Genomic DNA, 140194 nt, shown 5'->3' with positions numbered 1-140194 from the left:
CCAGAAAGACCAGCAGTAGAAATGGCATGAGGAAGAGGGTGACACAGCTTGAAGTGGCTAGATCAAAGGTCACAGGTCAAGGAAAGGCTATGCAGGAGTTAAATGGAAGAGGTGTACAGTCAGGAGAAGCATCGTCTGGTCCAGCATCAAATCCGACTCTAGGAATAGCCCCAGGGTCCAAGAAAGGCCAGGATCTCAGAGCTGAGAGCACATACCTTGGAGTAAAGTAGTCTTGGAGCAACCATTAGCCATAGACATCTCCTGAGTAGGTGCTACAGTACTGGGAGTGGAGCAGTAGCCCTGAGCAGCTCAGGAGAGGCCACAGAGGTTCTTTTGATTGTATTATACGGATGAATGAATGAATTGAGGCTGGGGAGCAAGGGAGACAGCCTATAAGGAATAAGAGGTCTCAGGAAGTCTATTTCATCTCTGAAAGTTTAGAAACAGCCCCTCTGAGAATTAAATGTTGTCATGGCAACAGCAGCATCTCAGGCATTAGGAGAGACAGCACAGGAGCAGGTACAGGGGCAGAAAGTAGATATCTGGTACCTCTGATCTGGATTCATTTGCTTCCAGCATCCGAGGTTGTGGGGAGGATGGTAAAGTGGGGGTATAGAACCCAGGCCAGGGAAACTCAGGGTCACAAAGGGGCTCGAAAGACTCTATCCTGAGATTCAGGAGTTTGGGGGATGGAGATTCCTGTTCCCTCACTAAGGTAAACCCAAGTGGGTCAAGGGCAGCCATCTCTCTGATCCTGAGTTTGGGGATCCCAGTCCCCATGGGATCTGACCTGGAATGGTCTATTAAAGGAGGCTTGAGCTTTTCCATGCACAGTAGAAACCTCCTGGAGATGGAAAGGGATATATTATTCCTATTATGCACAAGTCTGCAAAATGCAGTTTAGCCTGGTCCCTGGTACTCCAGGACCATCAAGGCTTCTGTTCCTCTGTTGCACACTCAGATCTGTCTGCTGGGGATATCTTCCAGGTGATGTAATACAGCCTGCACTAAAAACCCTCTGTTTACTGCATGGATGAAGCCACACTTGGGATGCATGGCTACTGGGAGCTCCTCTTTGCCTTCACCTCTCAAGACCAGACCGTCACTGCACCGTCGCTTTTTCCACTTAAATAGTTCTTAGCTGAGTGTGGTGTCTGCCTGGACTGTGAATAGAGCTTCTTACCCACCAACTCTAGTCTGTGCACCCTTCCATGGATACAGGGAATATTCTGCATTCCCTGTGCTTGTCCCATTCCACCGTACACCTACCTACTGGTCCACCCGAGATTCAGAGGGCATTGAGTGTCTATGCACAAGCCAGGGAGGCTCAAATGCAGCCATCCGAAACTGCCAGTGACCCTTCGTTCCTCCAATTGTTTGTTTGGGGAATGTCCTCTGATTTGGTGTCCCTGAAGATCCATAGAAGTTACATGCTAACGTAGCAGAAAACACAGCTGATGTCTGCACTGCACTGTAATCGGGGGTGGTGGTGGTGGTAGGTGGTGGGTGGTGGGGTGGTGAATAAAGCCAGTTCTGGCAGATTGGCGGACCCACAGCCCAGTCCCATGGAATGGGGAGGTATCTATTTGACTAGACTGGTCCCTGACAGCTGGGGAGGGCTCTCGGAAGAGAGCATAAAAGGCAGTCCTGGTCCTCCTGGAGCTCATATGCTGCTTGTCTTAGAGTTTCTATTCCTGCACAAACATCATGACCAAGAAGCAAGTTGGGGAGGAAAGGGTTTATTGAGCTTACACTTCCATATTGCAGTTCATCACTAAAGGAAGTCAGGACTGGAACTCAAGCAGGTCAGGAAGCAGGAGCTGATGCAGAGGTCATGGAGGGATGTTTCTTACTGGCTTGCGTCCCCTGGCTTGCTCAGCCTGCTCTCTTATAGAACCCAAGAATACCAGCCCAGGGATGGCACCACCCACAAGGGGCCCTCCCCCCTTGATCACTAATTGAGAAAATGCCCCACAGCTGAATCTCATAGAGGCACTTCCCCAACTGAAGCTCCTTATTCTGTGATAACTCCAACCGGTGTCAAGTTGACACACAAAACCAGCCAGTACACTGCTGATGGTATCTAAGGAATGAGGGAAGGGATATTTATCATAGCAAGTGCTAGAAAAAAATAGAGGGAAGGCAGAATAAAGGTAGAGAGCCCACCTAGCATGCAGAAGGCATAATTTTATCAGGAAACATAGCTGAAAATGTGTTTCTATAGAGGACTCCAGTAATGAAGTCCAGACTTCAGGGTGATGCCTCCAGGAACTCCTGTTGTTTCTGCCTGACCTCAGCTATGTGTCTCTTAGGACCTGAAGGAATCAGCCATATATTTTCCCCCACATCCCTGTGGAGATTGTACCTGCACTTCCTTACCTAGGGTTCCTGCTTCAACTATCTCACCGCCATGCAATTCAAGCTATGCAAACCTGGTAGCACTTAGTATACAGCAATACTCATTTTTAAAAAGAATTTTGGGCAGTGGTAGCGCACACCTTCAATTCCAGCACTCAGGAGACAGAAGCAAGCAGATCTTTGTGAGTTTGAGGCCAGCCTGGTCTATAAAGTGAGTACCAGGACAGCCAGGGGTACACAGAGACACCCTGTCTGGGGAGGGGGGGGGAAGGGGAAGATGTGATTATGGGCTCCTTGCTGCACAAGCCCAGGGGAGGCTGCTCATCTAGCCCTTAAAGGCTGGCAGGGCCAAAGTGTAAGGTGTCATACAAGAAATGGGTTAGCCAGAGGAATGTAACTCAGAGGAGAGGTGGTGAGACCCTTGCTGCCAGGGGTGTGACAAGGAAAATAGGTATATGGAGGAAGATGGTCAGCCAGAGTCGGGGCTCCTCAAAGTAATGCCTGAAAAGCAAACCAGTTTAGGGTCACCATGCTAAGAGGGCGCTGGGAAATTTTACTCAATCCCCAGTGACTGTCCTCATAGGTTGACAGACTTCCTAGTTCTTTCTGAAGTCTGGAATAGCAGATTCAGAACCCAGAGCAGCTCCCTTCTGCAGCCATGCCCTGGCCAGAGCTGCCTAGAAGCTTCAAATACAGGCCTCTGCTACTACACCAGGCTCCAGATAATTATATATTTTAAGGCTGTGTCTCAATTGGTCACCATGACTGGCTCTGGACTCAGATACCTGCCTCTGTCCCCAGTGCTGGGACTAAGGCCAACTGCAGCTAATTTCTTTATGCAAATAAAACAGGCACTCCCCGAAGCCATTTTAAGCCCTCAGGCCTGGCTCACCCTGTTTTCTCTTCTATGCACACTGAGGGGCAGACTCCACTGAGGGCAGACTCCACTGAGGGCAGACTCCACTGAGGGCAGACTCCACCGAGGGCAGAGCTCATGCTGGCATGCTGCTCAGTTGGGAAGTGGCAGTGACGGGGAGAAAAGTTAGGTCTCAATGACTTGACCAGTGCCTGGTGTGGCAGCACAGATCTGTAATCTCAGCACACGGGAGGCTGAAGCAGGACAGATGGGAGTTCAAGACCAGCCTGGGCTGTTAGTGAGACATATACACAGAATCACATATAGGCAGTAATAACTACCTCCTAAATCTGAGCCACTACTGAAGCTGGCGAGAACAAGGCTGGGAAGCATTAAGAACAAAAGGATAAAGTTGGTTGTTCTTTTATTCTCTTGCCCCTTTCCTCTCCCTCTCTCCTCATTCCCTTCCTCCCTCCCCCCTCCACGTGGTCATGGCCGGCGTCTATTTCTCTACTCTCTCCTTCTCTCTGCCTTTCTCTGCCTCTACCATGCTCTTAACTCCCCTCTTCATGCCCTAAATAAACTCTGTTCTTTGCTAAAAAAAAAAAAAAAAAAAAAAAAAAAAAAAAAAAAAAAGGATAAAGTTACTTCATAAACCTGGGTTTCAGAAACAACACATCTAGAACAAGGGCTGGTTTTATTTTCTCACAGATCTTTTTAATATAAAACAAAGATAAAACACATCTCAACTCTGCAATCTGCCAGCATGTCTTGTTTCTACAAGGTAGATACTAGATAGCAAAAAAGTCTTTAAGAACATTGGGTTGGGAAAATTTTTCTCAGGCTTCTCCGAAAAGCCCGGGCACGGCCAACCACTAGAGCAGTCCTTGTCTTTTCAGATCCTCGTACGTCTTCTTATTCACGACATTTCCACTCGAGTCTTCATATTCTTCCTGAAAAGGAACGGCAGTCAGCTACACACTGAGCTCCACAGCACACTCTGGTTCCTGAGAACCAGCTTCACATAGCTTCCTCACCCAGAGCTCTAGGAGGGAACCAATGCTATTTCTAGCTATCTAGAGTGGCACCATTCGTGGCTCACCGTATCCCTACATTGTCTTTCACTAATGCCCTGTGTTTGAGACAGGGAAGTGTGGCAGGGAAAGGCTGACCAAACACTGCAGTGTGAAATGGTCCCCAAGCCTCGGGCCTGCAAGAGAGGACAGGGAGGCCACTCTTGTGCTTCATGTCTATATGACAGCTGGAAAAGCTCTTGATGTGAAATAACAAAACTGAAGTACTGACATAGAATAAAGGAGACTACCACCAGTCTCCACAGGACCAGGATGTTACCGCCACCCCTTCAATGTGTGGTCATCATCTCTGAGAGCTGTCAAGACCAACAAGGAAATATCCTACTCTGAAGAGAGGACTACCTCTGACTCGATCCTTTCCTCAGAGACCTAAGAGGTGACAGACTTCTTTAGAAATCCCCAGGGTAGCACAAGAGACTGGGTGTCCTTATTCCCACCAGCCGTGGTGGGAGACCTGCCTGTTGACAAAGACTTAGGGATCACACACAGTCACCTTTGTAACACTGTCTCATTACACCTGCTAGTACAGAAACTTCCTAGCCTCTCCTGTCTGCATGGTGAGGGAGCTGTGACTTGACGCCACAGCTAGCACACTCCACATTCACACCCACCTCAGTGTCAGGCTGCCATCGCTCTGAAGCCTTCTGCAGTTTCAGCTTGGCCCACACTGCAGGATGAGAGATAAGCACCCATTAGGGCCCACAGTCCTACATAATTTTCACCGCCCCACAGGATCCCCAAATGACTGACAGCCCCCAAATGGAAATTTCATTTAGAATCACCTGTAGATAAAACTTTTATTGAGAAATTTCTCATGATTTCACTTTGCTGTAAAAGAAAAGCTCATAAGGACCTAGAAATTAGGATGGACATACACACCTATAACCTCAGTATTTGGGAGATAGAGGAAGAAGGATCAGGAAGTTTAAGGCTAACCTTGGCTACATAGTGAGATTGAGGCCAGTTTGTGCTAAATGAGCAACCAAACAAACAATTAGAACAGTAAAAAGAAAACACTCTCAAAAAAGGCAGTTAGTGTGGAGCAGTCTAGAGAAACTACGGGATAAAATCAAAAGGGTCAGAGCTAAGAAGACATAATGCATGTCCTGGTTAGGGTTTGGTTTAATTTTGTTTTTTGACACAGGGTCTCTGTGCAGTCCTGGCTGTCCTTGAGCTCAGGCTGGCCTGCAGCTCAGAGATCTGGGATTAATGGAGCGTTTCCATGTTCAGCCTTTGTCCTGCTCTGTTTTATCTGGGAAGAAGGAACGTCAAGTGAGAAAATACCCCACCGTATTGTCTGAACTGCACTTTCTTGATTAGTGACTGGCATGGAATGAATGGCTCAGTTCACTGCGGAGGCTGCCACCCCTGGGCAGGTGGCCCTGCAAGTTTTAAGAAAGTAGGCTGAGCAAACCCTTTCCTTCCCAGGTTCTTCTTAGTTATGGCTATTATAGTAACAGGAAGCAAACTAAGCCACCCGACCACCCACACTGACTGCCTTAACACAGCCAACACCCGCTGCCGCCTTGTTTTTGTGTGTGTGTATAGGATATGCATACATGCATGAATCTTTGAATATTTAACTCTAGTAGCAGAGGATCTGATGTGCTCTTCTGCTCCATAGGATCCTGTATATACATGGGGCACATAAACGCACATAAGTAGTGCACCACATAGACACACTATATTTTTTTTAACTCAAAAATTAATAAAAAGGAGAGCTGGGTGGCAGCTGCACATACACATACTCACAGCACTGAGACTGAGGCAGAGGCAGAGGCAGAGGCAGAGGCAGAGGCAGAGGCAGAGGCGGATCTCTGAGTTTGAGGCCAGCCCTGTCTACAGAGTGAGTTCCAGGATAGCCGAGCTACATTGTGAGACCCTGTCTAAAACAAAACCAAACCCATCGATAAATAAAACCAACTGTCTGGCTCACATGAAGTGAGACCCAACAGAGCTGGATGAGGAGGGGCAGGAGCCTGCAGTACGGTGTCTGCAGCAGAGGGCGCCAGGCCAGGTGAAGCACCAGGCACTTTCTCTGACAACACATTGCTGCTGTCCCTCTCTGATCTGCAGCTGCCTGAGGAATACGAGCACGGAGCGACTTCTGTTTTCTTCTGGATCAGTGGTTCTTAACACACTGAAGTCAATTCAGAAGAGTAACAAATAACTTCACTCAGAACGCTCCAGAGAGGGAAGCTCACAGACTCAGGCTAAAAGCCTGGTTCTAACCTCAGCATAGGGTTCTTTTCAAGGGAGATATAATAATCAGTACTGTTGACTTGCTCACTCCCTTAAAATATGCAGTAATTATACGTGTGCCTTAGCTTTCTATAGCCACAAGCTCTGTTCTTGGGCCGAGAGACAGCAGGGTACTAGGACAGCTGTAGGAGTGGCTACTTGGTCTGGCAAGCTTACTTACAGGAGACGGCATCTTCAATCTGTGTCACATTTGCAAAGTGGGCTGTGTTTGGGATGCCCAAACACCTCATGCCATGAGCATGACGCCATTCCTGGAGGGAAGGAAAGGGACAGTGAGAAACAGGGGTGGCAGAGACAGCGTCCACTCCATTCCACCACAGACCCTACCCCAGTGACAGGAAAGGCAGCACTCCTGGGGTGTGTCTACAGCGGGCTGGGACTGACACAGGCCAGCACCGCCAAGTGGCACTCCACTGTTTTATGTGTACAAACTTCAGGTTCTAGAGTTAGGGGTGCCAGAGAAGTACACCTGAGACTCAGTGCTGGAGAGAAGCTTGGCACAACCCAGAAACCCCTGCAGGGCTGTGAGGGCAGGCAATTATTTCTGGAGTTTCAGGAGCAAACGACTGAGCAGGTATCAGAAGAATGGAGAGAGCCGGGCAGTGGTGGCGCACGCCTGTAATGCCAGCCCTTGGGAGGTAGAGGCAGGCGGATTATGAGGCCAGCTTGGTCTACAGAGCAAGTTCCAGGACAGTCAAGGCTATACAGAGAAAGCCTGTCTCCAAAAATCAAAAAAAAAAAAAAAGATTTTTAAGAGCAGTGACTGCTCTTCTGAAGGTCCTGAGTTCAAATCCCAGCAACCACATGGTGGCTCGAAACCATCTGTAATGAGACCTGACACTCTCTTCTGGTGTGTCTGAGGACAGCTACAGTGTACTTACATATAATAATAAATAAATCTTAAAAGGAGGAGGAGAAGGAAGAGGAGGAAGAAAGGGAGGAGGAGGAGGAGGAGGAGGAGGAGGAGGAAGAGAACAGGAGAGCGTGATGAAACCCCAACTTCAGCTCTTAGAGGGAAAGGCACCATAGGCTTTATCCTGGACACTAACCCCACCCATCTAAGAAAAACTCAGAGCCCACTCAGGGACACAGAGAAAGGCCCCAGGAGCAGCTGGTACCACATCTGCGAGGGAGCTCACCACACCCGCCATGCTTGCCTAGTAGAGAATGTCTTCTCCATTATGTAACTGCTCCAGAAACCAAGGGCAGAATGGAGCAAGGGCGAGCCCACTGAGGCAGTACTCAGACACTACTCGTGTCAAGAATGGGTTGGTAAATATCAAAGCTTAGTTTACTTATTCTGCAAAGAAGCAAGGGCCCATTTAAAAATTGAAAAAATAAAAACTTGCTCAGTCCCCTTTAATAGCAATGTAAAAAACGACCAAAAGCCAGAAATGATCCGAGTTGCTGCGGAAAAATAGGAGAGGAGGGTACAAGAATGAGCACGGGAAAGCCAAAACCAGGTTCCACAGCAGAACGGCAGCGTGCCCCAGAGCAGCCCAGGCTTTGGGACTAGCACGACCCACGGCCACAGACATGGACACCAGTGGCCCTCACAGACTGCTCGTATCCTCTTCCCTAAGGGGCCATGTTTCTACTCAATTCCCAAGAGCAATGGCTCTGAACTTCTTACCGCAAAGTGCCGCTGGAAGGCCTTGGGGCCTCGGTAGGTGTAGTTTCCACAAATCTCACAGTTGTAGTTGATATTCAGGCCATGAAGCTTATACAGCCAGTAGGGGATGGGCTAAAAGAAACCAACAGCTGCGTGAGTTTTCAAGCTCTGTGCGCTTCCACACGGGACGGACAGAGGAGACCGGGGCTCACCTTGCCGTCCCAGCCCAGAGGCAGGTTTTTGGGGTTGTAAATGATCTCGTTTTCTTCGTCCTCACTCTCGCTCTCACTGATCTGCTCCTCCTCCTCCTCCTCCCGCTCCTCACCTGTCCTGGCTTGCTTGCGCTGTACGTTCTCATGAGTGAGCTGTCGCTGTTCCTGAGGTCAGGCATAAAGAAAAAGCAAGTCAGAGCACTTAGTACAGGATATGCAGGTGTCCTCTAACTCTTGCTGGCCCCTCACTCCCAAAAATAAGGTTTTGGTTGTAAAATAAGGCTCAGTCAGGTTGGCAAGACGACTCAGCTAGTTCATAAGTACCTGCCAGGCAGCCTGATGACCTGAGTTCAAGCCTCAGACAGAACCCATGTAAAAAGCCACACCTACAACCTGAGCATCATGGGAGCATGATCCTATAGCATCATGGGATATGGAGGCAGGAGACTCTCCTGGAATCTCATGGGCATACTAGCCTGGAGCATCAAGGGAAGCAGAAACAGAGAAGACGGTACCTTAAACCAAGGAGGAAGGTCTGAAGGGCTCTCCTTGGCACTCCCTAAGAGACTCCAAGGGGAGATTACCCATAGCCAGCCTGGCACTGGCCCTCCTAGCCTTGCTGGTTGTCACCATAGGCAAACTGCTGTGTCACAGTAAATCACATCTAAAGCGCTGAGTCGCCTGCCTTGCCTTCTGAGTGCCTACATCTTGGGTCACCCCCTGGTTTATACCAAACCTCAGCAAAGAGCTGCATTATTCTTGATCCGACTGTGAGGGAGCTGGAGGAGGGTCTGCTGTCTGTCTGGCCTTGTGGGAATTGGGCAGCCTTGGGAATATCACCCAGCAACACAACAGGAGCCCAAAGAAAGGCCAAGGACTTCAAGAGAACCACATTTTGAGGTGAATTAATTTACTGCCCACCCCACTTCCTTATGTGAACTTAAAAAACAAAACAAAACAAAAGAAACCTTCCTATGTAATCCCACCCTGAGCAGCAGTGAAGCTCTAGAAGAATGAACTTACCCCGAGAATTTCCACGTATTCATAGATCTGGGCTTCCAGGAAAGCAATGTCTTTGTTCCTCTCAGTGTCTCTGAGAAGAACAAACTGTGTCAATTAAGGGTTCTTTTTGCACCTAAAGCTTTCTTCCCTGTCAGGAACTGTCTGTGACCAAACTGGGCAATCTCAAGCATGGGAGCAGCGCCACACAAGGCTTCCTCTCTGCTTGAGCCCTGACGTTCGTCCTTAGAAGCCAGGGCATCTCCTCCTGACTTTGCGTAGACAGTAATGACCTGCTAAGACCACTTCGACTGTACTGTACCATTATAATTTACAAAGGAACCAACATATACAAAGCCCTGAAAGAAAGTAATGATACAAAGTCCTAACTCTGCCGCTTTGCAACTGCAAGGAAGGTCACATTTGGCAACGTTCCGAAGTTCTCGCAAAAATCAGAGTAACAACCACTTTCCAGCTCCGCCCCACCCCCACCCCCCACCCACCCCCCCCCGCCCCCAGACAGGGTTTCTCTGTGTTGCCCTGGCTGTTCTGAAACTCACTCTGTAGACCAGGCTGGCCTTGAACTCAGAAATCCGCCTGCCTCTGTCTCCCAAGTGCTGGGATTAAAGATGTGCCACCACTACCCGGCCAGGCTTGTTATAACAAATTAGGAAAAAAAAAACAAAACAGCCAAACCAAAACCCAACACTCTGTATCTTAAGTATGCAGCTCATGAACATATCCAGCTGTCACTAGTAAAAGTAAAGTAGAAAAAAGTTATGCTGAGACAAACTCTAGCTCAGGGCACCCTTACACTGTGCGATCCTAGAGCAGGGCTTTCTCCAGGCCTTACTGGGCAGCTTTTTCCCACAGCAGATGGGAAGAGATGCAGAGCCCACAGCCTGACACTCGGTGGACTCTCAAAGGGAGGTCTCTAACCAATCCCTCCCCTCTGAGCTCAGGTAACTCCAGGAAGAAGAGGCAGAAAGAGTCAGAGAGCCAGAGGCAGGAGAACCAAGGCCCTTGGGACTGACGAGGCTGAGCCTACGCGCTCAGAGACGGAGGCAGCAGGCGCTGGGCCTACACGGGTCTGCACCAGGGGCTCTGAGCATATAGGATTGCTGTTAGCTTAGTACTTTTAGGGGACTCCTGACTGAGAATGAGTGGGTCTCAGAGACTTGGGTCTGCTCCTGGGACTCTTTTCCTTCTGTTGGGCTGCCATGTCCAACTTTGATATGATAGTTTTTGCTTCACCTTATTATATTTTATTTTGTCATGTTTGGCTGTTATCTCTTAGAAGCCTATTCTTTTCTAATAAGAGACAGAAAGGGAGTGAAACTGAAGGGGAGGGGAGAGGAGGTGGGAAGGAGCTAGGAGGGATAAAGGGAGGGCAAACTATTATCAGGATAAATTGTATGAGACAATAATCTACCTTCAATAAAAGAAAAAAATTCTATTTCAAAAAAAAAGAAAGAAAGAAAAAGAAAACCATATGAGCCTTAGCTGGGTTTAATGGTGCTCTGCTTTAATCCCAGCACTGGGAAGACGGAGGCAGGTGGATGTCTGTGAGTTTTGAGGCCAGAGTTATAAGACTCTGGTCTGCATAGTGAGTTCTAGTACAGCCAGAGCTACACAGTGAGACACTATGTCAAATAAACAACAAAATACAAAACAAACAAACAAACCCAGGCATGCTGGCCCAGGCCTGCAAGAGCAACCTTCTGGAGCTGGAGCCAAAGGGTCGTTGCCAAGGGGGAAGTGGAAGGGCCAGCTCAGATACTGGCAAGTTTGAGGCCAATCTGAGTTACAGGAGAGCCTGTCTTAAAGGGAAAAAGCAAAGCAAAAGGAGAGGCGAAAAGCAGACTTATGGGAAAGAAATGTAGACACCAGAGAGGAGTGTCCCAACTACTCACCTTTTTGTGCCCTTTGACTTGGGATTTTTTGCAAACAGAGAGGTGTCGAGTGACTCCAAGGACTTTCCTTTGGTACTGAAGAGCCTCTGAGCTCGTTCTTCTAGGGTCCTAAGGAGGTAAGAGGTCCACAGATGATTTTTTTTTTTTAAAGAAACTCATTCTTATAGACCAAGCTGGTCTCCAACTCAGAGACTTGCCTGCCCTCTCAGTGCAGGGGTTAAGGGCATTCACCATCATGCACTGCACAAGCAGATGTTTGCAGTGTGGGGTAATCAAACAACAAAATCAGAGCCACTGAGAGGATCATCCAAGCACACAGTCACTAACAAAACAAGGTTCTTACCCACCACACTTCAGGCCTAAAGCCAACAGTGCAGATTTCAACCTGTCCAGACCCAGGGATGCCAATTCCTAGAAAAGAGAAATCAGTTACAACACAACGCGATTAGCTTTTTCCCCAAGTAAGACTACACCCTACAGTCAACCTCCTAACATTCAGTTCCCAAAGACTGGCTCCTGCCATGTATAGGCTCAGCTGTCCCGTGAGGCAGTTCAGGAGTTCTCTGAGGGAGACCATTCACAGCAGTATAGTTTACAGAGATGGGAACTGACCTTGAAACCTCACACGTGCTAGACAAATACTACACTGACTAAACTTTCATGGCTCTAGCTCCCTGTTTTGTTTTGGAATTACTGATTTTGAGACAGATCTTACTCTAAAGCTAGCCTTAAATTCACAGCAATTCTCCTGCCTCAGTCTCCCTCTAACCTTCTAAATCCTATGACATCATACCACAGGTCTCTGAAATTTAGTTTTCAGAAATGTCAAAAGGTTTTTTTCCTTCTGATCGTTCCATATCCCTTGTATAGGCCTGTCCCGAGGAAATGGTATTTACAAGACTAAGACACTGAATACAGGATAGCGAGTAGTCCCTCTGAAGGATGGCCAGGGCTAGTGAGATGTCTCAGTGAGAAAAGAAATGCCTGCTGTTAAGTGACAACCTGAGTTTGACGCCCAGGTCTCACATGGCAGGAGGAGAGCGGCAACTCCCACAACTTTTCATCTTCGCATGCGCGCTGGGGCACATGTGCAGGGACGCATGCCTATTCCTACACAATAAATCCACCACCACCACCAGAAAGACAGACAGCCAAGTAAGAGCAATGTCATGTAGTGTCATAAAACATACCTCCCAGGAGGAGAATGCGGAGAGGTCAAGATGGGCTCCCGCGTGAGTCAGGGCGCTGCTTGTCTCTTTCTGGCAGGAGAAGGAAGATTACTAAGATCGAGGTTAATAAGAAGAAAGAAAGCCGGGCGGTGGTGGCGCATGCCTGTAATCCCAACACTCTGGGAGGCAGAGGCAGGCGGATTTCTGAGTTCGAGGCCAGCCTGGTCTACAGAGTGAGTTCTAGGACAGCCAGGGCTACACAGAGAAACCCTGTCTCGAAACAACCCACCCCCACCATCAAAAAAAAAAAAAAAAAAAAAAGAAGAAGAAAGAAGGTAAGGGAGCCATCCTACTTCCCAGGACTGGTTGGTCCCCTTTCTTTAATCACATCTGCAAATAATGATCAATTCATACAGAAATGGAGAAAAAAAATCAGACAGCTAGTTTTCTTCCTGAAAGTTCAAGTTTATCGACAGAAGTAAAAATATACAAATGCAGGCTGGAGAGATTAAGAGCTCTTCCAGAGGTCCTGAGTTCAAATCCCAGCAACCACATGGTGGCTCACAATCATGTGTAATGGGAGCTGATGCCCTCTTCTGGTGTGTCTGAAGGTCAGCTACAGTGTACTCATATAAATAAAATAAATAAACAATTCTTAAAAACAAACAAACATAGATTCTAATCATACAAACTGATCAAATTTTGGTCAGTAGGAGTCACAGAGCAGTCAGGATATGGTTGTTAAAAATCCTGGGCCCAGCTGGGCAGTGGTGGCACGCCTTTAATCCCAGCACTTGGGAGGCAGAGGCAGGCAGATTTCTGAGTTCCAGGACAGCCAGGGCTACACAGAGAAACCCTGTCTTGGGGAAAAAGAAATCCTGGGCCTAGACAATGTCTAGTGGATCCTGACAAATCTTGTGTACAGATAATGCCTGGCTTTAGGGTGCAGCTGAAACTGAGGGACTGACATCCAACTTGAAGCACTGTCTTGAAGCAAACACCCCAGGTTAAAATAATTAGTTTGCTTCCCTGGCATGAGCCCCACTGAAGCTCACCGGCCATCCCGGAAAGGTGCCATTATCCCACTTCTTCTCAAAGTCAGTCTGAATCTTCCCAAAGAGCTCGTTCTGATCCTGAAGGGGCTTCACTCTGTCTGTGTAATCCTGTAGGTACTCCAGCAGCATCTCCAGGTATCTGCAGAGAACCGTGCAACAAGGAAGCTATCACAGCAAAGAAGCAATCCTACCTGTGACATACTGCTATGCCCCGTAAACTAAATTTCTAATAATTGTTGGTAAAGTAACACTCATACCATTCATGTGTGTGCCGGGTGGTGGTGGGGCACGCCTGTAATCCCAGCACTCTGGGAGGCAGAGGCAGGTGGATTTCTGAGTTCGAGGCCAGCCTGGTCTACAGAGTGAGTTCCAGGACAGCCAGGGCTACACAGAGAAACCCTGTCTCGAAAAAAACCAAAAAAAAAAAAAAAAAAAAATCCAAAGAACCATTCGTGTGTGTGTGTGTGTGTGTGTGTGTGTGTGTGTGTGTGAGAGAGAGAGAGAGAGAGAGAGAGAGAGAGAAAGAGAGAGAGAGAGAGAGAGAGAGAAAGAGAGAGAGAGAGAGAGTGCGTGCGCGCCCATTTGTACTTGCAGAATTCGAACTAAAGGCTGTATGACTGCTAGGAAAGTGCTCTATACCTGAGCCATATTCCCAGCCCACTACTAATTTTTAAATGAGTTTTATTTTTTCTTCAAACCACTACTTAAATTCTGACCTTTCCTATCTCATTTTATCCTCAAGATTTAATGTCAAATATTAGGTCTTAATTAATTCACTGAAGAAAGTCAGGTAACAGCCGGGCGATGATGGCGCACGCCTGTAATTCCAGGACTCTGGGAGGCAGAGGTAGGCAGATTTCTGAGTTCGAGGCCAGCCTGGTCTACAGAGTGAGTTCTAGGTCAGCCAGGGCTACACAGAGAAACCCTGTCTCTCAAAAAAAAACAAAACAAAACAAAACAAAAAAAAAAAAACAAAAAAAAAACCAAAATTAAAAAAAAAAAAACAAATAAAAAAAAGGAAAGACAGGTGACCAGACATGAGAAGAAGCAAGCTTGGGGAACATTAATGAGAGGTGTGGCCAAGTCAACAGTACTTTCAGCTCAACCAATATCTGATCAAGCACATCACTTAGCCTGTAAAGTTTCCCCATTAAACTCCAAGACCTCAAAGGTCCCCAAACAGACTTCTTTCTAAATCACACAAAATTAAGGAAGGCAACGTGTTTCCATAAATATCTTTGTCCACAACCAAAACATCCCAAATGTTTATTTTCTGAGACAGGATCTCATTACTATCCCTGGTTGGCTTGGTACTCACTATGTAGACAGCTGAATTCAGTGACCCACCTGGCCTTTTCCTCTTGGAGTACTTGTACCATGACAGCATCACAAATATTTCTAAAACACTCAGCATCCTTCTCTTCTGATAAACCCAAAAGTCATTCACGTACAGTATTCAGACAACAAAGGCCACAACTTTGACCTCAAACCTTTCCATGAAATTCTAACTAAATCCGGACCTAGTCTGGAACCTGTGAGTGCCTACCTTTTATACTCTGCATTCTTTCTTTCTTTCGGAATGTCAAATAACTGGTCAAAGATGGACAGGTATGTGATGTAATCCAGCTTCTGAAAAGAGGAAACAAATGACAGTGAGGGTGGTAAGCCAGCTCATCTTCACAACATCAGGCCAAGGGCTGGAGCGATGGCTCAGCGGATAAAGGTGCTTGCCGCCAAGAGCAAAGATCTGAGTTCTATTTCAGAGACCCACACTGTGGAAGAAGAGGACTAACTCCCTCAAGTTATTCTGTGACCTCCATATTTAAAGGCCGCTGCACAAATAATTTTGTCTTTAAATCAAGGTCAAAATTGAGCGTTCTCTGGCCAAGTATCAAGGCGCGGCCCCCATCAGACCTTTCCTTCCTGCCGGACAATCCCTAAGGCTGCTGACTCTAGGAAGCCAGTGCAGGATTGCTGAACAAGAAACCAATTCTACAAGACCAAGTTAACAAACATTAATCCTATGAAGACCTGGGCTGGGCCGGGCAGTGGTGGCAAGCCTTTAATCCCAGCACTTGGGAGGCAGAGGCAGGCGGATTTCTGAGTTCAAGGCCAGCCTGGTCTACAGAGTAAGTTCCAGGACAGCCAGGGCTACAGAGAAAGGCGGTCTTGAAAACCAAAAACCAAAAACAAACAAACAAAACCTGGGCTGGATATTTAGGGTGGACCAGGATCCTGCCTAAAGATTTTTGCCATTCTAAAATAAGGTCTTGAAAGGTGGGCTGTGTGGATTAACACAGCCACTTACTGGGTACCTCTGAAGCACATATGAAGGTGTGGAACAGGACAAGGACCTTCCTGCAGAGCTTCAAGATTAGTAGTTGAACTTGGGGACATTTCCTCATCAGGAACTTTTTGCTCTTCTTTGAAACAAGGTCTCACAGAGATCCTCTGCCTCTGACATCTGAGTTGTTGGTTAAAGGAGTGCCGCTATGCCCCACCTATGAACTTACTATTAAACTTCCTGGTGACCCAAGACTCATTTTAAACCTTGTCACTAAACAAACAACAAATAAACATCTCCTTCTCTGAAGGATCAGGTACCTCACGTCTCACATATGCCATACTGAGTGCCTAACACAAGAATACTGGAAGGATTTATGGGTTTAGAAACATGCCACGCGTGTGGCACACACCGTCAGTCTCAGCACTCAGAAGGCAGAAGCAGGACTGGTCAATATAAATATAGTGAGTTCCAGGACAGCCAGGGCTACACAGAGAAACCCTGTCTCAGAAAACAAGCAAACAAAGAAACAAGGTATTTATCTTTGTGCAGTGGGATGGTTCTGTGAATCAAGTGCTTGCAGTGTAAGTATAGGAACAAATCCTCAGCCCCCATGTAAAAGCTGGACCTGGCGGTACATATCCAGAACCCCAGTGCTGGCTACACAGAGACCCCGGGGGCTTACTAGCCAGCCAGGATAGCTGAAAGGATGGACTCCAGGTCAAGTGAGGGGCCCTGTCTCAAAACTTAAGGTGGCAGGACTAGAGAGGTGTCCTAACAGCTAAGAGCACTTGATGCTCTTGCAAAAGACCCAGGATTAGTTCCTAGGACCCATGTGGGTGTGAGCCCACAGTCATGTGTATTGAAACTACAGTTCCAGGGGACCTAGCTCCCTCTTTGGCCTCTAAGGGCACCAGGCACACACACGGTGCACACAACATGCAGGCAAAACACTCTAAAGGTGCTGAGCAATGGAGAAAGACCTGCAGTTGACACCCGGCTTCCACATACACTCCCAGGAGCACCCCTCCATAGAGTTGATTTTATTTGGGAGTGCAGTCAAACCATATGTTTGTTGAGTGCCTGTTATGTTCTGGGTACTTGGGACACAGCAGAGAATAAGACAAGGAGTCCTGTCCTCCTGGAGCGTACAATCTATCACCTGGGCATGGCTGTAACCTTGGGCAAGTCACTGCACCCCTCTGCCCAGTAGACAGAGTGGGGTGTGGTGCAGGTGCTGACAGGACAGTGCCCTGACCCACCACCCGAGAGAGCAGAGAGGGCTGCAGGTTGATCTTTAATAATCAAGTACACTGGGGAGAGGGAGAGGAGTGAGCTCTAGGAGCTGCTGCTGCTTGGTGTCGACTTGTTGGCAGGTCCTTGGCCTTCTCTGAGGCTGCCAGTGCTCTAGGGTCTCCTTTGCTTTCTCTCTGGCTGTCTCAACAGCGTTTTGGAGGGGCCTCACCCTGTCGCTTGGCCAGGATTTATTCAGAGCCCTTCACTGTCTTGGTCACATTGCTCTTAAACCAGGCAAGACCAAATTCCTGGACAGCTCTGGAGATGCCAACTAAGCTAGAGGAGACCCAGGCTTCCCGGAAGATTTCTGTCCAGCACTATTGCTAGAGCTCAGTAAACACATCGTCCCTCCACCAAGAGCTGGGCGTGGTTGGTGTGCCAGGTGAAGGTGGTCATGGTCTGACTCTGTGGGTCCACAATGGAGGCCTCCAGGATATACACTGAGTGAGCAACCCCGGCAGGAGGCAGCCGCTCTGCTTAGCGTGGCATCCTGGTGGTCTTGGTCAGGAGTCCTCAGGACAGAAGCCTCTGGTCAGGGGTCACCTCCCGCACACTATGTCTTCCGTTAAGACATGTTTGCTGTAGGGATTCGGGTACCATTGCCAGAAGGCAGTGAACACTTGGTCCCAGGAACTTCGCAGCACACTCTGGCCCAGGAAACACTTCACCATCGACCCGCCCTGCGCGGGTGGGGCTCAGCACCCGTGCAGCATCAGGGTGAAGAGCCCAGGGCTAAGGGGGCACGTGGCTAGCCACACGCCCACCAGGCTCATAGCTTAATCACTGTGGTGCCGCGCCCAGGTCCCTACAACTGCCCTGAGGAGCTATAGGACTGCCTAGATAGTTTTTTTTTACAAAAGTATTTTTGTTGTATGAATAAGTTAATAAACAAAATAATGAGCTTGCTATATTAACTGTAAGACCCCGACTTTCTTTATAAATAGTATTTATGCCAAGAAACAGAGACATCTACTTAATGTTTATACAAGTTACTTGGGGGGGTGGGACATTCTACCTGGCTTAGCTAGGTGTCTTGCCTTAGTCCCAAGAATGAGACTCTCCACTCTCGGGAAAGGCCTTACCTCCGACGCCTTCAGGTTAATGTACTTGAGGTAGCAGTCATGGAGATCAAGGTAGCGACCATAGCCCTCTTCATCTGTGAACTCCACCAAGTCTGAAGGAATCACACACACCAATCATCAGACGGGACAGGCTACTTTCCTGAACTTGCTCTTTCAAATGCACACTACCTTTTAGAAATTCTAAGAGTCACTCAATGTCCTCTCTGCTCTCATCAAGTGACAGAGGGAAATTTTCGCTTTGAGCTTAGAGAGCACAAAAAAAAAAAAAACCGTTTTGTGCAAGATCATCAGAGTGTCAATATAGCCTAGAAACCAATCGGAAAGCCCAGCTACCAAGTCCTGAGGCCCTAGGGTGGGGGCTAAAGAGGGTTTCAGGTAGCTCACACTGGCCTCAGGCTCCTCATCTGCCTGCTTCTACCTATGCACTGGGATTAGAGTCCAGGGCCAGTATGAAATACACAGTAAGACCCTGTCCAAAAACAAAAGAAAACAAAACAAAAGAAAACAAAACAAAACAAGCTAGATGACTCTCAGGCCAGAGATCATACCCCAAAACCCAGGTAAAAATAGGAGAGAACTGACTTCATAAAGTTGTCCTCTGACACACATGCCTTTGTATGCATGCACACACGTATACAATTAAACAAACAAAACACAGACTAGCCAGGATTAGTAGCACATACTTTTAAACCCAGCACTTGGGAGGCAGAGGTAGGTGGATCTCTGTGAGTCTGAGGCCAACCTGGTCCACAGAGTTTCAGGATAGCCAGGGCTACATGTAGAGATCCTCCCTCCCCCCTCTCTTTAAAAAGATTTATTTTTATTTATATGAGTACAGTGTAGTTGTCTTCAGACACATCAGAAGAGGGCATCAGATCCCATTAAAAATGGTTGTGAGTCACCATATGGTTGCTGGGAATTAAAACTCAGGACCCCTGGAAGAACAGTTAGTGCTCTTAACCACTGAGCCATTTTTCCAGCCCCGAGATCTCATCTTTTAGAAAAAAAGGAAGGAAAGATAGGGAGGTAGAGGCAGATCATCTCTGAATTTGAGGCCAACCTGGTCTACAGAGTTCCAAGGCTACACAGTGAAACCTTGTCTCAAAAAAAAAAAAAAAAGCGAGGGGGGGGACATGAGGGGAGGGACACAGACAGGGACAGGGACTGGAGAGATAACTCAGTGGTTAGGAGAAATGACTACTCTTCATTAGCACTGGGGACCAATTCTTAGCACCCACATGGCAGTTCACAACTGTCTGTAACTCCAAGACCTGACACCTTCAAACAGACATACACACAGGTAAAACACCACTGCAGATACAAATAAATAAATTAAAAAAAAAAAAAAGATAACTCATCTTACAATTAAAAAAGTATTTAACTCAGAGAGCTCCTGAGAGCTGAGATTAAATGGATACTCCACCCCAATCAGCCTTTACTTGTTTGTTCTTACAGACAGGTTCGCGGGCCGAGAGGTGGCTCAGCAGTCAGAAATCCTGGCTGCTCCTGCAGAACACCTGCACTCGGGTCCCAGTCCCTGTACAGCAGCTCAAACGGTTTGTAACCACAGTCAGAGTGGATCCAACTTCCTCTCCTGGCTTCCTTAGGACATCACACACACATGGTATGTAAACACATATGCAGGCAAAACACCCACACAGGCAAAACAAAAACAGGTTTAAAAAAAAAAAAAAGACATAGGTTCTAGCGATACAGCTCAGAATGGACTTGAATTTCCCAGAAAGAAAACATTAAGCCATTACGTACTTTGTGCCTCTTCGCTTGGATTCTCTCGAGCCTTCAGGAGCTCCTCGAATTCCACTGACATTGGCACGCAGATCTGAGGGAGGAGAGAAGCTCAGGTGGGTCTGGCGATGTCTTAGGCACGTACGGGGCTGGGCGTCTAAAGCTTTGCCCTCGAGTGCACACGAGCTTACTACTTAGTGGTCTCCACGTCCCTTGCTGGGTAGCTGGCAGACAGTCATTGCCACAGAACACAGCATCCTAAGGAAGGACTGTTTGGAGGAGGTAGTCTAGGAGAGATACTTTACGAAGGAGCTGGCACCGGACATGAATCCTGAAGGGGTGATGAACTCTGGGAGTGAGCGAGTACACTGTGTTGGTAGACCTCAGGGCACAGCGGGGGCACATTATATTGGGTGGGAGAAATTCTTGTGGAAGATTAAAAGGAGAAAGCAAGTGTGGGTAGGGGTAAGCCTAGACTCTGAGGAAGACGAAACCTGAACCAAACCAATAAAGAACTCTGGGGCAAAAATCACTCATCTCTCACTGGACAGAAAGAAGCAGGTCCTCGTGCCTCACGGTGCTCTGACTGCGGAGGGATGCCAGGAAGGACGTCACCTAACTGTGTCCACTGCGGTGAAGTGGCACATTCTTTGGAGAGGCATCTATATGGCATACCCCTATTTTCCTTGCATCTTTCCTTTTTTGAAGGATAGGTCTGGGGAAACTGCTGCGGGAGGCCTTACCTCATTTGGGTGCTTCCGATGAAATTCCTTTATCTGCTTGAGTCTGTTATAGAACTCAGCAAACTCGTTGGGTCCTGAAATAGCATTAAGTTCCTCCTTTCGTAGTCTGCAAGATATCAAGGAATCCAAAGAGCATAAAGCACACATCATTTCCCCAGGGCTCCTCAGAAGCACTAACTGTTGCGGGGGGGGGGGGGGGGGTGACTGTCACTTACCCATCTTTATCATCATATAAATCCCTCAGGTTTCCGCTGACCTCCATGTACCTCTGAAATGCAAACGCAAAGCCATCAGAATGGTGCACATTTGTACAACAGAGCATGAGATACAAGGTCTTGAAAGTTCCACCACTTTTAAGAGCCAGCCTCATCCCGAAGTGGTTGCATACACTTTAAATCCCAGCACTTGGGAGGCAAAGACAGGACATCTGACTAGGAACCCGAGAGGAGCTTGTCTAAGAACCCAGGCGTAGGAATCACGCTTTGCCTCCAAACCTTCCTGCCAGCACTTTTCCCGCCCAGCCCGACCCAAAGGGAAGCAGACAGCAGGGTACTCACATCTTGCATAGCCCGAGTGCGGTGATCGGAATTGATCTGGTCCCGAAGCTGCAGAAAGGCAAACGGTAACACATAACGTTTTTACTTTGAGTTCAGTAGTTGGAAAAACCACCCGAAGGATGATGAGCTTATTGGTTTAGGTCCCAGGGGCTGAAGAAGAAGGGCCGAAGAGCCCTCGGAGGGCGTTAACGACGCCAGAGCGCCAAGACAGCTTAGGAAGGTGAAGATGGGGCGCAGATAAGGGTCTGAGGCCAAATAAAGCGCCGAGGGCTCGGCAGAGGACCGAGGCCCTCCTGATGTGGCCCCGACCACGGCTCACTCACCGTGGACTTTTTAGTAAGCATCTCTTTGGCCATAACATCCATAAGCCGTTCCTTCTCCTCATGATAGCGCCGTTGCTGCTCTAAAATTGTCTCCATTTTCCCTTGGCCACGGCACTTCAATTCAGACCACTAACACTGCCGGAAACACCGCCTGCCGCCTTTCACGCCTGCGTCTCAGCGCGCAGCATCCGGCTGTACCAAAGTTCCGCGTGTCCCGGAAGTGGCTTGGGGGGGACTGAAGAAAAAATGAACACCACAAAGAGAACAAGAGGATGCTGCCGGCGATAGTAGCTACACTGACCCCTGCTGGCTGGGGGTCTGAAGGCGCGCTGCCTCCGCGTTGAAAGAAGTTTCTCGGATGCCTGCAAGAATCCTATAGGCTGAGGGTGAGAGACCTTTGGCTTGCTGCAGACAGCTGGGCAAACAGGGGCACTCTAGCATGAACCAGTAAGTTGAAGGATACAGAACGGAAAGGAGAACTGTAAGCTGTAGTTTGCAGTGTGTGACCTCTGATGATGTTTTTCCCATTGTCTGGACTTTAGTGTGACTGTCAGTAAAATAGAGATGGTGGTGGTTTTGTTCTTAACAAACTCATACATAGTCATATTTAAGCACAATCTTTTTTTATTAACAGAGAAGTCTTTAAGAAAAACGTGGTACTGACGGGCGGTGGTGGCGCACGCCTGTAATCCCAGCACTCTGGGAGGCAGAAGCAGGCAGATTTCTGAGTTCCAGGCCAGCCTGGTCTACAGAGTGAGTTCCAGGACAGCCAAGGCTACACAGAGAAACCCTGTCTTGAAAAAACCAAATCCAAAAAACCAAAAAAAGAGAATATCTTCCAGAAGACCTAGGTGGGGTTACCAGCACTCAATGTCACCTTACAATGACCTGTGACTCCAGTTCCAGGGGACCTGATGCCCTCTTCTGATCTCAGTGGGAACCAAACATCACATGGTGCACAGACATACATACAGGTAAAACACTCATACACATAAAAACAAATCTTTAAGAACATAATAAGCCAGGCCGTGGTGGCACAAGCCTGTTATCTCAGCACTCTGGGAGGCAGAGGCAGGTGGATTTCTGAGTTCAAGGCCAGCCTGGTCTACAGAGTGAGTTCCAGGACAGCCAGGGCTATACAGAGAAACTCTGTCTTGAAAAAAAAAAACCAAAAAAAAAAAAAAAAAGATGAAAGAAAGAAAGAAAGAAAGGAAGAAAGAAAGAAAGAAAGAAAGAAAGAAAGAAAGAAAGAAAAAGAAAAACAAAATAGCTCAGAGGTTAAGAACACTGATTGCTCTTCTGAAAGTCCTGAGTTCAATTAGCAATAATCGTGCCTCGGATAAACCTCATTGACTACTATACTGCCACTGTACAAAGCTAAGTCCTGAGTTCAAATCCAAGAAACCACATGGTGGCTCACAACCATCCATAATGAGATCTGACACCCTCTTCTGGAGTATTGAAGACAGTTACAAGTGTACTTATATATAATAATAAATAAATCTTAAAAAAACAAAAACAAAATAAAGATTGCATAAAACATTTAAAATGAAAGAAAGAAGGCATAGGGGTGGACATGACTGTCCACTTGAGTGACTGAGGCAAGAAGACAAGTTTGAGACCAGCCAGACCAGCATGTAGAGACTCCATCACAAAGGATCAAAAACAACAATCAAAAAGTGTTTGTTCAGGCTGCAGAGACAGCTCAGCGGTTAGGAGCACTGACTGCTCTTCCAGAGGTCCTGAGTTCAATTCCCAACAACCACATGGTGGCTCACAACCATTTGTAATGGGATCTGATGCACTTTTCTGGTGTGTCTGAAGAGAACAACAGTGTACTCACATATATGAAATAAATAATTTTTTTTTTGAGACAGGTTTTCTCTGTGTAGCCCTGGCTGTCCTGGAACTCACTCTGTAGACCAGGCTGGCCTCGAACTCAGAAATCCGCCTGCCTCTGCCTCTGCCTCCCAAGTGCTGGGATTAAAGGTGTGCACTACCACCGCCCGGCTTGAAATAAATACATCTTAAAAAAATAAAAAAATAAAAGGTTTGTTCAGAAGAAATGTTGGGACAGGCAAATCCATTGGGACAAAGGGAAAAAGGAGAGAATGGTTGCTTGTGAGAAGAGGCTCCGAATGCACAGAAGGAACCCTTCCAGAGGTGGCAAGAGTGTGAGATTCTACCAACTTTGCACTTAAAATGAACTACTTGGCTATATGTAAATTATAAAGTCACTAAGTCTCCTATTTAAAAAGAATTGGGGGGCTGGAGAGATAGCTCAGTGGTTAAGAACACTGGCTGCTCTTCCAGAGGTCCCCACAACCATCTATAATGGGATCTGGTGCTCTCTTCTGGTGTGTCTGAAGACAGCATCTGTGTATTCACATACACAAAATAAATAAATAATTCTTTAAAAAAAAAAAAAGAATTGGGGCCTGGATCGTGGAGATTGATTAACACTGGTTGCTCTTCCAGGGGGAAGGGGTTCTATTCCCCCCAACAGTAAGGCAGCTAACAACTGTCTGTAAGAGTCCAGTTCTGATGCCCTCTTCTGGCCTCTATGAGTACTTCATGCATGTTTTGTGAATCTGTACATGCAGGTAAAATACCTGTATGTATAAAATAAAAATAAACAAATCAGCCCAACAAAGGTCAAGGTTAAGTGAGACCCTTAAAAAAAAAAAGAAAAAGAAAAAGCCTGGACTTCCTACAGCCCACTCAACAAGCTGGCCGTCCCAGCACAGTCCTGTAACCCTAGCTCCAAAGCTGGCGCAAACTGGAGGATGACTGGGCTTGCTGGATTCTAGTCCAGCCAAGAAAACATAGACTCCAGGAGAGATGCTACCTCATAGGAATAGGCGGAAAGAGGACAAACTGTGCCCTGTTCTGATTCCCATGTGTACACAGATATGTGTACTCACAGAAACATGTACATGCCAGGCGGTGGTGGCACACGCCTGTAATCCCAGCACTCTGGGAGGCAGAGGCAGGCGGATTTCTGAGTTCGAGGTCAGCCTGGTCTACAGAGTGAGTTCCAGGACAGTCGGAGCTACACAGAGAAACCCTGACTGGAAAAAGCCAAACAACAAAACAAACAAACAAAAAACCAAAACCAAGGGGCTGGAGAGATGGCTCAGTGGGTAAGAACACCAACTGTTCTTCCAAAAGGTCGTGAGTTCAAATCCTAGCACCTACATGGTGGCTCGCAACCATCCAAAAAGAGAAAAGACATCTGATGCTTTCTTCTGGTGTCTGAAGACAGGTACAGTGTACTCACATATAATAAATAAATAAATCTTTAAAAAAAAAAAACCCCAAACCAAAACCAACCAAACAAAAAAAACCCAGAAGCATATACACATTCACACCAATACTCACACACAAATCTAAAACAAAAATAGACAGATAAGCCTTGGTGATCCTGGCATAGGAAGAAAAATTTTCTATTTTATTCTGTTATTTTAATTGAAGTGTGTTTATATGTGTACATGCCAAACCCAGAGTCTTAAAAGGTGCTCTATCGGGGCTGGAGAGATGGCTCAGTGACTGCTCTTCCAGAGGTCCTGAGTTCAATTCCCCACAACCACATGTGGCTCACAACCATCTGTAATGGGATCTGATGCCCTCTTCTGGTGTGTCTGAAGACAGCTACAATGTACTCATAAATAAAATAAATAAATCTATACAAAACAAAAAGAAAGAAAATAATTTAAAAGGTGCTCTATCATTAAAACAACCCCCAACCCCTTAAACATTTTTAGTTATACTTAAGAACCTTTTTCTTGTTTCTTTTCCTAGTCACCATGTAGCCAAAGATGATCTATCCTGCATTCCTGCTTCACCCCAAGTGCTGCGATTATAGGCATGTGACAAGCAGGTGTAACTATGTTTGTTTTTCTGTAAATCAGTTTATACTGAGATAAACAAACCCCTCCCTTGGAGGTGAGCAGGAGACCTAAGCCATTGCTATTCTCCCTCAGCCTCAGTTCTGAAGCCTCCCTTCCAGCTAACTGCGACTCAGGGCTCACTCCCTGATAAGGGCTTTCCATCAGTCACCAAACCCCACCTCTTCCCTTCTGGCTGCTACAAGTCTCGTGATCTCCTGGCCCGATGGGGACGAGTGTTCAGATCAGCCTGCTCATTTTACCCTGCTAATCCATTATTCAGACCCAGCCAGAATGATCTTTCTTACACTGACCCTCCAATGCCCCCGCTTCCCCATTTCCCAGGGCTGCTCACCAGCAGGGGAGGTCTGTTTAAATTGGCATTGACTTTTGACCACCCGGGCTTTCTGCCTGCCATTTTATTAGCTTGGCACTTCTTCCATAAGAAATTGCTTGTGCTTCCTCAAACAGTCTATGTGTTTAGGTGTCCGGGCCTTCCCCTAGTTATTTTCAAGGCTTAGACTGCTCTGCCTCAACAAGTATTCATCGAACTTGTAGCAACCATTGGTGTGCAGGGAGCCCGGAAGGCAAGTGTGTAAGAGGCAGCAGGTCCTTGGTTGGTGGGAGAAACAGAAGGTAAGCCTACAACTTAGAAGATGTGTTAGAAGCACGCATGTTGGGTATTCACAAAAATGTGTTGAAGTGTTATGCAGCTGCTGAGATGACCCTGCTGCAGGGGGCTTGCTGTCATTTTCTCACGGAGTCCTGAGTTCCATCCCCCCCAAACATATCCGAGCCCCCAGCCCCACTTGGTGGAGAGAACTGACTCCCAGAAGTTGTCCTCCACTGTGGCATGGCAGACAAGGCCAGCCTGGGCTACGGAATGTGCTCCAGGACACTCAGGGCTACTCAGAGAAACCATCTCAACAAACAAACAAACAAACAACCCCCCCTCAAAAAAAAAAAAAAAAAAACCCAAGGGGGCTGGAGAGATTTAAGAGCACTGACTGCTCTTCCAATGTCTTTCGAGTTCAAATCCCAGCAACCACATGGTGGCTCACAACCATTCGTAAAGAGATATGACACCCTCTACTGGTGCGTCTGAAGACAATTACAGTGTGCTTAGATATAATAAACCTAAAAAAAAAAAAACAAAACAAAACAAACAAAAGCCACCACAACACACACACACACACACACACACACATACACACAAAGTTGGCGCGCCTGTGTGTGTGCTGATTGGCTCACACCTGTCAGCCTACCTTTCTGAAGGCTGAGGCAGGAGGATCAGCCTGGACTATACAATTAGACCCTACTCCTCACCCCCTAAAGGCTAAAGGGTGCCAGTATCTTGATCTTCTGGTGATTGTCATTGTGACCTTGGGCAGATGCCTCTGAGAAGGCGGGCCCAAGGTTAGGGAGGGTTTCTGGAGGTACTACACTTTCACTGTTTCCTCTTGGCAGCCCCCTCTCCCCTCCACCCCTGCGTCTCCGCCTCCAGAGACTGCCTCAGCCACCCAGGCGCATACCTGCCGCCTCAGTTCAACCGCAGAGCCAGCGGCCAGGCTCGGGCGGCCAGCAGGGTAGTGCTCCGCCCCATCGCCCCACTTCAGGGGACAGCCCTCTAGCTCACTCCCGCCCCCGCCAGTGAATCACGAGAGGCGGGGCCATGACCCATTCATGCTGGGAATCGGATCCAGATGTTCTCCCGGCGCGTGCAGCTGCATTCTTGCCTTTTTTGGCAAAAAAACGTGCGGCCGTGAGCGGATTCTGAGCCGCCCCCACTAATCCTTGGGAAGAGAGGGAAGGGGGTTGAGGGTCTGGGCCCAACTGGGGATCAGAACTCGGTGCTTGCATGTCGGGTTGAGGCAGGGCTGTTGGGGGTGGGGCAGATGTGTCCCAGACCTAGAAACCCACTGCCACTGCTCTTTCTGGAACCTCTCCCAATCCCTCCCTTGCTCAGAGGAAAAAGCCCTCGCCAGCAGCGGGGAGGTTGGCCAAGCTCAAGAGGGACCGGTGTGGCTGCCAGAGGGGATCCTCTTCCTGAGGAGAGAATCCCCACCCCACGGCCCGCCCCCTAGGAGGTTTACAAAAGCCTGAGTCAGCCATGGAACCTTCCTCCAGCCTCTCGACAAATACACGGGCGCCCGTGCTCCCTCACACTGCTTTATTGCAATCTCTGGAAACAAGGCCGAGCAACCTTCCTGCTGCGCATCTCTGGACAGCATGGGGCTGAAATATAACACGCTACTCACAGGCTGGACAGCACCCTGTCCCTTACAACCCTCTAACCAGGGAGCCCCAAATCTGCTATACATACATAATCTGCAGCTCAGAGATAGCAGTGGGATGGGGGTGAGGTCAAACCGGGGGTACAATCTATTTTTGAAGACTTCTTAGGCACCTGCAGAAAAACTAAAAATCTACCCTAGAAGTCTAGACTTAAGGAGGCCTAGGCCTCAGAGTCCAGGTTTGGAGGGCTGGGGTGTCAGCGCCTTGATGTGGGGAGAACTCATTTCTGAAATCCAGACTTGGAGAAAAGCTTAAGTCAGGGGTGTTCCACAACAGCCCAGACTTGGGGGTCCGGGTCAGGGAGCACCAGTGGGGTGTGTTAGAATTGGGTGACTGAATCCTGAAGTCCCCATGAGTGGGGAGTTGGGAGAGGCCGGTTCTAGGGAGGGGCTGGGCCCCAGAAGTGGTTCAGAAAAGGAGCCATAGTCTTGAACCCTTGGTCTGGGAAAGAGGAGAGTCAGGAGCCTCGGCTCAGGGCCCTGCTTGGCTGCAGCCCTGGCACAGAACTTGGTCTCCATCTGGTACAAAGCCTTGGCCCACCAGGGAGGTGGAGCAGCGGGCACAGGAAAAGCAGCCGTGGTGCCAGTGCCGGTCTTCGAAGGACACGTACTTGCCTCCACCGAGTCCTGGAGGAAGGCTGGAGGTTAGTTCTGCAGGTCTGGGGGCGCTGCCGCCCCTCAGCCTCACCCGGTCACATCCTCGCTCTTACCTGCGCCCTCACCGCTGCTCCCACCTGTGATGGGGCGCTTGCAGCTGCTGCACTTGGGTGCAAAGAATTCTCCAAAGCAGGCCACACAGTAGGGGTCATCATCCTGAGAGGTGAACTGCTGTCCTGCAAGGGGCTTCTGACACCCAGTGCAGACCAGGCACTCTCGATGCCAGGGCTGATTGCGGTATGTCACTCCACCCTGGGTCAGCGTCTGCGGGGGCATCATCCATCAGCAGGGGACTGAGGATTCCCACCCACGACAGGTCTCACCCTGGATTCCCGGGCCCAGCCCCCACCTTGCTGCAGCGGGCACACCGAGGAGCAAATTTGTTCTCATAGCAAGGCACGCAGTAGTGGGCACCCTTGTCAGGCACGAAGGAGCGGGAGCCCAGTGGCTGCTCACAGCCACTGCACAGAAAGCAGTGTTCATGCCACGTCTGACCTCCATACTCCAGCTTCCGGGACCCTGTGGGGAAACAGGAATCCCACTTAGACCTTGGCCCAAACTCCCGACGGCCACTCTGCCATCCTTCTCCAAGCTGTCCCCACTGCTGCTGTAACTTGGTAGAGTTGTATCCATGAGCACCAAGCAAGACTACTACCATGTACATTACACATGCCAGCCTCTCCTGGTACAGCACATGCTACATGTGTGTTCAATTCCCATGTCTTTAACAGGACTATCTTAACATACACATAAGTCTCTGTGTAAAAATATACGTTGTCCCAGTACTTGTTAAATAAGCCATTATATACCAGAACTACCAGCGTAACACTCAGGCAAGATTCCATTATCCACACAAAGCCTAATGCCCAAGGATGACAAGTTCAGTACGTGCTAAGCCTTTGCATATCCTAGGTCTAGCGTTCTGCAATAGAGAGACTGCTATTGCTCCAATAGCAATATGTGCTAAATCTCCGCATACTCAGGCACACAGGACACCATACATTTCAAGCCCAGAGTTAGATCTCTGCCCCCAAAACATCAATGCAGCAAGCCTGAGAATCTCAGTACACCAAACATGTGGGTCTTCACACACGCTGACGCCTGTGGGTGAAGCATGTCAGTCACTATATATAGCTGCAGAGTCCTTAGGTGGTCCCTAGGCCTACTGGTCCGATACACCTTTGGTACCTGCCAAGTTGTCATGTGCAGAGCTGGGTGTGCCAATCCCTGTGTGCATTAAGCTCTCAAGAGCATACACGTACACCGGTTTCACACACGTTCCAGGAACATGTAGTGTGTGTAGGTCTCTACCCACATCAACCCCCACGTATGCATGAGACGGGCGGGGTGAAAAGACCTGACTCAGCAATTCCCAAACCCTGGGTAGAGGCTCTGGGACATACCAGGCATGACCGTCTCCCCACAGGCAGAACACTGGGACGAGAAGGCTGTGCAGTAGCACTCGTTACAGAGAAGCTCGCTGTCCTGACAGGTGAAGGGCTCGTCGGCGAGGGAGCGCTGGCAGCGGCAGCAGCGGAAGCAGCCCTCGTGGAAGTGGCGATCCTCATAGAACAGTTCCTTCGGGAGACAAAGCAGGGGTGCTAGCACCGGGGCTTGGTGGACTTATCTCTGACTCTCTCCCACCAGTCTTCATCTCCTCTCACCCCTGTTGGGTCCAGTCCTTACCCTTGAATCATGCCCGATGAGCTGCTGGCACTCAGCACAGGTGTTGGCGAAGGTGTTGTCATAGCAGGGGACGCAGTAGGGGCCGCTGTCTGTCTGGATGTATTTGCGACCGTACAAGGACTCGTTGCATTTTGCACAGTCGAATGCCTCGCTCATGGTGGTGGTGCCCAGTGAACCCTGTTAGGAAGATGGGCAGAGTTCACCTAGAAGGACTATAGCACAGCCCTGGATAAAACCTCTTTGCATTCAAAATAGAAAAGGGGGCACAAGCCCGGCGGTGGTGGTGCAGGCCTGTAATCCCAGCACTCTGGGAGGCAGAGGCAGGCGGATTTCTGAGTTTGAGGCCAGCCTGGTCTACAGAGTGAGTTCCAGGACAGCCAGGGCTACACAGAGAAACCCTGTCTCAAAAAAAAAAAAAAAAAAAAGAAAAAAGAAAAAAAAAAAGAAAGAAAAAGGGAAAAAAAAGAAAAGGGGGCACAGAAGATGCTAGATCAGAGCAGGTGGGAGCGGGGGAGGACTGCTCTGGGGACCCCAGAGCAGTCAGCAGTAGGCTCAGGGTATGCTAGAATCTTCTATGCTTCTTTCTATATTTGACTGTGAGGATAGGAAGGGGTCAGGAAAAAAATCAGGAAGCAGAAGTTGTTTTCTTATCTAGGCCCTGACTGATCTGGGGGGAGGGGGCTTTTCCTGGGTCAGTGACTCATTTCCTGCCCTAGCCTGAGGTTTGGGCTGTCCCTAGGGTGCCAAAGGCCAGGACAGAGGCCACCAACCCTACTGCATATAGACAGCATTCTCACCTCCTGCCTCCCAGGATACAAATCATAAGAGTTTCGATTAGGGGATATTTATCTAGACTTCCGATCTGGGGAGTTTTAGGTGGAATGAGCTATTCTGTGTGCTCTCTCCCCCAGCCCTGGCTCCCTACCGATGCAGGAAATAGTGCAATGCTAGAGAGATGCTTGTCTGATGAATGGTGCATGTCAGTGAGAGAAGCCGGGCCTCCCCTCCCAGGAGAATCAGCCAAGCAACAAGAACCTGAGAGGCTCAACTTAGGTTCAGTCAGGAAGGAAACCCTGCAAGCTGGAGACAGCCGAACTTCCCCAGCTGGACCCTCATCCGCATCCCTACCACCTCTGCTGTGTCTCTGGTCACACCAACCCCGGGCAGTCTTGGCTGTGACATCTGCTGCAGCTGTGGCTGCGGGGAGGCCCAGATGTCAGTTTTTTACTAGCCAGAGGGAGAAAAACAACGGGGGGGGGGGGGGGACCCTGAGATGCCCGAGGAGGCAGAAGGGAAGTGGAGACACACAGGGCCGTGTGCCCCTGGCCATCTTCCACCAGGTGCCTGTGCTCGCAGCTCTGCAAGGCCCCCTGCATCTGGACAGGCGGCCTCTGCCGCCCTTCCCTGGTTTCCCAGGCTTGGAGGGCAGAGTAGTGAAAGCTGAGAAAGCAGGAGCCCTGGGAGCCCCGGTGGGGTCCCTTCTTAACTGGGGTAGTAAGACAAGAGGAGTCCTGAGCAGCGCTGTGGCTGCAGACACCCAGCCCCCCACCAAACCCCAGACACTTTCCATTTTCTCAGGAACAAAGCATGTTTGTGGGATGAGGTCACCCACGCAGCCGCCTCTGGAACAGGAGCAAGGAGAATGGGGGGGCAGGGAAATGGGGTTCCCAGTCTCTTCTGCTGGCCAATTCCAGTCTCCCCGGCCCCAAAGTCAGAGTTCTCCAGCTCCACCCTCCTCCACTAGGAAGCAAGCTTTCACAGGGCTGGGGAGTGAAGAGCCTCAGGACCCACAGGAAGGAAGGGGATGATGTCCTTGTCGCACAGGAGACTGGGGGAAGCTAAAGGGGGGTACACAGAGGAACCTACCATCCCCCTTCTCCATGGCTGCCCTGGCTTAAGATGAAGGAAAGGCCTTCTCTCCCTTCCTCCCCAGCACACACACACACACACACACACACACACACACACACACACCTCAGGAAGTACAAGAAATTCTCACCAAACACCTTGGTTTGCCTCAGAGTTCAGACTTCAGGCAGCAACAGGCGTCCCAAACCTGAAGGGCCCCAAACCTGAAGGGCCTATCCCTTCGTGGCTTATGAGTTTGCACTTTTCCTTCACCAAGGAGGGAGAGCACCCGGTTCACACCCAAAGCAGGACACAAGGCCACGGAAGCCGGGGTCTTCAGAGTGGAGAGTCCTCAGGTAGGGGTCATGCTGAAGGGTGGAGAGCCCCTCCTTCTCTCTCCCCTCTCTGTCATTCAGGGCCTGGTTTCCTCTGGCGCAGCATCTGAGGATTGCCTGGGCTGTCAGCCACTGGACACCAGACAGCAATACAGGTGGGCTGTGGCCATGCGTCCGCTTGGGAGTCCTTCCTTCCGGGCTTGGCTAGCAGCAGCCGCAGCTGCTACCCTTCCAGCCCAGGCTAGCCCTGGACCCACCCCCTCAGAGCCAGTCACCACAATGAGATGAGGCACCCCAAATAGGGAATGGGTGTGCCTTCTGCTTCCGTCCCAGAATCGCCCAATCCTTAGTCTGTGTCTCTAATGAGGACAGAGTGAAGGGCACCACCAAGGCCCACTTGTCTCTCCTCATCTCTGTCCCTCTTCCTTCCAGTCCCCCTCTCCCCAGGCCCAGCTGGGGGACTAAAAGTGTAAGCTGGGAGACAGTTTGTATGCCTGGTAGCAGGTGGGGGTGGGGAGTGAGGGAGTGAGGGGGACTGGAGGGATGGGGGGGTGAAGGGGGTGGAGCAGGAGTAAGAGGGGGGTAGTTTAGAAAAGACCATCCAGATGACCCCAATCTGCTATTCCCACTAGTACACATATCTCCATACCTGACTTAAGACACATACACACACACAGACACACACACACACACAGACACACACACACACACAGACACACACACACACACACACACACACACACACACACAGAGGAGTAAACTTCTTAGAGCTAAGTGGCAGGATAGCTTTCTGTATGGTGTCCAGTGTATAACAGCTTGCCCGAGTCACAAAATATAAACCTGACTTGAAATCCTGTGACCTTGGGTACACAGTTTTCATTCCCTGAGACGGTTAATCCATCTAGTTAAATGAGATACTATTACTTCCCTCTCCTAGGCCAACTGTCAAGTTTAAATGTGATAATCCCCAAAATGGCAGGGTCTGTAGCCTTATGTAAGTAAACGGTAGTCACTTGTATTTTTACTACAAGCCCCTCAACTCCTACTGGAGCCTGGCAGTGGGTCTCAGGCAGGCCTGAAGTAGGAGTTGACCTGAGATGTGACCTTGGGAGTCTCAGTGAAGTCTGAGGAAACCACTGGTACCAATCATAGCTCTAGCCCAGTCAGCTGAACATGGGGGTGGGAACTTTAAAGATCTTAGAGATGGGTAGTTCCCAGGGGCACACACTTGCTTGATGTCTTGTCATTTACAAAATCCGTGCCCCAATGTCCTCTGCATCACAGTTCACAGAAAGGCAGGACAGAGTATAGCTCCCCTTCAGAGCTCAGCACAAGACACTAGGGGCAGGCTAGGGGCACGGCCAAGGCTGGTCAGCAATTGGAGCAGAAGTGTCCTATCCCTCAGTGGGGAACTCTGCCTAGAAATGCTTTGATTGTGGTGGATGGGGCAGTCAGTCTTGGGGGGGGGGCGGTGAACAGGGGATGCACTAGAGCTGTCTCTCCTCCCCGGCTGCCAGCCTGCCACTGGAAGACACCCAGAAGTCTTTCCAATGACCCATGCCAACTGCTCAGTCCTGTAGTACACTCCCCCTTCCCCACCCTCCCCCACCCCAAGTCCTGGAGGTCCCTGGCCAGACCCCACAGCTGTGACCCAGACACGGAGAAGACCCCTCCCCCTTGACGAGAGACTTAGGGGAGAAATTAGAGCCCCCCCCCACCTCCCCAACCAGGCACCAATCCCAAAATCTTCACCACCCCTGTTCCCCACAAGGCCTGGAAGTCAAATCAGTTTAGGGAGAAGAGGAGAAGGGAGCGGATCCAGCAGCTGCTCGAGGACAGGAGAGGAACATTTCATTCACCCCAGAGTCCCCTAGGGCTGACGCGGAGCATCCAAGATTTGAGTTTAAAAATAAGTTGGCGCTGCCTTAGCGGCTGTGTGTGTACCGGGACTCTCTTTCTTTTCCTCAGCTTCACGGCCTCAGGTCCTCGGCCTCCTGGGGGATGGGCTGGCTAAGAGTCAATTTCCCCCTAGCCTCGCCTCCACCCTTTCAGGCCTGGGGCAGCTGTCAGGGAACGCACTAGGTGTCTCTCCTCAGTGAACCCTAGCCTCCACTCCGTCCCTCTCGGTACCCCTGGGCTGCTGTCTTGGTGTTTGGGTGAAGGTGTTTGGAGCTGTGTCCCAGGAGGGCCTCGACCCTGGGGAGTCTATCCCCGTGCATACGAGCCTTGGTCTCTCAGCCGTCTCAGACCTGAGAGTCTCTTTAGGCCTCAGGGAGACAGATTTAGCGCAGGTCTAACGAGCTCCAGCCTCCGGGCCCTCCAAGGCCCGGCGAAGGGCGCTAGCAATGAGTTCCCTGGGGTCATACATTTGCTTCTTAAAATGCTCCCCAGAACCCGGCTCCCCGCCGTGCCTCGAGAGGTTTATCCGGCCATTCTCTGCCCTCGTTGGAAAAGGTCCTGGTAGCCTCCTGGGGCGCACGTCCTTGTCTGTTCTACCAGGCTCCCCAAGAGCCTCAGTTTCTCCAACCCTGCTGATCGCTGTCGCTTTTCTAGTTCAAACTTGGTCCCCATCCCCTGCAACTCTGGCGGCCCCCGCCCGGCCCGGAGGCGCGGAGCGGTGGGGTCCGTGCAGGCGCTCGGGGTCCCGAATTCGGGATGTCTCAGCAGAGGACAGGGGTGGGGGCCCAGCCAGCGACCCCGATCCGAGAGCAGCAGCGCGGAAACTGGCTGAAAGCTGGGGCGGGGGACTCTCACCTCGAAGCGGGCGCGGGAGCTGGGCGCGCGTGGCTTGGGAAGCGCGGGAGCGGATCGCCCGGCGGCTCCTACCTGTGGGCCGGGCGGAGGGGGCCGGAGAGAGCCACGGCGAGGGAGCCGGCTGCGACAGACTGTGTGGGCGAGTGGGCGCGCGGCCCTAAGCCGCCGAGGAAGTGCGCGGCCCGCCCCGCCCGGACCCCGCCCCCGGGCCCCCAAGCGGCCCGCGGGGCCAGACCCCGCCCCCTCCTGCCTGCGGCGAGCCCAGCCCAGTCGAACCTGGCGCTCTGACCTTCTCGACCACTCCTTGCTCGCCCCTAGCAGCTTAACCAGCCTCCTGCGACCCTCGGACCCCAGGGCGACTGCTGGAAGCGATCCCAGGCCAGGGGTGCCGGGCTCCTAGGACTAGCTAGAGTCCATCTGGGCACCAGACCCCCTCCTCTTTTCCTTCTAGCTCATCCCCCAGATGTTACACTAAACCTTAGTTTGGGAAAGAGGCCTTAATCCATGCTGCTGGAGGCGTGGTTTTGACTGGGCCTTAACAGTGTAGATGAAGGATTTTTTTTTCTAGAAACTTGGGAGGGGGGAGGGGGGGAAAGAGGGAGGGAGGGCTTCTAACCTCCTCAATTTCAAAGAGCTTTATTCTACAAACTGGTGGCGAAGCGCAGGCAACGGTTAACCTCCCCATCCTCAGCTGTGTCCTGGCACTGAGGTTACTATAGTGCCCAGGAATAGTTTTGACTTTTCAGGCTCTTGGCTTTGGGTTTCTTGAGAGGCCATGTGAACAGACTGAGTGGTTGAGTTGATGCAGGCAGGGGTGGTTAAGGGAGGGAACTTGTGCAGTTTCTGACCCTCCAGCTTCTACCCTATTCTGGGAAGGGAGGCCTGGCGCCTGCCAGGGACACGAGGCCCATCCAGGTCCTTGAGGCCACCACCCCTGGGATCCTCAGGCTTGTCACTAGGAATAAATAGCCTTGATCTGGAAGGCGGGGGTGGGGGTGGGGGAAGCTCTGTTGTGCTGTTTGCAAAACAAGAGACAACAAACTAACCCTTAGTAATAACCTTTGCATCTCCATGGTGATTCAGATGCCCAGAGAGGCTCCCCTGATCCAAGGCGGCTTCCAGCCAAGCTAGTATTTTGGGGAGTAAGACTCTTCAAGGCTGGTGAGGAACCTCCCCTTCTGTAGCATGGGTCTGGTTGCTAGGTCCTAAGACAGCCTCCAGGCCAGGTTTCCTTTCAAAGTTAAAGGATTGCTTAAATGTTGTTGATTCTTAAATTGCAAATACCACGAGGGCAGAGGTTGGGTCGGGTTTGTGTGTGTGTGTGTGTGTGTGTGTGTGTGTTCACTACTGCATTCCCAGTATCTACTCCAGTGTTTGACCTGCAATAAGTGAAGGATGAATGTCACACACTGCTTTCGTTTGGAATCCCCCTGCCACTCCCTGCCAGGCACCTGCTATCAGTAGTGAGCATATAGACAGTCTGAGGGTGGGCCCTTCCTCCAGGACTTGTCTCCCAGGTCTAGGGACTCTATGACATGAAGTGGGGACAATGATGGGAAACTGTGCTATCTAGTTTTATGTCAACTTGACACAAGTTTTTTGAAAGGAGGAAACCTCAATTAAGAAAATGCTTCCATAAGATCAGGCTGTAGGACATTTTTCTAATTAGTGATCGATGGAGGAAGATCCAGCTCCAGCTCAGTCCACTGTAGATGGTGCCATCCTGGGACTGGTGGTGCACACCTTTAATCCCAGCACTTGGGAGGCAGAGACAGGTGGATTTCTGAGTTCGAGGCCAGCCTGGTCTACAGAGTGAGTTCCAGGACAGCCAGGGCTACACAGAGAAAACTTGTCTCGAAAAAAGCCAAAAGAAAAGAAAGCCACGAGGAGCAAGCCAGTGAGCAGCACCCCTCAGTGGCCTCTGTATCAGCTCCTGCCTCGAGGTTCCTGCTCTGTTTGTGTTCTTGTCCTGATGGCCTTCAGTGATGCACTATGAAGTTGAAGTACAAGTCAAAGAAACCATTTCTTCCCTAACTTGCGTTTTGGTCATGGTGCTTCCTCAAGGCAATAGAAGCTATAACTAGGGCAGAGCCTTCAGGAAAGGAAGAATTACGAGTGAACAGTAAAGGTGCTTCATCTTGCGATCTTTCTTCTTTTATTATGGCTTGAAGTGCTACTAAAGGACTTTGCCAAGAGTCAAGACTATGAGCTTCCAGTTTGCACCATTCCCTAACACTTTACATTCATGAACTCACGTAATTATCCAACAAATGTATATATACATATATACATATATATGGTGTATATGTGGGTGGTTTGTATATGTATGTGGGCTCACATGCGTGTGCTAGTGCTAGTGCACCTGTGTGCTCGTGTCGGAGGTCAGAGGACAACCCTCTAGAGTCGGTTCTCTTTAAAAATACAAAGGGGGGGGGGAGGCGAGATGGCTTGGTGCCTGGGCCTGCTTGCTATTAGCTTTCTAACACCACGACTAAAAGCAAGTTGGAAAGCCAAGGGCTTATTTCAGTTTACAATTCCACATTGCAGCAGTTCACGGGAAGTCAGGGCAGGAACTCAGGCAGGGCAGGAGCCTGGGTAAAAACCCTGGTGGAACGTGCTACTTACTGGCTCAGCCTGTTTTGTTTGTTTGTTTGTTTTTGTTTTATAGCACTCAAGACCACCAGCCCAGGGGTGGCACCACCCACAGTGATCAGGTCGCTCTACATCAACCATCCATCAAATAAGCTTACTGTAGGCTTTAGGCTTCCCCACAGGCCAATCTGGGGGGGGGGGCTATTTTATTTTCTTTTCTTATCTTTTTTTTTTTTTTTTAAGATTTTTGTGAAATGATGGTTACAGTAGCTCCACCTTTTTAAAAAAAAAAGATTTATTCATTCATTATATGTAAGTACACTGTAGCTGTCTTCAGACACTCCAAAAGAGGGTGTCAGATCCCGTTACAGATGGCTGTGAAAAACCATGTGATGTGGTTGCTAGGATTTGAACTCTGGACCTTCGAAAGAACAGTAACCATCTCTGCAGCCCCGGGGCCATTTTCTTAACTGAGCAAGGAAGAAGGAAGCTCAATTCCTTTAGTTTGTGTCAGGTTGACATAAAATGGAGCCAGTATATTGCTCCTCCAGAAGACCCGAGCTCAGTTCCCAGAATATAGATCTGGCACCTGGGGCTGGAGAGATGGCTCAGTGGTTAAGAGCACTCACTGACTGCTCTTCCGGAGGTCCTGAGTTCAAATCCTATCACTCACGTGGTAGCTCACAACCATCTGTAATGAGATCTGATGCACTCTTCAGCTTGTAACTCCAGCTTCAAGGAATCTGATGCCTCTTCTGGCCTCCTCAGCTAGAAACACAGGTGACATTCACTCACATAAAGGCAAACGTATACATATAAATAAAAATAAAATAAATTCTTTTTTTTTTGGGTTTTTTTTTGGGGGGGGGGTTGGTTTGTTTTCAAGACAGGGTTTCTCTGTATAGCCCTGGCTGTCCTGGAACTCATTCTATAGACCAGGTTGGCCTTGAACTCAGAAATCTGCCTGCCTCTGCCTCCCAGAGTGTTGGGATTACAGGCGTGCGCCACCTGGCTCAAATATAATAAATTCTTTAAAGGTAGTGTGTGTGTGTGTGTGTGTGTGTGTGTGTGTGTGTGTGTGTGTGAATGGATAGATGCACACGTAGGAAGTCAGGGGATACTTGTGGATACTTCTTTCTTCTTACCATATAGTTCCTGGGATAGTCGGGCTTAGTGGCAAGGGCTTTTGCCCACTGAAGCATCTTGCTGGACCTGGAGTAGAGTAGATTCTCCCAGCATGGGTTTGGGTCAGGAAGTAAGCTCAGCAGGCTCTCACACCAAGTGTTTTTACCACTGAGCTCTCTCACCAGCCCTAAATATACATTTCTAATCTGCTTCTTAAAGGTGAGAAAAATGGTACTTGATTCAGTGGCACAGATACTAAAATTAGCGTGATACAGAGATTAGCATGGTCCCTGTGCAGGGATGACGTGCAAATTCATAAAATAGTCTGTATTTTAAAAACAATTTTTATGATTTATTTTTAGTTTATGTACATTGGCGTTCTACCTGCATATATGTCTGTGTGAGGGGGGTCAGAACCCCTAGAACTGGAGTTATAGGCAGTTGTGAGCTGCCACATGGGTGCTGGGAATTGAGTCACAGTCTTTTGGAAGAGCAGCCAGGACTCTTAACCATTGAGCCATCTCTCCAGCCCCTTTAAATAAAATGTTATTGCATAATTATTTGTCCTATCAAAACCATTTAGGTTTTTTTGTTTGTTTGGTTTTTTGTTTTGCTTTTTCGAGACAGGGTTTCTCTGTAACCATTTAGTTTGTAACAACAAACAAATAAACAAACATGGGAAAATGAGCTGGGCGGTGGTGGCACACACCTGTAATCCCAGCACTTGGGAGGCAGAGGCAGGCAGATTTCTGAGTTCGAGGCCAGCCTGGTCTACAGAATGAGTTCCAGGACAGCCAGGGCTACACAGAGAAACCCTGTCTCGAAAAAAACAAAAAATACAAAACAAAAAACAAACAAACAAACAAACAAAAACATGGGAAAATGGAGGCTGGACCTGTGGCGGTCTACACCTTTAATCCCAGCACTCAAGAAGCATAGGTGGACAGATCTCTCTGATCTGAAGGCCCAGTCTAGTCTGGTTCATATAGCCAGTCAGAGCTACATAGCCACTGTAGAGAAAGAGGGAATGGGGAGAGGAAGAGGGATGGAGAAGGGGAACCAAGTATATTAAGTAAGTCAAAGTCAGGATTGAAACTCAGATTGTCAAATGACAAAGCTTCCATGCCAAAGGCCATCCTCAAGGATACCAGGGTTGAGGACTGGACAAAACCAGGCATTAAGTCATCAGTAGGCGGGGGCCTCCCTCCCTCCTTCTCTTTCATGGTCAAGTGCTGAGGTTCTGCTGTTAGGATTTAGAGTCTAAAGGTCAGAGAAAGTTAGGATAGGAGATCTGTGGCCTTGGCTAGCCTGGGGGTGGGGGTTGGGTGGGGGGAGACCCAGGACATGGGGGCCGTGCCCTTTCTCCACCCCGTTTCCAGTGGACTCACATTTCCCTGCTCACTCACTTGCCATTGGCCCGGAAAGATGTTCCCCAGGGAGTTCAGGGATCAGCCTCATGGACTCTCTGTTCCTGTTCCCCATCTGTCTTCTCCCCTTTCTTGAGAAACAGGTGTGCCTGAGCCAGAGCTGGAAGCAGAGTGCTTGGAGACGGGCTTTAATTAAGGGGTGGGGGTGGGGATTGTTTGTTCCTTCCCACCCAGGAGATCCCTACGCACACTTCCCTACCTCAAACTCAAGAAGCCCCATCTTGTCTTCTTACTTTGCAAGAGTTTTCAAAAGAATGCTCGGGGTCTCCTCTGCTGAGCGGTTCATGGCTTCCTCTGGGTGCTGAATCACTCTCTGGTGCCTGCAACCACAAGACCTCCTTCCTCCTGGTGAGAAAATGTGCTCCTTCCCTGGCTTTATTGCTCAGTCTTAAACGCTGCAGTGTGCAGAACCCTCACAAGCCTCGAGCTTAGTAAATGCTCTCTTTCAAATCCCTAGAACTGTCCTTTGTGCTCTCAAGCCCACGAGGATGTAACAGAGGGAAAAATGAGTGACAGGCAGAGCATGGCAGGGGAGCAGAGAGTGCACATGGCTAAAGGCTGTGTGCAGGTCCTGCGTGCCTGGCAGTTACCACCTCTTTTAGTCTTAAAACAAAACAACAACAACAAACAACATACGCACGAACTGGTTTATAAAGATTTTGATGATGTGGCTCTAAATGCCAAGCTAATAGGTGGCAGTTTGTACAATGCCAATCTAGGGCTCTCTCTAGAATCTCCCACCTCCAGGGTACAATGATGGCTTCCCTAGATGCTGCTGGTCACTAATCCTTCTTCAGGGGATGAGGCAGGAGTGGATACAGCTACCATCTGGTCATTCTATCAGAGAGTTTCTTGAGGTGAGGCTGGGAAGGTAGTCCCAGACTAGATCATGAAATAGCTTGTTTCCAAGGATGACCAACCAAACGGAATTTTGCTAACGTGTGTGAACCTAACTGGGCAAACAAAGATCAAGTGTGTAGAGGCAGGAAAAAGATTTTTTATACTGTGACCTTTTTCATATCCATTTGTCCCCTGGACTCTCTGAAGAGGGTTTCCACATCGTTCTTCAGGGTGAGGGGTGACCAGTGCCACGCCAAACAGATGCAATTAGAGTCTGGAAGCCTGCGAAGCCTGTGGTACATGCCTTTTTTTTTCCATAATTAAAACTTTATTGAAAAACTGACACCAAAATAGGAGATCATTGCTGTAAACTTTATAAAATCAAACAATAATTACATTGTCTTGGTAGAGTAACTGAAGTTGATAAGGCTTTCTGTGAAAAACACAAATTCAGGAACTTGTATAGATGATTAGTGTTGCTTTCTTCTAAATGAACAGTCTTCTGTGAGCCTGGCTTTCCCTCCTGTGGGCTGGCACAACACAGTTGAACAACCCACACAGAGAACCACGGTCTGAGCGTGGCTGAAAACTGTAGTGATCTTGTAGCAACCTGGACATTTCACATCCATAAAGTAAGAATTTGGGCTCTTCTTATGTTTTTTCTTCTCCTCTTCCAAGGAAGGGTGTAATAGATCTCTAGCCAGAGGCATGGTGATGGCTCCGCAAGCGTGGCTGCTCCAGATAGCTGCGATGAGGCGCTTGCTGGTACATGCCTTTAACCTCAGCGTTTGGCAGGTGGATATCTATGAGTTCGAGGCCAGCCTGGTCTATGTTGTGACTTCTAGGACAGCTAGAACTACATTGTGACATCCTGTCTCAAAAAAACCAAAACCAAAGAACAGCCCACTGAAGATTAGTCTCACATAGTAGAAAGAATTCCAAATGCCAAGAGATGAAAACATATGGGTGGGGGTGGGGGGTGGGGTGTGAGGTGGTGGGGTGGGAGGGTGGTGGGGTAGTGGGAGGGTGGGGGCGGGATGGGAGGGTGGGGAACAGGGCCAGGAAGAGCACAAACAAACCCAAACACTGCTGCGATGCTTGGCCAGGTCCAGCTCTCTCTTGAGCTACTTAAAGGTAGCTTTAGTGGTGACAAAAATAACAGGATAGCTGGGCACATTGTCATACACTTGTAATCCCAGCTCTTTGCAGACGCAAGAGATCACCGTGAATATGAGGCCAGTTTGGTCTATGAGTTTCAGTGCAGCCAGGCCTACATAGCTAGACACTGCCTCAAAACACCAAACTTAATTAGACAAAGCCAATCCCGATAAAACACACTAACAAAAACAAAACAAAACAAAACAAAACAAAACAAAACCAGAAACAAAACAATTTTATTGTGAACCTGCACTGAAAACATACGCCATTTAGACCTCACAATCCTGAAGATATAGTATTATTTTATTATTTTATTAGTTTACAACTAAATGTGGATATCAAGCCTCAGCAAAACTAACTTTTCTTGGTTAAGAGCAGAGCTGGCATCAGAACACTCCCTCCACAGTTCACGGCTCTTTATCCATAGCATTATACTATCTTATGTTAAGTCTGCCAGCCAGACTTCACAACTTTGATGGTTGTGAAGGACTCAGAACTTTATTGCTCTTAGATGATTCTCTTCTACGCTGCAACTCAGTGCCCTTGATACTCCTGTGAGCAAGACCAGCCTGCTGTTATTATGATCGTTTTATGGGTGAGAAAAATGATGCTCATTAAAGTCAAGCAATCAGCTCAGAGCCAGGCAGCCAGAAGTCAGCTGAGGAACCAAATGTGCTTTTAAAGTGCTCTTTCCAGTATTCTGTAAGATTCACATTATTTCTAGTTTTTGTTTTGTTTTTGTTTTGTTTTTAGACTGGGTTTTATTTCACTATGTAGCCCTGGCGATCACTATGTAAGACCAGGTTAGCCTTGAATTTACCGAAATTTGCCAACTTCTGCCTCCAGAGAGCTGGGATTAGAGGTACGAGCCTCGTTCTAGTTCTACTTAGAATCTTAACCCAAGCCAAGTCGCAGGTGACAGCACGTGCGCACAAGCAAGCCGAGCTCATCCAGAAAGCAGTAACAGCCACATGTTCTCAGATGCCAACTCGCAGCCCAGAGCGAAGGCTAGGTGTCTGGACCGATGGATGCTCTCTGACGACTTTTGAGAGCAAAGAAGAAATCCCAAGACTCTGGAAACTACATCTCCCAGAAGCCTCCAGTTCGGGCCGCTTGAGCGGGGATGTATTTCCGGAAAGGCAGGCTTCTGATAGGCTGCATAGCATGCCGCAAGCCGCTGAGCCTGCTTCCGGTAGCCTTGGCGAACGCGTTGGGTTGGGTAGTGCGGTCGCTGTGGTGGAGTTTGGAGTATTTCCTAGACCTCAGTAGGCATGTCGGCGGCTTTTCGCAAGGCAGCCAAGACCCGGCAGCGGGAACACAGAGAACGAAGCCAGGTAGGCCCTCGAAAGCCCTACGGGCGCCTGCCGGTGGCCCCCGCCCCCTCGTCCCTGCATCCGGATTCGGGTCTGCGCATCTGCCTTCTGTCAATACCCTACACTTGGGGCCTGACCCCGGCGTGCCTTCTGGGAGACCCGGGGACCGGGTTCGGGGGATTATCATTCTCTACAGTAGAAGGTTCGGTGGGTAACTGAGTGAGGCAAGGTGTGTCAGATGCCTTTCCCTGGAAATGGAGGCCAAAGTCAAAACGAATGTAACCGAGTGATCAGCGACAGTAGGCGCCTCACAACCGACGCATGCAGGGGTGTTCCTAAAGTGCGCCCAACTTTTGACATGGGATTTGTGGTTTGTGTAGATATGTCATATGCCTCCCCTTAAGATCGTGGTACTTTCCTTATCCCTTCTGGAGAGTGTCTTGACCATTTACAAACTTTGCTGGACCTCATAGCCCCGGTCTATAATTGCACTCACCCAAGAGGCCAAGGCAGAAGGATCACAAAATCAGGGTCTCCCTGGGCAACTTAGACCTCACTCAAAATAAAAATCTAAAATAATTCTAGACATACACCTCAATGGCGAACTGTTTACCTAGCAAGTTTGGGGGCAGTAAATTTAGAACTTGATAGGAAGAAAGAAAGGAGGAAGGGGCGGGGCCGGGGTGGTGGTAGTGGTGGTGGGAGTCTCCCACTAAATTTAGTTAGAATAAATACGTGTGGATTGTCTGAGGAGAATGTGTTGGGGTTTGGATAGGCGATAGAAATAAAAATTTATGCAGAATCACCTGATCCATTTTGCTATTCTCAGAAATCACATCATAACTGGTTCAAACAAGCCTTTAATAAGCCTTGGAGAGAGACTTAGCGATCACTAGTACTTGGTTGCTCTCTCAGAGTTCATATCTCATCACCCACACGTACACAACCAAAGGACCTTTAGAAATATCTACTTTACAGATCCTGAAGAAAGGACGTTACCTCTGAATCCATGCCGCTGACTGATGTAGAGTTGAGACCTCTCTTTCTCTTTTTTCTTATGGTTTAAAAACCCTTTTGTAGTAGATGTTAGCAGAGACTGAGAGGTGCTAGCACTGCCTTCTTTCCCACAGCTCACTCTTCCTGCTTAGTGGCCTTCATTAGACTGCCTGCTTCGTGGAAGTAGTATTATACATGGAGTAAAATTTTTTATTATACATGTATTTTTATTTAACCATTTATGTATTGGTGTCACAGCTTTGTGGCGGTCAAAGGACACATTTCAGGAGTCGGTCCCAGGTCATTAGACTTGGTGGCAAGTGACTTTACCCACTGAGTCATAGCACCAACAGTAATGTATTTTTTTTAAAAGATTAATTTTTTTATTTATATGAGTACACTGTTGCTGTCTTCGGACACACCAGAAATGGGCATCAGATCTCATTACAGATGGTTGTGAGCCACCATGTGGTTGCTGGGAATTGAACTCGGGACCTCTGGAAGAACAGTCAGTGCACTTAACTGCTGAGCCATCTCTCCAGCCCAATAGTAATGTATTTTAACATCCTGTTTGTGAGACTGTATATGGACCTGTCTAAAATCAGGAGTTGCCAGAACTTGCAGTGTAAAAGCATGACTCTCTCTCACTGCCACTTACCTAAGAGCAGCTGTTTGCAGGCAGATTATTATGGCCTCACATTTCCTGAGGAAATGAAGGCTCAGAAGGGTCAAGTGCTGCTCTGGAAGAGATGCAGCTGGAGCTGACAAAGCCAGAAAATGTATCAGGTTTTCAAGAATAGAGAGGCAACTTTTTGTTTGTTTTGGCTTTTGGGTTTTTTTTGGGGGGGGGGTACCACTCCCCAGCTTGTTTTTGTTTTTGAGACATTGTTTCACTAAGTAGCCTTGGTTGGTCTAATACTCTGTGTAGACTAGACTGGCCTCCAATTCACAGAGATTCGCCTGCCTCTGTCTCCTGAACGCTGGGATTAAATGTGTAAACCACCACTGGTCAGCGAGAGGCAGCTTTATAAGAGGTGTCACATGAAGAATGCCAGGAGTGGGGGGTGGAGAGATGGCTCAGCGCTTAAGAGCAAAGGCTGTTCTTCCAGAGGGCACAGGTTCAGTTCCTAGCACCCACCTCAGCTCACAACCGCCTGCAACTCCAGTTCTAGGGTGTCTGAGGCTCTCTGGTCTCTGGGGCACCAGACACACTTGTGATGCACAGGCATGAAAGCAAATAAGTCATACACATAAAATGAAAAGAAAATAAAAATTTAAAATATGGGGAACGTGTATGGAGAGGGCCGGGATGTAGAGCACTGTGGGAAAATGTGTTAGGCTGGGCAAACTGTTTGCTTTTGAAGGCAAAGCTAGTAAATTTTCTTTTGGAGACAAGAGCTCCCCACTTATTTTAGACTTACCTTGGATTTCAGTTTGTCATCCTTTTGCTTCGCCTCCGGATGCTGGGATTACAGTACATTCTGCTTGAAATAATTACCTTTTGAGTGTTGTAGGAACAGCCCTACATGCTGTACAAAGATTGTCTCCTAATTTCACATTGTCCTTGGGCGATAGATATTATTTCATTTTACAAATTAGGACCCTGTGCTTAAAGAGATTACATTTCATATATAGGATCACAGTTGCAAATAGTTGACTTAGGCTAACGTAAAAGAAAGGGATTTCCAGACAATGCCTGAGTCATTTTTGGATCCTTGTATGTTTCTTTGTCTTTCCTTTTGAGGCAGTGGCAGCTCGGTGCTTGTGTTGGGGAGGTAAATGTGTAAACCAATTCACGTGCTATGCTGTGTCTGGTTTCCTCTGTAATAGACAGGTACAGTCATACCTTAGTGATTTCAAGATTTCTAGCTCGGTTGTTCCCTGACCTTTGAAATTTTCTTTCTCTGTCAATCTCCCTCCCTTTGCTGTATTAAAAATTAAAGCTAGAGGTCTGGAGAGATGGCTCAGCAGTAGGGAGCACTGGCTGTTCTTTCAGAAGACCTGGGTTCAGTTCTTGGCACCCACAAGGGAGCTTACACCTGCCTGTAGCTTCAGTCTCAGAGGATCCAACACCCTCACACAGACCACAGACACACATGCAGGCAGAACACCAATACATATAAAATAAATGTAAATCATTTAATTTTTTTTTTTTTTTTGTGGAAAGCTATCATGGATTCAGCAGGTGTGAGCATTTACTGCTCTTCCAGAAGATTTAGGTTAGGTTCCCAGCATCCATGTGGTAACTTACAACCATCCATAGCTTCAGTTTCAGGGCATTTGATGCTTTTGTCTGACCTCCAGGGCAGGCATGCATGTGGTATACATATGTCTGTGCAGGCAAATCACGTATACACATAAAACAAATGACAAATCTAGCCAGGATGGTGGTGCACACCTTTAATCCCAGCAGTCAGGAGGCAGAGGTGGGTGGATTTCTTTTTGTTGTTTTTTCAAGACTGGGTTTCTCTTTATAGCCCTGGCTGTCCCGGAACTCACTCTGTAGACCAGGCCGGCCTCGAACTCAGAAATCCACCTGCCTCTGCCTCCCAAGTGCTGGGATTAAAGGTGTGCTCCACCGCTGCCTGGTGATGGATGGATTTCTTGATCTTGAGGCCAGCCTGGTCTATAGAGCGAGTTCTAGGACAGCCAGGACTACACAGAGATAACCCTGTCTCAAAAAATCAACAACAAAAACCAACCAACCAACCAACCAACCGAAAAACTAAAAAGAAAACAGAAACCAAAATAATTTCTTAAAATTTATTTTTAATTTATATGCATTAGTGTTTTGTCTGCATGTATGTCTGAGTGAGGATGTTTGATTCCCTTGGAAATGGAGTAAAAGACAGTTGTGGGCTGCTATGTTGGGGCTAGGAATTGAACCCAGATCCTTTGGAGAAATAGCCAGTGCTCTTAGAAAACTACTGAGCCGTCTCTCTAGTTCCATTTTTTTGACTAATCATCTCTCTCTGTCTTTCTTTCTCCCTCTTTCTCTCCCTCTTACCTTTCCCTCCCTCCCACCCTCCTGTCTGCTCTTTCTCCTTTCTTGTAGCTCTACGCTGTTCTAGAACTTGCTCTGTAGACCAAGATGGGCTGGAATTCAGAAATCTGAACTACCTTTGCCTCCTGAGTGCTGGGATTAGAGGTGTGTGCCACCACCACCCAAAAAAATAGTTTTGAAAAAAAAATCAGTAAAGTCTTTTTTTGAGACAGTATTTAACTATGTAGCCTTTGTTGGTTTAGCACTCTGTGTATACCAGGCTGGCCCTGAACTCAGAGATTCACCTACTTCTTGTCTCCTGAGTGCTCTGAGTGCTTGTGCCAGCGTGCACAGTTTCCTTTTTTTTTTTTTTTAAAGATTTATTTATTTTCTTTATGTATGTGAGTACACTTCAGTCACACCAGAAGAGGGCATCAGATCAAATTGCAGATGGTTGTGATCCACCATGTGGTTGCTGGGAATTGAACTCAGGAATTGAACTCTGGAAGAGCAGTCAGTGCTCTTAACCTCTGAGCCGTCTCTCCAGCCCCAGTTTAAAATTTTTCAAAATTACGTTTTTATATTGATTTGTATGGGTGTTTTGGGCAACCAGGCCAGGGAGTGGTTATGGAGGTTAGAGAACAACTTTTGGGGATCCAGTTCTCTGTTTCCATCATGTAGGTCCCAGGGCCTCAAACTTAGGCATAGTGGCAGGCATTTACCTCAGAACCATCTTCCCACCCCTGGGTTGTCATTGTACACAGTAGCTGATGTTATCCCTTGAAAGGTTAAGAGATGACAAAGGTGACTGTAAAATCCCATCCAAATCATGATTCCAAGTTCAGTAGAGACATCAATCTGCAGCCTCCGGAGTCAGGGTGCGCAGTGGTACTAATCTACTATCCAGCCTTGGACACAGCCTCCACAAAAGAAAAAGGCAGGTTGTGGTGGGCACACTCAGCCATCATCATAGCTTCCAGAAAACTGAGGCAGGAGGTCATGAGTCTGAAGTCAAGGGAGCTGTATAAAAACCTGCTTCCAAAACCAAAGCCAAACAAACGCTCTTCAGAACAGAAAGATGGAGTACGTGGGTTCTGAAATAGTGGAGCCTGGCCACAGACTGGCATTTACTATTTAGTAGAGGCTGGCCTCAACCTTGCAGAGATCCCCCTGCCTCTACCTCCAGGCTGGTGTGATCAAAAAAACACGCACTGCCATCACCTGGCCACCTTGAACTTCCCATCAGCCCACCTACTTCTTCCTGCAAGGATTGCTTACAGTTGTGTGCCACTATGCCTGTATAGGTGTTGCTGTTGACTGAACCTGGGCAAGTATTCCACCAGCTGAGGTACACCCCAGGCTTGGCTCTGCGTTCTTGAATGTAGTCTCTAAATGCGACCCCCCTTCTGGAATACACTTTACTCTTTTGTAATGTCATAAAGAAGAAATAGGAGTATGCACCAAGCACAGCACATTGCATTGGAGCAGAGTAGGTAGGTAACTGTGAGCTGCTGAGTTGATGTAGGGAGAGTACTTGCCTGGAATGTTAGAGGTTCTGGGTTGGTCCTCAGCACCTAAGAGAAGCCAGGAATGGTAGCATGTACCTTTAATTCCAGCACTCTGCAAGTGGAGAGTTCAAGTATAGAGCAGGATTATGAATTGACCCTGTCTTAAAAACCTTTCCCACAGCAAAAGGTCATAAAGGCATCTGATATAGACATACACATAATTTACACAGGGTTTCATGTAGCTGAGACTGGCCTTGAACTCCCGATCCTCTTCTAGTTCTCAAGTTCTGTAATTATAAGCATTACCAATTTAACCCTGAGTGCTCTAAGTACTCAGAGTAATGGTAGCGTATACAAGGATATATCATATCAATGTGTACTCATAAAAGCCTGCATGCTATAAAAGTCTATGTCAGAGAGGTTCTTTCCCGTTGTACTTGCTTTTGTCTACTGTTCTCTATGTTTTAATTGTTTCTGGTCTTACTACATAGCCTTAATCTTACAATCCTGTCTCAGCTTCCCAAATGTCAGGATTGCAGGCAAGCCCCCTTTACCCAGCCTTACTGTCTTATTTTATAGTTAGGGAAGTGACAGCTCAGAGAAGTTCAGTGATTTATTTGCCCAAGGTCACAGATTGTTAAGAGGTAAAGCATGGATTGAACCTAGGTCTGAAATCTCTAAATTTAGCTCCCTTTCCACAGTGACCCGCCTCCTGTTACTCTGCTTTCCCTTCATAGTATTTTATAAGCCCTTGGATTAAGTTGGTAGTAATTTTAGTACAACTGGCAACTGCTTGCTTAGTGTCGAGTCATTGTTGCCTCTCTCTGTCCTTAATAGGCCAAGAAACCTCCTATGGTGGTGCTAGTGAGCTGCTTGGCTCTGGGATGAACCCTCTCATCCTTGGGCAGGGCTCAACAAAGGGAGGAGGGAGGAACGGGGTAGTGGGCTGGCTCAAGGACACAGATTTACTACAGTCTCGTTCTGTCAGGTGACACGTTGCATGTGTTTGTGGAGAGAACTAACTGCTTCTTTTCCCTCTTGTCTTCCAGCCTGGCTTTCGAAAACGCCTGGGTTTGCTGGAGAAAAAGAAAGATTACAAACTTCGTGCAAAGTGAGTCCAGTATTTGTGGTGAGGTGCTGCCAAGAGAGCTTCCAACATCCCCAGACTCCAGCTGAAGTGTCCAAGTGTCTAACTGCAGAATCATTTCCTGCCGTTAATAAAACACCCAGAGCTCTGGCAGCCTGTTGGATAGTTTCCTGTGACCCCAAGCTTGCCTTTGTTGAGACCGTGCATTACTTATCCGAGTACTCACACTGTAATTTTTTAATGCCCTTCCAGATGGTTTCTCGTAGTGGTGTTGATTTGCCTCCACTTTGGTGTTTGAATCTTTTTGCTCCCTTTTCTTGAAGTGAAAGATACAATCTAAAACTCCATTTGCTGAGTCTCTTGCATCATAATGTGTGGTGTGTGGAATGAAGAGATGTGAAAGACGGATTCATGAGCCTGAGAGTGGGTGATGAACTCTGAAAACACTTTATAAACAATTATGTCCATTCTTCTCTTTGGCACGTCATTTGAAAACGCTTGTAACTGCTTATTAGAATACCAGTCAGCTAGGGCTCTTCTGCTCCTGGTGTGCCGGGTAGTGATCATTTTTCTATAGGTTTCAGGTTTTAACTTTTTAAAAATTTATTTATTATATTTTAGTTTTGGAAATAAAGTTTCACTATGTAGACCACGGTGGCCTTAAATTTACGGCTGTCCATCCAACTGTCTCTGCCTCTGATATATGCCTATGGAGGCCAGAAGAGAGCAGCCCCTTGAAACTGGAGTTACAGACAGGTGTTACCGCCAAGTGTGTTCTGGGAATTGAACCTGGGTCCTCCGAAAGAGTAGTCAGTGTTTTTAACTATTGGCCTATCTCTCCAGGCCCTCAGCTTTTTTCTTGTAAATTTTATTTTATTTTTATGACCATGTCCCTGTGAATCTAGGCTGGCATCAACCTCAAGGTCTCCTACTTCAGCCTCTCTAGTTCTGGGATCACGGTTTTATATATCATGCCTGGCTGCTACCAGAGCTTGTTGTTGTTGTTGTTGTTATTTGAGACAGGGTTTCTCTGTGTAGTCCTGGCTGTCCTGGAACTCACTGTTCACCAGGCTAGCCTCGAACTCAGAGATCCTCCTGCTTCTGGTTCCCCATGTTTAACATGGTTTAAAGGCATGTGCAGTGTTCAAGAGGGTTTGAAGCAAATTGTAAGTACTGAGAAGTGGTTTTCCTTTTTGTGGTATGGTGGGAAATGAGACTTGAACCCTGGGCCTTATGTCTTCAGAGAAGCTCTCTACCGGTTAGCTTAGCTCCGGCCTCAGTGCCATGGTAGGTCAGGCTATATGCTAGGAGATACAGTTGTGTGTCTGTTCATTCCTTCCAACAGCCTTCTGGGCTGGGTCACTACTACACTCACCTTATATATGAAATCAGGAGTGGAGTGGTTATCCAGCTTACCCAGGGCTACTTATTCAGAGTAGTGGAGTCTGGGTATAAACCACTCTACGTGTGCCGTGCAGTCATCAGTGGGCTGAGTCATGGTGACAGCTTGGTGCTGGTGCGCGCTGCAGCCCTTAACAGGTGCTTTACCTGGTGTTCTAGGATGTGCAGTGGAGACAGCAGTTCTAGCTGTGACTGGAACACGGGTCTCTGAAGATGATGGGTTTTATGGCGAGCCTGACTTAGTAACAGTGGATCATGGAGCAGGTCTGCTCACTGCTGTGTGTTTAAAACATTTTGTTTTATGTCGTCTTCATTGATGTGTTTGCTTTGAGGGTATTTGTTTGTTGAGACAAGCTCTCACTGTAAATCAGATTGATTTGAAATTTGTGCTTCTCCTACCTCAATCTCCTGAGGGTTGAGGTGACAGGTGAACATCCACATTATGAAGTTTTAAATGCATGCAGTTTGTTCATTTGTGTGGGAAGTTTTGTTTTTTTTTTCCATTTTTGCAACCAATTCTTCTGTCTTGCTTTTTCAGTGACTATCATAAAAAACAAGATTTCCTCAGAGCTCTCCGGAAGAAGGCTCTTGAAAAAAATCCAGATGAATTCTACTATAAAATGACTCGGGCCAAGCTGCAGGTATGCACAAAACAGATAACAGTCATTGGAGCCCTCTGAGTGGGGAGATAAGGACGGGAATAAGGCAGAGCAAGGAAGCGACCTTGGTTAGCTTGGCCCTGCTCCAGTCGACCTGGTGCTCCCCGTGAGAGGTCCGAGGCAGACTGCCCTTTCCTTGCCGGCATGCTCCTCCTGCCCCTCACCATCTTCTGTTTGTTTTTCTCTGTTTTTATTTTGATATTGCAAATGGAACCCAGTAGGCTTGCATACTAGACAAAGTGCTACCCCTTAGTTGCACACACCTCGGCTTCTTGTTTGCAGCATAAATGACTGGAGGTGTCCTCTGTTACCTGAGGCCCTGGGTAACTCTTGGTGTGGGCACATGCTTGTCTTTGTTTTAAATGTGAATATGCTAACAGCTTACTAATAATTGTACTCACCTAAGGACTGTATCTGTCACCCTCAATCTTAGGATGGAGTTCATGTCTTCAAAGAGAACAAGGAAGAAGTGACAGCGGAGCAGCTAAAGCTGATGAGAACTCAGGACATCAAGTACATAGAGATGAAAAGGCTTGCGGAGGCAAAGGTAACGGTTAACTCTGTTCCGATGTACTCTGTGGGTTAAGAAAGGACACGGCAGATTGTGGTTGTGTATATCTCTAATCCCAGTGCTTAGAGGCAATAAATATCGAGGCCTGGTTTAAACAAAAACAGCAATGGAGGAAAGGATTTTGTAATCTCAAGTTATCATTGTATCCAGTCTTCAGTGTGCTTGGGTGCAGTGATGAATCGAGCTCAGGTTTGAGAATGAGGCAGGCCGGGCAGTGTTGGCATACACCTTTAATCCCAGGACTTCGGAGGCAGAGGCAGGCAGGTTTCTCAGTTCAAGGTCAGCCTGGTCTACAGTGTGAGTTCCAGGACTGCCAGGGCTATGCAATTACACCGAGAAACCCTGTCTTGAAAAACCAAAAAAGAGAGAGAGACAGACAGACAGACAGACAGACAGAGGCAGATGTAGATTAAGTTCAGGCTCTGCTAGTTTCCAGCCCCATGGTTATGAACTAGTTAAATTCCTTGCGAATGCCTTTTTCTTTTATGTTTGTTTTGTTTTGTTTTTTGAGACAGGGTTTCTCTGTGTAGCCCTGGCTGTCCTGGAACTCACTCTGTAGACCAGCCTGGCCTCCAACTCACAGAAATCTGGCATGAGAATGTTTATTTCTGTCGTATATTTTCAATATTGAGTTTTGTGGCATGCCTAGTCTAGGACTTGATAACTAGGTGGTGCTTGGAATGTGTAAGAATCCAGCCGGCGAGAACAAAGTACAATGACAGGCAGGCGTGATGATACCAGGTGAAAGTCAGTCCCTAAAAATACCAAAAAAAGAAAAAAGAATGACATGAATTCTTTGGTAGCTGACAGTGATGATGTGAAGTGTCTAAGTTCTTGCAAGTTTATTCTGAGGCTCTGGAGGAACCCACTTTAAAGAGGCCATGTTCATGTTCCAGAAAATTGAAAGACTGAAATCAGAGCTCCATCTGCTGGATTTCCAGGGGAAGCAACAGAAGAAGCACGTGTTCTTTTTTGACACCAAAAAGGAAGGTAAGGAGTGTTGGCAGTGTCTGGACGGTCTGCCACGTCACTCACTGTGTGTCACGTGCTGGTAGGGATATCCTGTGCCTTAACGATTGTCTCGACTTTCAGTTCAACAGTTTGATGTTGCCACTCACTTGCAAACGGCGCCGGAACTAGTTGACAGGGTCTACAATAGGCCCAGGATAGAGACCTTGCAGAAGGAGAGAGTGAAAGGAGTCACCCCGAAGACTCGACTCAAGGTAAACGGCTCTGTTGACACTCAGATGGGCATTTGGGGGAGTCTTGGGTTCTCTTTGGCCACTGCATTTCGTATATTTGTGGAAAACTTTTAAAACTTGCTTGACAGAATGGAAAGAGGATTTGGAGTGGGGTGGAAGTGGAGTTTCTGTGGAGCTTAGGTTTGGGGTTTGAATCCCAGTCTGATCTGGTTCTTTGCACTCTTCATGCGTGGATCTTTTGCCAGCATTTAGAGAGCAGAGCAGGGAAGGAGCGCTGGAGTTAGGTGTGGTGTGTGCTGCTGGGCCTGAGCCGTAGCAGCGGGTACACATTGATGTGTGTGCTGCCTGGGCCTGAGCCGTAGCAGCGGGTACACATATTAAAATGTTTTCCGAGTCCTCGTTTGTAACCAAGGTTTTGTATTGACTTTTCCTTATGGTGCTTTCTATCACATCACTGGCTTGTGGAGATGACAGGATTTTTCTCAAAGCCTTCTGGAGTTGAACTCTCACTTCTGACTGATTCATTTTAAAAAAAATGCTGTCAATGTGTTTCAAGCAGACAGCTGTTCTGTTTTGATTTGAATCATTTACACCGCATCAGTTTTGCTTCCAATGTTTAATTTCACAGCAGTTTCCTCTAGCTCAGAGGCAGCTAAACTTGCTTTAGTAATATAAATACCCCTAATTAGTTTGACTATATTGGGTAATCCCATAAATTTGACAGTCTGTGCAATAAAGTGAAAACAAAAGCTGTCTGCAACCACTGCTGTGAGGCTGTCGTGGAGCTGAGGAGCCGGAGTCTGAGGCCCGTGAGAGCCCCACTCGCTATGGAACAGTTCAGCCGAGGAGCTGGCCAGGGTCTTCTCGTGATGACCCTGCCTGTCCCTTAGTTGTATTTTCAGTTAGCTGAGTCTCTGCTGCTCCTCAGGTTGTATAGACCATTCCTCACAGACCCCGAGGAATGGTCTGCCATCCCGCGGTTACGCGGGTGAGAGGGCTGGGACCTGCCGGGCTCCATCACTCTGTGTAAAGCACGATCACTTTCATCACGAGTCTGCTACTGGGGAGTAGACGGCAAGGCTGCAGCTTGAAGTGATACAAAGACCTGTGACTGGCCTGAGGAGGTCTGTGAGCATCCACTCCGAGCACTGCGGTTTTGTGTGTATATGTATATATAGGTTTCTGCTTTTACCGGTTGAACATTCTTGGCACAAAACAGCGAAATCTGGAATCCTTCAAAATTTGCAGTGTTTTGAGTGCTAACAGGATACAAGTGGAAAATTATACACCTGATTTCCTATGATGGGCCACAGTCAAGATGCGGGCACGCCAAAAACACTGTGTGAAGTTTTCTTCAGGCTGTGTAATTAAGGGATAAATTAAAAATAAGGAGTCTCTTATTTAGACTTGGGTCTCATCCCTAAAGTATCTCATGCACATGCACATATTCCAAATACCCCCAAATTCGAAATCCAAATGTGCCAGTTCCAAGCATTTCGGATGAGTTATTCTTAAAGAAGCCAAAGTGGTTAGTTTTTCCAATGTTTACCGAGTCTCTGAAGTGTAAGGACTACCATAGTCTTGAGGCATCCCTAGCAGTCCCTGTCAAACCAGCCTTGCTGAAATGTTCCTGTTCTTGTGCTGTTTAGATTTGGATTCGAAGGCCCAGCACAGCACTTACCACTGGGCCTTCTCTTGTGCTCTGTTCACTTTGGCAGGTGTGCAGTCTGGGCAGGTGCTGTCCTCAGCTCCAGTAATCGGGGCACCCAGAGGCTGAGGCTACTTAGCATACCTCTGGGAACACTCTTGGAAGTGGGGGACTTAGGACAGTCCTTACTGTGGTTTAGGCAAACCATCTACCGTTAGACCAGTTGCTTTTCTTCTCTGGATCACATTCTGCATCTGTAAAATGATATTGATAGGAAGTCTCCATGGTTGCTTACAGAATGGGCTGTGGGTGTCCTTACTGTAATGGCGCTGAGTTGATACTGGAAGGAGGGAGCTGATGGCACCATTGATGCAGTTGGACTTAGGGACCAGGGTCTCACTCATTTTTGCCTTGTTGCTTTATTGAGAATAAGTGTTTCTTCTGCAGCGGATAGCCAAGGAACGACAGAAGCAGTATGACTGCTTGACACAACGCATCGAGCGGGAGAAGCAGCTGTTTGTTGTTGCCCAGAAAATCCAGACACGCAAAGACCTCATGGTAAGGGAGGGGGCCTGGAGACTTCTCTTCTTCTTTCTTTCTTTTTTCTTGTAAAGGTCTTAACTGAGACTGGATCTAGGCTGTGTGTAAATCAACACCAGTGAAATGTCTGCTCCTTGGGGGCAGTGGTTTGAGCCGGTGTCTACCGCTCTGACACTGTTGAAGGGTTCCTTGATTAAGAAGGTAATAAGGAGGTTATTAGTCAGTGCTTTGGAGCAGCAAAGGGTAGGATCAGGTAGCATATGGACTTTATAGCTTATGAGTAGCTCCCGTAACATTTAAACAGGTTAACAAAACAGTGCATGCCACTCACTGGTGTTTAAAAATAGACAACATTGTGCAGTTAAATAGCAGAGCTAAGGAATTTAAGAAGCTCTTTCGAATCACCGCTCCTCTAAATGTCAAATTCTCCAGCCTTGCAGATCATTTAGATTGGCCTTTCTCAGCTGGGGTTCTGAGAGAGAATTAAATTTATAATTTAAACAAAATAATTACTTGAGCTGCTCTCGCCTCAATTTTCCCATAGACTGTCCCCAGCTGGTAGCATTTGGGCTCCCAGAGAGGTTAGGTGGCTCCGTCCAGGTGCCTAAGGCTCGTCTAGACTTGGAGAAGGGCTGGGTCCGGCTGCCCCCCAGCCAGGTTGCAGGAAGACTTTGCTGCTTTATGAAGCCTGTTTATGTTTACTGGTCACCCTTTTACTCTTACAGGATAAGACTCAGAAGGTGAAGGTGAAGAAAGAAACAGTGAACTCCCCAGCTATTTACAGATTCCAGACTCGCCGAAAACGTTGATGTGTTCAAATTAACCCTCAGCATTCTGTACCAAAAAGAATTCTTACCTTTTCCCCTCTTGCTTTTGTAATAACTTCAGATTTTATTAGTTCAAATGGCTTGGTCTTCCTTTTTTGTAGTCATGACTTACTGTTAGCCCAAGACTTGATGTCTATGAAGACAGTAAAGCCCCTTCCCCATATCATTGTTCTATATTGATGAATCGAATCTCCTACATATAGTTCTTACTTTTCCCTAGGAGGGTTATATAATCTCATATAACAAAGTAGAAGGTAGATGAATACATTTCCATTCTCAGTATCTAAGAACAATATATTTATTCCATAGCAGGAGCTAGGGCTACTGGTATGAACAGCTACGAGGGCATTCTGCTTTATGTTCCCCTTTTGGGAGAGTTATACATCGTTTTTTTGTTTGTTTTGTCATTCTCCTTATAGTAAATTTTACATTCTAATTTTAATTACCTCATTAGCTCTATTCCATTTTTATTACATTACTGAATTTTTCAAAAGTAATATAAGACCATAGTAAGAAGTAAAATCCTTGTTTTGTGTATGTGTGTGTTTGTGTGAGTGAGTGCACATGAGTGGTAGTGCACGTGGAGGCCATAGGGCTCCCCCAGTGTCATCCTTTAGTAAGTCGACCTTGCTTTCAGACACTGTCTCATTGGCCTCCAGCTCATTGATAACAAACTAGGCTGGCTGGCCAGTGAACCCCAGGGACCCACCTGCCTGGGATTGCAAGTGTGGGGTGGTGGGCCAGGTGACAACTTAGATTTGATTCTTCTCTCCTTCCGCTGCGGGGGTCCAGAAATCAAAGTCCGGTCTTCAGGCTTGGAGGCAGGCACCCTTACCTGCTGTGCCATCTTATCAGCTGCCATGCTTGGCTTTTACAATGTGGGTTCTAGAACTGGGCAGCGGTGGGTGGTACATGTCTTTAACCCCAGTGCTTGGGAGGCAGAAGCTAGCAGGTCGAGGCTAGCCTGGTCTACAGAGCGAGTTCCAGGACAGCCAGGGCTACACATGGAAACTGTCTCCAAAAATCCAAACCAAAACAAAAACAACAAAAATGGGTTCTGGGAGTCAAGTTAAATTCTTATGTTTGCTCAGCAACTGAACCTGAAGTTTTGTTCGTTTGTGTTTTGAGAGGGGACCCCTTGGAGCCCTGGCTGACCTAAAGTTTGCTGTGTAGCTAAGGATGACCTTGAACTCCAGATTGTTCTGCCTATCCCAAGGGCTGGGATTACCGACTTGCCAAAAACACTTGTCTGAAGTCATCTGTTTTAAGGATTAAATGTTTTGTACAGTTGGGAGAGGGATCTTCATGTTAGTTTTTATTTGAGTGGTTTCATAAGTTGTTCAAGAGTCCATTTCTCCCTCCTTGCATGTAAAAAAAAAAAAAACAGAAATAGGGCCTCTCGGGCCGGGTTTGTTCTGGAACACTGGGGCTGGCTCTGTTCCTGCCCCTCCTCCCAGCCAATTGCTGATTCCAAGGTCATAAATGACTTCACCTGGGAATACAGACCCCAGGCTATATGGAGCTGTTTCTAGCCTCATCCTAGGTCCCACCCTTCCCCTCCTTGCCCTTACTTAGGGAAGGTAGGCCGTGGCCAGTCAGAACAGGACTGAGCATGCTTGAGGAGGATGTGGGAGAGCTGAGAACAGGATTCTGGGAGCCTTATTCATATCCCACGTTTTGCCTTTGCACCACACACATTCCTGCTGTCTACAGGGACCAGGAGAGGGTGTAGTTATAGCTGACTGTGAACACCATGTGGCTTCTGGGACTTGAATCCAGGTCCTCCAGAAGAGTAGCTGGTGCTATTAACCTCTGAGCCATCTCTCCAGGCCCAGATTTTTTTTTAAGATTTATTTATTTATTATATGTATGTACGCTGTAGTTGTCTTCAGACACCCCAGAAGATCTCATTACGAATGGTTGTGAGCCACCATGTGGTTGCTGGGATTTGAACTCAGGATCTTCAGAAGAGCAGTCAGTGCTCTTAACTTTCTTCTTCTTCTTCTTCTTCTTCTTCTTCTCCTTCTCCTCCTCCTCCTCCTCCTCCTCCTCCTCCTCCTCCTCCTCCTCCTCCTCCTCTTCTTCTTCTTTTTGTTGTTGCTGTTCTTTTTGTTTTTTGAGACAGGGTTTCTCTGTGTAGCCCTGGCTGTCCTGGAACTCACTCTGTAGACCAGGCTGGCCTCGAACTCAGAAATCTGCCTGCCTCTGCCTCCCAGAGTGCTGGGATTACAGCGTGCGCCACCGTTGCCTGCTGAGTCACTGAGCCATCTCTCCAGTCCCCCAGATTTTTTTTTTAAAGTATTAGTAAGTGACATGGCTACTGGTCTCCTGTATAAAGCCTAGATGGGAAGACTGTTTTCTCAAAACATATACTGTGGGGTTCAGATCTGGGAGTCCTGAAAATAAGGTTACGGCGAACAGAAGCTAGCTTTTGCCTTTCGAACCAAAGCTTTCCCAAGGCGAGCTCCAGTCTGTGCTGAGGTGCTGAGCTCAGTCAATACCAACAGTCCAAGTTTCAGTTCCACAGGAGAGATGTAGGCTAACGCTGGCTGGAGCCAGGTGAGGGAAGGGTTTGCAGTCGGTACCTGAAAGGAATTTGACACGCCAAGGAGTTAACAGACCAAGCAGTGGTCTGTGCTGGTGTAAGCAGGGATTGCTGCCCTGAGTTTCGCCATTCCTGGATAAGAAGGCTGGGGAGAATTGGGAGTACAGGTGACCACCTTCTCATAGAGCATACACCCACACCACGGCACACAGTGCCGCATGGGCCCTCATGTTCACAGATGCATGAGGCAGCAATGACGTGGGCTTCAGAAACAGGTATGGGCACATCCACGCACGCACGCACGCCACGCACGCACCCTCCCTCTGGGTATACACACCAATGGTGAAGCTTGAAGGGGCTTGCGCTGCGTCCAAAGGGACCACAAAACCCATTTTGTTGAAGTACCCTAGCTTCTAGGCTGAAGGTAATCAGAACTAGAGGAACAAGACGAGGTGCATCCTTGTTGCTGAGCCATTGTTGGCTGTCTCTGGGGCGCAAGGAGTCTCTTGCAAGAGTAGCAAGGGCTCTTAAACTGTTGAGCCCCTTCCCCAGGCCCTTGCTTTTATCTTTTGACGTGCCTTCGTGCTAGTCAGAGCTGCTCTCAAACTTTTATTATTCTGCCTCCTCACAAGTGTTGGAATTACAGGGGAGAGAGATTGGTGGTCCCTTGTGGTTAACCCATCCCAGGCTCTGGGCCCATGCATTCTTAGAATAGACCACAGCCTTTAGGCATGTTGGCAGCCTGGCTGGGAACAGGAGAGTTTTCTTTACGTCCACCTTCTTAGGCTCAGGATGGTTTGGCCTGTTGACGTGGCTATGCCACGGGGTTTGGGGCAGCCTGTGGAAGTGGAGACCGTTTCTGTGACTCAGTATTCCTGTTTGGTTTATGTTTTGGCATAAGCTAAGTCTTCAAAGCAGCAGCTACCCGAAGCACGTGTAACCCATGGATCCGCCCAAGGGAGAGTCCTTGAGGCCAGCCCAGTCAGCTTATAGAGGTGTTTGAGGGTCCAAACTAGTCAAGGCCTTGTTTTAGTTTTCGATATGAGAAAAGAACTGGTGGGTGGGAAAAGGCCCAGCAGGTGGCGCTGCTGTCCCTCTGCTGGCCTGGGTTATCAGGGAGTCTATGCGGAAGCAGCTTCTGCCAGAACCTCCTAGCCCCCAAGAGATGCTGAGTATAGATTTGTTTATTGAATTTAATGCCACGGAGGAGCGCTCCATGAAAAAGATCTTTTCTTTTAGTTTGAATGTATCGTGACTTTCTCACTTTTAATGAGGATCCTGTAGGGACCATTCTTTCCCAAAGCCTCAGGTTTCCCAGAGGTCTGTCCACTGGGATGTGGTAGGGGGATTTCCTTCTGAGAAGTTCTGAGGGTTGACTTGTGGCTTGCTGTCTCCCTGTGCTGCTGGCTGTGGGTCAGTGAACAATCAAAGCCGCACGTCCTTCATCAGGGAAAGCAGTGTGCAGACTGTTCTGCTTGCCAGCGGAGGCCGGTGAGGCCAGGGCCTGCCGGGACTTGAAATCATGAGGCAAGTAGGTGTGTGCTTCTGGGCTCTCTTCCTCCCAAAGCTATCTTGGCTTGCCAGTTCCCAAAGCCTCATGCACAGGGCACTGGGAAGGGTATGCTGAGCCTGGGGTGGGAGTCCTGGCCCCAAACTGCAGATGAGCGGAGGAATGGGGGTGGTCTGTCTGAGGCTGAGCTGGCAGGTTTCTTGGACTTTGCAGCTGCCTTCTGGGGTCAGACGGTGCACTCTCTCGCTAGCCAGGTCACGGGGCCTCCTTGCTGGCCCAGTCCCCAGTGGCTTCAGGGTCCATAGGGAACGGATGCCAGAGCAACCGTGCAGTTGCAACAAGGAAAGGCGAAGAGGCTGTGCTTAGGTCTGTGGCCTGGGGGAATCACTCCGTGGTAGCGCTCTGGCCTAGAATATGCCAGGCCTGGACCCGAGCCTTAGCTTTGCCTTCCAAAGCCCAAACCTGAGACTCCGGAGTCCAGACGAGGCTGTTCTGGTGATGCATGTCTCCCCTAGAAGGCCAGGCCAGTGGAAACATCGCTCCAGCTGCTTCTGACTCCAAGTAAGGAATCTCCTTGTCTTCTCTTCCCAGGCCCTCTGTCATGACATTTTGGGAAGTCCTGTCTCAGTTACATCTATCTCCCTGTCCATCTGCTCTGCCTAACTTGATGGTCCTAGAAAAGGCGATGGTCAAATCCTGACCCGGGGAGGAAAACCACACTGGTGCTAGGAGGTCCCACAGTCTGTCCCTGGCAGATAGAGTCTAGTCTGGAATAGAACTGAGGATCTAGGCCGGAGGGAGGGTGTTGCTTTGGGGGGGGGGGTTCAAGAAAGGTGGGAAGGAAGCCTTCTCAGGTCTTCATTGTCTGTCACCTGATGGCCATGCTCAGATCACCAGAGCTAACGAACCCCTGGTGCCTGGAGGCAGGTGGGTACTTCCCTCCCGTGCCCTGAGCCAGTTTGATTAATTTACAGCTTTTTTTTTCTTCATTACCCCAAAGGCTTCTTTCTGAGGTGACAAATGTGTGTGTGTGTGGGGGGGTTGGTTTCAAGTTTCAAGTTTTCACATTACTGAGTGGAAAAAACAAAACCCCACAACCTTTCTATACAAAAAAGGAAAGAAAGAAAGAAAGAAAGAAAGAAAGAAAGAAAGAAAGAAAGAAAGAAAGAAAGAAAGAAAGAAAGAAAAATAGAAAGAAAAAGCAACTCCTACTGAACAGCCGGCTTCACCTTGAAAGCACTGAAAAAGTCCCCATCTTTGGTCTTTTGCTCAGAGACTGAGGAGTTAAGAGGAAAGGGCTGAGCGGCAGCAGGGACAACCCCTCCAGAGGTGGCAATACCGGCCTTTCTGCTTCAAGTTAGGGGAAGACCTTCCCAAGTTCCTCCAGCTCCGGGTTTTGTGGGTTCCCGGGTCGTGGTAGAGTGCAGGGTGCCGTGCGTGCAGGGCAGTCAGCTCAGGGTGAGGAGACAGCAGAGTGGGGAGGATCGCTCTCTTCCTAGCTAATTTGATCCTGTAGGACTGGGACTTAGGTCTCTCCCTGAGAGGGGGCTCTTTAGGTAGAGAGGTAGGTGGGAAAATACAGGGTCCATCTGGCACATAGGGGCTGGGGAGGGGGGTGCCACCTCCTCCTGTCTTAGGCTGGTAGCATTATAAACTACCCCCTGCCGGGGGCAGATGGCCTCCACGGCAGATGGAGACTAGGCCAGCAGTGGGATGGGCTTTCTAGCCTCAGCCTGGCCTCCTCACAGGCTAACAAGACAACCAAGGAGGCAGTGACAGGTCAACTCTCACCTCCACCCCCTTCCCATGCGTGTGTACGGGCACGTGTGCGCATGCGCACCCTTTCCTTATTAAAATAGTCTGTGGAAGAAGTAAGGAGCTTCCAGACAGAGCCAGTGGATCTCAAGACACACTGTTTACTCTGTAGTTTAGGGTGGCAGGTGCTTAGGCCAAACACTGCCCACCTGTCTGGGTTCCTGATGCTACCCATGGTTGGTTCTCCAGCGAGGCTGATAGTCTCTGGGGTTGGGAGACTGCTGCAGCTGGAGCTTGGCTTGCTAGATGAAGACCCTTTCCCAGGTCCCCAGAGCATGGGCCTGGGCAGCAGCTCCTCCCAGAGGACGCACCCCTTTATTATGCGTTCCTGCCCCCTCGCTGCTCAGGCAGGCAGCGGCCTTCATTAGCCAAGGAGCTGGGGTCTGTTTTGGCTGCCTCATCAGCATCAGTGAACTGCGTCCCTGCGAGATTTGATACAATTTAATTAACCTAATTAAAAGCTCTGATTGCAGAGATGATTGGGGTAGCGCCAGCAGCGACTGCATATTTATAATGAGCTGCAAGGTGTGGGACCGCAGCCAAACGCCACGCATCCTAATGAGCGGGAGCCGGGAGCCAGGGAGCGGGAGAAGGAACGTTTATTTTTGGCAACAATGCCCAGTTCCTCCCTGCCAGGGAGTCAGAGACCCGGGGAGCAGAGACCGACTTGCCTACCACTCTCTTCTGCACAAGGTGAAAGCAGAAATGTGTGCTTTTCCTGCGGGCGGTGTTGCACCTTTGGACACCCCTGCTTGCCCGGGACTCAGAGCTTGGGTCTCTGTTTGCAGAGTGGGGGTGGGGTGGCCAGGGCCCTTCCGCTGCTGCTCTCCATCTCTGGGAGCCCGGGACCACCTTCAGAGCCGTTCTGCGGACACAAGGTCCAGACTTGTTTCCAGACTTCAGGATTTCTGGGTTCTCCTCTTAAACTTGTAAAAGGCCAACCAAAACAAGCTCAAAGGTGAATGAAATGAGATGTCAGAAAAGGGGTCTGAATGTCCAAGAGTCCCAAGTGAGGATCCTGGGCCTAGAGCAGGTAGGAGAGACAGCAACATAAACTCCCTGCTCATCCTGGAAGTTGGAGGCCAGGATAAACAGCTCCTGGCTCCCTCCTGAGGACCCTGCCCACCTCCCCTGGACTCTGCTCCCACTGCCTCCTCGAGGGGAATCTCGCTTTGTCTGACTCAGCGCTTCCGCTGTAAATCGCATCTAATAATAACCAGACTGCGAGCTGAGGCTGGGATGCTGTGGGTGAAGGGACGCAGTGCCCAGGGGTTAAGGGGGCAGGGGGCCCTCGGTGAGCTCCAGAAGCCCTCATCAGAAGCCAGGAGGGAGACGCAGGAAGTGGCTTTCTAGCCCCGCACTCCTGTAGCTCTGTACAGGTCATGAGCTCAGGCAGGCTGGCCCAGCCCCCCCAGTACTTTGAGCACTGCCAGGGCAAGATGAGATTTGTCCCCAGCCCACCTCGCAGACTTGCAGCTGTTTAACACCCTTATCAATCTTCTCTGTGGGTTTAATCATCTCTCTGTCATCCTGCAGGGCCAGCCCTCCCCTTTCTGGAGCTCCTCGGTCCCAGCTTCCTTCCAGACCCCCTCCCCCAGGCACAACCCTCTTCCTCACCTGACACCCCTGGTAAGAGACAGAGTGGACCAGGGTGACTTTGCCTTACATCTCAGTGATAGGGGCTGAGTCAGGGGCTAGCGTTAAACTATACATAGGACTTTGGTTTGCAGATGGCATTGGCAGAGAATGTGCCCTAGCTGGGTCTCCATTTGACTCCATGTCAGACTAGGTAGGACAAGGCTTACAGGTTGGCCATCACCTTCAGCCTGGACTTGCGAGACACCTGTGCAGGTGCAGTATATGTCCTTCTGGCCAACCCTGGCCTTCTTCTTGGGTGGAGCCTGTGGCTAGGAACCATGAGCCCATGACTTTGTGGGCATCTTGGGAAAGAGGGTACACGGGAGTCAATGGAGCCTGTGTTGTGGTCCAGGCTGGGAGCCAGGACACAAGGGGCTCCGGGGCCCCTCCCGATGCTGACGTGCAAGATGACCTTCAGGGCCATGCTTCAGCCTTCTCTGCTTTCTCTTTGCCCCCAGAGCATCTGTGGAATGGGTGAAGTGGGGGGCTGGGGTCACATGGTGGCGTATCTGCCCCTAGGAGAACAGAGGAAAGAAGGCCCTTCTTCCCTTCGCTCCCTCTCTCAATGCCAACGGAGGCCCCTCCTCACCACTTCTTGAGGATAGTGTGAAGTGAATGGGGTCCTGCTGGGCATCGACGATGACATCATCATCATCGTCAATATCATCATCATCATCTTGATCATGATCATGCTAGAAGGCCTCCTAAGCAGAGGCATCTCTTTGGGCGTTATCAAGGCGCTGGAGATTTACCAGCTAGCCTGGGCTGGAGAGGATTTTCCCCTTACCACACAGGCTGGGCTCTGGGAGACAATGGAGTGTTGACAAAGCCTCAGTCCTGGTCTCACATGACCTGACCGGAGTTGTGGGTGGACTGCACGTGGCTAAGCCGCCTGAGCTGACCTTTGGTCGCTGGCTAGAGAAGAGAGGAAGCCATGAGGTCTCCTGCCCACTCAGTACCCTGGCACCCTGCCGCCCGACCCCAGGAGCTGCCCTCTGGGCACACACTCTGCCCTCCCACAACCTTCCTTTCAGCCTTCTGTTCCACCACGTGTGAGAGTGGATGTGGGCTGAATGATAGAGAGAGAGGGAGAGAGAAGGGGGGGAGAGAGAGAGGAAGGGAGAGAGAGAGAGAGAGAGAGAGAGAGAGAGAGAGAGAGAGAGAGAATCACCTCTGGGAGTTCTCAATCAGGAATGAAGACCTGGCTTCTCCGGGGGCTAGCACTAGGGACTAGGCTATTCAAAGGGCCTTCTACTCTGTCTCATGCTTTGGTCTGGGTCATTTTTTATTTCTTCAGGAGACACAGTGACAGAGGCTGGGTCTTGTGGACACATTTTGTTTCATCCAGGAGCCCAGGCTGAGACAGGACCTCAGTGTTATTTCAAACATAAAAAGGGATAAAGTTGGCATGGCAGCTCACACTTTTATCCCAGTACCTGTGAGGCTGAAACAGGAGAATCCGTTTAAGGCCAGTCTGGATCACACAGCAAGAACCTGTCTCAAAACACACCAAACAAAAACAACAACAAATACCCAGAAGAATTTGGGGGAGTTGTATAATTATTGTACTCAATGAATAAACTAAAAAGGTATTTAATGAGGAAGCAAGGCGTGCGCACACACACACACATGTACACACACACACCCTGCACACATATGCACTTCAACACACATGCCCATACACAACACATACATGGAGTACACATGAGAAGTCAAGAGAGCCGGGCTGGATCTGAGACAGGTTTTGCTTTCTTCTTCCTCTCACTACAGTTCTGAGGTAAGTGTAGCAGTGGGTGTTGTCTCTAGAGAATGTTCCCCTGATGTCCCTAAGGTGTTGAGGTTCAGGACTTCAGAGGTGGGCAAGCCAGTACAAATGATTTGAATGTGAGCTTAGAAGGCAGCCTGCCATATGTCAAATACCTATACAAGCATTATCTGAAAGTGAAAGGGTTCTTTTTGCTGTTGGTTGGTTGGTTGGTTGGTTGGTTGGTTGGTTGGTTTTGAGTCTGTCTTTGTTGGCAGCCTCTTCTTCTTGTTCTTCTTCTTGTTCTTCTTCTTGTTCTTGTTCTTCTTCTTCTTTTCTTCTTCTCCTTCTCCTTTTCCTTTCTTCTTCCTCCTCCTCCTGTTCCTGCTCCTCCTCCTCCTCCTCCTCCTCCTCCTCCTCCTCCTCCTCCTCCTCAGCTTTCTCCATCAGGTCCACCTGTACAACCTCTCTGTGGCCTTGAGGTCATACACAGGGAAGCTAGATAGACTTGGACTAGATGTGATGGGATGCCAGCTGTCAGCACAGAGAGGCCACTGCTGGGCAAGGAGGGTCACATGCCTAAGATGGATGCCCTGAACTTCCCTAGGGAGGTTTCCAAGAGCTTGTCCTCTCCTTCTCTTCTGTTCTCTCCCAACCTTTTTTCCCCCTTCCTCTCCAACCTTCCTCTCTCTCCAGTTTCTCTGTATAACCCTAGCTGTCCTGGAACTTGTTCTGTAAACCAGGCTGGCTTTGAACTCACAGAGATCTGCTTGCCTCTGCCTCCAAGTGCAAGGGCTAGAATTAAAGATATAGGCCACTGCGGCCTGGCTCTGTTCCTTTCTTGACCCAGGGACAAAGAAGGGACCCAGGATGGGACTAGTCCTTAGCAATGAAGCAAATGTTGGAGCCTGGTGGGGGGCTGGAGTTAGGAATGGAACATAGGCAAAGGCTGAGGCTAAGGTTAGAGCTGAGATTTGAAGTTGACACGAAGTTGAATATGCAGGACGGTGGGGGTTGGCAGGGTATACTTTTCAGTCTTGACAGGGTCCTCAGATGCTTATTTTTAGTGTCTAACGCAGATGTTCTCCTCCAATGAAGACTGCTTGGTGTCTGCTCTCCCTTGGAGGGGCGGGACAGGTCCCCTCCCCCTGCTCCCCACAGCTGAGCAGAGCCATACATCACCAAGGGGCTGGGGCTCCCTAGATGTATTGCCCTAATACGTCGCTATAGCAACCCCACTCTAATCCTGCATTATTCTAATGTGGTCTCCTCCCCACTGTGATGTATAGCTTGGGTCTCAGAGCTGCTAGTCTCAAGTATCCTAGGGATGAGTAGGTTGGAGGTTGCCTTTACTCCCGTGGGTCCCATCTCATTCTGTGCAGGGGGATCCTTTGTGAGGTTGGCTGTGGAGGTGGGGTCTGGCCCATTCGCCTACCCTCCTGCCTATCCAGAGAAGGTAAGCAGCAGGTCATGTGTGCCCAGCCCTGGTACACAAGAGTCTGACGCACTGATCCACGCCAGCCTGCCTGGCCTGGGGACCTGAGGCCTTGGGGTTGGGGGCCAGGGCAGGACAATAGCTGCATTCCGGCTGTTAGCCACAGGCCTCCATTGTTTCTGTGGACACTGCCTGCTTGAGGGCTGCAGTTCTGGCCCTCACTCCTCGTGGAGCGTAGGATGCTCCCTGGACCACTCCCCCGGGCACCATAGAGGGGTGATTCATGGGGTGGCTAGGGCACAGCAGGCTCCAGCTGTGCCCAGATTCTGGGGAGCAGGAGGGGGAGGTAACTGAAGATTGTTTGTGTCAGGGGAGGGGGGCTGAATAGCTAGAGCTGAGTCCTCAGGGCCCTGAACACCAACCAACCGCGTCATCTCCTATCTTTCCTCTTGTGTGGGCTGGTCAGAGAAGCCCCATTGTCAAAGAAGCAGGCCCACCCAGGCTAGAAGGCAGGCAACATCCTCAAAACTGCCGGGACCCCCATATTGTACTGGTAGGAGCTGAGGTGGTGGATGCAGCAGGGGTTTGTTCTGAGTACACATCCAGGTACTGACAGGGCTGGGATAGAAAAAGGCAATCCAGCGCTCGCCTTGAAAGACTATGTTGTTAAGCTTCTCCCCGGTGACCTTTGAAACCCCTTAACGTTTAGTTTAGCTCAGAACTTGACATTCCTGGGGTAAGAAATGAGAGCTAAGGGGAATCCTAAGGCCATCTAGACTTTTGTCACAGGCTGAGTCGACTCTAGCTTCTTTGGGGCCCTGGGGAAAGGAGTGGAGTGTGGAAAGTCCCAGCACTTTGACACATACAACTTCACAGATACAACGGATTTCATCGTTACCCTCTCCACCGCTTTCTCAAACACCTACCCTATATGGCTGAGGAGCAGGAAGGGAACGAGACCTAGCTGGAAGCATGTGAGGTTGGAGGCCACTGGTCCTGACATCCATTAAGCCAGATGATTGGATGAACGGATGGCAGATGACAGGTGGGCAGCTGAATAAGTAGGTAGCTTTGGGGTAGCCGGATGAACGGTCACATGCAAAGGCTTGGTAAATGGAGTCGAGGGCTGGACAACGGACGGGGGATAAAATGGTTATTTCCTAGTTTGAGATCCAAGGTGACAAACGATCCAATTGGTGACCTCAAGTTTCTGAGGCTGGTTAACCTCTGGTGAACCTCTGGCTAGGGTTGCAGTAAAACCAGTCATGGAGACCTGACCTTCAGTCAGACTTTTAATCTTATAGTTTGTGACCCCATCAGGTTTAGAGGCCACGACCCTGCACTGAATCTTTTGTGCTAGGGTCAAAAATGTGCTGCAGTCTGCTAGAGGAACATCCTGAATTGGGTGGGAAAGGTGGAAAGGTTCAGGATCCAGGAGGGGTGAGTGGATATGGTCTGAGGGTTCAGGGGCTGAGGGACCTGTCTCTGGGCAGGCCTGGACCCAGGGACTTCTGAGCAAACCCCCATCCATTCTTCATGGTCCAGCTTAAGGCCTCTGGGTGCTGTTTCTGCAGAGCCCAGTACAAAGCCTTGGTACACAGGGTTTAGTATTAAAACCTCAGAAGACATGGTTGGGGAATCGGGCTTGCCACACAATGGAACTAGGCAATAGTCTTAAAAGCTACACCTATCATTGATTTCCTGGGTCCCTCTGAGAAAAGCCTTTACTATCCTTGGTCCTCAGTGTCCTCACCTGTGGAATGGGGATGGAGATTTTAGACCTAATTATCCTAGAGTGGTTTTATGAATGAAATCATTTTCTAGGCAGGAGTGTTAGGGGAAGCACTTGACTTTTTTTTTTTTTCTGAAACAGCTCAGCAATAATGCACTGTACATATAAAATTATTTTTTACAGCTAACATTTAATGTGTACTCACGACGTGCCAGGCTCCAAATGTTCATGCTATACATCCTCTCAACCATCAAGTCCTCACTGCAGTTCTGTGGAGTCGATGCTGTTGTTATCCCCACTTATAGAAGAGGTAACCCAGGTATGGAGGGCTTAAGGAACTTTCTGGAAGACTCTGACTAGTGGGTAGGACCACCAGGGTAAATTGCCTGGGCAGATGTTAGGTCTCCATCTTTGGCTACAACATGTTTGCTCAGTGATATGGAGGCTTGGAGAGGGCCAATCAGGAGGACTTCCTAACGAACTTGGCAAGTTATTCAACTTTCTTTAGCCTCATGGGATTTATTTGATTCTGGGTAGCGGAGAAGGGGCTGTAGATTTTAGCCATTGAGCTGGTGCTAACACCCTTGATTCCCAATTTCCACGCCCGAGTTCTGGAGCTTTCCTTTCCCTGCTTTGAACAAACACTCAGCATTGACTACTGTTTTTGCCATTGGCCTTAGCATAAAAAGAACAGGGGCTCAGGAGTCGGATAAAATGGCTTCTATTTCAATTGCTGGCACTTAGGAATCTTGCTGCCTTGACTAAGCTAATACTCTCTGGGCAGCTGCTTCCTCTTTTATAAAATGGGGCTATATTGTGTGACGCAGTTACCCAATACAGAGCATAAGGTGAGTGATGGGTATATATTATATAAAAGTGTCTTTGATAAAAATGGGGTCCCTAGTTGCTTTTTTGCCGGGCAGTGGTGGTGCACGCTTGTAATCCCAGCACTCTGGGAGGCAGAGGCAGGCAGATTTCTGAGTTCGAGGCTGGCCTGGTCTACAGAGTGAGTTCCAGGACAGTCAGGGCTACACAGAGAAACCCTGTGTCCAAAATAAATAAATAAATAAATAAATAAATAAACCAATTCCAAACAAAACAAAACAAAAAAACAACCAAAACCGGGGTCCCTGGTCAAAGGCCATTATCTTATGGTGTTCTTCCCTGAACGCTAACTTCTGAGCCCAGGCCTCCAAATAAAACAACTTGGATTTATTCATCATTTATGCTAACTGTTGTGAGCATTATCCCACTTAATTCTCAAAACAACTCTACAGTACAGAATGATCATTGGCATCATTCTGGGGAAACTGAGGCCTGGAAATGTGAGTTGCTGGTTCAGGTCCCACGACTGTGCTCTGCCTCCCCAGCCACTGTAAGTTTCTTGGAGTGTTGGTGATGACAGAAGGCAGGTGATCCACAGATGCCGAAGGGAGCTTTGCCACAGGCTAGATCTGGCCCTCCGATGCTTGGGTAGGTTCTCCCAGCTTCTGCATGGGGGGAGTACCCCCTCCTCCCCAGTTCAGCTTCCGCAAAACCCAAGCAGGGTGACTCTAGGCCGTGGGAGCACGGACTGCACAGTGCAAGGTCTGGGTCTACCTCAGCTCAGGCTCTCGCTCAGAGCTGAATAATCTGGAGCCCTTCAAGAAGGATTTCTGAAAAGCCATCAGGAGTGAGTCATTGACTTAGGGAGGCGATGAATCAACCGGGAGTTCATAAAACGGCAAATGAATCGGGTGTGAGAGAGCAACGGAGCCACCGCTATTCCCCAGAACCCTCCAGGGACGGAGAGCCGAGAGAAAAGAAATAAAAATAACACGGGGCCTTATGCCTGCTACAAACCCGAGGCAAGCCCTCTTTCCAAGTGCGAAGATAGGGTGGAAGAGAGGGACAGGACCCACTCACTGGTGGGTGATGTGGGGCAGAGGAGGCTCCCACGGCACTCTCTGGGATCCCTGGGTCCCGGCTGTGGATGCAATTAGCAAATGCTCTTTTCCCTTCTTTTCAGGAGTCCTCACAAGAAAGCACACTGATTTTGACGAACACCCAAAATAATGTGAGATCAGGCACCATGCATTATGCATGAGGTCTGATTTAACATGAACATTATTTCTTGTGTACGAGACCATATGCCTCCGTGCTGTCTCTGCAGCCTAATAAAACCCAGACCCACCCTGGTCAGGCTCAGCAGGAAGCTGTGTCCACTGCTGTGTGGTTGGAGATGGGGTGGGCAGGGGAAGGGTTGTAAGCTCAGTGCTCCTGGTCCTTGGGTCATTTGAGGAGAGTCCATTAAGATTCTCTGAAGAGAGGTGGGAAGCAGGGGTAGCTTATATTCTTGTAGTATACGGTGGGTATTACTTTATGAAATGCTAGTGTGTGTGTGTGTGTGTGTGTGTGAGAGAGAGAGAGAGAGAGAGAGATAGAGCTCAGGAGCCCATGATTAGGTGAATCTGGGTTCATCACAGGGGCCCACGAGGACCCATGCATAACTAGGTTTTACTGTTCGAGCATGATGGTGGAGGCTGGAGCTAATTGCTGTGTGTGTTTGTATATATACACGCATATGTATGTGTGGGGGTGTGTGTTTGAAAAATAAGATCACACATACATACAAACACACAGCCTAACTTTAATTATCTGAAAGGAGCAGAGAGAGATCTGGGAGGAGCTGGGGCAATGATGGACGGGGAGATGTATTTGGAAAGTGGTTTGTGGGGTGAGTGCTTAGAAACCTTGAAAGGGTCTGGCTAAATGTGACAGAGGATGGTAATATGGGTTTAATCAAATAGTACATAGTACGTGGGTCAGGTATCTGGACCAACCATGAGAAAGCTGGGTCTGGATGGCTGAACAGTGGTGCAGGTGAGCCTCTGTATGTGTGTGTGTGCGCACACGCTGGTGGGGATGTGTGTGAGCAGGAGAGGTGAAAGAGGCAGGCAGCATGTGGTAGTGGGTTTCTGAGCATGGCTGTGTGGGTGGGCAGGGTGGTAGAGGGGAAGGGAAGGGTCACAAACTAGCATATTTGCGTGTGAAACAGGACTGCTTCCTTTGGGGCCTGAACTCACCTCTGCTCTAGTGGGCAAAGCCTACCAGTCGTCACCTTGAAGCTGACTTGGGAGGAAGGCAAGCGCAACAAATAGGTCATTCTGGCGACTGGGTGTCATGTCCCAGCTCAGGGACCAATAGAGGGCAGTCCTCCCACATGGAGTCTTGAGCAGCACTAGGGAGTCCTTGAGACCTGAGAAACTGCAGGGACAGAACTGAAGTGTCTCTAACATGAAACTCTGGCAAGATCCTCTTGGCTAAACTTAGGGGAGTAGCTGAGCTAGATGACCCCCTCCCAAGTACGCTCTGCCAAGTGACTCACCTTTCTGGGACTCAAGTACTGCTGTGGAAAGTTCAGGAAGGAAGATTGGCCCTAGGTGGCTCACATTGGTTTATTTTCTCTTCCGCAGACCTAGAGCCTGTCTAGAAACTTCCAAGGAGCTCCAAGCTGTGATTAGGAGTTGGGTAGACCTGTGGACACTGAGTTGGATTCTAAGAACAAAGGATGATGGCTTGGAGAAGCCTGTGTAACCTGGGGCAGGCGATGAGGAGAACGGCAAAGTGCTTGGTGCTCAAGACAGGGGACCTCCTGGGTTTACCTTAATGATGACGGCTATCTTCCTTCTTTCTAGCGTTTAACAGTCCCTTATTCCTGCAAATGCTCTAGATCAGATTCCCAGTATACTATGGATTCCCCCATACCACGTGGCTCTGGGACCAATCACAGATTTTCACACACACAGCAGAACACACAAGTATCAGCAGGTTCCTCACGAGACCAATCAAGTTCAACCGACCTGTGGCTTGGCGATTACAGGAAATAACTTTTGAGTGTAAAGGGTGAGACACGGCCTCAGAAACTCCAAGTTTGCAATGAAAGGATGCACTTCTCTGGACAAACAGAAGTCTGAAGAACTCTGGTGCAGGCGGGTAGACCCACATACAAGAAATACAGAAGCCCACAACTGATGTGCCTTTCTTCAACTATTCTGTCAAAGGATTAGGACTTTAGGTTCCTAGGTTGTCTGGAGCAGGGTAGCAATCCCAGGCTGCTATCTCATTAAGCCAAATCCTTGCAGTGCAAGATCTTCTCCCTCCCCCTCCTTTTTGTTCTATCCCTCAGCTGCTGCTGGTTCTTGGGAGGCTGCATTGTTTTGCTATTTTTGAGTTGACTTGCCCCAATAATAAGCCCACCCTCTTGTACAAGATTAAGCAGACAATTAGGAAATCAATCAATCAATTGGTGTCAACTGTAGGCAAGAGGCCTGTGAAAGGCCTTTCCAGTTTCAAAACCTGCAGAGACTCTGGGCTGGCAGGGACTGAAAGCCAAGTTTCATTTACTTCCATATTGGGACAACCTTCCCCTCCCCCCAAGTCAGGGACAAATCTAGGGGTGAAGAAGTAGGGGAAGGGGAGGACTTTGGGATGGTGTCAAAGTTTCGTATGTTATCCTGATGTGCCCGCCCAGCTAAAGACCACAGGTTTGGGGTCTTGGAATACCTGACTCTGGGTATCACCCAGTCCACCAGCTAGAGCCAAGGGCTTCCTAAGCCCTAGACTTGAGCAGCTCTGCAGGTCCGCAGGCCCCTACATACCTCTTCACCCGGGCTACAACTTTCTCCCCAGCTGAACCACAGTGTGGTCAAGCCTTGCTCCACAAAGAGTAAGAACTTTGTTATTTCTCCTGAGAAGGGCAAAAAAACTGCTATGGAAGAAATGGGAAGGGTTGTTTTAAAGGGGGCTGGTGAATTTTGATTAGGATGCTAGTTTTGGTTTTGTGCTGAACTGAGAACCTACCTGTCCCCAGTATGGAGACTTTGTGGGGGATGCTGCTTCAGAAACAGGAGACCGTCTCAGAAGGTTGGTTTTCCCTTCCACCAGCAAACTCATCTCTCCCTCCCTACTGTTCTTGGGTATCTATCTACCCAGGAGAGATGCCAAGCCTTTCCGGCAGCAGTCTATGGCCCCACTTCTAAGAATGTATGGGACCGGTGGGTTTGCTTTGCCCAAAACAAAAAGGCAGGACTCCCTCCCGAGCCGACTTAGTTCTGTGGGACCACTGAATGGACCTCAGAGGGTCAATGTCTCTAGGTCGGCTTGGGTACCATTTGTTTGGATGGAGAGCCGGCTGGGGTAAGGAAGAACCTGACTAGGCTTCTAGTTGCCCTATACCTTTTAAAACCTGGCTTGGATCGCATTCATGGAACACAAGGTGAGATCAAAGTTGGGGCGTCAGGCAAGGGAAACAAGGCTGGTAATCCAGGAAGAGGTGAGCTGCTTCTTTGGCTGACCCCAGGTTCCATGTTATCAAGCAAGGGTTTACTGTCCTAGGCCCTGGTCTGGTCTTAGACATCAATGGGAACAGGATGTGATTCTTGCTAGACTGTTGTACCTGGGCCAGGTGCCCAACTGCTGACCAAGCAACAGGCAGGCAGTCCTGTTACTGACCGAGAATGCTGGTGTCTCCCTTCCTTTCAGAGCCCAGAACTCCAGGAGAGAGGAGTAGGCAGGGGAATCTCACCGCTTCCTGCAAAACAAGCCCAGCCCTAGCAGTAAAGAGAACAGGACACAGCCCTGGGGTACATGTTTATGTGAGTAATAAAATATTTACTATAACATAAATATAAAGGGAACTTCCCAGTCTACATTATTATTTTTTGCAATAAAGATACAAAGAGAGTGGACCAAAACATTGTTCTAATAAAAAAAAAAACCCAAAACAAAACAAAATTTAAGCTCAAACCTTAACAAATAGATGAAGACATGGGGAAGAGGGAAGCTCCAGACACATCCAGAAAATAAATAGCGATGGGTCAGAAATTAGGAAACCATATTAAAATATCTTTTTCGGTTTAGTCGGGCATACAAAACCCTTTAGGATGGGGAGGGAGAACAACCCAGAAAACCAAAAAAATAAAAACCAAGCACAAAGTGTTTCTTCCCCCACCCCAGTGTGTACATATCTCACATATTTACATGGTTCCCACCTCACCCCAAATTTGGAGAATTTCTCCCCAGGGTTCCCCCAGCATCCCGCGGTGGCTGGAGAGAGAGCAGGGGGAAGTGGAAGGGAAGCAGGCGCAAGGTTCTTGGGGGAACGGTTGATTTCTACAGCTAGTTAAAAAATATTTCCAACTTTTCTAAGTTTCGTTCGTTAAGGCCAGGAGGGGCAGGGCCCGGCAGGGAAGCAGTGGCCCGCGATGCGTGCTCGGTCTTGCGGGTGGAGATGCCCCTTCCCACCCGGGTGTGCGTGGGAGCGCAGACCCTCTTTGCTAGGCCAGGAACCGAGCCGAAGGCTCGGGTAAAACGAAACGGAAAATGAACACTCAAAAATTTTTTGTTAGTTTTTTTTTTGTTTTTGCTTTTGTTTTGCGTTCTTGAAGGAGGAGAGGGGAAGAAAAGGGAAAATAAATTAGGCTAGATTAAAGCTTTGGCTAGTTCCTGCTTTTATACACAGATGCGGTTCTCGCGGCCTCCCCTCTGGGGCCCCGATAAATACAGTATACAGCGATTTAAATTAAGGGCGCGGGCGGAGTTAGAAGGACCCCAGGAGCCGAGAAGCTCCACGAATAAATAAAAACCGTAAAAAACCAAGCCCGGAGAAAAGGTGAGGGGGTGGGGCGCGTCCGGGTGAGAGAGAAGAGGCGCGTTAAGAATAAAGTGACAGCCCCCCACCCGTGACCTGCAGGCTACAGGGAGTCCGCGCCCGGGCGAGCTGCTGGGGACTCTCCTCTCTTCGTCTATTCTCCCGGGGAATCCCTAACCCCGCACCGGGTTACCTTTCGCTGTGGGGAGGCCGCTGCCGGGATCCGGCCCCGAACAGCCCGGGGGCAGGGGCGGGGGTCGTCGAGGGGATGGGGATAGGGAGCAGGCAGTGGGCACAGGGCGCCCAGAGTGAGTTGGCGCATTCTGGATCTTCGCTGCTCTCTCCCGGGACTCGGGCGACACAGCCTCTCGGCCGCCTTTCGCCGCTCGCCGGAGAGAGGGGTCGGTCCCGGGTGTTTGGTTTTGTTTAAAAGTTTCTGGGCTTTTTTTTTTTCCTTTTCTTTTTTCTTTTTGTAAAATCCAAAGCAACCGAATAAACAACAAAAAGAGTCCAGGCCGCGCGCGCGCGCTGACTGCGCGCCGGAGGCACCGCTGCGCCGGCGGGGAACTCAGTCTGCAGGGTCACTGCACGGAGCCGGGCAGTGTGTGGTGGTGATGGTGGTGCAGCGCGGCCGGCGGGGGCGGCGGGGGCGCAGAGGGTGGCGACGCGCTGCCCCCGCCAGGCCCCAGCTCCCCAGGCGCATAAACGTCGTCCATGGGCGGGTGGCCCGCGCCGGCCGCGGGGGTCATGCGCTTCTCCTTCTGCCGCCGGTTGCAGAACCAGACACGCACCACCTCCTTCTCCAGTTGCAGGCTGTCGGCCAGGCCGGTGATCTCGTGCGCAGACGGCTTGGGACACTTGAGAAAGTGGCTCTCTAGCGCGCCTTTGACACCCACCTCAATGGACGTGCGCTTCTTGCGCTTGCGGCCCTGCGCCGCGATCTTGTCCAGGTTGGTGGGGCTGCCGCTGGACGAGTCGGTCTCCTCCAGCCACTTGTTGAGCAGCGGCTTAAGCTTGCACATGTTCTTGAAGCTCAGCTGCAGGGCCTCGAAGCGGCAGATGGTGGTCTGCGAGAACACATTACCGTAGAGGGTGCCCAGCGCCAGTCCCACGTCGGCCTGGGTGAAGCCCAGCTTGATGCGTCGTTGCTTGAACTGCTTGGCGAACTGCTCCAGGTCGTCGGAACTGGGTGCATCCTCGTCCGAGTGCTCGCCCACCGACGAGCCACCACCGCCTGCGCCCGGGTGCAGGTGTGCGGCCGCCGCATGCAGGCCGCCCGCGTGTGCATGTCCGTGTGCGTGTCCATGTGCACCCAGGTGCGGTGGTGGCGACGGTTCCAGCTGTGCCTCGTGGCCGTCCTCGTGAAGCGCGTGGTGCAGGCCGGGTCCCGCGCCGCCTCCTCCCGCCGCCAGCATCCCGGCCAGGCCGCCGCCGCCGCCACCGGGGTAGGCCGCCTGAGCGTACAGCCCGAGCGGCTGGGGCTGGTGACCCCCGCCGGCCCCGGGCGACGGCGACATGGCGGGGCCCAAGTGGTGCGCTGTGCTGCCTTGTGCCCATGCCGCGCCCGCGTGGGCCGCCCCTTGGTGCACCAAGCGGGCATGGAAACCGCCACCGCCGCCGCCGTCGTCAGCTCGGCCGGTACCGCCACCGCCTGCCTTGCCGTGTTCCAGGTGCGGGCCGCCAGCCCAGTCGCCGCCGCCGCCTCCTCCCGTGGGTAGCCATTGAGGGTGCGCTAGGCCCACGGGGTGGCCCGCGCCCGCGCCCAGCCACTCGTGGTGCATCAGCTTCTGCACTTCGCGGTACGCGGCCCCCGCGTGCAGCCGCTCGGCCGCCGCTGCCGCTGCCGCCGCCGCGGCGGCATCGGGATGCATGAGCGGCCCGGTGCCCCCGGCTCCGCCGCCGGGGCCCCGCGGCAGATACTGCGCGGTGGTGGCCATGCCGCCCCGCGCCCTGCGCCGCGCCGCCGCCGCCGCCTCGCTCCGTCTGCGGGCCCCGCCGCCGCGCTCCGCCGGCTTAAAGCCGGGACCCGCTGGGCGCTCCAGAGCCCCACCCCTCCCGCCGCCCATTGGCTGCCCGCGGAGCCGCCTCCCGCCTCCTGGCCCCGGCCTCCGCCCCCGGTGCCCGCCCGCCGCCCGGGCCTGCAACCCAGAGCTCGCTATTGGGTCTCATTCCCGGGGTCCCGCGCGCCGGCAGTGCTGATTGGCCGCTGGGGCTTCATTCATGACCCCCCCACACACACCGCCCTCGTACACATTCACGCCCCGGGGGCGCGGCCGCCACGTGGGGAGTGGCGCGGGGGTGGCACTGGGACCGCACCCCCTCCGGTCCCGGCTGCGTGGGCCCCGCTCTCACCGCAGCGCGGGAGACTCGGAGCCGGGTCGGTCCCCCACGTTCCACACAAGCTCAATTTCCGCCCGCATCCCACTGTGGCGGGCGGGGGATTGCGGGCTCCGGGAGGCGCTCAGGCTCCGAGCTCCCGCCTGCGCTGCGCCGCTGCCTGCGGGCCAGGATCCCGCGAGTCTGGGCTGCAGCGAGAGCGAGGCGGCGTGGCTTCCCGGCTCCGTACCGCGCTGCTGCTCACCTCTGTGGCCTCGCCTCCTGCGGCTGCCAGGTCGCATCGCGCTCTCCCACGGTCTCGGTTTTTCCTCCTTCTCCCTCTAGACTCAGTGTCACAACTAGCTGGACCTCTGCGGTCCTGAAAGTGCAGCAGGCAAGGACAGAGTCGGCTCGGCTCGGGCTTCACGCCTCTCGCAAGCTCACCTTCCTTTTTCTGGGCACCGAGGCCAGGTGAGTACCGCGTGGGCAGTGCTGAGCCAGGACAGCGAGCCGCAGAGCCAGTACGCGGAGATGCGAGCTCCAGGAAGCAGCTGGGCTCCGGGGTTCTGGAATGAGAGAACCTCGAGGTGGAGACTGGTTCCAGAGAAAGCGCCACCAGTGGGTGGGGGATGGACAGTGGACCCTGTCCTGCGCTGCTGTAGCCTTTTTGTGTTGTTTCCTCCCAGCTTGAACCGGTGGTCCGTCGATGGCGCTGGTTACGGTGGGGTCATGCCAGCCGGAAACTTGCAGGATAGGGTGAGTGGACTGACTTAGGGAAGGACAGTTGGGCACTTCGGAAATCCAATGTGCAGGCTGACAGCTGCTAGCTGTCTAGTCTCCCGTGGAGCCAACTCGGGCTTGTCTGATAGGGAATTGCGTTTGAGGTATCCTTGTTGGAGAAGTGGACAGTGGATTGCGCCCAACTTGTTCATCGCTGTCCGTGTTTTGCGTCTCTCCTCAGGCTCCCGAGTGGAGGAGGGCCTCAGTTGCAGCTGGTGTGTGCTTCCTTATTCTGCATGCTTCTATACTTCTGCCTATTCCAGTGCTGGGCTTCCGTACACTGCTAGACCCTTCAAAGTGATTCAAAGATTCCAGGGTGCTGAACTGGGGGCCTAGCTAGGACCTCACCGGACAGGAGTCCACTCGGGACTGTAGAATGAAGCCTATGTATTTGAAGAAAAAAGACAAGGGCTCTGAAGGCAGCTGCTGTGTGGATGATCTAAGGGTGGCTGGGAGACAGTTGACAGTGACAAGAGTTACCCTGTCCTCTGAGCCCTGGATGTCCCAAGCTTGGCACCTGCTAGCCCTCAGGGGAAAGAATGGAAGAGGTCAGGGTTGTCTGACTATTGGCTACAGTCCCGAACAGGCATCTTTAGCTCCCATTCTAGCTGCAGGAGTTGTGATGGATTCTTGTGTCTGAACCCAGGCAAGGATGCTGGGTTTTCCTGGATCTTGGCCCACGAAGCAGTCACCCTGAGGCAGCCCAAGTTCTCTTGGTCCACGCACCTGGGTAAGCTTTCTCCCAGACCCGAGTGTAGGACCAAGGCGTGAGTTCTTACAGATGAAGCTCTCACACCAGTCCTAACCAGGCCTGAAGACTGGACTCAAGCTATAGCTTCCTCTGTCCTCCAGTTCGAGTACTTCAGTCTTTTCTCTCTAAATTTGGTTTTTCTTTTTGCAAATTGGGGCTGACAATAAATTACAGTCCTCCTGTCTCCCTAAAGTGAACAGGGAATGGTATGAGACAGTGAGAGTGCCCACCTGCTCCCCACACGAAGGGCTTTTATTTGCTCTTTTCTGTTGTTACAGTCCTACTAGGTGGGCAACTAACTGTTTCCTCAGTGGGCTATGGGGTTTGGACGAATTTACCTTCTTTCCTCTTCTGTGTTTGACAGTCTGAGAGTCTATACATCTACCCCGATCCTGCAGGGAGATGGGAAATGTCTGGACAGCAGACATCCTATGCTATACAGATTTGGGGTTACCGCTGTGGCTCAAGGAACAGAGAGGCACGAGCATGGCACTGTCTGTCCATCATTTGGCCTGTGCCTTAACTCCTGGGGGAGCTAATGACATCATCCTCAGAGGATGGAGCAGAGAGCTAGGCTTACTCATGCCGGTCCACTCCTTCTTTCCCCACCATTGCTGTAGTTTGCAAGAAGTAGCAGTTTTGGCCTTCAGGGTAAAGATGGCCTACAGCCTTGTCTCTGGCCGTGCTTGTGAGCAGGTCAGGGCTGCCTGGAAGCTATGTTCCCTGGTCTGTGCTGAACGGAGGAGGGTTACCCTCAGGAAAGCAGGACCCCAGCTCTGAGGTTGTTATTCAGCAAGGTGCAGTCCCCAGCCTCATATCCAAGCAGACTGAATCACTTGCTTCTTGGAGCCGAGGTTTCTCCATCTTAAAGTGGAGACAGTAATGCCTGTATCTTAGGACTGCTCTGAGGATATGATAAAGAATGTCATTTAAGTGTCCTTTCTGTACAAAGTAGATGCTGCCCCAGGGGTCAGTAGCAGCATAAACTAGGAAAGGTGAAATTCTCAACTTGCATTTTAGACCTTCTACATTGTAGAGTCTACAGTGAGATGGGTTTGAGTTCCAGTTTTCCTAGGAGTTAAGTTTCCCGTAGAAAATCTTGGTATCCTTTTCCTTCTTATTCTTGGTGATTGCATGGGACATTGAGGCCCCTCATAGGCCCCTGGTAGATACCTGTACCAGAATGTCTCATCTCTCTAGGACAGTGGTTCCTAACCTGTGGGTCACAACCCCTTTGGGAGTCAAATGACCCTTTCACACGAATCGCCTAAGACCATCAGGAAACACAGATATTTACATGACACTTTATAACAGTAGCAACATTACATTTATGAAGTAGCAATAAGGATACTTTAATGATTGAGGGATCACTACAACATGAGGAGCTGTATCAAAAGGGTCGCAGGCAGCATGGAAGGGTGAGAAGTACTGCTCTAGGATCGCTTCCTTCACAGTCTCAGGAAGAAGCCCTCTTTATACGCATACTGCACAGCTATGGGGTACACATGACAGTCAGGCACCACTTAGCTGGTGCACACGGATTGGGGAGGACATGCCAGGAGATGGTCACTCGTACATACTGAGCATGTAGCTACAGTTTTGCATATCTGTACAGGGACACACACACACACACACACACACACCAATTCACAACAGGGACATATAGTCTTGCATCAGTAGGCCAAACATGCAGTTACACAAAGCCACGCCTGATGATAAATAAAGTAAGTGTCCAAACAGGGTCAGATATAGAAAGCTCATGTAGACTGAATGGGTCTTCCTTGTCTCACACTAAAATATTTGAGACCTACAGGCCCCTGGGGTCACAAACACAGTGATTCTTCCTTTTTTTTTTTTGGATTGGATATTTTCTGTATTTCAAATGTTATTCCCTTTCCCTGTTTCCCTTCTGCATTCCCCTTAGTCCAACCCCCCTTACCCTGCTTCTATGAGTGCGCCCCCCCCCACTCCCATCTCTATACTGGGGCATCAAGTCTTCACAGGACCAAGGGCCTCTCTTCCCATTGGTGCCAGATAAGGCCCCTCCAGCTCCTTCAGTCCTTCCCCTAACTCCTCCATTGGGGTTCCTGTGCTCAGTCCAGTGGTTGGCTGTGAGCATCCGCATATCAATGATTCTTGAGTGGCACACAGTGTTATCACACAAATAGGTACACATTGGTGTCTATGAACTCTCTTACCCAGCTGAAAGAGTAGACATGTCCACACCCTCATCCACTCCCTGAATGAACCACCAGTTCTGCACAAGGGGCCAGAAAACTGGAAGGGACTGTGCTCTGTCCAGAGTCTGGTCCACCTGCTCTGTCCTCAATGTTAGCCCCAAGGACATAGGAAAGCTCTTTCTTTTTATTTGTTTTCCCCTCCCCTCCCTTCTCCTCTTCTTGCCTGTACAGGGCAGCTCCCCAGCTAGACTGTTGCCAGTCCGGGCTCCCCCCGTGGGGCCCCTGCCCAGCCGGCCCCCCAGGCCGGAGCTTCTCAGTTTTCCCAGAGTGCCCAGTCTCCTCCAGGCTCTGGAGTGTGACCGAGCGCCTGCTCATTTGACACAGGTCACTGAGCCTCCAGCAGATGGGGCCCTCACTGTGGGGGGCCTTTGAGCTGCAGGGCAGTTGGGTGTGTGTGGGGGTGGGGGAGGGCTCCGTAGGGAGGAGCCAGAGCTAAGCAAGCTCCAGTCTGCAAAGCCTTAGGTCACAGACAGACCTCCACAGAGGCTGCCTTGTGAACACAGCTACACTCTGAAGGCTGTCACCGTCAGCATCCTGACAGTGATGCACACACTGTTACAGTTTAGTTCCATGTCCCTGGTAGTGCCGCTTGCGCGGTGACTCATGAGCACAGGTTCGGGGCAGGTTCGGGGGCGGGGGCGGGGGCGGGGGCAGGGAGGAGGGATGCAGTCCTGTTTAGTGTCTCTTGGTGGCAGCTGAATCTGACTGCTTTCCCCTTAGGTCCCTGAGCCCCTTGAGCTTTCTTCTAACCATTAGTGGGGAGACTTGGAAGCGCAGAGGTCAGGCTCAGTTGCATATGCAAGCCTTTGTGGTGTGGGGGCAGAAGCACCACTTGGAGCCATTGCAAATCGGCGATGCCAGGAAGGACAGGGTGATAGAGTCCAGCTCCTGAGCTGATGGAAGAGCCTTGTCTTAGGATGTCTTCCTACCTAAGGGCTTAGTTAGAGTCTTTGTTTGGGGCCGGCTGGGTTTGGGATGCAATCACGCCTGCCTTCTGTCCCTTCTGCCAGTCTTTTCAGAGAGCGGCTCCTGGAAGTCAGGGTCCTGGGTTTTGTCTGGACCTTGGCTCGGGGCCTATGGATCCTGAGCCAGTCTCAGTATCCTGATCTCTGTGGCCTTTGACCTCTCCATAGCTCCCTTTATAAACTGGGCAGGATGACCTCTGATGGTGATTAAAGGATGGGTGACCTCTAAGTCTGCCCTAAGGAGGACAGCAGTGTGGACCTCCTGCCTTTCCCCAAGCCTCTGAGTAAAGTGATTTGACTTCAAAAAGGAAAGAAAGAAAGAGAAAGTGGGTGGGATAATCAGGTTCCCTCCACAGATAGAGCCTTTTCTACCTGTGGCCCCAGGCTGTCCCTCGGATCTGGAGATCCACAAAATGTTAACTTCCTGATGGCAGTTCTGTGGCCACCAGGGGGGACATTCTTTTTCTACCCAGGGCAAGATGCTCTTGGAGAAGGAAGATCATCTTCCTGCTAAGGCTAAGCTGATGGGCCCCTCTCCCTGCTCTGCTTCCCTTGACCAGCCTCTGGGCTCCTTTTTGTCTTTTTTTTTTTTTTTTACACTCATTTCATGTACTAGAGCGTTGGGGTAGCAAGTCTTTTCAAATAACTCAGGAATGAGATTGCTTGGGTGCTGAGCAAAGTATGGGGATGATGTCGCAGGACTCTGCTTCAGTCCCACAATGAGAGGTCAATGTCCCTACCTCCTTCCTGGTCATCGTCATCACCTGACACTGCACACACAGCCCTGGCTTCCTATACTGTGGTGCATGGAGCTCATTTTCCACCATACCGTGTGGCTCTGCCTTTTCCTACAGTGACTGCCTGGACTTGCGGGGCAGGGACGGGGGCGGGTGACATGGGTATAGTTTGGTGACTTTTGTGGATTGTTTGCTGGCCTTCTTTGACCTTGGGGTAGCAAGTGAAGAGGCAACGGGAAATTTAGGAATGGTATTTTTCTAGAGACCTCTCAGCATCTTTATGTATCTCTGGTGGCAGACATCTGTCTGAGTTTAAGCTAGCATCTGCCTGGGCTGGAGACAACATCTGCTTGAGGCTGGGACACCTGGCTGAGCCCAGCACATTATCTGGCCCCGGGATAGCTTCTGTCTGGGCTCAAGGCATGTGTTTGAACCAGGCATAACATCTGTCTGGGCCTCATGCAACATCTTCCCAGCCTGGGGGCAATGTCTGTTTGAGCTCTGGACATGTGTCCAACTTGGGGACATCTGCTGGGTTCAGAACAATACCTGTCTGAGCCTGGGAATGGAGTTCTCATTGCAGATGAAATCACCCAGAGGTCTTCATTTTGTTCTGTGACTGAGAACAGTGCGTGGAGGGCTCACATCCCCATTCTCCTAACTGTTGGAGAAGTGCTCTTCCGTGGAGTACCTCAGTTTATCTGCAGTGCCTTGGGCCTGCACCTCAAAGACTCCCAGAAGCCAAGGTTACAGGAAGGGAAGTGACAGGTTCCGGCTAGTTACTGGTCTGGAAAGCTTCTGCTTCGCTGTCATCCTTTTTGAGTAGACTGACGTCAGAGTTCCCACTAAGACCCAGCTCAGCCATGGCACTTGGCTCTGAGCAGAGTGACAGGCATATGGCTTTCTGTCTCAGCACCTGGAGGTCCTTTCCTGTGTCTCTTCGAAAACAGAAGCCCCTGCTGGGCGGTGGTGGCACACGCCTATAATCCCAGCACTCTGGGAGGCAGAGGCAGGCGGATTTCTGAGTTCGAGGCCAGCCTGGTCTACAGAGTGAATTCCAGGACAGCCAGGGCTACACAGAGAAACCCTGTCTCGAAAAAAAAAAAGAAAAAAGAAAAAAAGAAAACAGAAGCACCAGTTCTGTCCCCAAAGAAGCCAGGTTCTCCTCTGCCTCCTGCCCGTATGCACTAGAATCTCTCTTCCCAGAATGCTTCGTTTCTCTCTGCTTCATGCCCTTCAAGTCTGGGCTCAGGGGTCATTGGCACTGGGAGAATTCCCTTTCCAGATGGAGACATGGTCTCTGTAGCACTTACGTAATCCATCTCTGTGATAGCATATATGGGCCTATGCTCCCTGGTCTCTGTGGTCTATTTCTCTACTGCTTCCATTTTTACCGAGGTTCCCTAGGACCCAACTCAGTTCCCGGTTTATAGGAAACACCTATAATTTTGTTTTTTTCTTCTTGTTTTCCGTTTAAATAGAGCCAGTGCTAGGCTAGCTTTGCATTTACTATGTACCTTTAGCTAGACTGGAATTGGATGTGTAGACCAGGCTGGCCTTGAATTCAGAGAGATCCTCCTGCGTCCAATGCTGGAATTAAAGGTGCGCCCACTTTACTTCCTTCTTTTAAGTTCTTTTATTTATTTTCTTAGATTTTGGCGACTTGATCTTGCTATGTAAATCAGGCTGGCTTGGAATCAATGGTGCTTCTGGTCCTTCTGCCTCAGCTTCCTGGGTTCTGGGATTGCAGGTGTGCGCCACCATGCCTGGCTTAGTGCGTTCTTTTAAAAAAGGGGATGACGAGAGGATATTGCAGTTTCTGGCTTTCCGCTTCACAGAAGCAAGTGGATCTTCTTATTCACACTGGGTCATTTCTTGTAGCCAAAGTGGGCTGGTTAATGGACCCAGAGCACCAGGAGGGGGGCCTGTTAGGGCTCGGTTTTGCCTAATAGCCTTGATCCACGACCAAAATGAAGATGAATAGAATGGTAAGAGAGGAAATCGGTCCTCCAGTAGGAGCAGAGAAAATCAGGGAAGACCAAGGACAGCCACGAACCCAGTCATACTAGCCTCTGTGCTGGGTAGGCTAAATCTAGTGGAGATGACAGTGTCCCGGCCCAGGTCAGAACCTTTCCCTCAGGGACCAGGGAGTATACAGATCCCGACTTAGCTCAGATGGGAAAGCTGAGGGCTCCTAGGCCTTGCTTATCTGGGAAGAGAGGAAATAAGTAAGGTATTAGCAAGGTAAGTTTCTGTAGAGCAAAGTAATCTGAGGTGGGGCTTGCCTGGCATCTGGCCAGGATCAGAGAGATACCCATTCCTTGGAGAGTATCCCCCACCGAGTTGGGCTTGGAGTCTTCTGACGGAGCTGGCTATGATTCTGACGGAGCTGGCTATGAAGGAAGGGCTCCTGAGACATGGTCTAGACATTGTAGCTTTTACTCTCTGCCAATAGGAATATCTGTAACTTTGTTTCTGCTGCTGATAAAAGGAAAACAGTCTCATTTGTAAAGATTCTTTACCCTCAAAGTATCTGAAATAGGAAGTGAAAGCCTTCCATCTGCCTCTCCGCCTCACCTCTCCTAGCTACTCGTGTTGTGGTGCTATCTTTCCAGAACCTTCTGCACATACACACAGTATTTAATCAGAGCCAGGGTTTATTGAGTGCTTACTCTGTGCAGGTGCTGGGCTCACTGCTCATACCTGGCCTTCCGGTGCTGCATCCTCACAACAATGTTTGCAACTATTAATTACCTTGTTTTACAAATGAAGAACTGAGGCTGGGAGGATTGAATTAATCTGCCAAAGTGACAGCTCGTTACATATACTTATGGATGTATTTTATGTAAACATATAGTTATAGGCGTGGATATAATGATTTTTTTTTCTTTTTAAGAAAAGGTATGTATTCAGCCCAGGCTAAACTTGATCTTATCTCAGCTTTGTATGTATTGGTATATAGGCATGTACCACTTTGTCCGGCTTCACAGGACATTGATTCTTTTACTAATATTTTAAAGTATGTATTAGGTGTGTGTGCGTGGTGTATGTGTATGTATGTATGCATGTATGTATGTATGTTTGTTTGTTTGTCTGTCTGTCTGCTTGCCTGTGTATATGGGAACATGTGTGTCTGAGGAGGTTAGTTTTCTTGTAGCATGTAGGTGCAGGGGATTGAACTTTGGTTATTAGGTTTGGTGGCACACTCCTTTCCCCTGTGATGCATCTTGCTAGCCCTCCACTGATGATTTTGATTTCCTGTTTTGGGCCAGGAACTGAAGAGATGACCACGAAAAGGACCAGGCTCCTGCTCACAGAAAGCCTAGTACTTTCTGGAAGAGAAGAAAAGAGACTGAATACAGACTCTATCGAGAGCTGTAAGGAGGCCTCAGTGGAGACTGGAGTTGTGGGAAGGGCGTGGATTCCAGGTTGAGAAAGGCCTTTGAGGACTGTGTAAACTCTGAGCCTTGCAGGATGACATCAGCCCATTGCACACCTAGCATAGAGAGGTTTCGCTCGAAGATGAGCTAGCTGGGTGTCCAGGAGTTCTGACTTATCCTAGCAGAGCAGGAAGGAGGGAGCAGTAGGAGCCAAAGCCTGGAGGAAGCCAAACGGGATGTCGCAGGACCTGGTGGAGATGTGACTAGCATGCCCAGTCCCAGATAAAGGCACGTTCTTGCTTCCTATGGTCCCTACAAGAGCTTGACATACCTGTTCTTTTAGTTTAGCTTTCCCCAAAGCAGAGCACAGGGAAGTGATCCAGGAAACAGTGGGGAGCGGATAGGGGAGAGACAGCGGAAGGGGGCAGGGAGGCTAGCATCAGCTGGAGCTTTACCCTGCGAGTGAGTAACCCTTAGCTCCTGTCCCGCAGAGGGCCATTGGGCATCAGTGTGCTGAGCAAACCTGGCTGCTCTACCCTAGGTGAAGAAGGACCGCCACTTGTCATTCTGCTGGCTGGGTAACACTCTCTGCTGTGGGGACTGACTCTCCAACACTTGTGGCCTGCCCTGGGAGGGGTGGGCAGCCTCCTGGAGATCAGCAGAAGCCCTCGGGCAAAGCTGCAGTTTCTGGCAGTAGGAAGCCAGGCTGGAGTGCACTGAAATGGTAGGGCCTGGAGGGATGGGGGTGGAAGACTGAACCTCTGTGGCCGCACACCGGGAAGTTGTGGAAGCCTCCAAGAAAGAAGAACACCTATTACTTTTATAATTGTTGTAATGATTATTGCTATTATTGTGAAAGCTAGATGAGATGGTATGAAGCAGAGTGTAGATAAACTGTGTGCATATCACCAAATGACCCTTCTAAGCACTTTACATAGTATCTCATTAAATGCTTTTTGTAGCTAGTGTGTAGGAGAAAGCATTGTGGCAAATTAAATGATTTATATTTGACAGCATGGAAATTCTAGGATCTGAGATAGTGAATTCAACGGGCTCCCTTGGATGTTGAGGGCTCTTGTCCTAAACCTCCTGAGCAGCAGACAGCCTTCCTGGTGTCTGGAGATGCTGACTCATCAGGGAGAGAGAGAGAGAGGAGATGTAAATTCCTACCTGGTTTGCATATGATTTACACATATTTATTTATGAGAGTCTTTGATTAATGTCAGAGTGTGTCTGTGATTTTTCTGTCAGGCTTCAGGGCCCTGCAGACTCTGTGGCTAGTGTGGATGTGGGTGAAGTGTGACTGTGACCAGATGTGTGTGTGGGGCTGTTGGGTGGGGTTCGAGTGACTGCTCTGGGTAGGTGGTCGGCAGGTTCAGGGGCACAGGATGGACAAACCAGAGCCTGGGATTTCAGAATGGGTGTGTTGAACAGCTGAGGGGAGTGTGTGTGTGTGTGTGTGCGTGCTTGTGCGTGAGATTTATAACCAGATGACGGGTCAAAACTCAAGGTGCAAGGGACAGATAGGTGTCAGAGTGACAGGCAGGCTGTCTAAGGACCCAGGGAAGCAGGACAGAGTCTGGAGTCCCATGGAGGGCTACAGCAAACGTGAGGAAGCAGGCATTAAGGAGGGACTCCCAAGCCGCCCAGAAACTTGAGAGGTGGATGGGGCCGGCTCCAGAGTACCCTCCCTTGGTGCTGCCAGGGCAATGCCTGGCCCAGATGCCCCAGGAGAGAAAAGTTACTGATCAGCAATAATTTTGTGTGTGTGCAGGCAGCGCCCAGCCCTGTGCCTGGAACTGTGGAGAAGGTCTGTCTCAGCCTGCAAGCCCTGGCAGGGGAGCTGGTGAGATAAGGAAGGAAGGGCAGGCCCTGACCTAACCTCTGAGGGCTGTGAGCTTGGCACCCTTTGGTATTTACATCCATTATCTTCTTAATCCTCACAAGGGCCCAGAGGGGCTGAGGTCCTCTTATCTCCTCTCAGGGAGGAGGAAGCAGGTTCAGACTGCTGCAGCAACTTGTCCAAGGTCACACAGCCAGGTTCTGATTCAGAATCCAGTCTGCCTCCTTCTGGAGCCTAGGGACTTAGTTCATGCTAGCCCAGGTAGGTGTCAAACAGGACATCAGCCTCTTTGGTTGTCATGAGGGTGAAATGAGTTCAAGGGCGTGCATGTCTGTGTCTGTGTCTGTGTCTGTGTCACAGACACGCAGACACACACAATGATGAAGCCAAGAACTTTCACTCCTGGAGATTGTGGTCATGTATGCAAAGTGGAGTCCATCTCTATGGGTGGTACCACCTGCCCAGGCAAGAGTCCCGTTGGCTCAAGTCTTAGCCATGGATTGGAGGGGGGCATTGAGGGTGGCTAGACAGGACTGCCTGGATATGTGTATGTGGGTTCGGTGAGGACGTGATTGGAAAAGGAGAGGGCATCATTGGGAAGAGGGCGCTCTGCCAACCGGCAGTGCTCAGACCCTCCCACGTTTGCAGCTGCCAGAGTTCTAAATCAAGAGGGGAAGCAGGAGTTGGAATGGGCTTGCTGTGCACAGCTCCACAGCAGCGGTAATAGATACTCCATCCTCCAGTGTTTGAAGTACAGGAGCTCAGCAAGGGAGAGTCACATCCAGTCATCCAACAACATTTAGTGCCCGTTCTGTGCCAGGCACAGTCCTGGGTGCCACCGGTAACGCTTAGTGCTTGCTGTACCTGAGTGTCCCACACACAGGGCTGTCTTTACTTGTAACTTTGCAATGAGTTACTGAAGTCACCTGGAGAGAGAGTCCGTCTCCCCACCGCAGCCTTTCCTTAGGGGCCAATCACATTGGGCATCCAGAACACTAGGGTGGGCAGGATGGAGCCACCCAGCTGGACACCTCAGACTGAGTTCTCCTAGCCCCTCTTCCCATCTCAGTCTCACCATCCCCGTTCCCTGCTCCACCCAGACTCACCTATCTAATTCTCACCTTTCCTGCACAGCTCACATCAGCTCTTCTTGGGAAGCCGCACCCCACCTCAGGTCTAAGGCTCCAGGGAGGGACAAAGGAAGGGTCGGTAACTGTAACTGTTTTCTGATCAGACTCGATAACTCTGCTGGAGGCAGCAAGCCTGCTGTGTGTGGCCTGTTCCGCTCACTCTGTTCCTTATGATGCAGCACTCACAAGGCTCAGCCAGGGTGGGCTTCTAGTTCCTGACAGCCACCAGTGGCCATGCACTTAGCTGACACGCGTGGTCTGAGCTCCTCACTGACTGGTGCTGCAAAAGAGGTGGGAAAGAGAGAACTTTCCTCAAAATTCAGAGGCCAAAGGAGAAGCCTGACACTACTTCTCTTTGCCTTCAGTGAGTGAGAAACTGGCAAAGGGAGTTTTGTTGGTGAGGTGAGGTGAAACCAAGTCTTTCATAGAGGCCTATGCTGCTGTGTTGATCTGGAAACCCTGACTCTATCCACTTAGACATCCATCCACTTGCCTGCCCATTAACCATACATACACCCACCCACCCTCTCACATACCTATTTCCCCATACATGCATCTGTATATCCACCCATGCATCCATCCACCCACCTATCTAACTAGCTATGCATTCATGCCTGCATCATCCATCCATCCATCCATCCATCCATCCATCCATCCATCCATCCACGGATTCAGGCATCCTCCTCTTACCTATCTACCAGCCTATGGTTCCATCTATCTCTCCGTCCATCCGTCTGTCTGCTGGCTGATACCTACTTCACCCTGCAGCTCAGTTCTGCTTACTGAATTAGTATTCTGGGGAGCTGGCCAGTGCTTCTATCTCTGTGAGTCTTCTGTTCTGTTTTCTCTCCATCTGGTTTGTGGGGACACTCCTTATACAGTGGAACTGCCCGCTTTGTAGAGCCAAGGAGGAGGTCTGTCTTGGCTATGGGTTGGTTGGCTGTCCAACTTGTGTACCCTGGTGGGGAATCTTGCATGAGGCTTCTGCCCCTTCTAGAACAGACTTGTGACCTTCAAACCGATAAGTTTGGGGTAGTGACTCAGTTACCAGGTGGGCAGAGCCAGGGCCTTGGGCTGGGGACTTCTTGCTAACACCAAGCCTTTAGAGTAATGTTTATTTAGCTCAGGGTTTTGGTGGCCAGAAGTCTAAGACCACCTGGATGCCAGGGCCTTGTGCTGCATCAGAAAAGATGAAAGGTGTGTGTGTGTGTGTGTGTGTGTAAGAGTCTGGCTGATGAGAGGGCTTGGATTTACTTTTTTAGCAAGGGGTTCCATGCCCCCTAGAAATTGCATAATAACACCCAATTTTCCTGTTGTTGTGAGTGTGCAGTGTAAGTCTAAGAGATGCCAGGGCAGGGTTTTACTTCCTCTGGGTGGCCCCAGTGTCCCATGGCCTTATGTAGTGCCAGCCCCTCCCTTTGTAGCCAAGGCAAAGAGATGGCCTGGCTTGCCAGGCCTTCTGGCCTGAGCAGCCCCAGGTTCTGGGATCCTCCTATTCCTGAGTCTGCATCAGGCACTACCCTCAATCTCTAGGGTAAGCCACTTCTGAGGTATAGGACAGTTCTAGTGGCTCCTCAGACATGGTTGTCCCAGGAGTGACGCCTGCTCCAAACTCACACCTGGTTGTAGGCCAGGTGTTGATCCCCTAAGGGATCAGATGCATGGCCGCTACTGAGCTAGCTTCGAAGGGTTAGGTAAGGGCTCCCTCCATTCCACTTGCAGCACAGCATCACAACAGTCACGTTCAGCAAAAGCTCATGTTCCCAGGAGCTCACCCCAGGACTGTCCCAAACAGCAGCCACATGTAGCTCATGGGCCTTAAAACAGGACTAGGCCATCTTGAAAGACTATGAATATAAAATGTGAACTGAATTCGAAGACTTGGTCTGAGGGAAAAAAACGTAAAATGTCTCTAAGAATTTTTTTTTTTGTTGTTGTTTTGTTTTTTTCAAGACAGGGTTTCTCTGTGTAGCCCTGGCTGTCCTGGAACTCACTCTGTAGACCAGACTGGCCTCGAACTCAGAAATCCGCCTGCCTCTGCCTCCCAGAGTGCTGGGATTAAAGAATTTTTTTATAGAGATGATGTATTGAGATGGGTAAAATAAAATATATTCCGAAAGTTAATTTCACTTGTTTTAGTATTTTCCCCCCCCCGAAACAGTAGATCCTTATATAGAATAGACTGGCCCCAGTCTCAGACTGGACGCTGAAGATGTCCTTGAACCCCTCCCTGGAAGGAACATACTTTTCAAGAGCTATGATACAGGGGTGAGTCACCATGTCTAGCTTTTCTTATCTTTATGGATGTGTCACTGGAGAAATTCAAATAACACATGATCTTGAGTAGTGTTTTTGTGGCCAGTGTTGCCTGAGAGCCTATTATTCACCAGGGGAGCTTTTAGACCTTGGTGACTATGCCTGTCCTAGGTCCCAGCCCTTCAAGTCCTTCCCCAGTATGCAGGCTGGTGAGGCAGACTTTGAATGGCTGTGACAAACACCAGAGAGGAACCCTTTAGCGGCATGGATTCCATTTTGCTTGCTCTGTCCAAGGTCTCAGCGCAGGGTCAGCTGTGGCCGGTGCTCTTAGGCTCGTGTGGAGGACCGTTTGTAGGGGGAGGGTGGGGGGGCAGGAAAAATGCACCCTTCACCTCTGGAGCCCCACGTCCCTCAAACAGACCCCGCCTTTTCTCAGCAGGCTCCTTGTGATGCAGTCATTGCCCCCAGATCCCCCCTGCACACGCCTTTAACATACTAGCTTTCTGAGTGAGGAGGTTCTTCATATCCAAACCATAACAAGGCAAATGCAGTCTTTACCTTGACACCTGTCACCCTTTGAAGGTGACCCACCCCTTTGTTTCCTCGTAGATCTTCCTTGCCACTCTGTTTCCCCCTCTTCCATGTTTAAACTTACTGAGTTCCCTTCGACCCCAGGGCCTTTGAACTCCCCAGTTCTCTCTCTTTCTAGGTCCAGTTCCCATCCATTGACATGTTTGTCCATTCGCTTGATTCAGATTCCTCTTTAACTGTCCCCTCTTTGAAGGACTTTGTGTCCTTCATGGCAAATGAGTGTGCCACCCCGGTTACTCTCTCATGCCTTAGGGAGAGCAGTCACCTTCCTGTAGGCCCAGGTAAGTCATCAAGGTACACGGGGGGCAGGGGGGGGGGGCAGGTGCCCTTTCCTGCGCGTCTGCCTGCGTGGGGCAGGACGGCCCCTGTGCCTCTTTGGCCTTTTCTCTTCTGTAATCTCTGCTTTTGCAGATAAAGAATCTGAGGCTCAGAGAGGTGAGGCGACGAGTCCGACGTCTCCCAGCAGCTGAGTCTGGGCTGGAATTCAGGTCTGCCACCGACCAGTCTGGCCTTGTTCTTTTGCGGCCTTCTTAATTCTGCAGACTTTGATTTCTCTCCATCCTGCATAAATCGTTTACCTTTCATCAAATTCCCTGTCGGTCTCCTGAAAATTCCCGAATCCTTTGCAGGTCACTGGGGAAGGGAAATGGCAGTCAGCAAAATGGAGGCGGCTCCTGGGGTGTGGCATCCGTGAGGAGGAGAGGATACCCCTGCCCAGGCCCAGATTCGGGGTCTCTCTCTCCCCCTCCCTCCCGCCCTCCCTCGGGGCCGCCAAGCTGCCGCCTGCCTCCGCTGCCTGATGGGGCAGAGCTCTGCCTCATGTTTTATTAATAGAACTGCCAGCCTTCCTGTTTTCATGCTGATAACCTGCTGGGGAGGAGGTGGGAGGAGGCAGGGAGCAAGGTGGCCAACCCCGGCGCTCCGGGCCGCCTCCGTGGCAGAGTGCGCTGTGGGACTGGCATAGCCCCAAACCTCTGAAGTTGGTTCCTAGACTCCCAGAGACTTTCCTACTTGGTTTAACAGAGCCCCTTGGAGGAGACAGGTCCTCTAAAGGAAACTCCTGGAGGAGATTGGGGCGTTCATGGAACCTGAGGCGTTCCACCCCAAGCCATTACATTTAGTACATTGAGAGTGCATCTGACTTTGCTCCTTCTAAGAGGCAGGTATGCACATATCCAGGTGGCCATGGACTAAATAGGTTCAGGGCTGAGAGGGGTGGGGGTGAGGGGTGGGGGTGAGGGGTGGGTTGGGGGGTAGTCTGAATCCCATAGGCAGACATGGTAACACACACACACATGCACACACACACACACACACACACGCACGCAGTGTCAACACAGAGGACTGTTTAGAGTTGGAGGCTAATCTGGCCTACATTGTGAGTCTGAGGCAAGCCTCGGGCATTGCTCAAGTGAGAACATTTTGTTAAAAAGTACGTACACCGACATTGGGTCCCAGGATTCCTTGGGTACGAGATGGCTGACATCTTGTCACACAAGGACCATACCTGAGCTGGCCTCTCCCCGACCCTTCCTGTTTCCCTCTACATCCTAATGGGAGGGCTATAGGAAAGAGATGGATGGAAGCTGGTTCTACACAGTGTGGGGTGGGTAAAGGCCGCCCCCACCCCCACCAGCCAGCCTATAGGCTGGGACCACGTGTCCAGGCCTGCAGGTACCAAGCACAAAGACATCACCATTGGTTCTTTAAACTTGACCATGGCGGGAGTATTTGTGCCTCAGAAATAAGCAAATGGAGGGTCTGTGAGACAACTGAACAAGGACGGCTCACAGCATAAGCCCAGAGATCGACATAAAGATAGAAGGAGAAAACCAACTCCTCAGGGTTGTCCTGTGATCTCCACAGCTGTGCCATGGCATGTGAACATGCACAGGTGCGCACACATGTGTGTGCATACACACACACACACACACATGCACACACACTCACATAATAAAACTGTATCAGCAAATACAGTTGGGTGTGGTGGCATATACCTGGAGCTCCAGCGCTTGGAAGCCCAGGGAGGAAGACCATCGAGTGAGGCCAGCTACAAAGAAAGGTTAAGAAAAGAAAGATGCCAGTCTGAACTAAAGATGCACACAGCTCCCAGGCCTGGAGCGGTGGATTATTTAGCTTAGTTCAGGAACCTGCACGAGGGTCCTCCCACATCCCACACCCTGCTCTTGACCTTTGCCCTGATTGCTTGCTCAAATTTGTTCTTTTCCCCTTGGCTTGTTCCTTTCCTTTCCTTCCTCCTTAAAAAAGACGATGTATTTTTATTTTATGTGTGTGAGTGTTTTGCCTGCATGTCCGCCTACCTGTGTACCCTGTGCACGCAGCACCCCAGGAAAGGGCGTTGGATCCTCGGAACTGGAGTTACAGATGGTTGTGAGCTCCCTGGCATGGGTGTTGGGACTGAATTGATGTCCTCCACAGGAGCAGTGTGTTCTCCTAACTACCAAGCCATCTCTCCGGCCTTGAAAATAAAGCTTCTAGTGACACATGCTACTGAGAAAACAAATCCATTGTGACTGGAAAGGTTCCGAAGTGTGCAGAGGGAGGTTCAGACTTGGTTAGACCGGTTTGGTGCCCGGGCAGACTTAAGTGAAGTAACCTTGAAGTGAATGAAGAGGCATATTGTAGCCAGTACAAAGGTCCTGGGGTAGGATCTGCTGGGTATGTGTGAACAACAAGGAAATCACTGGCCCCGGAAAAGAGTGACTGGAGGAAATAGATCAGAGATATAGGAGTTAAGAGGAGCAGATAAGAGATACAGGCAAGCTGGAATCATTAAGGAGGGGAATGGTGTGGGTTTAAAAAGACTGTAGCTTCCCCTCTGCCCTAGGCAGGGACAGATGGGGGGTGAAGCAGGAAGGGGCTCTGCCTTTAGTACTTCAAATAGTCTTTGTCAAGCTGGGGAGATTCCCTAGAACCTACATTAAAGAAGGCTGGAGTGGTGGCAGGTGCTTGTAACCCTAGTGTCACCCAGATCCATGGACTGTAGTGAGCTATCCTAGTCCAACAGGAGTCTAGGTCAGTGAGAGAACTTGGTCTCAAAAGAGGAAGAAGAGGAGGGGGTGAGGAGGAAGAGGAAGAGGAGCAAAAGGAGGAAGAGGAGGAAGCCTGGTACCTGACAATAACATTTGAAATTGTCCAATTGTCCTCCAAAATCACCTGCATGTACATGCATGTATAAGTGTATCATACACACATGCACACGCATACGCACGCACACACCTTTGGCCTTTTATAGATCCTGGCACAGCATAGAATTGCCTCAGTTTCTCCTTTAGGCAACAGTGAACTGTTTCCCTGTCCCGACTTCGAGAATGTCCCACCTTGAGGGACACACTGTTGGCCTGCAGTGATGCTGTCCCTTTCCTTGAGTGTCTGCAGTAGAATGTCCTCTGCCAAAGCTCCTGCTCCTCAGTTCCCCCTCCTTCTGTCCTAGGACCCACCACAGCCTGGCAGAGATGCCGGAGGGGCCCTGGAGCCTGGAGAGGCACACAGTGCAGGCTCGAGGTAGTCTGGAAGGCACAGCAAAGCGGGCAGGTTGAGTTGATGGAGTCTCCCACCAAGCGGGGCCTCTGACTGCTGAGTGGAGGTTTGCACAGTGTGTGGTGTCTGGGCTGGTTACATGTGGACCGGATTTATTGATCTGATGCCGTATGCCATCCCACAGCCCTGAGTGCTCAGAGTCATACCCCTCGATAAATCTCCCCTGTAAATTTTACGGTGTGGCATTTCCTTCAGGTGTCTAGTTTTTAGGCCATTTGGAGCTGTGAGGATCATGGCTGCCCTGGCACCCTGAGGGGTGAGACCTCCAGGAAGCTGTCAGGCTGGGGCTGGGGGAAGTGACAACTCAAGCCTGCCTGGGGGACTGGGCTGCCTTCTTGGAGCACCTAAGGCTCTCACTAGCTGATCCCTGACTTGTTTGGAAAGGTCAAGCCCTCCTACTGGGAATAACCATCTCTACCTGAAAGGAGAAAACAGGAGCTAGGAGTGGTGCTCCCACCTGTGATCTCAGCACTCGGGAGGCCTAGTGAGGCAGGAGGGACCAGCCTGGGCTTAATGGAACTGGTCCAGCCTGTCTACCTCAAAAGAAACACAAACAAGGCACTGAGGCCCAGAGGGGAAAATCCGTTCCATTGTAGGCCTGTCTCCACCACTCCACAGGGAAATTTCCTTGTGCTAATCCCATGTGGCTGCCTGGATGAGTGCTGGGCTGTAGGAAGTACCGAGGCACCGTTCTGGGGTGGGATAGCGCAGTCTTAACCAGAGCTGGATGGCAAGGGGGTGTGGTCCCAGGGCCTGTGACAAGGCTGGGGCATGGGGTTCTCAGACTCTTAGACATCCAGGTGTAACAGGAAGTCGAAAGAGCAGAGGATGGAGTGGGGGAGGGGGTGGTGGGGCTGTGGGGCTGGGGACAGTGTCTTGCCTGGGGCTGGTTGACAAAGGAAGCTCCAGCTTGTCCCGGAAGGGAAGGGACGGTTGTCCTTGACTTGACAGAGGCTGGCTTGGTGGAGGTTATGTCTGGGAGCACAGAGAGGCCTTCTTTCTACAAGAGATTAGGCTTCTGCCTTCTTCATGACATCATGGGTCTTGATGAAAAGAGATAGCCCATGGTTCCAGTTTATTGTCATAAATAAATGGAAAATGGATGAGTAAAACCATACCCAACTTCTCAGGGTGGCCCGAGGTTAAATACCCTTTTGTAGGGAGAAATGTTTAGGAAGGGAAGCTTATTGGCTAAGCTCTCAGGGTCTCTAGGTGCCTCATTAGCGTGGAGAACTCTGTCTTGAGCCTTCGTGACCACAGGACACTTTTCTTCTTTTTTTTATGTGAGAAGCATGACATGTGTTCCAAGTCAGGAGTCTGGGAGGGAGCTGGGGGTCACCTAAGCCTCAGGGGTGTGCCCACCGAGTCTCTAAGTCTCTACCTGCTCTGCCTTAGCAAACTTCCTGGCATGGTTTTACATCCCACATTTGATGTCACTCAGCTGATTGCCCTGCCTCCTTGGTTCCTAGCTGAAGTCTGTCACTTTGTCATGTTGCCCCACACACTAACTTTGGATCACCTAGGGGGTTCTCATCACGCGCTTCCATGATCTGTCACCCTTACACTGTCCCTCCCTCCTCCATCCCTCTCTCCCTCCCTCCCTTCCTCACTCCCTCCATTGATCCTTTCTTCCTCCCTTCAGCAGAGTCTCTTGTAGTTCAGGCTAGATCCAGCTTTGGTATGCAGTGGAGGCTATCCTTGAACTCACGGTTTTCCTACTTCCCAAGCGTTGGACTAAGGGCTTGCGATAGTGAGCAGGCATGCTGTGCCTTTGACACATCTCCCCTGGCTTCGTTCTTTGCCTTTAGCTTGTGGCCAGGCATCCAGCTTCACGGCTCTCGCACTGCTTTTTCCATAGAACACCTAAGCCCCACCCGGCACAGTGGCAAACACGTGATCCCGGCACCTGGGAGTTTGAGACAGGAGCATCGATGCACATTTGAGGATAGCCTGGGCTACACACAGGGACTTCATCTCAAAACAACACCCACCACCAATTAAACAAGAACCCATACCCAATGTGATGTGATACATTTCTATGTCATGTTGAAAAGGGATGAACTTGTCGCAGTTCATTTTTTGATGTCAACCTGTCTAAATGTGGAGTCACCTGTGAGACCTGAGGGCATTTCTGGAGAGGTTTAACTGAGGCGGGAAGGCCCACCCTAAACATGAGGACACCATCTCATGTGCTGGGGTCTTAGACTGAGTAAAAAAGGGGAAAGAAGACCGAGAGGGTTGCGCACAAGGGTTCATCTTCCTCTGCTTCCTGACTCCAGACAGGATGTGCCCGGCTGCACTGTGCTCCTTCCTCTGCCTTCTCCAACAGCACGGGTTACATCCCTACAAACCATGGGCCACAACAGACTCTTCATTCACTTGCTTTGTCAAGTAATTGGTTACAGCAATGAGAAAAATAATGCACACGGGCCTAGGAGAAGGTTCCGCAGGTGAAGAAGTCCTTGCCATGCAAACATGAAGGCCAGAGCTCGGATTCCCAGAACCCACATATAAAGCCAGGTACAGATGGCCCCTGTAAGCCCAATGCAGTGGGGTTCGGGGGAGAGGACTCCCCAGAGCAAGAAGGCTAGTCAGACTAGCCAAGAAAATGAGTGCTGCATTCAATATGTAGCAATAGCGAGAGTCCCTGCTTCAGTACGTAAGGTGGGGCGTGGTCAAGGAAGATTCTGATGCCACATGCATGTGTGCACTCATGGATGTGCACCCACACACATGTACACATGCACCCATCCTCACATACATGCATCCACACATTTAAGCATATGTACACCCATGCATACACATCACACACACACATTTGTAGACAAAAGAAAAGGGGTGGGTGTGCTCACGATACATTGTTTACATGTATGAAATTGCCAAGGACTAAAGGATATTCTATAAAAAAGAAGAGAAAGGTAATGAATACAGAGGGACAACTCCTGAGCTCTGTGAGGGCCCCTGTATGTCGGGCTTGCGGCCATTCCTGGGTGCAGTACAGCTGTTGGGTGACTTGAGCGTAGCGGAGGTTAGGAACGAAGGGACAGGGTAGTCACCAGAGAGGGAAAGGGTGAGCTGCTGGTGTGCAGCATCTCCGCTGTAAGGTCAGGTGGTTGCTTCAGGTGGGTAAGGTGGGCAGAGAGGGTCCTGAGTCTCATGCACTGCTCCCCCATTCACGTCTCTCTCATCATTCACCTCAGTATTAATTTCAACCTCAGGCTCAACTCAAACTCCAACTTCAGTTTACCCCAGAGCCCTGTCCTGCTTCCCTGATTGCCCCCGCCCCAATCTTAGCCTGTCCTGTAGTCTTAACCCTGGACCCAGATCATATCCCAACCTTGGCTGCAGGTGCTAACCCATCTTCCTAGCCCCCAATCCAGCACAGTCAAACCCTGTCCTGACCCAACCTCAACTCCAGCCATCATGGTCTTGACTTTAATTTAACCTGACCCTGTTCCATCTCCCAAACAGCTTTAGTTTGGGCTGGATTCAACTACCTTATCTTACCTCAGCCTCCACAGAAGACCACATACTTCACTGTGTACCACTCCTAGCCTTAGCGTAGCTTCCTCCTGGTCTTTGGTCCAGGTCTCTGGCTCATCCCCATCCCACCCCAGTCCTCATCCCCAAGCTAACTCCAACCATGACTTGCTTCCCAGTTTTGTCCCTGCTGTGGCTCCAGCCTCGGCTCTGTCATCAGACTCACCTCAGGGAAGCAGAAAATCTTCACTCCTCGCTCCTGGATGGCTGTCCTTCTGGCCAGTCCTCCTCCATCTTGGAGCCCTGCTGGGCCTTCCCGGGAGCTCAGTGAGAACTCCCCTGCCTGGGTTATTTATGATAGTGTACAGACCGTGTCTCTTCTCCATCAACTTGGAGATATCTAAGAGTCAAGGTGAGGTCTCCATGTCTGTGTCACCAACGGAAGTGGGCCTCAGAGATGAACTCTGTGGTAATGGTGAAGGGGGTGCTTTAGCCCAGCGTTTCCGCCTTTGTTATGCGCTGTGCCTACTTCTCCCTGACCTGTAGGGAAGATGAGCTCTTGTCTGTGTGTGTGTGGGTTGGCATGATGCCACAGCCGCTACATGTACTCATGGGTGGTCCCCACTCTGTGGCAACATAGGATTGGCCCTGGTGTTTCCCACCCTGCATTCAGGAGGACCCATGACAGGGGAAAATGGAGTGAATTCAGGGACCTAGCAGGATGGTGGACGGGATATTTACAAACGCAAGGGTTCATGGATCCCTGAGACCAGCAATGTGGAAGTTCTCACCTCTGGTGCTGACGAGGCTGAGTGGAAGCGGTGGTGTGGAGCCAGAGGCAGTGGGTGCTAGACGCTTCCAGTGCACTTATTGTCTTGGTGAAACCTTGGAGGGATAGAGAGTTCAAATCTTGATCTCTTCTATTTCCAGTCTCTGCTTGTGTTTCCAACCAGGGGTGCCCAAGCCCAGCCTCCGAGGTTAGACCGTTGGCACAGAGCAGGACTTATGAAAGACAGGGACGCATCTGGGTCAGAGAATCCCATGGAGGATAAACAGCTGAAGAAGGAAGAGGGAGTGAGGGGTATATGGTATCACAGAGAAAAAAGAGGCATAAAGATGCGCCCATGGAGGGAGCTGGTGAGGGTGGGGGTGAAGTGGGATCAGCTGCTCTTGGAACACCAAGCTGGCGCCTCTGCATCTCCTCAGATGAACCGGGAAGGGATTACCCGGAGTTGGCAGAGGTCAGAGAAGTCAGCAATGCGGTGCGTGAACAGTGGATCTTGAGGCTTCTGTTTGCGTGTCCTGGGAGAAGCAGCAGGTCCTATGTCCCAGGTAACATTAAAACATGGATGGGTGACCCTCAGTGTCCCAGGTTGATACCACCGGAGGTTCCATCCTGGCAGCAGCACCTGAGGGCCAGATGCTGAATGGAGGGTCCACATTCCCAGCCAACAGACAAAGAAACAGCTTCCTTGGAAAGGGGCTTTGCCAAGGCCGGGTCATGAGTTGGGTTGTAGAACTTTGAACTTGGCCCTCGGTAACCTCACACTGAGTTCCGACACAGGCCTTTGAGTAGGGCCTCCTCTGGAATATCCCTGTGGCTGGGAATTTTTCCAAAAGAAACTTTCACAAAACACACAAACAAACAACAACAACAACAACAACAACAAAGGAAGTGCTCTGGGCTAGGTATCATGCTGAGTTCCTTCTATAATCCCTTCAATTCCTTAAGGTTCAGTACTGTCATGTTCCTTATTATATAAACAAAGATACTAGGACCCAGGACAGTTAGTGCTCCCCAGCTGGTACGTGGTGGAGCTAGAACTCAAACCTAGGTCTGTAGGTTCCCCCTCTTAATGTCTCGCTGAAGAAAAAGGATCAGAAATAGTAGTGCTTCTCTTCTCAAACCAGCAGCCTACAGATCGTTAAGTGGAGGCTGGCCCAGACAGGCTTCGTGTACAGAGCTGGGGATGGGGGGGAATAGGGGGTGGAGGGTAGGGGGGTGCGCCTGTGATGAGGGAGGTTGGGGGGAAGATGAGCTTTCCTTGTTATCACCTACAGGAAGCCGAGGAGATGACAGGGCCTGTGGGTCATGCAGTGGACATTCTGTATTGCATAGGACATTCTCTCTGCCCTCATTATGCGTGTGGGTGTGGTCCATGAGGTATGGATATGCTGCACATTGACGAAGAGGATGTACACCTGCCTAGGAAGGTAGTGGCTGTGCCAGGAGTCACTGCTTAGCAGCTCTGTGCTGTTTATAGTGCAAGGCATGTGGAACCCCACACTGGGACTAGGGATGTAGTTCATGTGGTAGAGTGCTAGCCCAGCATACATACAGCCCTAAGTTCGAGGCCTGGTACCACACAAACTGGGCATGATGCTACAGGCTTTTGATCTTAACACTTAGGAGGTAGAGGCAGAAGGGTCAGAAGTTCAGGGTTGTCCTTTGCTATCTAGTGAGTTCAGGGTCAGCCTGGGCTACATGAACCTGTGCTGGTGGTAGGGCAGCAAAGCGGACTTTCCAGGAAATTTGGGCAAAGATGAGTCTTTGGGGCGTTAGTTGATAAGTCTTCCACCAGTGAACACTTCCCTGGGTCTCCCCATTTATCAGTGACTTTTCTGTTGTGACCCTTACATCCTAAAGAATCTCAAGAAGAAACTGAAATGATTCCTTTTGGGGGTCAGATATGGAGCTGCTGTGGTACCTGGGAGGTGGTGGGTGGAGCGTTTCGTTTCTGGTAATCCTGAGAACTCCCTGCCCGCTCTGGCCTGCTTGCTTCTATGCAAAGGTGGTTGCTGACCCCCTGGATCTTTGAGATCCCCTCATCTTTTTTTTCTGCTGTCTCTTCAGCCGGGAGCCTGATTTCCCATCTCATTTTAGGCCTCCATGCATAGTCACTGGCCATGGTGCTGAAGCCAGTCAGTCTCCACAGGGACTCGGAAAGAGGCGGGAGTGTGAGACAGGCACTGGACTCAGGACGCGGGACGGCGGAACGCTACCTTCCCTGTGCACTGTGTATATCTTTGTTCTTGTTTACATGCAGTGAACACAGCATCTCTTAGAGGATGGTATCCGAGGAAACCCAGTTTCAGGAGCTGTGGGTCCAATATCTCTCAGGAAGCTGACGGCTACTCCCTTGAGTTTGAGTTCCAGGTCCGGTCTCTGGACAGTTAAGGGCAGCAGAGAAAACAGTGGCATGCAGAGATGGCTGATAAAACTGCGAGGGAATGTCTGTTGACAGTGATTCGGAGCCTGCGGCCAGAGATGAATGATTGAAACACCAGGCTTGTTAAAGCGAGAGCACGTTTGATTTCTCTCCCCTGCACTGCATGCGATTTAGCTGGAGGGAAGTCAGCAATCAGCTAATTGACATTGAATTAACCATGAAACCCAGCCCGCGCCTTCTCTCTGAAGCGCTCTCCAGTAAGACTTTATCAAGGCTTTGAATTATTGATTATTACTTATAGCTCTGATGGGGTGATTTCCTTTTATTTGTTTTCACGTTGGGTGTCCTTCATAAGTGTCCCTGAGAGAGGGAGGCATCTGACACAAAGCTCGTTACCTCGGAGCGATGGGGAAAAGGCCCATTCTAGGGGGCGACAGGTCTGGACAGTCCATCCTGCCTCTGACAAATAAGCCTGTCCCTATAAACTGTAGAGTTGGGGGGGGGTTGATTTTGTTGTTGTCATAGTAGACTAGGACCTAGTACAGTATGACTAGGAGGGGCTCTGGGGGTCTGATCAGTTCTAGGGGTTCTGGAGGGGGCTGATCATACCAGGCCTAGACTCAGAATGGGGCTGTGCCCCCTGAACCAACATTCAGGCCCTACCTCTAGTGTCTCTTATCCCCTGTCTGTTTCCAACTCCTTCTGATACTTGAATTCTCTTGCAACAATTCTCCAACCAAATGGCATTCTGAACCTTATTTACATATTCTTGGGACAGGGAGTATTTTCCACAGAATTGTCTATGCTCCTCCCACTGGTCTGGTTCTGCCCCTTGGATCCCCGAACAATGATTTGTAGCTTTTGCCCACTGACAGTCCTTCAAAGATCTGAAGTCTCTCGTTCCCCGAGACAAAACCTTTTTTCAGTTTTTCCTCAGGAGATTCAACATAGAGTCTCCTCCCAAGCTTGTTCTCCTTCTATGGGAATCCAGTGTATTTGGGCACTTCTAAAATGTAGCCCCCTGAACTGGGCCTGTCACTTCAAGTATAGCCTGGGAGTAACTTGGCAATAGGACCATCTCCTTTTTCAAAGTGAATATTACAGGGTGCAGTTGAGATAGCTCAGCTGTGAAGGTGCTTGCCACCAAGACGTGAGTTCAAACCCTGAGACCCACATGATGGAAGGAGATAGCTGACTTCTGTGAGTTGTCATCTGATCTTCACACACATGCCATAGCATACACTTGTGTGAACAAGTGTGTAAGTGTGAGTATACACACACATGTAAAATATATGTAATACAATTTAAAAAACAAATTGAGTTGGACACTCACACGTGTACACACCTTTAATCCTAGCCCTCAGGAGTCAGAGGCAGGTGGATCTCTGAGTTTGAGGCCAACCTGGTCTATAGAATGAGTTCCAGGATAGCCAGGGCTACACAGTAAAACCCTGTCTCAAAAACAAAAAAAAAAAAAAACCAAACAAGCTTGGAGGTGGTGGCACACGACTTTAATTCCAGCACTGGGGAAGCAGAGGCAGGTGGATCTCAGGGAGTTTGAGGCCAACTTGGACTATAGAGCTAATTCCAGGGCTACACAGATAAACCCTATCTCAAACAAAACAAAACAAAACAAAACAAAAATGCACCCCTCCAAACAAAAAGAAAGAAAAGAAAAAAATAAACAAAAACAACAAACGGCACCTGATTTAGAGGTTGTTCATGACGACATTGGAAGACCAGCCTGAGTTACATGAAACTCTTTTTTTTTTTTTTTTTTTTTTTTTTTTTTTTTGAGACAGGGTTTCTCTGTGTAGCCCTGGCTATCCTGGAAATCACTTTGTAGACCAAGCTGGCCTCGAACTCCAAAATCTGCCTGTCTCTGCCTCCCAAGTGCTGGGATTAAAGGCATGTGTCACCACCGCCCAGCATGAAACTCTGTTTCAAGGAGAAGAAAAAGAAATAGGAGAAAGGAAAAGGAAAGAAAAGAAAAAAAATAAAAAAATGAAAGAAAGAAAATGAAACAAACAATAATAAAAAAATATGACTATAAAGCCAGATGTGGCTCACGCCTTCAGTTCTAGCACTTAGGAGGCAGAGATAGGTGGAGTTCTGTGAGTTTGAAGCCAGCCTATTATACATAGTGAGTCGCGGGCCAGCAAGGCTAGACAATGAAATCCTCCTGCATCAGAAATAAACACAAACAACAAACATTGATTAGGACTTGCTTGGTAAACAGCTTTCTTTTCCCGGCAGCTGCTTCCGGTGACGTCCTGATGCTTCATAATTTTCTATAATTTTCTTAATTTTCTACTTTCCTAGTAGCCAGCCAGGACCACGTGGTTCATCCAGCCAGGGGCCTGGGGCCTGGAGTGATAGATGACCCTCGGGAATGAAACATTGGGAATAATGGCATTCCAGCTCAGTTTCCTTGTCCTGGTGACCCAGAATGCATATGTCCCAGATGGCTTCAGTGTCTGACCCAAGCGGCCTGGGTCCTCAAGTCACCCCTGGAGACAGAACTGCCCTGAAGAGCTGCGCCCACAGTGGTTATGTGTGAAGTCACTGCCGCTCGCTCTCATTGTCCTGGTTACCGCTTGGGTAGCTCAGCCTCCCCAGACCTGCCTAACAGGTCAGCTGGCGGCTGCTCACTTATTGGCTCCCCATCTGTCTCATCACCCACAGAGCACTTGTCCCTGGCCTGCTCCTACTGCACGCGCTCGGCAGCCATTCCTATTTACTGGCTTGGAGGTTAGCGGCCCTGCATTGCTCCTTAAGTCTCCTAGGACCTGCTCTCTTGTGCAGAGGACATTAACCTTGGCAGAGGAAGTTCTGGGCATCCGGGCGGAGGTGGGCAGCTTCTTCTTCAGCATTTCTTTGGAATGAGGCAGTGTGGACTGGAATCTCAAGTTGTGGGTAAGAGCACTTGCTCCACAGGCTTGAGGACCTGAGTTCAAATCCCTGGCACTCGTGTGAAAAGCTGAGAATGGCTTTGTATATTTGTAATCCCCGCATTGGTGGGATGGAGAAAGGCAGACACCAAGAGCTCTCTGGCCAACTAGGTACTGGTAACTAGTTCAGTAAGAGACATGACTCAAGGCAATAAATGGAGATCTTTAGGGAAAGAAAGACATTAATGTCCACTTTAGCCTCTGCATGCGCATGCATGGGTGTTACACACACACACACACACACTCCATCACTGACCTAATTGGTGTCACTGTATAGTTACATAGACTCTGAATTTCTGACAAATATAGATAAGAGTCCCAGTGTCTCAGGAGCTGAGAATATAATATGTTTTATAGCATATTATTAAACACATTAAAAAGTGTCTACTGCGTTGTATTGTAAGTAAATGCCAAATGTAATCGTTACCATCACCACCATACCTGTCACTGGGTTCAGAAAGCGTTGGTGCCCCTGAAACCTGGGCAGAAACAGAGAAGGGAGCCATCCGGGAAAGGTCCCGGCCTAAGGTCACAGGTGGGCACTTGGCAGGTGCAGATCTGGTGGGTCTTTTCTAATTCAAGGCCCGCATCCTGGGCCTGCCCTTGTGGGACTGTCCCTCAGAGGACGAGCTCGGCCTTTCTTCTGCCTCACTGGATTTCACCAAGCAGATGTTTAGGTGGGCAGCTTGTCACATCTGGATGCTTTCTCCAGTGCTACCCTGACTGGTTCTGCTTGGCAACAGAGCAGTGTGGTTAGGAGCCGTGTCCCGTGAACTGTGTCCAGGGTGTAGAAACGGGGAGATGCTGGAGACGTTAGCACGTTAGAAGCAGACAGCACATGTGGACAGATGTCGTCTAAAAATTAGAAAGAACCCCTGTGCACTCTGTAAAGTCCCCTACCCTGACAAATGTCACTGTATAAACACAGTTTTGGATTCTAATGTCTTTGTGGAAGAAGAGAGGCAGCCTATCTTTTTAAAAATTATTTATTTATTTAATGTATGTGAGCACAATATAGCTGTCTTCAGACACACCAGAAAAAGGCATCAGATCCCATTACAGATGGTTGTGAGCCATCATGTGGTTGCTGGGAATTGAACTCAAGACCTCTGGAAGAGCAATCAGTGCTCTTAACTACTGAGCCATCTCTCCAGCTCCTTAAAAATTATTTTTAAGGATTTATTTATTTCACTTAGTATGTATGAGTGTTTTGTCTGCATGAGTGTATATGCATGCACCCTTTGTGTGCCTGGTGCTCTCAGAAGGCAGAAGAGAGAGTCAGATATTTTAGAAGTGGAGTTGTGAGCCACCATATGGGGGCTGGGAATAGAACCTGGGTCCTCTACGAGAGCAGCCAGTGCTCTAAACCACTCAGCCATCTCTCCAGCCCCCTCTTGGATTTTTGAGCATTGAACTCATAGGTATATTGGATTCTATTGAGGAGTTCTCAGAGCTCCACAAGGGGAAACTTCTTATTCCCCTTTGACAGATGAGGAAATGGAGACTTAGATGGTGTATGAATTGGGGACCTGAGGCCAGGAATGTCTGGATTCAGAATTCCTACTTCTCCACATGCCACACTCTTCCCAAGACTTGTCCTATGGCTCAGTCTTTCACCTCTGCACTGTGACAAGTGTGTCCTTTCTGTTCCCCTTAAGACGTTTCCTAAACACCACACACTGTAGTCTACCTCTCCTGAACATGGGGGTAATGAAAGCACCCATTTCCTAGGACCATGGTGAGTGCTGGGCCAATGGTCACAAGGTGTTCTCACCCTGCCTGGCAGAGCTGGCATCAACTGTTCCTTACTAACCAGCACTGTCACTGCGTGTTGGACACTGCTAACCATGCTCCTAGCGTGGTGCTCTGTGAACTGCATCTCAGCAGGCTTACGACACACCATCTGCAGAACCTGAGTTTGCACAGTTCACGGCGGCATAGGAGTCAGGGGCTTTATTTTTAATAAAAAAAATTCAAGTATTTATTATTACATGTGTGTGTTCGTGCATGTTCACATGTGTATACACACATGTGTGCATGTTCATGAGGGGCCTTAAAGTTGGTGTCTGATGTCCTCCTTGTTCTCTGTCCACCGTATTTATCGAGGTAGGCTCTCTTGTTGGACACGGGACTCACCAGTTCCAGCTAGTCTAGATGTCAACTTTCCCCAGAGCTCCCTATCTCTGTCCCCAGAGTGGTCTGGTGAGCCTGCTCTGCTTTTACATGAGTTTCAGGGATTTGAACCCTGTACCTCAAGCTTGCATGGCCGTTGCTTTATTTATTGAGCCACTTCCCCAGCTTGGAGGGGAGGTCTTGAGTTTTGATTTTCTGACTCGGGAGGTTATTCTGTGTATGATAGGAGCCATGGACCAATCTAAAAGCTTCTGCATATCAAGTGGTTATTGCATGCCAGCTATAGCTCCCCCCCTCTATCCCAGTCTATATCCATCCACATGCATTTATATCTGTGTCTGGGTTTTTAAAACTGTCCTCTGTGAAGTAGGTCCCATTCATTAGCTGAGTTTTTGACTTTTGAGACTGATAGAGGCTAGGTTCCCTCCTCAGAATCACACAGGTGAGAAGCTTCAGTGCAGAGACCTAAGCCCAAGCTTTATCAGGGTCACACATTAGAACCCAGCTGCGTATCACTGACCCCATAAGAAGGTGTGTGTGGGGTGTGTGTGTGTGCCTGCATGTATATGTGTGTGTGTGTGTGTGTGGTGTGTGTGTGTGTACTCATACATACTTGGGATGTTTTGCGATGCTTGACATTAAAAATATACCAAATACATGCTAGAAGTAAAAGGACTCAGTACATTTTCAAAGGATGGCATAGGAAAAGACATCCGTGGCCAAGAGCAACACCAGAGAAAGTGTAAATACCTGGCTTTCTAATGGCCCCAGGTAATTTGAGCAAGTCACAGCCAGTTTAGTTCAGCTTGATCCAGTCTTGGGCAGTCGGGTATGTTGGAGCTGGCTCCAACAGATTTGGTTTGGCTGAGGCCAGCTTGAATCAATTAGATCTGGTTGCTGCCAGTTGGCACCAGTCTGAACTGGACTGATCCCACTTTAAATACTACCAGTCTCTTCTGGTTGACTTGCTTTCCAGCCTTCGCGTCGGGACGGTGGGTTGAAATGCTCTTGGGCTGCCTGCTTGTGTGGCTTTGTTGGGACATTTGTCGGGGAGGGAATGTGAGCAGGTAAATGACCCTGTAGGGTCTGACCCTCTGGTCTCCATCAGCTGGAGGACCTCAGCTGGCCAGCTGCCACTTGGATGTTGCCACAACATTAGCTCCCCACTCTCCATTCCTGCTGCCCCGCCCCTCCCTGTGCAATTCCCCTGCCGCCTGCTCGCCCCTTGCTGTACCCATTTGAGTTCCTGAGAATCCCTCTCTTTCTTTTAGAATGAGCAAACTGGGAGCTGTCCCCTGTGACAGCGGTGCTTGTCAGGGATGGCCAGGCTGATGGGTGGGTGTTGTCACCTGGTGTGTGTTACTCACGTTGTTCCTAGACCCTGAAACAGATGTGACGTGCACTTCTACCCTGGCGATTCAACGAAGCGTTGCTGTTGATGTGTGTAGGGGGTGGGGCAGGGAGGTGGGTACAAAGGGCAGGCTCTGGCTAATGGGATGCCACATTGCATTACTGTCCTGCAGGAACCAGGCTCCCTCAGACAATAACAAGAGCGAGGGAATGAAGCAAATGGGCCCCAAACAGGACAAGGGCAGACTCCAGCTGTGGGGCTCCGTGCCCAGTGGGGCTGGGTTTGGGATGAAACTGTGGGGCTGAGCCGACCAGGATCCGTTGGAAATCCAACTCTGTGATGCTTGGTGGTTGACAATCACTAGCAACTCCTGCTTCCTGTGGGCGTCATGCCTGAGTGAGTACTGGAGATACTAGCTAGAGAGCAGGGCCACCTCACTGGACATCCGAACCTTACAGCTGGAAGACACATGTTGAATGTGCATTGTTCAGATCTTGGAAAGGTTTGGCAACTGGGACACGGGTCCTCCTAACATATAGAAAGAGAGTGGGGAGAGGGGTCCTCTTTCCGTCATAACTTAGAATTTTCCTCTGGTGTCTACAGCCAAGTGCTTTGGAAGAGGCTGGTGAAGGCCTGGCCTAGACCTCACTGTCCTATTTCTTGCTCTGCTGCCTTTGTCTACCATTAAGCAGACAGCGCAGGACTCTCAGGAACAGCATTTACACACACACGCACACACACACACACACATATGGGTCCCAGTTCTGACTCCTAGATAAGTGGGCGGGGTCATGCAAATCCACAAGGATCATCTTTTTGGCCTGCATCATAGTCTGCTTTGCACTAAAGCTCAAGGTTGACTCCAACTGAACTGATGGCTAACATGCCTACTGAGTGCCAACTGCACTGAGGGTACAGTGTGCCTATGCCTGTGGACTAATGATGCCCACAGTATCTGTGCTTAGGGGCCTGGCATGGCTGGGGATTAATATACATGGAGAAACCTGTGGCTAGAGATTATTTATAGGGACTGCTGGGCCCAGGAACCAGCCTTTTATAGATACCAATTATGCTCAAGGACAGATGGATTTAGCAAACCAGCCGAGACCAAGGACTGGTCCTGCCTAGGGCTGCACTGGGTTTGAGGAGACATTCTATGTAGAAATGTAGGGCACATGAACAGTCGTGTACAGGGACTAGGGTGTGCAGATGTAGGGAGAGAGCCTCTTCCTTGGACATGAAGTCATTGGTTGAGCATACAGGGGTGCCGAGCTGTGTGTCACTGTGCCTGGGGTGGGGGCCTTCAGCAGCCGCTCTTGTTCTGGGACAGTGGGTGGAGAACATCTGTGCTTCACACCAACAGTCTCAGGCCCCATGTCTGTCTGGAGCCTGGGGAGTTGGAGGGAGAAAGAACACGAAGTGCTATTGAACACCAACTGTGTGTCATTGTGTTCCTGGTCTTTTCTGTCCTGTCCATGATGTCATTTCCTCTCTAGGAAAACCCCCAGGAGTCAGGAGTTATCACCCCCATTGGCAGGTGAAAAACAGGTTCACAGATAAAAATTCTGTCTGAATCTGGAACTGTGTATTCATGTGTTTATCCTTTAATTGTGTGTGTGTGTGCACATGTGTGCATGGATAACCCCCCATATCCACTTATTCACCATTTAATTTGTGTGTGTGCACAGATACGGCTCTGCATTAATTTATTCATCATTTAATTTTTTGTGTGTATGTGTGTATGTACATGTGTGCATGGATAAGACCCTGTATTCATTTATTCACCCTTTGTGTGTGTGTGTGTGCACGTGTGCACATGTGTGCATGGATAATGGAGACCAGAGAGTGACTTTAGATTTTATTCCTTTATTCTGTCCACCTTATTTTTTTTTAAGGCAAAGTCTTTCGATGGGATCTGGAGTTCACTGATTAGGATGGCTAGAGAGCCCCCAATGACCCCCCTGTCTGCCTGGCCTTCCCAGGGCTGGGATTACAAGTAGGTGCCATCAGAGTTGGGTTTTCGTGTGATTGAACTCACATCCTACGCTTGCACGGCAAACCCTGTACTGACAGCCATCTACCTCACCCCACTACTTTTGTTTGTTTTGTGTGTGACCCCAGGCTGGCCTAGAATTTATCATCCTCCTGCTTCAGTCTCTGGAATCGCTGGCTGGAGCCACCACACCCTGGTCCTGACTCGGGGACTCTTAATCAGGATGACTGTGTGATTATATCGAGACTTGGGCCTCTCCGCATTTTGCAGAAGGGGAACCTGGACCCTGGTCAGGAACCAGGCCTGCATTTCTGCATTTGGCAATTTCGACCTGTTTGCACCAGTGTTCCTGACTCCCCCAGTGAGAAGGGCACTTGGCAGGCTTGCTGGGAAGGGCTTCCTGAGGGCTGCATTCCTGCTCGCTGTCCTGGAGGCTGAAGGGAGCTTCACAAGACCCCCTTTCAGAGCACCCAACAAGGCCCCTTCAGAGCCTGGGCTCGGCTGTACAAACACGCACATCTGGGCTGCTGTCCGGAGCAAGGCAGCGGAACTCCCCCACAGCTGGCCCTCTGCTCCTGACCTTCAGGACAAAGGGAGGCTTTGGCCATGTGGGGGGCTCCCAGGAACTTGGGGCTCTGGAGGGTACAGCAGGGAACAGCTTTCTCCTTCTGCCGCCTGGAACTCTGCCTTTGACAGCACTTCCTGCTGAGGGCATGCCCTTCCCCCCTGGAGGGTTGGCACCCATCAGGACTGGGGAAGACAGAACAAAGGCTGCAGGCAGATAGGAGCCAAGCGAGGGCAAAGAAGAGCCAAGCATCCCGCCTGCTGTAGGCCCAATCCTCCCCGAGTAGAAAGAAAGACAGAGCTCAGTCATAAAAACAATAGCAAATAGGAGGTGCCTCTTACACAGGGTTCCTCAGCTTCCGGGACTGGCTTGGATGCACCACACATTTCATCTTCACTGAAACCCTACCAGGGTGCTGCTATTTTAGAGATTTTTCACTTGAAGCACAGAGAATTAAGGTGACTTGCTGAAGGTCACACGGCAAGTAGGCAACAGGGCCAAGATTTGAACATGGGCAGTGTCCACTCTTCTCAGAGACTCACCTTTACAAACCATCACAGGGGCAGTACCAGGATGAGCTCGGGGTGCGTGGGGAACGGCTCGGGGAGAATAGGGTCTGAGCTGCCAGGTGGGAGCTGTCATGATGGTGTAGGTAGGGGCTGGCAGCCATCTGGCTTGGACCAGGGCAGCGGCAGAGGGCATGGGAAGGAGGGAGAGCTGGAGAGAGACTCTGGGTGTAGAATGGCAGTAGTTGGTGGCTGGGCAGGTGTGGCAGTGAGGGCTGCATCCGGAGCTCAGGGAATGAGCCCGCCAGCCTCCTCAGCGGTTATCGTGGCCTGCTTGCCAGTCCCACCTTGGAAGATGGGAGAGAGGTCTGTGAGACATGTTCAGGGCTCCTGACATTGCAATAATCTAGCTGCTGAGAAGATCCTCAAGGGCTGACTGGGAGAAGGTGTGTGTGCTCAAAGGAAGCCTAGAGATGGGCCCCAGCCAGACTCTTTGGATGATGTGGAGACTAGGTAGCTCACTTAAGACTCTGCCTCTTCAAGGACAGCCTGGTCTACACAGTGAGTTCCAGAACAGCCAGGGCTACACAGAAAAATCCTGTCTCAAAAAAAAAAAAAAAAAAGACTCTGCCTCAACTCCTTCGAACACAATGCCTTACGAAATCAGAGAACCTCAGAAGTATGGGGCTAGGGGTCTCTGGGCTAGTTTAGCTGCCCTGTCTAGCCCATCAGGAGAGGCTGACTGGGTAGGCTCAGGAGGTCTGGACACTGGGCTCCAGGATGTGATATAAAGTTGGTTATGCCTTCTTTATTTTGGGCCTTAGTTTTCTGACCAGGGACATATCCCTCTCACCGCAGAGGTTGGATAGCCAGGGTGGTCTTGCCAGGGGGCAGAGAGAACAGTAGTATATACTTAGCTCTGGGGTTTAGGCTGCTCCCCGGTAGCATCTTTTTTATACCAAGTTCTTCCATTCTTTTAACCATGCTTACAAAATGCCAGACCCTGGCTGGCAATGTAACTCCGTGGTAGAATATTCTTCCTACCATGCTTTATCCCACAAAGTGCCAGGCAGAACCTAGCCTTTGGCCTGTAACATGGTGGTGACTCAAGGTTGGCAAGGTCCTAGCTTCCCAGAGCATGCTGTGACAGACTGAGGAGACACAAACAAACAACAAACAAACAAACAAACACTATCAAGAGAATCAGAAAACAGCAGAATGCTTTACAGTGACTTCAAGGAGCGAATAAGCCAAAATCAAATTCCTAGCATCAAAGGGAGACCAGGCAGGGCCTTCCTCAGGTGCTCCGGGGAAGTCAGGTCTCCTGGCGTTGGATGAGCCCAGCGCTTGGCTGATGAGTTGCCATCTCGAGGGAGGAGCTAGCCAGTGCAAGGGCCCAGGGTGCAGAGGAGAGAGATCCCTGGGACCTGCGAGAGAAGCCAGGTCTTGGGGGCCTTTATGGGCTTTTTTAAGGCATGCAAGCTTTCTTCTTCTTAACTTTCATTTCAATCATTTGAGCCAGTTTCAGTATGTTGAGCTGGTTTTGAACTCTTGAGCCCAAGGGGCTCATCATCCTGCTGGGCTGGCAGGTGTGTGACACCTGGTCCTGCCAGTGTGCACTGTGTGTCCCCAAGAGTCCAGGGGAGCCTTCGAGAGATTTGCGCCTGGGCAGAATCAGTCTGGTTCCCTGCTGTGCTGGAAGGGATTCAAAGGCAGAAGGGCTTCAGTGCATGGGCACCTTTGGCTCAGGTCCTGCCCCAGCCCTAGCCGGGCATCACTCCTCTAGCTGCTGAGACCTTTTTCCTGACTCTTCCAGGCCATTTCCTGACTCTTCCTAGTCATTCCAGGGCCCCAGAGAGTATCTAGGATCTAGGAGCAGAGGATTGGCTGGAAGCCACAGGCAGGGTCTGGACAGCGGTGCCAGTGGGCATGGGTGTGGCTGCCCGCCTGCTCCCACTCCCTACGCAGGCCAGAGCCCTACCCCCACCCACATGGGGCTTTTGAATTAAAGAGTCTTAACTTTTTCTTTTAAATGGCAGCTCTGTGTACTGTACATGGTAATTAATACATTAGCATTTATGCAAAATACCATCACAGCCAGGCTGGTATGTCAGCTGCCTTCCTGAGCTGCAAAAATGTGAGCGCCCCGAGGTACCTCAGACAGGCCCCCCCGGCCCCCCCCAGCAGACAGATCCATTTGACCCACGTCATTCACTAATGTGTCTTGGGAGTCTGGGTGCATGCAATGCATTGGTGCATACAGACCATGGTGCATGCTGCTTCTGTGTGGCTCCGGACATGCATGTGTCCTTGTGTGAATACACATGTGTGCTTGTATTTATATGAGTACAACATGTAGCATGTAGCTATAAGAGGTAGCATGTGAGGTGTCTGTCTGGGCCTGTGTGGTGGCCTGGGCATGTGTGCATAGGACTCTGGTTTTATTTGTGTTTGTTTCAATTGTGCATGCTTGTGTGAATGTGTTTCTGTGTGTATCCATGTGGTTTACATCTCGGCATGCTCATGTACGTGTCTATAATTTTGTGTATTTGGTTCTGGATATGTGTATATGGATGCATGTCTATATCTGTACTTTAATGTTGCCTATGTGCAGTGACATATATACACACATATACATATATTTATATATATCCATGTCCATGTGTATATATCACGACATCTCAGGTGCCATTGAGTGTGTCTCTGGGGACTGAGATTTGCTTTTGTGTATGCCTATATGTGTTTGTATATGTCAATGTGTATTCCTATATCTGTCTGAAATGTGCGTGTGTGCGCATGCACGTGCGAGCGTGTGTACACTCTCTAGAGTCATCCTGAAGAGGAATGGAACATTCTGTTAGTGATAATATCAGGATTCAAGCCCAGCCTCCGCCTCTTGCTAGCTTGTGACCTTGGGAAAGTCAGTCCATCTCCCTGAGTCTAGTGACTTGAAGACTGATGAACCACAACTGTAACTGTGGTAACACATGCCCACCAGCCACTGGGCAGCTGCAGTGGACAGTTGCATCACTGTGGGAGAAATGGACCAAGAGACAGGCAGTGTCAACTTGGTCATCACAGAGACGGTCCAGGCCAGCGCCTGCTGTGCTGTAGAGAAGATGGGAGTAGAAGGAGGGGCTGGAGGAAGTTGCTGTATTAAGGGACATCTTGGAGAATGATCAGTTTGGCAGACAAAGACTCTGGGAAGAGCAGGCCATCTCTTGGGAGTTCAGAGATAGAACACTATCACCACCTTCTCCCATTTAGAGTGGCTATAGAATAAGATGAAGAGGAGGGGCCACTGGAGAGGGCTACCCAGTCCCCTCGGGTGTGGGTCCCGAGGGCAATGGGGAACTACTGAGTTCCTTCATCACAGAAGAACGTTACTTCAGTTGTTTATAACAAAAGTGGCCAGAGAGATGACTTCTGAGTGTGCTGGGAGACAGCAAGGCCACTCACTGCCACTGTCGGGGGCGGGGGTAGTGGGAGGAGTGTAACGAGGTGTCCTGAGGTGGATTAGAAATGACATTTACCCCGTTCAGTCTTCTGTCTATCCATCCCCCACATGTCAGACATTGAGAGACCAAGAGGGACAAGATAGAAGATTGCCATAGGCAGAGGAAAAATCAGGTGTAAAGCCCAGAGGCAAGACATGGTGGAGCCTGAGAAGAATTATGAAAGGCTCTGGAAGGGGAGCCCTGGCAGGAGCAGGGAGGGAGCCATGGCCCCACCACGCAAGGCTGTGTAGTGTGTTGGGGAGGTCACGTGTTGGAAGGACAGTAGGAGGACAGGTTTGGATGTGCTTGCTTGGAGGAAACCTCTTCTTGTTCATCTCCAGTTGAGGGCCCCCTGGTCTTTCTTCAGAGCTAAAAAGTAGGGCGGTCGCTAGTAATGCTCCACACAGGTGGCCACATACACATGTATGAAGGTGAAGCTGGGCGTGTCTCAGTCCTCAGAGAGCTTGCTGTGTTGTGAGAAAGCAAGCAGGCACGGAAACAGACCCTGCTGGGCAGGGGATGCCCGAACCTGTGGCAAGTGTTCAGGTAATATCTGTTGAGTGGATTGTGGATTTAATGGTGACTACTTTCTCTGTGGGTGGAGGAGGGTCCTACTACAGGGGATTAGGGAGACCCAAAGCTGGACCCTAGAGGATGCCAGGGCACTAGCTGGGTGAAGGAAGATAATGGACGTCATTGAGGTGACTGACCTCCTCTGAGTTGTTGCAGTGGTGTGTATAGTGATGTGTGGACAGGTTTGAATGTCAGATTTGAGCATCCCCTTTTCCCTTGGGAATATGGAATCACAGAAGGCTGGGTTGGTTTGTATTTTGTACAGTCCTACATCCTAGAGAGAGAGGGAGAAAGGGCTGTCTTAACAGCAATAGAAGTGGAATCATTACGGTTTAGTCTGTAGCCCAGGTTGGCCTTGAACTTCCACTGTATCTGGAGCTGGCCTTGAACTCATGATCCTCCTGATACCATCATACCTGGATGTTTCCTTATTTTCTGAAGCATGGATTTAGAAGCTGGCACTGAGCAGGACACTAAAGTTGTTCTTAAGTAAGAAGCCAGAGTTTGCAGGAGGAACCTTGGGTGGGGGTGGGGCTCTTTGTTTCACCTCCCGGGATGCGGGGTCCCCTCAGGGCACTGAAGGGCTGCTGTGAAGGGAAGGCAGCTTCCCGCCTGCTTTCCTTCTTCCCCCTCCTGCACAGGGCGAGTGGGAGGAGGGTGAGGACAAGGATGAGGGGGAGCTCATGTATTTTCATGCGGCAGCCTCGACTCTCAGCCTCGGTCCCAGCTCACAGGGGCCCGGAGGCCGCTCTGGGGTGGGCCGACCCTTCCTGCCAGCAGACACTCTGCTATTGTTCAAAATGGAATTGGTCCCAGGAAGCTTGGAGCCTTCGAATATCGCTATGAATTTTGCAAAACAGCTCCGAGGCGATAAAGCATGTCAGAAGACTCAAACATGGAAAACCCTATCTAGAAACTCCGCTCTGGACAGGCATGGCTCCTGGAGGAGAGACTGGGGCACACATTCTGGCCCTAAGCGCCCTGCTGCTGTAGCCTGGGAAGGTATCCAGTTATTCCAGAAACGGAGAAAAGCCCCTGGGTCTCCTCAACCCCCTTCAGTCTTATTGGTCTGCTGTTCTTGCCTTTGGGCCCTTCACAAAGCACTGCCTCGCCTTCCCCCAGTGCACCTATAATTCTTTTGAAAGCAGCTTTATCATTTTGTTAAAAAAAAAAAAAAGATACATATGCCTCATTGCGAAAAGAAAAAAAAAACAGACAATATGGAAAAGTTCAAAGAAAAAATGTAAAAACCACCTCAGATTCCCATCAGCCAGAGCTAACCACATAACATTTTGGTGAAGGTCCCTCCAGACTTCTATCTGTGCATAAATATACACAAATAGATTCTACGTATGCAGTTCTACCCCGAGCGAGATCAGATGACACGTGCTGTTCTGTCACCTGTTCCCCTCCCTCCCTCAGCAATATGTCCTGGACACCCTTCCTGTCAGTTCTTTCTGGTGGCTTCACCTCTCAGACTTCAGGCCTACATTGTATGCCTGGATCGCCTGGCCCATGTGTCTACTTCAGTGTCCCCAGGTCCCCAGCCCATGGAGGCAGACGTATTTCCAATTGTTTTGCTTATGAGTACCCTACAGTGAACATCTGCAGGCTTGTCTCTGCGTATTTCATTTATACTATAGGCGTGGTTCAAGCATGATCAAGCCTAGCCCAGTACCTAGAGCTGGAGGTCTGATGTACTGAACAGATTTGGTCAGTCTGTGCTCTTACAGAGTTTATGATATTGCAGCGAGACAGGACAGGGTATACACTGGTTTTGTTTTGTTTTCTTTTTATTTTTAGTGAACATACGTATTAAGCAGTCACATGAATATTTACCCAGTTAGCACCTGATCCATCGTACCAAGGGGAAGCCGATAGCTAGGACGCAAGGAGAGAACAGAACTGGAAAGGCCTCTTGTCTTGGAGTCAGGGAGGCTTCTTCCAGCAGGTGATGGAGGGTAGGAAGGCTTCTGTGTAACTTGGTGGCAGAGGGTCCATCTAGCATGTGTGAGGCCCTGCGTTGGATTCCTAGCATCTCAAAAGGAGAAAGAAGGCAGAGAAGTGATGTGAAGCAGGTGTTGCGTTTCCATGACAGACACGCTGGGATTTCCTAAAACTGGAATCGGTGGGTCAGAGGGTAAACAGAGCTGGGATTCGTTACAGATTGTAAATCGCACTCAGGGAAGGCTGGGAGAATTTACAGGGCTGTAAAGGGTGCTCTTCCTGGCTACCGTGAAGGCGCATTCAGCTTGCTAACACAGAGAGGGCTAACCCAGTAACTGCACGCAGGAAGTGAGCAGCTCAGCCCAAGTCCTCCTTGCTCTCATTAGCTTTGCCAATCTAATCAGTGAAAAATGATATTTCATCTTTGTTTTTAGCCAGTGTATCTCGTCCCTCCCCCCCTTTTGGACTCTGCAGGAAATTGAGTTCTCAGGAGGGGGAGGTATGGGGGAAATGAATCTTTCTTGAACTACCTTTGTCAAAAAACTTCCGATATCCTTTGGGGAGGGAGGAAATGCCAGGAGTCTCTAGCCTGCACCGGGTCCCATCCTCGGAGTAGAGCCTCTGGGTCTTCAAGATGACTCTGAGTCCCAAGTGGCTGCGGGTTACCAAGGGCAATCAGAGCTGATGGGGGTGGGTGGAAAGCGGGGGTGGGTGGGGGAGGTGGGGGGTGGGATGGGATTGGAACCTGTGTAGGCCAGCAGGCATTGTCCCTGTGGGGTGGCTAGGCAGGGGGTTGGGGGACTCAGGAGGCCGAATCCACATGCCATTAGGAGTGCTTAGAGATCCCAGGTGCTCCTGGATGATATTAATGCAGCTATATGAATATTAATAGCATGTCCATTAATATTAATGACAACAATAAACAAGTGTGAGGATTATTTTTAAAGAGGACTGCTACTCCAGCTGTTGCCTCCCTTCATTAGGAAGCCTCTGAGGTCCCGGCCTTTCTCTCCTCAGACTTCTAACAGACGCTGTGGTATGTTCTCGACCTCTGCCCGAGCAGAGCCCAGCCCAAAGGATATTTCCGACACTTTGGGTTGAAAGGGAATAGATGTAAGAAGCCCCAAGTGCCCTTCCAAGGAGTTCTGGGCAATCTGTGAAGGCAGGCAGGGGACCAGGAAGGTCTGTGTCGGGGCGGCTGGCTACAGTGACTCCCATTTCTGGCTCTCGCAGGAGCAAGGCCTGGAGGTCCAGTCTAAGTCCTCCAATGAATGTGGTCATGGGGTGTGCCAGTCCCTTGGAAGGTGGTTAGAGGAATCACCCTGTTAACGCGGCCATGAATTATAGAAAGAAAGAGGGGGAGAAAGGCCCAGAATATCATATGTGTAAATAAAGTGGAGTGGCGGCCAGACATTAAAGCCAGCTGCCGAACTCTCGCGCCCACAGCGCGTCCCTTCACCGGCAGACCCACCTCCTGCCAAGTACCACAGCTAGTCACTTACCACCCCCGCCTTCAAAGGATTTGTTAATAAGTCAATGACGGAACATCTAAAGGGGAAAAATATTTCTCTTTAGAGTTGGAGATAATTGTCCCAGGAAAAAAAAACAACAAAAAAACAAACCTTTAATTACAACTCACATGGAGAAAGCTTGATTTGTGGGCGAAGCCCGAGTGCTGAGGAGCTGGGTGTAAAATATTTGTAATATTTAGGGAACCTAGAGTTTTACATAAAAGTAAACAGCATTGCCTGAAGGCACAATTTCCAGCAACACAATAAAATGTGCAGTGAATTTATGGCGGCCATCCATTAGCTCTTACCAAGGCAACGTCGCCCCTATCTGTCGTCCATCATTATAATAGAGGGTTAATGCACCGAATTTACATAAAAAAGTCATATTGTCTGCATGAATTATTTACACTCGAAGCTGTTTTTACAGCTTGGTTTCAAGCTGGATTCTGGGAGAGATTCTGCCAGTAAATTACTCTGTGGAGACCCTGGGTCTATAACCGTGCACCGAGCTGGCAATGAAAAGAAAAGAAAATGGGCGGGCCCTAGCGGGTCGTTGGTGCGGCCGCCTCTCAGGTGGGGGCTGGAGGCACCGGGGAGAGGCTAGAGGAGGCTGTGGGTCCCTGCTGCAGATGGGCTTCTGCCTCTAAGTCCAATGTCTTTATGGTCACTCTCCAGCTGCAGGGACACTGGAGGCTTGCTAGTGTTCTTGGAAGCATGGGGATTCTCCTGAGGGGAACATTCCAGAGTGGCTGGCATCTAAGGGCTTTTAGGGATTAGGATCCTGGAGAGGAGAGAATTTGTTCCATTTGTTGGAGTTGGGCCTGTGTCAGCAGTGTAAGCCTTCTATAGCCACTCTGCAAACGGGATGATGGCAGCCCAGAGGGCACTTACACAAGAGTCAGGAAGTGGGACAAGCTCACAACCTTTGCAGGATGAGGGTGGGGTGGGGCGAGTTTGGCCTGAGCCACACAGTGAGAGTCTGTGTCAAGACAAACAAAACCCAGGGATACTAGTAAGGCAGCTCAGACCTGTGGGGAGGAGCAGGTGGCTTTGGAAGGATAGACTGCTTGCCATCTCTGCCCTCCTGTTTTCTAGGTTCTTTAGTTAATTAGAAGCCATTTTCAGCGGTTTGTCTGATGTGAGGTGGGCTGTCTGGACCTGGGCTCTCCTGTTCTCTTTACGTTGGGATTTGGGGTATTGTAAACAGCTTGTGTTTTGGCATACCGTGGAGTTACAAAGTCTTGGTTGTAGAAGGAAAGAGCTGGGTATTTGTTTTGTTTACCGAGATAGGGTTTCACCATGGAGTCCTTGGCTGGCCTGGAACTCGCTATGTAGACCAGGTTAGCCTCTACCTCTGGAGTGTTGGGATTAAAGGTGCGAGCCACCGTGCATGGCAAGACCTGCATTTTTAGTTTCATGTCAATGTCAGATGCAGTCCTGGGAGCTCAGGTCATCTTCCTATCTATCTATCTATCTATCTATCTATCTATCTATCTATCTATCTATCTATCTGTCTGTCTGTCTGTCTGTCTGTCTTTCTGTGTGTGTGTGTGTGTGTGTGTGTGTGTGAGAGAGAGAGAGAGAGAGAGAGAGAGAGAGAGAGAGACTCACTAGGTAGCCCTGTAGCCCTGTCTGGCTTGAAACTTGCTATGTATGGCTGACCTCTAACTCACGGAGGTCTGGTTTTGGAGTGCTGGGGACTCAGCTCTCCTATTCCCAGTCTGCCCCAAAGGAATGGCAGGTAAGAGGCTCTAGTGAAGTGAAAAGCCTTGGGAGGCTTGGGGTGTGACTTAAGCCAGGCCCTGGAGACAATGGGCTCTCCTGAGGGAAAAGCTGAGATCAGAGAAAACAGGCACTGGACAGGAGTGTGAGGAGGAGAGACGGAGAGATGAAGGCAGCCGGTCCCACAAGAGGCAGCAGAATCCCAGGACTGAGAGCTAGGGTAGGACAAGGGGCAAAGGGCAAACAATCTAGACAGAGACAGAGGCGAGGGGAAGGGAGAGGGGGAGGGGAGGGGGAGGGGAAGAGGAGGGAAGGGGAGGGAAGGGGAGGGGACTGTCCTTGGGAAGGAGACTCAAGCTGCCTGGGACTCTGGGGCCACACTTCCTTGGACAGAGAAGTTGGGCCAGTCTGCAGCGGTGCTGCCAACAGCCTGGATTTGTTCTCTTCATCCAGTTCCCTGGGCCAGCTCCGGGCATCCAGTCTCAGGAGTGTGGGGCAGCGCTCCAGAGGCCCGAGACCTCCCCACCCCCGTTCCCTGGCACCTGGGTTGGGCATGTGCTTGTTGTAGCTGTCACTGCCCTTGGGTCTCCCTCTCCTAGAGCAGCTACAGCGGGTCCCAGGGGCCTGGAGACAACAAATGACTCCCCGCTGATGGGCTCCCTGCCTCCTGCCTGCCAGCCCTGTCTGCCATTCTGCTTTGCACAGGCAGGTAATCATGCAAGGCCAGGGAACCTCTCCCTGCCCGTGGGGGTGTGATTTAAACCTGAACTCAGCTTCGCTTCCTCTCATCCCCTGGGAAGCGAGATTTATTCTCTGACTTGCTGGAAGCCTGCACGCGCACACACACACACACACACACACACACACACACACACACACACACAAAGGTAGATGCTCACATGTTGCAAATTCCCCACTGATGCTGCCTTGTGTGTGAATACTTATGTACAAATGTGCCCACTCCTTTCCAATCCACATGCAGGCCAGTTTTACACATGATGCCTGTATATGCAGAGGCAGCTCATGGCCACGGGCTAAGGAAGGGGGGAAGCTAATGGTTGATTAAAACAGCCTGGGTAGAGTGGAATGGGAATGGGAGAGGGACAAGGGACACTGCAATTGTCAGAGACCCTTCAAGTCTTACCTCTTCTGGAGCTTGAAGGCGTGGGGATTGGTCTCTTGCTTGAATATGTGTTCCTGTGTGTGAGTGTCTGAGCTTCTTTCTGTTATTGATTTATTTCTGTGTGTGTATGGGCCTGGGCGTTCCTGTGTCACAGTGTGTGGACGGAGGTCAGAAGATAATTTGTCTTGTTTGGGTTTTTTTTTGTTGTTTTGTTTTGTTTTTTGAGACAGGGTTTCTCTGTGTAGCCCTGGCTGTCCTGGAACTCACTCTGTAGACCATGCTGGTCTCGAACTCAGAAATCCGCCTGCCTCTGCCCCCAAGTGCTGGGATTAAAGGCGTGGGCCACCACTGCCTGGCATCAGAAGATAATTTGTCAGGGTTGGTTCTCCACATTCACCGTGTGAGCCCCAGGGATTGGACTCAGGTTGTCAGGTTTGGTAGCAGGCACCTTCACCCACTGAGCCATTTCCTGGGTCCTGAATTTCTTTTTAAATTATTATTTTAATTTTACTTTTTGTTTGTTTGGTTGGTTTTTTGTTCCTCCCCCCCAGACCCCCTACCCACCAAAGACAGGGTTTCTCTGTGTAGCCCTGGCTGTTCTGGAATTTGCTCTGTAGACCAGGCTGGCCTTGAACTCAGAGATCCTCCTGCCTCTGACTCCTGAGTGCTGGGATTAAAGGTGTGGGCCACCACCTGACACTTATTTTTACATTTATCTGTGTGTGTGTGTGTGTGTGTGTGTATACCTGTGTTTATACGAAACATGGTGTAGCGGTCCGAGGACAACTTACAAGAATCATCTCTTCTTCTGTGTGGGTCTCAGCCTGTCAGGCTTGGTGGCAAGTACCCTTATCTACTGCGCCATCGTGCCAGCCCGCTGTGTGCATTTCGGTGAACAAGCATGATGCTTTGGTTGAGTGCTGAGGCTGACGGCCTATGACATGGGAAACTGGGGCTCATAGAACGGGCCTCAGAACTGGAAGGTGTCTGTCGCAAGGCCTTGCTGCTGGCCTTGAGCAAGCTGTTGTCTCTTTACTGTTTTCTACTTCTGCCGGCCCCTGGGGTCCTGTCTCTTCTCATTTTCTAGTATCTGTGGTCTTGAGAGAGTTTCTCTGAGCCTTGCTTTTAAGCTGGGCTGAGGTGTGTGTGTGTGTATGTGTGTGTGTGTGTGTGTGTGTGTATACCTTTCACAGAAGAGGATGCCCAATGTGCCTGTGTATGCAACACTGATTCTGGTGGGTGATCTGGGGGTATCCCTGCTCTGTGAAGCTGTGAGGTAAGGCCCAGGGACCATCCTTGCTTAGGGGTGCTTGTATAGTCCCCTTAACCCTTAGTGTAGCTTGAGATGTTGAATAAACGTTTTTGTCCAGCTCTCTGAGAGGAGATTCATGGTGTATAGCTCAGGCTAACATGGATGCTAACAGGGATGCTCTATCTTCCTGTTTCAGCCTCTCAAGTGTTGGCACTATACTTGAGTGTCAGCATACCTGGCCTCATTTTAAAATGTATCCCTTATTGTGACACTTGAAGAGACAGAAGCCAAATTTGACTGGCAATTGGAGTGTGACTTCCAGGAGGCCATGAAGGCTTAATGATGTCGTAGATCTGGTCCCTGAACCTGTGGGATTAGGGCATCATCAGAAGAGGGAGAGAGACTGCAGGGTACTCAGACCTTCTTGTCACCACTGCTCTGAGCTACCTGGGGACTCTGCAGAGTTCCCAACAGCAAGAGCTTTATCAGATGTAACTGCCATCTGATGGCATTTTGTTGTTGATTTGAGACAGGACCTCTCTATGTAGTCCTGGCTGTCCTGGAACTTGCTATGTAGACCAGGCTGGCCTTGAACTCAGAGAGGCATTCTTGCCTCTTCCTCCTGAGTGAGTGATGGGATTAGAGTGTACCACCGTACTTGTCAGAGCCTAAGGCCACGGACTGAGCAAGCTTCTCTACGAATGGTCTTGCTTATGGTGTCAGTCAGCAAGAGAAAGCAGGCTCGCCCTTCTTCCTGCTGTTTCAAGTTCTCCATGCCTGGGCCGCATCTGGACACAATGAGTACTCATGGCTTGGCTCATGGCTCTGTTCTGCCTATCCCCAGATGCAGGCCGGAATGGACACTCTGTGAGTGTAGGAGCTGCAGTTGGTTAGTTCCTGAGTGTGTCCGCACTGTTAAAACTGTCTCTGGCCAAGAGTGTCCTGGATGCTTAGTATTATAGATGAATGTTTGAACGACATTATCGTCCCCTCCAGGCAGTCCCTCTTGATAGCTGGACCACTTGAAGTTGCCACTGAGCTCCCCACCCCCTTTCTAATTCTTAAAGTTAGAATAAGGTTTCTCGGGGCTAGAGAGATGGCTCAGCAGTTAAAAGCACTGATTGCTCTTCCAGAGGTCCTGAGTTCAAATCCCAGCAACCACATGATGACTCACAACCATCTGTAATGAGATCTGATGCCCTCTTCTGGTGTGTGTCTGAAGAGAGCAGTAGTATATGTGTGTATGTGTGTAAAAATAAATTTAATAAATTTAAATTTGAAAATAAATTTAAAAAAACAATAAGGTTTCTCTTGTTATTAGTTTGTGTTCTAGTTTTATTTCTGTAGCTATTATAAAAATACATTGACACCCCACTCCAAAACAACAAAAACCAACACACACACACACACACACACACACACACACACGGGGAGAGAGAGTTTGTTTAGCTTATAGTTCCAGGTTCCAGTCCCTCACTGGGTCAAGCAAGCCAGGCAGGGACTTCAAGCAGCTCGTCACATCACACCATGGCCGAGAGCAGAGAGCAGTGAATGTGAAGACACGCTTTTGCTTCTTTGTTCCTACTCAGCTCCATTCCCCACTCTTATGCAGTTTAGGACCCCTGCCTAGGGAAGGGTGCTGCCCACAGTGGGCTGGGTCTTCCCACATCAGTTCACTTACTATTATTATTATTTTTGTGTGTGTAGTTTTTGAGACAGGGTTTCTCTGTGTAGCCCTGGTTGTCCTGGAACTCATTCTGTAGACCAGGCTGACCTCGAACTTAGAAATCTGCCTGCCTCTGCCTCCCAAGTGCTGGGATTAAAGGCATGCACTACCACTGCCCGGCATCAGTTAACTTAATCAAGACAGTCTGTACCTTGCCCCCCACTCAACCCCAACACCATAGGCTTGTAGGCCAACCTAATAAGGAGAGTCTCTCCCCAAGACTTTCTTCCCAGGGACTCTACTGTTGACTCACATTGACTATTAAAGTTAACTATCACGCTTTCCAATATGCCAATATGACTCAGTCATTTAAGACCAGAGAAGGGGGGGGGGAGAGAATGAGAGCATGTGTGCACGCGCACATGCGCTCACATACACACACACTCGTGTATATATATTTAATTTTGGAGTTGTATTTTGTTCTTGGCATCCCTCATGGTGTGTGTGTGTGCACACACATGTTTACAGGATCTTGCTATGTGGCCCAGACTAGCCTTGAATACACAGCCTCCCAGCCTCCCCAGTGCTGGGATCCAAGTATACAAGTGCATGCTGCTGTGCCTGGAGTGTGGGTCTGGTGTGCCCACTGATGTCTCCCAGTACTTAGCGTGGTGTTGGGTGTTGGGAGGCAGCAGGTGTTTCGCCTATATTCACCAGATAAACAAGTGGCCTTCTGTGAGACACAGGGGGCTGAGTGGACTCATAGTGTGCAGTGTAAGTGTACTTGTGGGCATGATTGTCAGCGGCTGCAGTTGTGAGTGTGTGTGTGTGTGTGTGTGTGTGTGTGACTGGGATTGGAAGCATTCTGGGCTTGCTCAAGTACTCTGTTCCCATGGGGCAGGTTTCTGATGGAGGCTTCAGGTTATGGGCCTTCTGCTTTGCTGTGGTCAGAGTATATACACAGACTCACAGGTGGCTTTCTCATGAATCTAAAGGAATCTTTCCCTCCACTGGTTGTCTTCATGGTGGCCATAAGCCTGAGTTCCAAGGCTAGCCCCCAGAAGTTCGATCTATCTATCTATCTATCTATCTATCTATCTATCTATCTATCTGGAATTTATTAGAGTAGCTTATAAGCTGTGTTCCATCAATAGTTTTCTCTTGAGGGAAAAGCCAAGGGTGTGAGAATTGTTCATTCCACAACTGCCCCAGTCTGGTGCTGGAGTCCCAGAGAAGTCCCAGAGAGCTACAAATCTTCAGTTTACATTGGGATTCAGAAGAAGCAGGTTCAGCTCAGGAATGCTTCAGCAATAGGATAGATGAACTTGCAAGAGGGAGCGAGGGCAAACAGGCAAAAGGGGAAAGAAAGTGTGGTCTAGATTTGGGGTGGGTCTTTCTCAAAGGACCCAACCAAGAACATCCCTCATGAAGGCATGCTCAGTTGCTTGGGCTTTAGTCTAGATGGTCTTGTTAGCAACCAAGATTAGCCATCACAGGAACCTGAGAGGCCAGTGCAAAGACTGTGTCTGCAAGGCCAGGATGAAGGTCTCATCACCCTGTTTCCATGGAGAGCTGAACTGGTACCAGAGTACAGTCCCTTGCTCATTGAGGGCTGTGGACACAGATCTGCTGGGAGGAGGGATGGGGAGTGGTCCTCCTGTGAAGGACACAGATGATGCTCAGCTGACTAGAGCTTGGACCACAAGCCAAAGGTAGCAGGTTGGGAGTCAGCTACCTCTTCCAACCAGCCAGTGTTGAGTATGTGGTGTCCAGGGTCTGACTGAGCTGGGCTTTGCTATTATAGTGACCCACAAGGTGACCTTGGAGAGGTTTGTTACCTCTCTGCACCTCAGGCTCCTCAGAAGTAGGAACACGTATTTTTCTTTCATTCTTAAGGAGGAATTAAACTCTCATCACTTCTGTAATTGATATCAAACAAAACCCAAACCAAAACAACAGAATTTAATGGGCATGGTGGTACACATCTGGAATCCCAGCATGAAGGGTGCAGAAACAGGAGGCTTGATCTAAGTTCAAATCCAGCCTGGTCAATGTAATGTGTTCCAGGCCAATCAGGGTTTTATAATGAGACCCTGTGCTGCCAAAACAAAACAAAACAAAACAACAGAAACAATCAAAACCAAACTAAAAAGGCTGCCCAGGGCTAGGAGGGGAGACTGTCCGAGTAGGGATCTAAATAGAAAACACCCAAAGGAGATGTTGAGGTGTTGGCTTGGTGGATAAAGGCACTTGCTGCTAAGCTTGGTGACTCGAGTTCTATCGTTGGAACCCACATGGTGGACAGGGGACTGACTCCCACCAGTTGTCCTCTGATACTAAACAAACAAATGCTTAAAAATTGAGTCAAAAACAAAGAGCTAAGCTCTGAGCAGATGTTGAGCTGGTGTCGGTGTCTGTCGTTAACGAGGGAATCTGTGATGCTCAAGAGAGAAGGTGGTGGTCCCTGGAGCCAGTGTGGCTTTTTACCAAGACTGGTCACACGCTCTAGGCTGTTAGCTAAAGGACTAGTAGGTGAAGCCCGTGAGCCAGCCAGGGACACAAAGGAGGCTCTGTTTACCGAGTGTGTGCTGATGGGTCACACATGGTCTTACCCTAGTCCTCACAGGCTTGTGTCCTAGATGTGATAGCCTATGTTGTGAGATAGTTTCCCACAGGAGCAATGAAGTCTCTGGGAAAATAAATGACTTGGGATTTGAACCTAGCTTTGTTTGACCTTTGTAACCTGTTATGGATAAGGCCTGTGAGGGCACAGCGGTGATGTAGGATTTACCACAGCATGCATGATGCCCATATGGTCAAAGGGTCTGTCTATAGGAGCCCTCTCCCCAGCCTGGTGCTGGGCCACTGTAATGAGAGGGATAATGTTTGCCTCAAAGGGGAGGGGACCACCCTCCGGCTTCAATGCGCCCTGTGCTTCTGTATGATCTCGAATCTACATCTTTGAAGGTCGGGGGCCATTTTCTGTTTTTCCATCTCTCTCTCTCTCTCTCTCTCTCTCTCTCTCTCTCTCTCTCTCTCTCTCTCTCTCTCTCCATTTGATTACCTAGCCAAAGATGATCTTGAACTCCTGATCCGTCTGAGTGTTGGGATCAGATCATAGGCATGTACCATCGTACCTAGTTTATGCGGTGCTGGGGCTTGAACCGGGGGTTTCATGCATCCTAGGCAGACGCTCTATCAACTAAGCTATGGCCCCAGCCTTTCTTTTTCTTTCTGAGTCTGGCCTTGACATTCTATCCAGAGCAGGCTCCAAATGACATTTTTTATAAAGCACTTTTCAAGGTTTATTTGTGTGTGTGTCTCTGTGTGTGAGTGGTATGTGGTGTGTGTGTGTGTCTGTGTGTGTCTGTGTCTGTGTCTGTGTGTGTCTGTGTGTGTTGCCCATAGAGGCTAAAAGAGGGCATAGGGTTCCCTGGAACTAGAGTTGTAGGTGGTTTCGAGTCTCCTGATTCTGGGGCTGGGAATTGAACCCTGATCCTTTGCAAGAATAGCAAATGCCCTTACCTCTGAGTCTTCTACCACCTTCCACCCACCAAAAAAGAGATAAAGATTCAGTTACTGAGCTTTGGGGTGAGCTTGGGACTTGGTCTTTACACCCATTTAGCTATCTTCCCCCAGAGGAAGAAAAATGCTGAGGAAAAGGCTCAGAAAGGGGCCTGGTCCCCATGGCGCTCGACAGGGGTGCCCGCCTTCTTTTCCAGCTGCCTGTCCCCTTCTGTCGCAGAGCTGGTGTCCCGTGGTCAGCGCTGGCCTGGCTCCGCTCTGCTCTGTGCTCTGCTAGATCCGGGTGGCAGCCGGGAGCTGAGCCTTGCTCCCTCTGGGGCTGCGTCTCTGCTCGAGCTGCTGTCACCTGCCAAGCTGAATTGGGCACAGGAAGCGCCTGGCGGGGAGACATGCTGTTGAATTTGGAGGCTCTGCTCCACTCCAAAATGCTCTTCTCCTGGCAGCTGCCCTGTAGGGAAGCTGTTGAGCCTCCCCGTCTCTGCCAGGATCACAGCCACTTTTTCCTGAGAAAGAAACAGGGCTGCAGACAGTTTTACTCATTAAAGCCTGCTTTTTCCTCTTAAATCTGTTTTTGTGATTTTTTTCTTTTTCTTTCTCTCTCCCCCCCCCCCTCCGTTTTTTTTTTTTTTCTGAGAACGGAAAAGTAAAACGGATGATATTGAAATAAACAAGGCATTTGTGATAAGAAGGTTAAAGCAGATTGCTGGGGGTGGGGAAGGGGTTTGGAAATGCTCACAGGCCTCTCCTTGCCTGTTGAGAAAGAGAGAAAGAGAATGGATGAGTTGCCCGTCTTCTCTGAAGGACGGATGGACAGACGGATGGACGGACGGCCTGCTTCCTCAGGGGTGTGGGAGGTCACTGTGAACAACCATGGGAAGGAAGCTCACCTTCATGAGGAGCTGACTGAGTGCTAGGTTTCCAGCATGGGTGTGCTTCTTCAGTTCCCTAGAATCCCTGGGTAGGAAGGGCCCATTACACAGACTGGGAAAGTTGAGGTCCTGCTGAAGTCAGGCCCAGCAGACACACAGAGGATACTCAAGACAGGGATACTCAAGACCTCTTTAGCCTCATCTGCTGTGCTGTTTTGGCTACACATTGTGCTTGTGGTTTGAATGGGAATGGAAGGCTAAAGAGGAAAGAAGGAGGAAAAATGAGGAGCCATTGGTTGTCCCTGAGCAGTGAGCATCTTGCCTGGTAAGACTGAAGGAAGGTTTTTACTGTGTGTGAGTGTGTCAAGTCCTGGCTGCCGCGCTCGCTCTGACAGACAGGGGTGTTTTAGGGAAGGGCACGGCACGTCTATATGGGTGTGGGTGGGTGTGGGTGCATGGGTTTGGCTTGATAGCCAAAGCAGGCTTCCTGGAAGGGGAGGGCTGTGGAACAGGAATGGAGCCCTGAGCAGAGAGCGTTGCCACAGAGGGACTGGGCTAGGAAGGGGCAGGTGTGGCTTGGGTAGGAGAGGTTACATCAGAAGGGGCAGGGATGTGGTGGGTGCGTAGGTGTGTTGGTGTGGGAGGCTCAGCTTGGAGAATGTAAGACTAACTAAATAAATAAGGGAATTGGGGGAGGGGAGAAGCCCCGTAATGGGAGGCAGACGCACAAGTCTCATTCTGGCTCTGCCATTTTGATTTACTATGTGATTTTGGGCAAATTCCTTTCCCTCTCTGGGCCTCGGACTTTCCATCTTCAAAACACTAGAGTTGAGTCTTGGAGCCCAAAGAACCTTTGCAAAATCCCACGAGGAGAGTCAGTGGAATTTGATTACCAAGCATTGGCATTGGGATCGTGAAACTGAAGAAGAGGCACGTGAATGAGTGTTCGTTCACACCCTCGTTCCACCGGGGCGTTACTAAGTCAACATGGAGCCCCGGTCTTCCCTAATCCGCAGTCACTCCTCCAGCGCCTGCCTCTCCCTTCCCTTCACACCTTGTCTGCAGTCAGCCAGGGCAATCCCATTTAGTCCACAGCCACCACCAACCCCAGATCACCTGTTGCTGGTGCCGCTGTTCTTTGGGGCACCTGGCTTGCCCACTCATCGCCACAGAAGGTGGCCATGACCCCGGAAGGAATCAGATCCTCCTCCACCTCATGCCGGCCTTTATTCCTCAACGAGCTCTGTTGGCTTCTTCAAATGCTCGCCACTGGACACTCTCAGTCCTGCCCAGGACACTGGTTTCTCCTCTCCTGAGTTCCCTCCCTTTGCCTCAGTGGCTCTCTTCAGTAAGAGAGCAGAATTTAGATAAGCAATCCTAAAGGGCCAGGCTCCGGAAGGGATAGGGATCACTGCAGAGAGCAGGACACCAGCGACAGATGAGCTGGGGTTGATGGTGGCTGTAGAATTGATGGGATGCCCTGGCTGACTGCAGAGAGGCAGGGGGTGGAGGCGTGACTGTGTGTTAGGGGGATACCAGGGCTCCGTGTTGGTTTAGTCTGTCTGGCGGAACACAGTGCAGCGGAACACACGTGCAGCGGAACACACGTGCAGCGGAACACACGTGCAGCAGAATACACGTGCAGCAGAATACACATGCAGCGGAACACATGTGCAGCAGAACACACGTACAGCAGAATACACATGCAGCGGAACACACGTGCAGCGGAACACACGTGCAGCGGAACACACGTGCAGTGGAACACACGTGCAGCGGAACACACATGCAGCGGAACACACGTGCAGCAGAATACACATGCAGCAGAACACACATGCAGCGGAACACACGTGCAGCGGAACATACATACAGTGGAACACACATGCAGTGACTCTTTCATGTGCTTTCTCACCAGGAGTTCTCACCACGGGCCAGATACAGCTGGTGCTCCTCTCCGCACTTTCCCACCTACAGGGATCTTCAGCGAATTTGTCTGTGTTCTGCTCTGGAGCAGTTTGAAATTGGAGGAACCCACCCTCTAGAGATGCCATCAGGAACTGTGACTCAGGTCTCATCTGTGTCTCGGAGGTTGGGGGAGGGGACCTGAGTTGGGGAGAGCATGTGCCTCTGAGAGTTCTGTGGAGATGGGCTTGACTGCAGTGACCTCCATCACAGGACGCAGTGTGCCAGAGAGGGGGTGCTGTGGGGTGTAGAGCTGAGTGATGGCTTCCTTCCTACCTCTGTCCTAGAACATCCCACGTGCTCGCAGGAATTGATCGGCACTGTAGAATTTACACCCCAGCGAGTGGCAGCTGCTCCAAATCAGAGTTGGTTTTTTTTCCCTTCCTCAAGAGTTGATTGGTAAATTTGTAGAGGCTCATGATAAACATTTACTGCTTACTTACAGAGTGTGCTAGGGTGGGTGGGGCCTGGCACACAGCACCTACAGATATAGAATGCACTACATGCAGCTGGTATTTAATTCATGTGCCTGCTTCACTGCACACACAGAGACAGAATGCGTTGCATACAGTTGGTATTCAAAAGTTGCTTTTTCCTTTGCTGTCCCTTTTGTAAGGGAACCTACTGCTTCATCTGTTGAAAGTACCAACCTCCCCTGAGCTCCCTGAAGCAAGCCTCTCAGGTCTCAGACCTTTAGCTCCTCCTCCTTGGTGTAGTGGTGGGGCCAAAGAGAGGAGGATTTAGGAGTCTTGAGAGTCTAGGTTTGCAGCTTCCTAGATGTGTAATGACCCTGGGCAAGGTATTTAATAGCTCTCTGTTCCTCAGTTAAGTCACCTAAAGCTGGGGGTGGCTGGCCAGCCTCCCTCATTAAGTTGTTAGGAAGATGGACTGAGGGCATGGGCTGTAAGTGCCTGGCACTGAGGTATAGTTTCAGTGAAAGCTTGAGCCAGGCTGTCCTTCCGTCCCTCTGACTGGGGACCCAACTCTGGCCTTGGGAGGGAGGCCTGTTACCTGGGAGGGAAGGCTTTTGGCAGAACATGTAGGTCATTGCACCGAGGACCGTGGGACCCTCCAAATGTATTGACATGCAGTGGAGGGGAACTCCCTGGGCTGAAGAACCTACTTGTAAGGGCCTCACCTGCAGATTGCCTGATAAGCTCCCGGTGCGGTGCGTTTCTGGGGCGGCCTCTGCAGCCTGGGCTGCCCTGATTACCACTCCAGCCCCAAGCAGATTAAATCAGCCAGAGTCATTTGAATTTTACCCGGCCTTGTCACACAAATCTTCAAAACTGCTGTCTGGCAAGAAAACTTTCTCTGTACTTTTTTTTTGCAGGAAGACTAGCCGCTCTAGAAATCGAGGTGAACTAGGAAGAGGGAGGAGGTGCCAGGGGAAGGACGGGCGGGAAGAGCACCGCTCTCTGTGTGACTTCTGGACCTGTCTCGTTGGTCTTCTCTGAGTCTCACAGTGCTGTGAGGAAGCTCCAAAAGGGCCAGCTTGTGTGAATTGGTGTGAAGACCTCAGTCAGATCTGTGATTGAGAGGATGGGACAAATGAGTCTGTCGATAAATTATCCACACCACCCGTGAGCGGAGACTGAGAGCGCTGGCAGCTGAAAAGAGACTGCGCGGTTGTCAGAGCTCTGGGGCTAAAAGAAGGGCAACTCCCAGCAAAATCGTGCCGTGAGGGAGGAAGGCTAGAGGTCTGCCTTGCAGGGCTCACAGCCCCCACTCCACCCCCCCCCCCAGTTTAGTCAATCAAGGGGGAAGCCTCCCTTTGCTGTTTCCCAATGAAACCACGGGGCCCAGACAGTCCCTTGGTCACAGGGAATGGTTGGCCTCATTAGACAGAAAGCAGAGAAATGTTTGTTATACAGCCATTCTCTCTGCCTGGGTTTGAAAGAGACAGGAGGCTCTCGTTTCCAGCAGACGACTGTTAACAGAAACAGTGACCCTAGGGTCCCATGGCAGAAGAATCTAGGGAAAAAATGACAGAAACCAGTCTTCTTCCAGATCGAACTGTGCCTGAGAGCCTGTTATACCCAGAGCACCGAGTGAGCGAGCTAGTAAATCATATGTTTTATTAATTCTAATTTAGTTTTTTTCTTTTTGTATCATTTGCCACATAAATCAGACACGAGCTAATGGAGGGGTCTGAATGGGGAAGTGGAGTCTGTGTGGTATAAAGTAGTGGTTAGGGAGAGCCCTGGCGTTGGAGTTAGAGCATAGTAGGAGTTTGTGCTGGGATGGGGTGGCAGCCAATGCCTGGAGACAGGATTGGAAGGAGGGCTCCTGCTGATTAAAGAGGGCCTCAGGGCAGGGCTAAGGAGAAACACAGTGAGTTCCCTTAGTGGGGACTGTCTGGGGTAGTGTGTGAAGGGCAGGACAGGGAAACAGTACATGCGCACAGGCTTGGGGAAGACCAGCTTTAAGTGGCTTTCATTAGGTTGGATTGGAAAGCAGGGTGAGGAGAGCCGGCTTAAAAGTTGCCATTTCCTGGTGGTGTGTAGAGCTCACCGCCCAGAAATGCATGTGTACCGTCTCTTATTCCGACGGAGGGCCTGAGCCTGCCCCCATTTTAATTTGAGTTTCAAAGATCTTGTGTGACTTGACCAGAACATAGGATTAGTAACTGATAGAATCTGGTCTCGAACTCAGGCCATCTGACCTCAGATTCTCCCTCACTCATCATGTTTCTGATAACACAACTGGCACTTTAGTGGACGTTAGACTAAGGTAGAGGTGATGAAGGTTGAGAAGAAGAACAAAGAACCTTGGGTCAACAAAGCCCTAGATATGTGTGCATCAGTCAGAAACCACACCAGGGCAGCTGTGGTCTGTCATCCATCTTTGCCTACCAGTCTACCTGTTATCTACCAACCTATCTATTACTTATCTGTCTGTCTGTCTATCTATGATCTATTTATCAACCTATCACCTATCATTGATCTATCTACCTATCTTCTATGTATCATTCATCTATCTATAATCTATTGATATCTACCAATCATCTATCCATTCACCCACCCAGTTATCTATTGTCTGTCTATCTATCTATCTATCTATCTATCTATCTATCTATCTATTTATCTATCTATCATCTTTCTCTCTCTATTGTCTATATATCTATCAACTATTTATCTACCATCTATCAATTGTCTATCATTCATGTATCTATTGTCTGTTGATATCTATCATCTCTCCATCTACCACCCACCTACCCACCTTCCCACCTACCCACCATATTGTTTGTCTATGTCTGTCTGTCTGTCTGTCTGTCTGTCTATCTATCTATCTATCTATCTAGTCTAGTCTAGTCTAGTCTAGTTTATTTTTGGTGCTGGGGATTGACTCAGGCAGGCCCTCATGCCTACTAAGCACATGGTCTACCACTGAGCAACCCCTCACTCCTAACAATATTTTGGAGTACACTTTTCCTGAGGAGGTAGACATAGCAGGCAGACATGAATATTGAATAGAATGTGTATACTGGGCAGGTGAACAAGTGAATCATAGGGATGAGGTGAGGTGATTGTTTGGAAAGTCCAAGGTAATTTTCTGAAAACATCTGGAAGAAGAAAAGTTTAATAAAATGTCCTTATAAGCCTATGTATGGTACACACCCCTTTAAATCCCAGCACTCAGGCAGCAGAGACAAGAAGATTTCTATGGGTTTGAGGCCAGCTTGATTTACATAGTGATTCCAGGACAGTGGCGCTATGTAGAGAGACTCTGTTCCAAACAAAAAACAAAAAACAAAAAAATCAAACACCACCACCACCACCACCACCAAGACCAACAACAAACAAAAACCCAAAACAACAACAACAAAGCAAAATCCAGTAGGCCAGTCTTTCTTTTCCCTTTTCCTTCCTTCCTTCCTTCCTTCCTTCCTTCCTTCCTTCCTTCCTTCCTTCCTTCCTTCCTTCTTCCTCCTCTCCCTCCCTGCTTTCTCTTCCTCCTCCTTCTAAACCAAACCAAACCAAACCAAACCAAACCAAACCAAACCCCAAATCCCATGGGCTCACTATGTAATCGTGACCTGGCCTGAAACCTACTATGTGGCTTCAAACTTGAAGCAATCTGCCTGCCTCTGTCTCCTCAGTGCTGGGAGTGTGCTACCAGGCCCTGCAGAGTTTGCATTTGGAGTGACCTATCTAAATGAGAAGGCCTCTTCCACACCCAAACCACAGACTACCTAGGGATGGGCGTCATCAGAACTGGGGCATCACATGAAGAAAACTAGAAAACGTTTGGAGAATGGAAGACAGACAAGTAGATATGAAAAGCTCCTTGTGCCTTGGGAAGCTTTGAGAAGGTCCCAGGGGTACCAGTTCTTCCTACACGAGTGTACACAATTAAGACAACCAAGAGGCCTAGAAAATAAATTGTTTTGAATTTACCAAAATAATCTTAAAGTTAATCTGAAAGAAATTAAAAACTGAAAGAAGAAAATTTCAAAGATGAAAAAATATGAATATTTATCAGAAATTAGTATGCTTTATAAAGGACACTCATTAAAACTCTCGTGTTAAGAATAACTCCATTCTGTCATTGGGACAGAATGGAAAGTCCAGAAATGGATCCAAATGTTTAAGGGGATTTTTTTTTTTTTTGGTATGACAAAGTGGCATTTCAATGGAATTGGGAATATATGGACAATTTTATAGATTCCATTGAGCAGGAATGGGGCAGTCCTTACAACATAAACAGGGTTCCCAGCTAAAGAACTGTGGAAACCACGTGAATGCATGCTTTGTGCACCCTAAGGTGGGGCACATCCTTCTAAGCATGCTGTGATACCCAGAAGTCATGAGAAAATAATAAATGTGTGCTGGTAAGGAAGGTACAGTGGGTAAAGTCACCTGCTGCCAAGCCTGATGTCCCAAGTTTAATTCCTGGGGCCACCATGGTAGAAGAAGAGAATAGACTTCCACAAGTTGTTTTCTGACCTGTAAATGTGTGTGCATGCACACAAATAAGTATAAAAAATATATACTTATTATATCAAGACTATATATAATTATATCAAGACTATTTTATTTATTTATTTATATTTATTTTGTGTGTATCAGATCCCATTACAGATGGTTATGAGCCATCATGTGGTTGCTGGGAATTGAACTCAGGATCTCTGATAGAAGAGTCAGTGCTCTTAACCGCTGAGCCAACCCTAAGCACACTTTAAGAACACAGCATCAAGGGTTATGTGTGGCAGTGCACACCTTTAATCCTATCATTTGGAAGGCAGAAGCAGGAAGATCTCCATCATTTTCAGGACAGCTGGGACTGTATAATAAGATATTGTTAAGCCAGGCAGTGGTGGCACACACCTTTAATCCTAGCACTTGGGGGGCAGAAGCAGGCAGATTTCTGAGTTCGAGGCCAGCTTGGTCTATCGAGTGAGTTCCTGGACAGCCAGGATTACACAGAGAAACCGTGTCTTGAAAAACCACACACACACACACACACACACACACACACACACAAGATATTGATAAAACAACGACAACAAAAGAATTTCAAGGTCATCATTAGCTGCATAATGAGTTCGAGGCAAGCCTCCAAAAGAAGGTGGTGTGGGGCTGGCGGGTGGGCGGGTGGAGTGGGGGGAAGCTGAGAGAAGAGTTAAGAATGGCTGCTTTTCTCTACTTCCATAACCACCTGGGATTATGTGTCAGGGATCCAACACCCTCTTCTGGCCTCTGTAGGCATCCAAACACATGAAGTATACACACACACACACACACACACACACACACACACACACAATAAAGAGGAAAGTACAGAAAGGATAAACGCTAGAAAAATTAAAATTTATTTTTCATGTGCAAAGGATCAGTTACAGATTATTAAGAAAAAGAACAAATATTTTATCATCAGCATGGGAAAAAGACATGGACAGGCAATTCAGAAAGAAAATAATCTGAGATAAATGAGAAGGTGCATGACTCTTTATGGTCCTTCATGATCTCAGCCTTGCCAATACGAGCTACTGTTCTGTGTCTTGCATGCATTTCTGAAGGCTCCTAAGATCTGGGCTGGCAGAGTGTGGGCAGACAGGTGTTAAGAGTGTGGCTTCTGTCACAGGCAGTGGGATAGGGCTCAGGGAGGCTGAGCTTTTGACATTGCAATGTGACTTTGTCATCTGCAAAGTTCGTGCTTGAGAACTGTGCAATCCAGTTTGAAAAAAAAAAGATCACACAAAATAAAACAAAACTGGTGTTTAAAGGAAAGTATATGATTTGGGTTTGGGCCTTTATATAGCTCTCTGGGGCTGCTTGTGGCTCATGGCTACAGACTGGACTTTCATGGTAGGCTTTCCGAAGGGCAGCATGGTAAAATTAGAACTACTGTCTCCTCTATTACGGCAGCCTCGTTCGCCAGTGTTTAGTTTAAAGAGCGAAAATGTACAAAAATGAGCAAAGAGATACGTATGCGGATGTTTATCCCGGGTTGTTGATGAGAGGAAAATCTTGACAACATCCTACATGATCATCATCAGTAGGGACCCAGGAGCGTAAAGACGATGTACGCATACAATGGAGTACTACGGCGTAATTAGAATAATTTTGTAAAGCTCTATTTATTGACATAGAAAGATGTCTATGACATATTGTTGAGCAGGAAAAGCAGGTGTCAGCGAGAACAGTATGTATAATACAACTTCTTAGCTATAAAATTATATACATGGCGCTCCATGTGTATATATGCATAGAGATATGTCTGCAAGCCTGTTCACCAGAATGCTAGGAGTTATATCTGGGTGCTGGGATTTTTCACTTTCTTTTTCATACTTTTGAGCGTTGGTTTGATTTGAGCTTTATAATGAAGATGAATCATGGTTTTCAACGAGGACAAATGATAAACTCTTTACTCTTGGGAAGGAAGATAAGTGTTAACTAGGAACAGTGAGCACTCTGTGGTTCAGCTCCTGTGAATAAAGGTACGGCATGCAAGGCCCGAAGGACTGTGCGTGGATGCCTAGTCAGAGAGCGTTCGCTGTGGAGGAAGGTGGAGGCGCCAGAGCATGTGGTGGTGGCAATGGCTGCCTCCCATGGGGCGGGGGTGGGTGTCTCTCTGAGGACAAAGTGTGCTTGAGAGCTGGGGGTGGGGTGGGGTGGGGCGGAGAACATGGGTGGGGCCAAGTGAGAGCCATGGTGTCACAGAGTACATTTCTTAAAGTCAACCATATGTAACAGTGCAAAGTCACAGAAGTTAGGGAAGAACGCAGGCCGCGGATGAATGAGAGGATGTTAGTGACCAGGGGGAGTGGCTTTGATGGAGGAGTGAGCCATCTGGCCACTGTCACACTCGGGAGAGAGGATTCCAGATACAGGATTGCAGACTGGAAAGGGATGGAACCCTGATTTAGGGTGTCAATGACAGGCAACCGCTTGTCTTTTTGCAGGCTCCGGCAGACACCACCAGTTGTCTGCCCAGCCTGGAAGAAGCTCAAGTCTCTCAATAGCCAGTCCAGGGAGACAATCCCAGCGAAGGGAACTGGTGGGAAAGCAACCTCATGGCTGTGCCTGGGCTGGAGCAGGGCTTGGAGGATGGTACCAAGGAAGGCATGGAAGAAGCGATGTAAGAGTTAGAGCAAGGATGGCTGCTCTCCATCCACGTAGACATGGACCACAAGCTCAGTTTCAAGAACCATCTAGCCAGGAGCTTAGGATAAGTGCAGCTTATGGGGTGAGCCCGGGGAGTCTGAGCTCATGGGATTGTAGGGCACGCTTACACATTGGCTGACCTCCTGAAAAAGCCTGACCATAGGTAACATGCCAGTCAGTGCACAGACGTCAGAGTGCCCGCAGGATCCCCACCTGAGCATCCAGGGAAGGCAAATGGGAACTCTGCCATCTGCAGCACCGAGCACAGGGCCTGTGAGTTCAGATGCAGGAC

At 49.6% G+C, this 140194-nt stretch overlaps 5 protein-coding genes, 1 non-coding gene and 2 pseudogenes across 9 annotated transcripts; 2 read left to right on the top strand and 6 right to left on the bottom strand.

Annotated features, from left to right (window-relative positions):
- Positions 1–3894: 3894 nt before the first annotated feature.
- Positions 3895–21760, bottom strand: Sf3a3 (splicing factor 3a subunit 3). The gene is made up of 17 exons (XM_052177298.1): positions 21562–21760; positions 21239–21286; positions 20897–20949; positions 20682–20787; positions 19960–20032; positions 18193–18284; positions 15077–15159; positions 13531–13669; positions 12497–12565; positions 11650–11717; positions 11307–11414; positions 9418–9487; positions 8395–8559; positions 8204–8314; positions 6731–6821; positions 4920–4975; positions 3895–4167 (listed from the first exon to the last, which is right to left on the bottom strand). Exons 1-17 carry the CDS (start codon positions 21655–21657, stop codon positions 4090–4092), a joined length of 1506 nt encoding a protein of 501 aa, XP_052033258.1. The 5' UTR covers positions 21658–21760; the 3' UTR covers positions 3895–4089.
- LOC127681246 (PRELI domain-containing protein 1, mitochondrial-like) lies at positions 15167–18183 on the bottom strand (annotated as a pseudogene).
- Positions 21761–22871: 1111 nt separating the features above from the next.
- LOC127682009 (uncharacterized) lies at positions 22872–22940 on the bottom strand (annotated as a pseudogene).
- A 4663-nt stretch (positions 22941–27603) lies between these two features.
- Positions 27604–35208, bottom strand: Fhl3 (four and a half LIM domains 3). Of its 4 annotated transcripts, none has more exons than XM_052177301.1 (6): positions 35095–35208; positions 30086–30262; positions 29803–29977; positions 28749–28918; positions 28453–28663; positions 27604–28369 (listed from the first exon to the last, which is right to left on the bottom strand). In XM_052177301.1, the coding sequence occupies exons 2-6, from the start codon at positions 30239–30241 to the stop codon at positions 28215–28217; spliced, it is 867 nt and encodes a 288-aa protein (XP_052033261.1). In that variant the 5' UTR covers positions 30242–30262; positions 35095–35208; the 3' UTR covers positions 27604–28214. The 4 variants fall into 4 exon arrangements, with proteins under 4 accessions (XP_052033261.1, XP_052033259.1, XP_052033262.1 ...); XM_052177299.1 differs by having other exon boundaries at positions 35023–35207; XM_052177302.1 differs by lacking the exon at positions 35095–35208 and adding an exon at positions 32092–32538.
- A 3762-nt stretch (positions 35209–38970) lies between these two features.
- LOC127681851 (U6 spliceosomal RNA) lies at positions 38971–39074 on the top strand. The gene has a single exon (XR_007977206.1). It is a non-coding gene; the product is annotated as a U6 spliceosomal RNA (small nuclear RNA).
- A 2283-nt stretch (positions 39075–41357) lies between these two features.
- Positions 41358–41751, bottom strand: LOC127680100 (40S ribosomal protein S27-like). Its single transcript, XM_052175671.1, has one exon. It carries the CDS (start codon positions 41714–41716, stop codon positions 41477–41479), a length of 240 nt encoding a protein of 79 aa, XP_052031631.1. The 5' UTR covers positions 41717–41751; the 3' UTR covers positions 41358–41476.
- A 1590-nt stretch (positions 41752–43341) lies between these two features.
- Utp11 (UTP11 small subunit processome component) lies at positions 43342–57341 on the top strand. Its single transcript, XM_052177296.1, has 8 exons — positions 43342–43498; positions 50014–50075; positions 51991–52093; positions 52545–52658; positions 53579–53672; positions 53775–53905; positions 55980–56090; positions 56798–57341. Exons 1-8 carry the CDS (start codon positions 43436–43438, stop codon positions 56879–56881), a joined length of 762 nt encoding a protein of 253 aa, XP_052033256.1. The 5' UTR covers positions 43342–43435; the 3' UTR covers positions 56882–57341.
- A 19189-nt stretch (positions 57342–76530) lies between these two features.
- Positions 76531–77886, bottom strand: Pou3f1 (POU class 3 homeobox 1). Its single transcript, XM_052175670.1, has one exon. The coding sequence runs from the start codon at positions 77884–77886 to the stop codon at positions 76531–76533; it is 1356 nt and encodes a 451-aa protein (XP_052031630.1).
- Positions 77887–140194: the final 62308 nt, after the last annotated feature.

The sequence above is a fragment of the Apodemus sylvaticus genome, chromosome 3, assembly GCF_947179515.1.
Source record: "Apodemus sylvaticus chromosome 3, mApoSyl1.1, whole genome shotgun sequence".
Classification (NCBI taxonomy): Eukaryota; Metazoa; Chordata; class Mammalia; order Rodentia; family Muridae; genus Apodemus; species Apodemus sylvaticus.
The sequence above is the reverse complement of the archived record's forward strand: the minus strand, read 5'-3'. Positions and strand labels throughout refer to the sequence as shown.

What these genes read in the sequence shown, in the direction of transcription:
- Fhl3 (XM_052177301.1), bottom strand. Translation starts at nt 30,241, where the DNA reads ATGAGCGAGGCATTCGACTGTGCAAAATGCAACGAGTCCTTGTACGGT. An exon ending in TCATCGGGCATGATTCAAGG is followed by an intron (nt 29,978 to 30,085) that starts GTAAGGACTGGA and finishes TGTCTCCCGAAG; the next exon opens with GAACTGTTCTATGAGGATCG. An exon ending in GAGCAGCGGTGAGGGCGCAG is followed by an intron (nt 28,370 to 28,452) that starts GTAAGAGCGAGG and finishes GCCTTCCTCCAG; the next exon opens with GACTCGGTGGAGGCAAGTAC.
- LOC127680100 (XM_052175671.1), bottom strand. Translation starts at nt 41,716, where the DNA reads ATGCCTCTGGCTAGAGATCTATTACACCCTTCCTTGGAAGAGGAGAAG.
- Utp11 (XM_052177296.1), top strand. Translation starts at nt 43,436, where the DNA reads ATGTCGGCGGCTTTTCGCAAGGCAGCCAAGACCCGGCAGCGGGAACAC. An exon ending in TGACTCGGGCCAAGCTGCAG is followed by an intron (nt 52,094 to 52,544) that starts GTATGCACAAAA and finishes CCTCAATCTTAG; the next exon opens with GATGGAGTTCATGTCTTCAA. An exon ending in CCCCGAAGACTCGACTCAAG is followed by an intron (nt 53,906 to 55,979) that starts GTAAACGGCTCT and finishes TTTCTTCTGCAG; the next exon opens with CGGATAGCCAAGGAACGACA.
- Sf3a3 (XM_052177298.1), bottom strand. Translation starts at nt 21,657, where the DNA reads ATGGAGACAATTTTAGAGCAGCAACGGCGCTATCATGAGGAGAAGGAA. An exon ending in AATACGTGGAAATTCTCGGG is followed by an intron (nt 8,560 to 9,417) that starts GTAAGTTCATTC and finishes GCCTGACCTCAG; the next exon opens with GAACAGCGACAGCTCACTCA. An exon ending in CCTTCCAGCGGCACTTTGCG is followed by an intron (nt 6,822 to 8,203) that starts GTAAGAAGTTCA and finishes CCTTCCCTCCAG; the next exon opens with GAATGGCGTCATGCTCATGG.
- Pou3f1 (XM_052175670.1), bottom strand. Translation starts at nt 77,886, where the DNA reads ATGGCCACCACCGCGCAGTATCTGCCGCGGGGCCCCGGCGGCGGAGCC.